This window comes from Neoarius graeffei, chromosome 16 (genome assembly GCF_027579695.1).
Source record: "Neoarius graeffei isolate fNeoGra1 chromosome 16, fNeoGra1.pri, whole genome shotgun sequence".
In the NCBI taxonomy this organism is placed as follows: Eukaryota; Metazoa; Chordata; class Actinopteri; order Siluriformes; family Ariidae; genus Neoarius; species Neoarius graeffei.
The window spans coordinates 30,437,531-30,581,709 of NC_083584.1; the positions used below are offsets into that span (position 1 = coordinate 30,437,531).

General features: G+C 43.7%; 4 protein-coding genes across 8 annotated transcripts in view; 2 read left to right on the forward strand and 2 right to left on the reverse strand.

The window, feature by feature from the left end:
- The first annotated feature begins 19,283 nt into the window (after positions 1-19,283).
- On the forward strand, positions 19,284-24,552 carry clxn (calaxin). Its single transcript, XM_060942764.1, has 6 exons — positions 19,284-19,387; positions 22,439-22,594; positions 22,722-22,826; positions 22,908-23,059; positions 23,144-23,248; positions 23,641-24,552. Exons 1-6 carry the CDS (start codon positions 19,312-19,314, stop codon positions 23,710-23,712), a joined length of 666 nt encoding a protein of 221 aa, XP_060798747.1. The 5' UTR covers positions 19,284-19,311; the 3' UTR covers positions 23,713-24,552.
- rbm48 (RNA binding motif protein 48) lies at positions 23,098-50,274 on the reverse strand. Of its 2 annotated transcripts, none has more exons than XM_060942762.1 (5): positions 50,141-50,274; positions 30,400-30,590; positions 30,151-30,296; positions 29,502-30,046; positions 23,098-23,845 (listed from the first exon to the last, which is right to left on the reverse strand). In XM_060942762.1, exons 1-5 carry the CDS (start codon positions 50,261-50,263, stop codon positions 23,786-23,788), a joined length of 1,065 nt encoding a protein of 354 aa, XP_060798745.1. In that variant the 5' UTR covers positions 50,264-50,274; the 3' UTR covers positions 23,098-23,785. The 2 variants fall into 2 exon arrangements, with proteins under 2 accessions (XP_060798745.1, XP_060798746.1); XM_060942763.1 differs by having other exon boundaries at positions 49,398-50,234.
- A 14,721-nt stretch (positions 50,275-64,995) lies between these two features.
- Positions 64,996-94,111, forward strand: pex1 (peroxisomal biogenesis factor 1). The gene is made up of 24 exons (XM_060942769.1): positions 64,996-65,207; positions 65,288-65,440; positions 65,519-65,602; positions 68,292-68,406; positions 68,482-69,185; positions 70,153-70,272; positions 71,491-71,614; positions 71,696-71,802; positions 73,325-73,416; positions 73,550-73,682; positions 74,447-74,543; positions 76,567-76,737; positions 76,825-76,979; positions 79,287-79,482; positions 79,557-79,720; positions 79,907-80,041; positions 83,240-83,304; positions 84,000-84,142; positions 86,483-86,586; positions 86,956-87,132; positions 87,749-87,979; positions 93,015-93,209; positions 93,319-93,449; positions 93,558-94,111. Exons 1-24 carry the CDS (start codon positions 65,100-65,102, stop codon positions 93,640-93,642), a joined length of 3,789 nt encoding a protein of 1,262 aa, XP_060798752.1. The 5' UTR covers positions 64,996-65,099; the 3' UTR covers positions 93,643-94,111.
- Positions 94,112-141,033: 46,922 nt separating this feature from the next.
- The window catches only part of elmo1 (engulfment and cell motility 1 (ced-12 homolog, C. elegans)), a 202,476-nt gene continuing 199,330 nt past the window's right edge, over positions 141,034-144,179 (reverse strand). For all 4 annotated transcript variants that reach the window (XM_060942768.1, XM_060942765.1, XM_060942766.1 and 1 more), the window contains one exon: positions 141,034-142,161. In XM_060942768.1, the coding sequence (XP_060798751.1) occupies positions 141,961-142,161 (201 nt within the window). In that variant the 3' untranslated portion in view covers positions 141,034-141,960. The remainder of the gene's footprint in view (positions 142,162-144,179) is intronic.

Consider the following 144,179-nt stretch of genomic DNA (forward strand, 5'->3'; position numbering starts at 1 on the left):
CTATCCCAGCTGACTACGGGCGAAAGGCGGGGTACACCCTGGACAAGTCGCCAGGTCATCACAGGGCTGACACATAGACACAGACAACCATTCACACTCACATTCACACCTACGCTCAATTTAGAGTCACCAGTTAACCTAACCTGCATGTCTTTGGACTGTGGGGGAAACCGGAGCACCCAGAGGAAACCCACGCGCACACGGGGAGAACATGCAAACTCCGCACAGAAAGGCCCTCGCCGGCCACGGGGCTCGAACCCAGGACCTTCTTGCTGTGAGGCGACAGTGTTAACCACTACACCACCGTGCCGCTGAGTCCATACTTTTATACTTTTATTTAAGGAATGAAGTTGAAATTAGTACTTCTACTTTTATCAGTCTTCTTTACACAAGAATGTGTGTACTTTTGCTACCTCTGCCTTTTTCAGTTGTTAATTTAAACACTGCCATATGTAAGATTAACAGTATATTTGCATTCACATACACAGTTAGGGGGCGGCATGGTGGTGTAGTGGTTAGCGCTGCCGCCTCACAGCAAGAAGGTCCGGGTTCGAGCCCCGTGCCCGGCGAGGGCCTTTCTGTGCGGAGTTTGCATGTTCTCCCCGTGTCCGCGTGGGTTTCCTCCGGGTGCTCCGGTTTCCCCCACAGTCCAAAGACATGCAGGTTAGGTTAACTGGTGACTCTAAATTGACCGTAGGTGTGAATGTGAGTGTGAATGGTTGTCTGTGTCTATGTGTCAGCCCTGTGGTGACCTGGCAACTTGTCCAGGGTGTACCCCGCCTTTCGCCCGTAGTCAGCTGGGATAGGCTCCAGCTTGCCTGCGACCCTGTAGAAGGATAAAGCAGCTTGAGATAATGAGATGAGATGAGATACACAGTTAGGGCAAGTGAGGTAGGAAAAGCCAGCATCAGTTCATGGCTCCTGTTGAGGCTACTAAAAATAACCCTGTTTTAGATAACCCATGGGGTTCAGTGGCCCAAAGGTTGAAAACCCCCATTTTAGATTGCGTCTAAATGCAACACCTTTTGTGTTTTCAGGAAGTCTTCTTCAAACCTTCCAACTGCCTCTGACACTATACTAACACAATATGTATCTTTACTCTACAAGGACTATTGTCTTTGTTTTTGTCATATCTATTCATAAATGGAACCAGTTTCAGTTTCTATTTATATCCTCCCACACTGTAAAAAAAGAATAGTTGAGAATACTTGAAATTTCAAGGCAACAGTCTGCATTAAGAATTTTATGTTTTGCCAGTGATGTGCCCATGATAATCCAAACTATGATAAAACTGTTATCTTTATTAAGAATTCTTAATTAAGTCAATTTTCAATTCCTCATTCTGCCAACATAGATTTCTCTTTTTGCTGAACAGTGGCATTCACAGTAGTGCAAAAAGGCAATTGAGGTTATCAGACTTTTTTGGGGGGCTTTTTTCACCTTTATTTGGATAGGACAGTGTAGAGACAGGAAATGAGCGGGAAATGACCGCGGGTCGGAATCGAACCCAGGTCCCCGGATTTATGGTATGGCGCCTTATCCACCTGAGCCACACCCACGATGTGGGTTTAAAAACTTTATTTCAATATTGAAGTTTTGTAATTGTGTAGAACAATGAAAAAAGGCATGTATAGTTTAATGATAAATTTTGATAACCTTGGGGGCGTCGTGGATAAGGCGCCATACCATAAATCCAGGGACCCAGGTTCGGTTCCGACCCGAGGTCATTTCCTGATCCCTCCCTGTCTCTCTCTCTCCCGCTCATTTCCTGTCTCTACGCTGTCCTATCCAAATAGAGGTGAAAAAAAACCTAAAAAAAAAAATTGTGATAACCTCAATTGCCTTTTTGCACTACTGTGAATGCCACTGTTCAGCAAAAAGAGAAATCTATGTTGGCAGAATGAGGAATTGAAAATTGACTTAATTAAGAATTCTTAATAAAGATAACAGTCTTATCATAGTTTGGATTATCATGGGCACATCGTTGGCAAAACATAAAATTCTTAATGCAGACGGTTGCCTTGAAATTTCAAGTATTCTCAACTATTTTTTTTTACAGTGCACACAAAATAGGAATTCCCCAGGGCTCAGTTTTGTGTTCAACAAAGTAACCTTTGTTTACACTAAAAGCCTGATCTTGGTTGTCATATCACATGAACTTTGTAGCGTTGTACTCATATGACAGAACTTCCCTTTACCTCTAACCACCCTCCAAGTTACAAGAAGTGATTGGACTACCTTTTTGGCACCTCTGCCTGTCGGATTTCCTTCATCTCAAACTGGATCACACATACCTGACCAGCTGGGAATCATTTCAAGACTTAATTACTGTAACTCTATATGTGGGTGTTTACACAAGTATATATGAAATAAATTAATTTAATTTGATTAAGACTATCCATCCATCCATTATCTGGAACCGCTTATCCTGTACAGGGTCACGGGCAAGCTGGAGCCTATCCCAGCTGACTATGGGCGAGAGTCGAGGTACACCCTGGACAAGTCGCCAGGTCATCGCAGGGCTGATACATAGAGACAAACAACCATTCACACACACATTCACACCTATGGTCAATTTAGAGCCACCAATTAGCCTAACTTGCATGTCTTTGGACTGTGGGGGAAACCGGAGCACCCGGAGGAAACCCACGCAGACATGGGGAGAACATGCAAACTCCACACAGAAAGGCCCCGTCAGCCATTGGGCTCGAACCCAGAACCTTCTTGCTGTGAGGTGACAGTGCTAACCACTACACCACCGTGCCGCCTGATTAAGACTCAAATTAATTAATTAATTTGATAAAGATTAATCTAATAACAAATATTAATGATATTTATTACAGCCTATCTTTATTGTAAGACAAATATTCATTTTGGATTGATGACAAGATAAAAATTCATCATGTTTTCCAGCAAGCATCCACTAGAGTCCCCTAGTTACCATCCTTAGCGCTTATCTGAGAGAAACTGGAGCCAGACCCAGCTGACTTTGGGTGAAAGAAGGGGTACACCCTGGGCAGGTCACCAGTTTATCACAGGGCTAACAGAGAGACAAACAACCATTCACATTCACACCTATATACCCTTTTCAGTCACGTGACCTTCGTAAACGCGACCACCATTTTTGGACATGTAGCGGACTTCGGCTCGAATCAGTTTGAATGCGAGGAAGGCGACAAACGGAGAACATACAAGAAAAAGGAGTGAGATGCAGAAAACACCTTCACTATCCAGCAACGTAGGGCATTTACAGGGCGAGCAGTGGGAGAGGTATTTTCAAAAATTGAGGTTAGCAGGCTTAGAGAGCGACGTTTATCTGCTTCCGCCTGGATTGTTTACAGACGTACAGAAATAACGGTTTATGGCACAGACCCTTTTGGTTCTCACTTATCTAGCTGCTACAATGACTGCTTAGACTGCAACAATAATACCTAACACACATTTAAGTATCCGTCGTAAAGACGTGAAACTCGTCGAGTGACGAGTGTGTTCATTGATAAGCTAACACAATCTAAAAGTAGACATACCATCACACTGCCCTGGCGCTGTGTACAGTTTACCTTCTATGGTTTGTGCACTCACTATTTGCCATTACTTTCTCCAACCGTTGTTACAGATTACAGGGAACGGCCTGGATTTAAGAGACAAATACATGTTCCTCTTGTTTTGAACACTTATTTGTAGGCAGTGCTTAATTTGTAAAGTGGGAGGTCCCGGAGCGCAGAGGATGAGCGGCTCCGGTGCGGAAAAAAAGAGGGGGGGAGGGGGGCGCGGCGCTGCGCTGCGCTGCGCTTCTGGGCATGTTTTGTAATAACACTGCAAATTAAGTTCATCTGCAGATATTTTGTGGATGTCATTTCATGAGAGAAATCACCAACAAGACAGATATCAAAATCAGACATTAACACTAAATAAACTTGCATTTTTTTATTTAATTATTTGCTTGTTTGTTTTTTTGTTACATAGTCAAAAGAGGTGTCGGATCACCGGATCCAGTGTAAATAGCTGCCGGAGCCAACGCCCGAGGTTCCGGAGCGCGCTCCGGCTTGCTCCCCCTCAAATTAAGCGCTGTTTGTAGGACACTGCCTCTGATCTGTCCTACAGTCTACCAACAGCAAAGGAACACAACGCTAGCTAATGTCGTTAGCTAATAGCTACTACAGAAGAACAAAGAGGTTACAGTGGGTTATTTTAGCCTATTTGGTTACACACTCGCCGCCACAGAATGTTAACAGCAATGTAATGCCTTTTCTGGCTAATTTTATTCGTCTTACCTCCAACAAAGTGGTCACTGCACAAGCGCTGGTATGCCGAGGGCTGCCAATCTTTTCTGTTTATGGCCGCTATCCATCTTCTCCATCAGTCAGCATCTACCAGGATCCGATAAAATGATAACCCTTGCCTTGTTTGTTGATGGTTACTACATCCAGGTGCACAACAATATAGTGGCATGATGGAAGTCTTGCTGAAAATAAACACTTTCTTTGCTGCCGTTCCTCAATGCTGGCTGTGGTAAAGTACTGGTAGTACATGTCCAAAATGGCGGCCGCGTTGGTCGTGACGTCACGTGAAAAGGGTCTATAGACAATTTAGAGCAGCCAGTTGATTCAATCTGCATGCCTTTGGACTGTGGGAGAAAAGTGGAGCACCTGGAGGAGGTCCACACAGGCATGAGGAGAACATACAAACTTTACACAGAAAGGCCCCAGTTGACTGTGAGGTTCAAACTCAGTACCTTCTTGCTGGGAGCTGACAGTGCTAAGCACTGCACCACAGATTCTTTCCCTGTGTTTCCACCATGTGTGTGTAAACACAGGAAAATCCCATTTCCTTTTCCAATTTATTTTTCTTGAAGTTGAGGAAAATAAATTGGACAAGGAAATGGGATTTTCCTGTATTTCCACACACATGGTTTATAAGGTTTACAAAAGAACCTGTGGTGCAGTGGTTAGCACTGTTTGCTCACATTTGAGTCCCTAAATTATCTTTATTCATGAAACTTTACACGTCTGTTCCTATCCCTATTTATAAGCTTATTACAGAGGAATTTCTCCTGAAAAAAAATGGCATAAAAACTAAACAGGAAAATAAGTGCATGATATTTTCCTGTTTAAACAATAAATTAAAGGTGTCATCCTCTGCACCAAGTAGGGACTCACCACTTTTTATGCTAATGATGTTCCAAAAACAATCTGCAACAATCCGTAACAATATGGCAACATCCTAGGCCACGGAGTTTAAATTGTAACATGAAATTGAAGATATTTTGTCAAAGTATCTATATTTTAAATTCTTTACCAATCCATTCAGTTTTTATCTGGTCATTCCATTGTAATGAACCAGAACTGGCCTTGGCTGTCTCGTTGGTGGCCGCAAAGGAAAGAAAAGATAAGACAAATTTTGTTCAAAGCTTACATGCATGACATGCAGGTGAATAAAAGGTTCGAAAGTGAAAACATGTTTTAGGAGTGCACAAGACTGTGTGCGCTCCTATTACATTTGCATGCCGCTTTTGAAGTTTTATATATATATATATATATATACACACAGAGAGAGAGAGAGAGTCAAGTTTATTTGTATAGCGCTTTTAACAATAGACACTGTCACAAAGCAGCTTTACAGAATTTGAATGACTTAAAACATGAGCTAATTTTATCCCTAATCTATCCCCAATGAGCACCCCTGTGGCGACGGTGGCAAGGAAAAACTCCCTCAGACGACATGAGGAAGAAACCTCGAGAGAAACCAGACTCAAAAGGGAACCCATCCTCGTGTGGGTGATAACAGATAGTGTGATTATAACATTTTTAACAGTTTTAACATGAAGTCAGTTTCGTTGATGTTATAACTCTTCATTGATGGAAACTTGAGTGCAAAACTGTTCATGACAACTGCAGTCCTAAAGTTAGCAAGTCAACTGTAGTCCTCAGCCATAAAAGCATGACTGTAAGTGTCTAGAGCATCTTTCAAGTGTGACTTTCAACTGTCCATATGTCCAAACCGTTTCCGTTTCCGGTTGAGAGTACGTCGTGCGCGTTCTGGCTGCCGCTTCTCACCGGAGCTTTTTTGTTTTTTTTGTTTTATTTTATTTCTTTTTCTATTTTTTTTCTGTGTTTGTGTAGTTTGATGTTTGTTTGAGTGTTTTGTCCACCAGTTGTGGTGTAGCTCTGGACCTAGTTTTGGGCGTCGGTTCCCTCCAGGCCTTGGTTCACCGTGGGTGATGCCTGTGCTCCCAGCTATGGACTGCAGTGAGCTCGTTGCTCATTTTACATCATGGTTGTCCAGCGCTCTGTGCTTTTAACGCTTGGCGTGATGTTCCGAGCGATGTTGCTTGGTGGTGTTGCGGCAGCTCTGCAGGCGGTTTGGGACACACCAGCGCTTTGCATGGCGGAGCTTCTCTGCTCGCTTTGTGGATCCATGGCATGGTGTTCTGAGCGATGTTGCTGATGGCGTCACGGCGGCGGTGCTGGAGATGTGGGACTTGTTTTCGTGCGCCTTTTGGTGGGACTGTGGCTACTACACCACGGGAATTACATCCTGACCCCTACTTGGTGGACTTTTTACTTTTTATTATTATTATTTTTTTCTTATTATATTTTTTATTTTTTTTTCTTTGTCTACTATTGTAAAGCGTCCTTGGGTTTCTTGAAAGGCGCTATATAAATTTAACTTATAATAATAATAATAATAATAATAATATGTGGCCGTCCTCCACAGGAGCGATGTGATGAGACTCCAGCCAGACATAGGGCATCAGGATGGATCAGGCAGGTCCGAGGAGCAGAAGAGGTCAGCATCTCGATCTCAGGATTGACATGTAACTCAGAGGGACAGATTGAGGGGGGGAGAAAACACAGGTTGTTTGGTATGCCCAATGTCACCTGATAAGTAGGAACAGTATACATTTTGCACTGAGTTCAAGCAGGGACTCCAGCAAAACTAATTAGGACAGCATAACTAAAAGGGGAGAGCCAGAAGGTAACACAGGCATGAGGGAGTCCTGGGACATAAAACAGCAGCCACTACACCGTCAACAAACTCGAGTGAGCAAGTGAGTGGGGACTGACAGTGTAATGGCACTCTGTTTCATTACCAAATGTACCACTTGTGAGCTGCAGACACAGCAATTCTTCACGCGCATGACATGAGTGGTAGTTTCAGTTTTAGGAGTCTTTAGTTGAAATTCCAAAATGTTACAATTGTCACCTGGCACACGAGTCACACGGGAAGAAAACTTTATGCTCCCGAGCCTTGCGCAGCTCTCACTAAACTGACTGAATCTGCGCATGCTCTGTTACATCATCAATCTAAGGGAGCGTCACTAATAGATTCTATATCCACATTATCATTTTCTAAATAGCCTATTATAAATTACACTATGTCATTACTATGCATCAAACAAAATATAAATTGCACTATAAATTATACGTATTTTCTGCATATATTACCATTATTGGTTTATGGCTCTTACAGACAGCATCCATACATCCCAGTTTACCAAAACACTCTGTCTGAGGACCCTCCAGATCTACACCTTTACCTCAAAAACACCATTAATAAAAGGCTTGACTAAACAGATATGTTTTCAGCCTAGAGTTAAACGCTGAGACTGTGTCTGATTCCCGAACATTACTTGGAAGGCTGTTCCATAACTGTGGGGCTTTGTAAGAAAAGGCTCTGCCTTTTATAACTGATATAGCCTTTTATAACTGTGATATAGCCTGATATAGCCTTCACTATACAAGGTACCAGCAGATAGCCTGCACTTTTTGATCTAAGTAGGCGTGGTGGGTCATAAAGGACCAGAAGTTTGCTCAGGTACTGTGGCGCAAGACCATTCAGTGCTTTAAAGGTCAACAGTAGTATTTTATAAACAATACGAAATTTGACTGGGAGCCAATGCAGTGTGGATAAGACAGGCGTGGTGTGGTCATATTTTCTAGTTCTAGTAAGGACTCTTGCTGCTGCATTTTGAACTAACTGGAGCTTGTTTATGCACTTATTGCAACATCCAGACAGTAAGGCATTACAATAATCCAACCTGGAGGTAACAAAAGCATGAACTAGTTTTTCTGCATCGTGTAGTGACATTAAATTTCTTATCTTAGCAATATTTCTGAGATGAAAGAAAGCTATCTGGGTAATGTTATCAATGTGAGTTTCGAATGAAAGACTGGGGTCAATAATCATCCCGAGGTCTTTTACTGCTGCAAGTGAAGAAACAGAAAGGCCATCCAGAGTTACTGTGTAATCAGAAAACTTACTTCTAGCTGCATGTGGTCCTAGCACAAGTACTTCAGTCTTGTCAGAGTTAAACAAAAGGAAGTTTATAAGCATCCCGTGTCTAATGTCCTTCACACATTCCTCAATTCTATTAAGCTGGTGTATCTCATCTGGTTTTGCAGAAACATACAACTGTGTGTCATCAGCATAACAGTGGAAACTAATACAATGTTTACGAATAATATCACCCAGAGGTAACATATATAAAGCAAAAAGCAGTGGACCCAAGACAGAACCTTGTGGAACACCAAACTTTACCTAAGTATGTCTAGAAAAATCACCATTTACATCAACATACTGATAGCGATCAGTTAAATAAGACCTGAGCCAGGAGAGGGCCATTCCCTTAACTCCCACAACATTTTCTAATCTATCCAGAAGAATGGAATGATCTTCTTCTTCTTCTTCTTCTTCCTTTGGCTGCTCCCAATTAGGAGTCGCCACAGCGGATCTTTCGTCTCCGTTGCTCCCTGTCTTCCGCATCCTTCTCTACCACACCTGCCACTTTCATGTCCTCTCTCACCACATCCATGTATCTCCTCTTTGGCCTTCCTCCTTTTTGTGTGCCTGGCAGCTCCATCCTCAACATTCTCCTTCCAACATGCTCTGCATCTCTTCTCAGGATGTGCCCATACCATCTCAGTCTCATCTCTCTTAGCTTAATTCCCAAGCTCTCTACATGTGCTGTAGAGAGCTTGGGAACTCTGCCACCTCCAACTTTGCCTCCTGTCTCTTTGTTAAGGGTACGGTCATACATCACAGCTGGTCTCACTACTGTCTTATACAGCTTACCTTTCACTTTTGCTGGAACTTTCCTATCACAAATGACTCCCGAAATCCTTCTCCAACTGCTCCACCCTGCCTGCACTCTCTTCCTCACCTCACTATCGCAGCCCCCATTTTCCTGCACAGTTGACCCCAGGTACTTGAATTCACCAACTTTCTTTACGTCTACTCCTTGCATCTTCACTACACTCTCATCCCCATTCTCATTGATGCACGTGTATTCTGTTTTGCTACTGCTCACCTTCATTCCTCTTCGTTCCAATGCATACCTCCACCTCTCCAAACCCAACTCAACCTCCTTTCTACTTATCACAATATCATCCACAAACATCATGTTCCATGGTGACTCTTGCCTCACTTCATCCGTCAAGCTATCCATCACTATGGCCAACAAAAAAGGACTCAAAGCAGATCCTTGATGGAGTCCCACCTTCACCTTGAACCATTCAGTTGTTCCAACTGCACACCTCACTGCTGTTTCACTGTTCTCATACGTCTTGCACCACTCTGATATACTTCTCATTCACTCCACTCTTTCTCATACAATACCATAACTCATCTCTTGGCACTCTATCGTATGCCTTCTCCAGGTCTACAAACACACAATGTAGCTTTCTCTGGCCTTCTCTGTACTTCTCCATGAACATTGTTAGGGCAAAAATTGCATCCGACATGCTCTTCCTTGGCATAAACCCGTACTGCTGTTCACAGATTGCTACCTCTCTTCTCAATCTCGCCTCCAATACCCTTTCCCATAGCTTCATGGTGTGGCTCATCAATTTTATTCCTCTGTAATTACTGCAGCTCTGTACATCTCCCTTCTTCTTGTATATTGGGACTAGCACACTCTTTCTCCATTCATTTGGCATTTTCACCTTCTCTAGGATCTTATTAAACAATCTCGTTAGGAACTCCACAGCCGTCTCACCCAAACATCTCCAACCCTCAATCGGGATACCATCCGGTCCGACTGCTTTCCCAGTCTTCATTCTTTTCATGGCTGCCCTCACCTCATCCTTACTAACCAACTCTGCTTCCTGATTTGCTGTCTCCAATCAATCTGACCTTTTCTCTCTTGGATTCTCCGCATTTAATAAATCCTCAAAGTACTCTTTCCACCTTCTTAATACACTCTCTTTGTTTGTCAGCACATTTCCATTTCCATCTTTCATCACTCTACCTGCTGTACATCCCTCGCTTCCCTGTTTCTCTGCCTAGCTAGTCTGTACAGGTTTTTCTCTCCTTCTTTGGTCTCCAGTCTTTTGTACAACTCCTGGTATGCATCTGCTTTCGCCTTCGCTACTGCTCTTTTTGCCTTCTGTCTCGTCTCTCTGTATAACCGCCTGCTTTCCTCATCTCTCTGATCATCCCAAAAGATGATCCCAGAAGAATGAAATGTTCAGTGGTATCAAATGCTGCACTAAGGTCAAGCAGCACAAGCAGCGAGACACAGCCCTGATCAGACGCCAACAGTAGGTTGTTTACTTCTTTAACCAGAGCTGTCTCTGTGCTATGATGAGGTCTAAATCCTGACTGATACATTTCATGGATGTTATTCCTATGAGAATAACTGCTGTGCCACAGCTTTTTCAAGGATCTTGGAGATAAAGGGGAAGTTTGATATTGGCCGATAATTGGACAGCTGACAGGGATCAAGGTCAGGTTTTTTAATCAGGGGTTTGATAACTGCTAGTATATTTGAAGTTTTATATATATGCATGTATGTAACCCTATGGAAATTTAGAAAGAAAAAAAAGCACTCACTTTTATTTTTTGCTTTATTTTCTTATTTCTGGTAAGAAATGTATATTTTTGTGTTAAAAGAATGTAAAAGTAATATTTAAATGTAAAATTATAAATTAGTTAGGTTTACTTACCTGTGGGAGAGCCAAAAAGCAGTCGAGGTGAGAGGTCGGCCAGAACCGGAAACGAGGAGGAGAAGAAAAGACGCTGGTTGATGGAAGTGCGCGAGAAAAAACGGACAATGAGTCTTGTGTTGCAGTTCATGTTGATTCAGCATCCTGTTGAAATGAGGAGAACTCTGGAAAAGAGTGTTCAACCAGAAGTGCAGCTCGAAGCTAGGTAGCCCATGCTAGCTTACCTCATGGCCTTCACAGACGAGCAGCTCACTTGGCTACTCTACTTGGTGAGGCCTAAGTTATCCTGCTGCAAGGACCAGACCTGCAAGAGAGAACCGGTGGAGAGTGTCTACAATGGACGTTACCTGGAGAACTGAGGAGTCGTCTACAGCTCACGCCTCAGCAACACACTGCTGCAGAAAGGACAAGACGACACCATCATTGCAGTGAGTAGGCCTGTCACGATATTCAATATACCGACTTATCTCATCTCATTATCTCTAGCCGCTTTATCCTTCTACAGGGTCGCAGGCAAGCTGGAGCCTATCCCAGCTGACTACGGGCGAAAGGCGGGGTACACCCTGGACAAGTCGCCAGGTCATCACAGGGCTGACACATAGACACAGACAACCATTCACACTCACATTCACACCTACGGTCAATTTAGAGTCACCAGTTAACCTAACCTGCATGTCTTTGGACTGTGGGGGAAACCGGAGCACCCGGAGGAAACCCACGCGGACACGGGGAGAACATGCAAACTCCACACAGAAAGGCCCTCGCCGGCCCCGGGGCTCGAACCCAGGACCTTCTTGCTGTGAGGCGACAGCGCTAACCACTACACCACCGTGCCACCCTATACCGACTTATCGTACGGTAAATGAAAATGAACTCTAATTTTTTTTTACTGTGATTTTGGCATTTACGCGCTGTACATCTACATAGGGAAGTCGCCAGAGTATTAGTTTGGCCCATTGCCTGAATAAAACACCGTGCTGTTTTCTGTCGTCTCACGCGACTCTCTGTCAGAGGCAGGGCCTCCCAGCATGCAACAGTTATCCAGCCAGGGGATCCACTGAATGGGGAAAAGACAACAACACATTGCTCCGTTGTACAGATCATAGGCGTAGAATTGGGTATGGATGGTATGGGCGTGTCCCTACCAATATTTCTGATTGAAAAAGGGAAAAAAAATCACAGTCCGTGCGCGGTACACAAATGGTTACTGTAGGTTTCCACTGGGCGAAACCACACAAAATTCACTCATGAATATTCACTCTGGGGGCATGGTCACGAAAACAGCAAGCAAGTTCGGCTACCATGTCAATTAGCAAGTGCGGTTGCAAGCTAGCAAACTGTTCTTGAGGAATGTAACGTTAGATTAGCTCGTAAAATTAAGCAGTTAACAACAGTTTGTATTCAGTGTGTAAAAACGACAACATACAAATATGACTGTTTTCTAAGTTTGTGTGGCATGTAAATAACAATCCAACTTGATACCGACAACAACTGGTGTTCATTAAGGTCACAAAGACATTATTAAATCATATCAAATTGTGCTATTGTTGGCTAATATTGCACCGAGTCTTGCTTGTGAAGTGCCTGCAAACTTTAGCAGCCCGCTAACCCTGAATTTGAAGTGCTTCAGTGAAGACCTGCAGAGAGCCCTGACCAAGTTCGTGTAACATGACACATGTAAACAACAACCCGATGGTGATGTGGACATTGTTCGTGGTCCAGACACCTTTTAATCAAATAAAACATTTTCACGTAATAAGCATAACAGCCTCCGCCTTCTTGATCAGAAATTTTTGGTTACTCCCACCTTTCTTTTGAAAACGTCACATACCGAGTACATACATTTGCTGAACTGATTGGTTTTCGAGGGAGTTCATCTGAAAGCTGTAGGCTAAAAACTTTTCTCTATAGAACCCTGTCCCTCTCCTCTCTGCTCAGGAAGACAGCAGAAGGGCAATAATATAACAACCAATCAGAATTCAGATACATTCTGTTGCCAAGTAAAATTGTAACCTTTCAACACGTCAGAAAAGTTCTTGAGCCCTCGTCCTGTTTTACCGTTAGATCAATCACATATCAGCTTAAACTAGCATTCTAAAACTAGTTAAAGATCACACAACAGAAGAGAGCCTACTCCCCCTGCCAGCCTAATGGAATGCAGTGTTTAAGGCTCCAGATGTGTTTTACTTCCATTTATGAGGGGAAAAGAACATGCACCCTCCCGACAGTCAATGCATTATTCGCTTGTAAAACACATTTGCAAATTGGTAGAATGAGTTAATCACCACATGCAAGATTTGCAATTAATCAAATGAACTGCATATTATTATTATGATTATTCATTAATTACTACAGTTCTGAACTTCAAATTTTAAAAGTCTGGACTTTGGAGAGATGATGAAGACTCTTTTGGTGGAACACAACGGAGCAAAATACTGTGACCCTCTAATGTTGACCTGAAGTTGGCATTGGGTTTATGTCCCCACCAATGTTAATACCAAACCTACGCCCTTGCCTACATGTTATTTCGTTCTAATTGTTGTTACTTTTATCTAAATGACAGCTGGCAATACGTTGTTATTTTGCACTTTTTGTTTATCTGGGTACTAATCTTTAAGAAACTGGATTAGCAGAATGTTGCCTGTGAAGAAAAGAATGTCTTTTTATGACCCTGTGCCAAGTTAATATTTACTTAAGTGCAATTTTTAAGAGCCATAGACTATTTTATTTATTGTTTTTGTTGTGAGTGGTTTTGTTTGATTGTTGTTTTATTTCTTTAGGTTATTTATTTATATTTTTTATGTTCCACTGTTGAATTGGATAAAACTTAAATGGCACCTATCAGTGGGAGAATGAATTCAGTTCATATTTCATTTACATACAGGAGTGATTAAAAAACATTAAAACCAGTCATAAAAACACACATTCGGTTAAATAAAAGGTACTTTAATAACAGAGACCAATGTAAATAACAGTTCATAAATTAAAGAAAATTACAGTTAGTTAATTAATATAGAGATTTCAAAGAACTTGGGGAGCGCACCTCAGTAAGTATAAACCAGTCATCTAGAGGGATATATATATATATATATATAATAACCTCGACTTCATCTTGGTTATATTCACTGATATTCACCTCGCCTTCAGTGAATAATTGTTAATTGTAGATTGCAAATTATATTGGCTGACATTGAGTGGTATCTCACACATATTCCATTCAGCTAGCATGATACTGAATGAGTCAAAGACGAGTTCAATATCATGCTAGCTGAATGGAATATATCTGATATACCATGAAAAAGCCAGCCAATATTATTATTATTATTATACATTCCTTTTGGTGTTCAACACGTCTTTCTCTTTCAAAATTCTCTCAAAATCTTCCATATTTAATGAAGCAAACCTGGCAGCCATGTTTGTTTAGAAATTGTCACAGTTGCTAGTACGGAAGTTTTACGTCTCTGACGTGTGATGTCATGTTGTCTTGACAACCATGCAATATCGTAAACCATATTCAACGCTCATTCTCCATTGGGTAGAGTGATGTAATACACATAGGATAAGCGATATGCTAACGATATTGCATGCTATCAAACCAAATGAATGAAACCCGCTAGAAGAGAATAGAATACATGTTTTTATTCCATCGAAAAAGTGTCCTGTATGTATAATATTTATTTATATTGTGTAATGTCTATATTGCTCTATATGTCCATTACATATATATTGTTGCATAACTTGTTCTCAGTAGAACCATGTTCTCAATAGCATTTTATTTCGATATCGCTTCAAGTTGTTTGATGTCACAGATTAACCCTGCGCTAGCCAGAGATACTTCACATAAAAACATCACTTCTTGTAAAACATGTTCTTTATGAAGGAGGTTTTTCACTTTTTTCACATTTTTGTGGCTACTGCCTCATAGAGGCGAAGCAAGGCAGTAGCCACGATGTCACCATGTTGTAAGAATGTAAGAATGAGTGCAACAATAGCGCACTGCGCATAAAATTAAATAAAAGTTAAAAGTATAATTGGTCAAACTTCTGCTATTTGCTTTAAATTTTAATTTTAGTTTTTATTTTAGAGTCTTTACACTACACTTGTGAAACAAAATGTGCTTATTAGTAATAAATAATGCTTCTAAGACAATTAATGAACAAGTGCTTTCTTACTATTTTGAAAATATAGTTCACAACACTGTATTTTGAAGAAAACACAGTAAACAAAATTGGTAACCAAAATACTCCAAGCCCTGATGCTGCTCACAACTTGGTGATGCTTGCAAGAGATGAGGCGAGTATAATTGATAACATGTATATGTGCTATGTTTACTGTATGGACATGGGATCAGAAAACCATTTTATTTATAAGCAGTGGACACGTACCCATAGGGTACCTATTTTTTCCATTATATTGTTGTTCAAAGTGATTCACCACTGCAGTGCATGTCTTCTGAAAGTTTTTGACTGTTTTCAATTTTTCTTCCATTGAACTTTTGTGTTTTGAATTAAATCTGGAAACTGATTACCAGCAAAAGCTGGAAAATAAAACGATTTCAGAAAAAAAAAAACTTTCACCAGAAAATGTATTGATAAACTTCATTACACAGAAAAGGAATCCATACTTCATATAACCCATCAAAACAGCCATGCTTGGATGTAAGGTAAGCTATTGAAATTACAATAATTATTTGGCTTGATCGGCGGCACGGTGGTTAGCACTGTCGTCTCACAGCAAGAAGGTTCTGGGTTCGAGCCCTGTGGCCAGCGAGGGCCTTTCTGTGTGGAGTTTGCTTGTTCTCCCCATGTCTGCGTGGGTTTCCTCCGGGTGCTCCGGTTTCCCCCACAGTCCAAAGACATGCAGGTTAGGCTAATTGGTGGCTCTAAATTGACCATAGGTGTGAATGTGTGTGTGAATGGTTGTTTGTCTCTCTGTCAGCCCTGTGGCTTGTCCAGGGTGTACCCTGCCTCTCGGCACGGTGGTGTAGTGGTTAGCACGGTCACCTCACAGCAAGAAGGTTCCGGGTTCGAACCCAGCAGCCAGCGAGGGCCTTTCTGTGTGGAGTTTACATGTTCTCCCCGTGTCTGCGTGGGTTTCCTCCGGGTGCTCCGGTTTCCCCCACAGTCCAAAGACATGCAGTTAGGTTGATATGGGGCGGTGCCCTTGAGCAAGGTACTTGACCCCTGACTGCTCCCCGGGTGCTCTGGTGTGGCTGCCCACTGCTCTGAGTGTGTGTGTGTGTGTGTGCTCACTGCTTCAGATGGGTTAAATGCAGAGGATGAATTTCACTGTGCTTGAAGTGTGCATGTGACGAATAAAGGTTTCTTCTTCAGCTGGGATAGGCTCCAGCTTGCCTGCAGAACAGGATAAGCGGATAGATACGTAGTAGTAACACAGAACAGAACACTCTAATACATGGGAAATACCATTATCATTATCTGTCGCTGCTTTATCCTGTTCTACAGGGTTGCAGGCAAGCTGGAGCCTATCCCAGCTGACTACGGGCAAAAGGCAGGGTACACCCTGGACAAGTCGCCAGGTCATCACAGGGCTGACACATAGACACAGACAACCATTCACACTCACATTCACACCTACGGTCAATTTAGAGTCACCAGTTAACCTAACCTGCATGTCTTTGGACTGTGGGGGAAACCGGAGCACCCGGAGGAAACCCACGCGGACACGGGGAGAACATGCAAACTCCACACAGAAAGGCCCTCGCCGGCCACGGGGCTCGAACCCGGACCTTCTTGCTGTGAGGCGACAGCACTAACCACTACACTACCGTGCCGCCTGGGAAATATCATTTCATGGGAAATCCTCTCAGCTATGATGTGGTATTTGTAACTATGACTGATCTCTATGTAAAAAAAAAAAAAATCTGGATAGCTCATTGCGCAATCAGGTGAAGCAATCTGGCCGCCTTATCACCGAGCTGGTCTACCCTTGTTTCTGATTTCCTGTTTCCTGATTCCTGTGCCTATTTCTAGTTACCATTCTCACTTTACCTGATATCCTGTTTCCTGATTCCTGTGTCTATTTCTAGTTACCATTCTCACTTTACCTGATATCCTGTTTGTGCCTCGCCTGACTCTTTTGCATGTTTAACGTTTTGGATTTAGCCTGCCGATTTGAACTGTTTGCCTTTGTGCATGTTTGCACTTTATTATTAAACTTCTGCACTTACATCCGCCTACCTCGTATCTGACAGCACATCAAATCGGTACAATCATATCTCTTCCTTTGGAAGCTACACAAAACTGGACATTATTCATCTAATTGTTGAGAGAGAAAAAACATGAACACACTTGTCTGTACAGCATGTATTGGCCAATGAGCTATCCAGATTTATTTTACATAGAGATCAGTGGTAACTACTGAGAACTTGGTACGCCACACTCAGAAATCAATGTACATTGTCACTGGGGCAGTACCATCTAAGGTACTTATTTGTACCTTTTATATACTGATTGGGAGTCATCTTTTTGACCCTAAAAAGGTGCACATAGTTATCTTGAAGTCCAATAATGAGCCTTAGGGGGTACATTAGTGTAGACTGTACCTTGGGGTACAGAAATGGACTCCTACTGTACCCCTATTTCTGGCAGTGCATTTTCTTAGCTATCAGAAATGGCAATATCACTTTCAAATATAGCCAGAATTTGCAGAAATTTGGTCAGTTCACCCATCTAAACATGTATTATACTGTGTCTGAATATAAATGCAAAAGTCGGCAGTCTTTTATTATTAGTTCAGCGAAACACTATTGAGAACTGGTTATGGCAGGATACATTTTTTCTTATGTTACATATATGTAGCTTGGAAGTTGGTGTCTCTAGTGATACAGAAAAGGAGGAATAACAAAAAAGAGGGGAAAATATATATACATAATATCCATCCATCATCTGTAGCCACTTATACTGTCCTACAGGGTTACAGGCAAGCTGGAGCCTATCCCAGCTGACTACGGGCGAAAGGCGGGGTACACCCTGGATAAGTCGCCAGGTCATCGCAGGGCTGACACATAGAGACAAACAACTATTCACATTCACACTTACGGTCAATTTAGAGTCACCAGTTAACCTAACCTGCATGTCTTTGGACTGTGGGGGAAACCGGAGCACCCAGAGGAAACCCACGCAGACATGGGGAGAACATGCAAACTCCACACAGAAAGGCCCTTGTCAGCCACGGGGCTCAAACCCAGGACCTTCCTGCTGTGAGGCAACAGTGCTAATCACTACACCACCCTTGAGTTAGTCAAAATTATATTAACACTTAAATGGTAGAAACCAATCGGATCCGTCATGGAAGTTCATCAGTGGCGTACTGCTGCACCATCTGTAAGTAGACGTCTGACGTCACTGTTGGGGTGTCAAAAAAGTAGGGCCCAATTACACCAGCAGCGGTCATGGCGCACCACTCATTCAGGAGAAAGATAATCCATTAGTGTTAATATAATTTTGACTAACCCTGTATGTGTGTGGATATATATATATATATATATATATATATATATATATATATATATATATAACAAAAATGTATAATAAAAAAGAGGGGGGAAAAGATTAGCAAAATTAAGCTGCATAAAATGAGAAGTTTGTGATTTTGAGTTGGTTCACTCTGCAGACCGAACACAGCTTTTATTAATTGATTTAATAAAAGTCTAAACCTTTCTGCAACCTCTTGGACTCTGAATAATCAGAGTGTTTAAGTTTTGAGAATTTCCACGACTATTTTTCATTTCATTTATTTAAAAGGACATTGCACATTAATCAACAAAACTGTAAATGTGCCAGTGTTAGCCAGCAGCCTAATTTAGGTATGATGCAGTCTTTAGGCATGATGTTTATAAACCCAAGTGACCAATTTTTGTAAAAGTCAGGTTGTTAAAAACAATAAAAACAAAGACAAACATACATAACCACAAAAAAAAACAGTAACAGAAAAACAATAACAGAAAAAAAAGTTTACACATCAGACAAGCCATCAAGACACTCATCACTACAAACTGAATCAATCTTACAAATACAGCCACTAAAACAGTAAACAACAGCGTAAACAAAGCAGGAGACAACATCATACGTCATACCACAAACAATAAATATAATTTTTTTTAAATATTTTTCCCCTCATTATTATTATTATTATTATTAATTTTTAACCTTTTCTGTATCACTAAAGAGACACCAACAATGAACATGATTCCGGTTCTGGTTCCGATTCCCTTCCATCATGAGCAGTGTGTTTGGGATTCAGTCTGACAGGTTTTTATCGCCCCCTACTGACTACTGAAGGATTGGCGTTTCCATGGTAACCTGGTGACAACATTCTGAGTTGGTGAGTGTGAGCTTTCAACATGGCAGAGGTGTCTGCGCTGAACAGGAAAACAATTCAAACCTTGGCTGAAACTTTGTCTAAACAAGTTAAACACTGTAAGTATCACAGGATATACATGTTATTTACCAGCTGGGAGGTCCGTATCGTGAAATACCGTGACCGAGGTCTTGAAAGTACTGGCCGAGGTCAGGGAATTTCACCATACGGACCGACCTTAAGCTGGTAAATAATATATATTTTTTTTCTTTACCAAATTCTAACAGAAAACGAGAGCACCCGGAAGGGAAAACTGAGCCGAGCCGCCATTTTGAATCCTCATTCACGGCTGTAATGCAAATGGGTTCCTCCTCGGTATACAAGTGCACTTCCATAGCAGGAAAAAAACTACATTTTGCTGCCTATGTAGTCCCCTATTTATACAAATAGGAGTCATTCAGGATTCTGCCATGTTTTTGCTCGACAGTATTATGACCTTTATATTGCATAAATAAAGCCATTTGGTGAAACTTTGAAGAAGAGATTGTACTGGTTTAAAGTTTTTACCTAACGTAATATTATGTATTAGGATAACATGGTCCAAAATCGGTCTCATTAACTAATGGAGATCAAACTGTTAGCAAGTTAGAGGTTTTTAGCTTTCTCCTGAAATGTTTTCTTTTATTTCTTCTTCCTCAGGGTGGTAAAACTCGCTTTCGCTGTGAACACTGTCGTTATCGCTATCCATGCTGTAAAATTAATGCTATTTTGAATCCTCATTCACGGCTGTAATGCAAATGGCTTCCTCCTCGGTATACAAGTGCACTTCCATAGCAGGAAAAAAACTACATTTTGCCGCCTATGTAGTCCCCTATTTATACAAATAGGAGTCATTCAGGATTTGTGTCTTATGGGTTGTTTACAATCAGGGTACAAAGTTTGTGTCACAGGGCTCCAAAATTCAAATTGATTCAAACTGGTTCTTGTACCAGTTTTTAAGTGAAGGACAAGTTAAAGAACAGATAGGCATGTGCAATAGTTTGTATTATAACAAGATTAAGTGTAGCTTTAAGCAGGGCTGGGAGAAACAAATGAAGTGATTCTCGGAGAGGACTTTTTTTTTTGACAATTCAGAATCCACTACTTCCATAGTGCTTTTAAATATAAGGCTGCAAGCTTTGTGTTGTGTTAGTTGTCTCTAATATTTATGTCCCAATATCTTGACCACATTTTAGGATGAAAATAATCATTTTAGATATGTTATTTTATATTGAAAAATTAGCTGTCTCGGAGAGGACATTTTTTTGACACAATTACAGACTAATTTGATCAAAATAGTCTGAAAACTTACTGGCATTCAACATTAAAACGTAACTATGTTTCCAATGATATGGAACCAAATATGTGTTTTATGGTATAAAGAATGATTTAAGTGCATCCCTTTTGGAGCTACCTGTGGTCAAAAAAGCACTTTTTCTAAATGACACAAGTAATTTTGCTAAATATGACATATATTGCCATCCATTCACCCAAAATAACGTTATCACCAATTTTTTTTTTTTTTGCATGGTAAATAGAGCTATCACAGGGCTACAATAAACAACCAAGTTTATTTAGTCAAGCCTTTTGATATTGAAGATAAGTGTTAAATGTGATTTTTAGCTTGCGTACCCTGATTGTAAAACAACCCTTAACTTAGGTCTTTATTGTATTATTTGTACATTGTTATGTGCCTACATGTATATTGTTGCCTCTATTGTACAGCATATGTCTATATTATTATGTCTACTAAATGTATACTATTACATGTCTACTGTTAAGTGTATAGAGTGTTAACACCTACCAAAGTTTTTTGCTCGACCAAAGTTATACAGTATTATGACCTTTATATTGCATAAATAAAGCCATTTGGTGAAACTTTGAAGAAGAGATTGTACTGGTTTAAAGTTTTTACCTAATGTAATATTATGTATTAGGATAACATGGTCCAAAATGGGTCTCATTAACTAATGAGATCAAACTGTTAGCAAGTTAGAGGTTTTTAGCTTTCTCCTGAAATGTTTTCTTTTATTTCTTCTTCCTCAGGGTGGTAAAACTCGCTTTCGCTGTGAACACTCGTTATCGTTATCCATGATGTAAAATTAATGCTATTCTCCTGAGAAATGCAAACAGAAAAATTTATAAGATTTTTGATACTTATAAATAAATCTTATTTTTAAAAAAAGATAAATGTTGACAAAAAATTGCTACTATGTTTGCTGCTGTTGTTGTGAATGAGCGAGTCGCTAGAGGTCCGTAACCGGCCAATCAGAGTGCAGGATTTGATGGAAACTGCACCGTGAAAAAAAATGTTGCGTATTTATTTATTTATTTATCCGGATGTTCCTCAGCTAATGGGGAACATGCACGTGAGCACTACTAGTTATCTATTAGCAGCTAAGCTAATGTAGCCAAGTTAAATTTTTTCATCAACTAGTGAATGGACCTTTAGTTTTAATAACCGCTTGTTTACTCTTTCATACTGTACACCTGGAGTGTTAGTCATAAAATCTTGTGGACTCCTGACCATCCCATTTCAGATTTAGTTCCCTTTGCTATTCTAATAACCTCCACTCTTCTGGGAAGGTTTTCCACTGGATGTTGTAGATTGGCTGTAGGGATGTGTGTTCATTCAGCCACAAGAGCATTCGTGAGGTCAGACATTGATGTTGGGTGAGGAGGCCTGGCGTGCAGTCTAGTTCATTCCAAAAGGTGTTCAGGTCCGGTCTCTATGCAGGACACTCAGGTTCTTCCACTCCAACCTTGGCAAACCATGTCTTCATGGACCTCACTTTGTACACAGGGGCACTGTTACGATGAAACAGGTTTTGGTCCACTTAGTTCCAATGAAGGGAAATTGTAATGTTGCAGCGCACAGAAACATCCTGTACAATTGTGTGCCTGCCAACAGTTTGGGGAAGAACCTATGGTTCAGGGTGTGATTGTCAGGTGTCCACAAACTGTTGTAAAGCCATTTTGTTATTGGCTGTTGTAAAGGCATTTGGGCCCAAGAAAAACATCATCAAAAGTGGTGAAATATCAATTGACATGCTTTTTCCACACATAAAACAAATACATGAATTCACAATGTGATGTGATATTCTTGCTGGAATATTCTTCTTGCTGTGCAGTTAACAAAACTGAAGCAGAGTGCCTGATCTGGCTGTTTAATACACTGCTGGGAGAACAGATTGAGAGCAAAGAAACTCATGGACTGGACCGGGGACACTATCGCAACATCTTACACAATACATTCGGGCTGACCGATGATATGCTTCTGGACCGAGGTAAGTTTGTGCATCGATGACAGTCTGTGTTCTGCATGTAACCTCAGCTTGTAAGATATTTTCTGTAACTTTATTAATTTTTCATTTGAAAAAGCTTGAATTCTACTTTCATTCTGATTTGTTCCAGTTTTCCATGTATTTGACAAAGACAACGATACCTACATCAATGTTAAAGAGTGGATAGAAGGACTAGCAGTCTTACTCCGAGGGACACTGGATGAGAAAATAAAATGTAAGATAAATCAAGGTTTAATTTCGTATGAGTATTTATAACCCTAGTCATGCCACTGTCCTCTTACTGAAATGCCTGTAGTCTGTTTTGAGGTGTACGACCTGAACGGGGATGGCTACATATCACGGGAAGAAATGTTCCACATGCTGAAGAACAGCCTGATCAGACAGCTGACTGATGAAGACCCCGATGAAGTAATTAAGGAACTTGTGGAAATAATACTAAAGAAAATGGTAAGGGCACTGTCGTGAGAGAGAAACAGTCTGAGATATGACAGTTCAAGTAACGTTTATTCTGTAACTGATGTTGGTGTCCAGGATCACGACCATGACAACAGACTTTCATATTCAGACTTCGAAAAGACTGTGATGGATGAAAATCTGTTTTTAGAGGCTTTTGGATCTTGTCTTCCTGATGTAAAGGTAAAAAAAAAAAAGTGCACTTAAACATGTTATGAATGTACTTACATTCACTTAAACAGCCTCCTGTAGCCCGTTTTTTAATTGCAGTTTTCCATACACTGACAAGCCTTGTATTTCCTCCTAAACAACTCTTTGCTTAAGACAGGTGGCCATTAAAGTAAAAACCAGTAGCTGACAATGCCCCAAACAGGGCATGCATGCTCATCTCAGTTTGATGTGGCCATGTCTATTTTTAAAAATGCTCTACAATTTAATTGAAAGCATCTTTAAATTACAAATCATTTTCATCTTTCATAAAAATTATACAAAAACAAACCACAATAGTTTGCCATCATTTTTGAAATATACAAAAAGTTGTTCACTAATGTTCTGCTTTTTTGTTTGCTTTGCAGTGTGTGCAGGCGTTTGAGCAACATGCATTTCAGGACACACTGGGGCCTGAAATCACTAAAATACCTTCATAACAAGGTTTTAAAACCTTGTAAATTCAGCTCCTGTACAATGTGTTACTCTGTAGGAATCGGTAGAATGTGATATTTAAATTCTTCTCCGAGGCTTTGCGGTGGTGGTCTTTGTCTCTGTGGGAATTGATGAAACCTGACAAAAAAAATAAATAAATAAAATATTAAAGTAAATTTTTTTAGATTTCAGCAACCAGCACAACTGACTTCTTTCCATCACATGCATGAAACTGATCTATCGACATAGATACACTCACACACGTTAATATAATTTGATCTTTAATATAAGCTATTGCTATAGTATACTTATACTATAGTTGGTAATATGATCATAACATGAAACAAAATCTGTACTATTATCTCAATAACTTACCCTAAAACACCGAGAAGCGTCCCTTCGTTTAAAAGTCCTTTTAAGTATTGTCTATTTTTTCTATCTTTCTAACTCAGCCATTTTATACTTGATTTCAATTTGGTTTCAATAAGGGGCAATAGAAAAAAAAAAGTGCTTCCTGGAGTGCCTCAAGGAAAACTTAAAAAAAAAAAATTATCAAACCTTTTTATTTTACCAAACAGCATCTTCAGCAACATCAATTCAGAAATTGGTAAAATACAGCATCAAATATCCAGACATGTACATGCACGATGACCCGCACAATACTGTTTACCATTTTTTTTTACATATATTTTTCCAAATCAAAACGTCTAAGAAGGGGGCGGCACGGTGGTGTAGTGGTTAGCGCTGTCGCCTCACAGCAAGAAGGTCCAGGTTCGAGCCCCGTGGCCGGCGAGGGCCTTTCTGTGCGGAGTTTGCATGTTCTCCCCGTGTCCGCGTGGGTTTCCTCCGGGTGCTCCGGTTTCCCCCACAGTCCAAAGACATGCAGGTTAGGTTAACTGGTGACTCTAAATTGACCGTAGGTGTGAATGTGAGTGTGAATGGTTGTCTGTGTCTATGTGTCGGCCCTGTGATGACCTGGCGACTTGTCCAGGGTGTACCCCGCCTTTCGCCCATAGTCAGCTGGGATAGGCTCCAGCTTGCCTGCGACCCTGTAGAACAGGATAAAGCGGCTAGAGATAATGAGAATGAGAAAATGTCTAAGAATCCCCAGAAAACAAAAGTACACCATATTGGAAAGCCCTGAAAGAGATTTGTAGGAAAAGTGATGTTGAAATTAGTGATTCTTCCGAATAGCACCATCAAACCACCGCACTCCGTCAGTGCATACACCAGAAACATTCTTTTAGATACAGGGGGTTTTTTTTCGGTTCATGCTGTTATTCTGTTTTTGACTGTTTGAATTTACTTTTACTTTGGAATTGTAATATTCTGACAGAAATTGCACTACAAGTACATATTTTTTTTACATTCTGCACATTGCAGTTTTTATTTTGTTTGTTGTATTCCATTTGGAGATGCATTTATTAAAAATAAAATTTATAAAAATACATTATTTGTATAAACTGTTGTGGTTTTTTAAATTGATTTTGAAGAATTATGTAATTATCAGTTGTATTTTATAGTCAGATTCCCTTTCAATAGGTTAAAAAAAATCCATTGGGCACACTTGGTATCCAAGTTGGCAAATGGAGAGTCCGTCTAATTCCATACTTACTAATGCTTTTGTAGTATTTCTGTACTTTTTTTTTTGTCTAGTTGTAGTCAGAGTGTTGCTGAATGGAAAAGAAAAGTGGCATCTTTCTGCATGGGCCCATTGCCATCATGGCACTATATACTGTCTAATTTCGAATATACTTTAGGTGAGGATAAAAAACTAATTTCTCCTTTGGTTTATCACAATTTACTCAAGCACAGTAACTGGTCACAATGTTACTGACACTGGAAATGTATTCTCTGAGGTCTTATGTATCAATAGACACTGAGATTATACATGTTGACCAGATATGTTGATCTGGAACTATTTTTTATTAATTTTGGGTACGTCTGTCTAGGCGAGCCACATCTCCCAGCACCTAAGGCCTTGATCTTTCAACTCCGCCATTTTATACTTGATTTCAACAAGAGACAATAGGAAAAATGTGCTTCCTGGAGTGTCTCAAGAAAAACTGAAGAAAATTGGTACCCTATGGGTACACGGGGCTACTGCTTATAAATAAAACTTTTCTGATACCATGTCCATACAGTAAATATAGCATATATATTTACTCTATGAGACAGTAGCTACAAAAATGAAGCGTAATCCAAAAATGAACCGCAATCCAAAAATGAACAATTTAAAAATCACTGAAGTAAAATATACCAAGTGTCTACTTTATATTATTCTACTCCTACCTCTTACAGGGATGAGAATTTACCGCCGATCGGCGGATTTCCGACTTTTTCAGACCAAAATGATCGTTTTTGAGATCGATGTAAATCCGTTGAGAAATTTTCGGGGGGGTATGATTAACGATCTGTGGTCACCTTATAACGCAGACATCCCAAGTCTCCCAGAACTTCCGGGAGTCTCCTGCATATTGATAGAAGCGAGCAAGAGCGTGCGCGCGCAACATTAAGGTCTGCATCACGCATCTTAGAATGTGCGCGCGCGAGGGAGACTGTGTGCAGTGTTGCCAGATATTGCTGATGTTTTCCATCCCAAAATATGTTCAAAACCCGCCAAAATGCACTTAAAACCACCCAATGTGGCAACACTGCCTGTGTGCCTGTTCATGTAGCGCATGCCAGACAAAGAGCATCCTGATTGGGTTACTCAGCAAAATAAGCCAATCAGCTTTCAGTGTGGGCGGGCTTTTATCCCTTTTCTCGAGGACCAAAGCTTTCAGTTGAGTCAGTGCAGCTTACAGGACCGGCATAGCAGAGAGAGAGCGCGCGCCCCAAAAAACGAAAGTACAAAACCCACTTCAGCTCAGATTACACAAAAGAATCTCCCTGTCTAATAAGGGTAGAAAATAATGACAGTTTCGAGCGATGTACTGTTTGCAGCAGTGATTTCAGCATTGGCCATGGTGGCTTAAATGATTGTAAAGGACATGTTGAGGTGAGGAGTGTCATTCCATGTGCATTATATTATTTAGGTCTACAACAGGCTGTCATGAAAAGACCAAACTTATTGAAGATTTCCGTAAAGTAACAATGTATGAATATACATCATATATATATATATCAAATACACATCATATACAAGTGTGTATCTTTTTATAAATGAGGTTAGCTTGTCTAATGTAGCATGTTGGGGAGAATCATAGTATCATATCTATATTTCTGATAAAATTTTAGGTGATACCGTGTACAACTCCTACTTATTGCTCATTTCATGGGGGGGAATTGCCGGGATGTGCCGCGCGGGAGTGTCTGCCCACATTTTTTTAGGCCGAGATGAACTTCTAGTTTTTGATTTAAAAATTTTTTTCCAATTTGTAATGCCCATTGTACATGCCTGTTCTTTAACTCAAAATCACCATCTTGATCTTCAAATTGACCGTATGGTATCTGTATTACATTACACAACATCCTGTCCAGATAAAACCTAGTTAGTACACACAGCAGTTGAAAGGGAAGTGATGAGTGATGTTGAATGTTGCCTGCTTAATATGCAAGACCTCCTGCTACCATGATAACATCAGAAGAAAGCTTCAGAGAATTATATGACAGAACTTTTTTCTGGTTTGCACTTCATTGTAAAGGATTAGAGTATTCAGAGACATCTCATCTCATCTCATTATCTCTAGCCGCTTTATCCTTCTACATGGTCGCAGGCAAGCTGGAGCCTATCCCAGCTGACTACAGGCGAAAGGCGGGGTACACCCTGGACAAGTCGCCAGGTCATCACAGGGCTGACACATAGACACAGACAACCATTCACACTCACATTCACACCTACGGTCAATTTAGAGTCACCAGTTAACCTAACCTGCATGTCTTTGGACTGTGGGGGAAACCGGAGCACCCGGAGGAAACCCACGCGGACACGGGGAGAACATGCAAACTCCACACAGAAAGGCCCTCGCCGGCCACGGGGCTCGAACCCGGACCTTCTTGCTGTGAGGCGACAGCGCTAACCACTACACCACCGTGCCGCCCTATTCAAAGACATGAATAGCAAAAATGCAGAAATATAATACTGTAGAGCTCATTTATATTAAAAGGTGCATTGATTTTTTGAAATCATCAAATGTGAATTGATTAAAAACAAGTCTCTTGTACCATATTAATCATTTTCACCTGGGAGTCCACCAAGAAGGGGAATTTATTTCCAAATACATTGCAACTTTTTGCTGATAAAATTAATGGTTTGGGGGTAAAAAAAAAAAAAAAAATAGCCAAAAATCATTAGCCCCTGGAACCCCTGGGCCCCGCCCCCCTGGGCCATGGGCCCCGCCCTGGTTTTTTCAGACTTTTTAAATATTTTTCATTCTCATCCCTGCTCTTACAGTTTTCGAAACTGAAACCTCCGAACCGAGGCTGACATACACACGCTGTCACCATGACCCAAACTCTTATTTCCCGGAAAAGGCCCGGCACTAGAGCTCAGTGGTCTCGATACTCTTTTCGACAACTTCCCATAACAACTCGGAAGTGCGTCACATCTACATCACACATGGTACCACTGGCTGAAGAAGGCGAGGAAAGGGGGACGACCTGGAGTACATTTTAAAATAGGAACGCACTTTCCCTCGGTAATAAGCACAAACATGTCTGAAAGCGATTTCTTTAGTCTAGCCCAGGGGTGTCCAAACTGATCCATAAAGGGCCGTGTGGCTGCAGGTTTTCATTCCAGCCATGCAGCAGCACACCTGACTTGGCTCATTCAATCAACTGAACTGTCTTCACACAGTCAAATACTTGCAGCCACACCCACCCTTGATTAAAGGGTGGGTGTGTCAGTTGATTGAATGAGCCAAATCAGGTGTGCTGCTGCATGGCTGGAATGAAAACCTGCAGCCACACGGCCCTTTATGGATCAGTTTGGACACCCCTGGTCTAGCCCATTTATTTCGAATGGTGAACCGAATTATATACTACACTCACTGGCCATTTTAATAGCAACACCCGTATGCATATTGTTACAGTCATTCTTATATTCTTACAACACGATGATACAGTGGCTACAGGCTCTATATGAGGCAGTAGCCACAAAAAGTGTCAAACCCCCCCCTTTTTTTTTAACCAAACAGCATCTTTAGCAGGGCGGCACGGTGGTGTAGTGGTTAGTGCTGTCGCCTCACAGCAAGAAGGTCCGGGTTCGAGCCCCAGGGCCGGCGAGGGCCTTTCTGTGCGGAGTTTGCATGTTCTCCCCGTGTCCGCGTGGGTTTCCTCCGGGTGCTCCGGTTTCTCCCACAGTCCAAAGACATGCAGGTTAGGTTAACTGGTGACTCTAAATTGAGCGTAGGTGTGAATGTGAGTGTGAATGGTTGTCTGTGTCTATGTGTCAGCCCTGTGATGACCTGGCGACTTGTCCAGGGTGTACCCCGCCTTTCGCCCGTAGTCAGCTGGGATAGGCTCCAGCTTGCCTGCGACCCTGTAGAACAGGATAAAGCGGCTAGAGATAATGAGATGAGAGCATCTTTAGCAACATGTCAGTTCAGAAATTGGTATAGCATAATCTATCCAGACATGTACATGCACAGTCTATGAAAAATACTGATGGGATTAAAATGGCAAAGATGCTCTGGTAATAAGTACCATCACCCCACGACTCCATATAAAATAGAAACACATTCTAATCAGTATTTTGAAAACGTCAGCAGTGAGATAACAGTCAGTCAGTCAGTCATACACCCCAACTAACCATGAAACCGTGCACCTGTAACAACACTATTGCACAGCTTACCTTTGCCATTGTTTGCCTGATTAAGTTGGCCGTTACGTTTAATGAAGCATCTTCCATGTCCATTCTCTGTTGTTCTGGTAGCTTGGGTCCAAACACAGGAGCATTTTTGTCCAACATTCCCAACAAGTCCATACTGTCCTCCATTTTCCTCTTTCGGTTTTCCAAATGTGCTGTCCTTGGTATAAACCTTGGCACAGTGGATGGAGGATTTTTGGATTTTTTAGTCCCGTTCCTTTCTTCCTGGTCAGCAGATGCTGAGTTTGGCCAATTTGAGGTCTGTCTGGAAAGTTCTGGGATGAAATGATGTAGAGATCCCATCTTATCCTCTGTTGGTACACTTGTTTGACTGTGTGATTTAAATCCCCTCGAAGATAAACATTGCTGAGGGGCTTCTTCCTGTGGTGGTAAGGGCAACAGTGGACACTCTGAATACGTGTTGGGATTTGAAGTCTCCGTTGGAGCACCGTTTCCATCCTCCCGTGGAGATGATGTCGGTGCTGACAACTCTGCAGGTTTTTTGGATCCTGTAGGTTCCTTTTCACATGCTGTAACAAGTTTGTGGAAGACAATATATTAGGCATGAAATGTCTAAAAATGCAGAAGGATCTATCCATCTAGAAAGTGTGCGGTCAGTATTTCATCATGCTACCGGATTTTATACATGCTCTGTTCACGTAGCTCCTCCTGTCATGGAGCTTCTTTCTTATGTCTTCTACAGTCTCATATTCAGGAGCATAACATACATGAAGTATCCCTCCGTAGAAGCTTTTTTCATCAGTGTTCCGCTTAGCAGCCCTGAAGGAAAACAAACACAATAATATAATGATACTTTTCTTACAACCGTCCCATGGCAGCTGCATTCGTCATTTCCTATCAGATATCACAAACCCACTCTCACCTTGCACTTGTAAGTTTCTGGAACTTTATGAGATAAACTTCAGTGAATTGTTCAGCAGGATATTCATCAAGAACTCTATATTCCTCAATCACTCCATAAAGTGCAAAAAGTTGCACCAGTTCGGTCATCACACCGATAGCAGGTACTCCTTGCACCAGGAGAAACCGAGACTCCAAGTTAATAGTGTACACCTAAAAGGAGACAAGGCAGAATGCAACATGCAAATAATATAAAAGGAGCACTAAATGTCTGAAGTACAGACTGATGATGACAAAAGCTGTGCTTAAAATGGAACACTATCCATACTATTTATATATTGATAACCAGCCCTGATATCATCCAGTATATCTGCAGTTCTTCTTTCAGCTACTCCTGTTAGGGGTCGCCATAGCGGATCATCATGATCCACATATTTGATTTGGCATAGGTTTTACACCAGATGCCCTTCTTGACGCAACCCTCCCCAATCTATCTGGGCTCGGGACCGGCACTAAGCATGTGGCTGGGTATTGTTACCTAATCTACAAGTCTTTGAACTATGAGAGGAAACTGGAGCACCTGGAGAAAACCCATGCACACACGGGGAGAACATGCAAACGCCACATAGAAAGGCCCCCATCGGCTATGAGGTTCGAACCTGGAACTTTCTTAACTACTGCATCAGTTTATCAGCAGATAAGAAACAATAAATATGAATCTATCTTCAGTATATTTTTATGGCTAATTACATGTGTGTTATTTACCAGCTGGGAGGTCCGTATCATGAAATACCGTGACCAAGGTCTTGAAAGTACTGAGCGAAGCCCTCTGGGCCGAGGTCAGTATTCAAGGCCGAGGTCACGGCATTTCACCATACGGACCTCCCAGCTGGTAAATAACACACATGTAATTAGCCATAAAAATATACTGAAGATAGATTCATATTTATTGTTTCTTATCTGCTGATAAACTGATGCAGTAGTTAAGAAAGTTCCAGGTTACCTTAAGCTGGTAAATAATATATTTTTTTTTCTTTACCAAATTCTAACAGAAAACGAGAGCGCCCGAAAGGGAAAACCAAGCCAAGCTGCCATTTTGAATCCTCATTCACGGCTGTAATGCAAATTGCTTCCTCCTTGGTATACAAGTGCACTTCCATGGCAGGAAAAAAAAAAAAAACTACATTTTGCTGCCTATGTAGTCCCCTATTTATACAAAATTGAGTCATTCAGGATTCAGCCATGTTTTTGCTCGGCGTTAGCAAGTTAGAGGATTTTAGCTTTCTCCTGAAATGTTTTATTTTATTTCTTCTTCCTCAGGGTAGTAAAACTCGCTTTCGCTGTGAAGACTGTCGTTATCGCTATCCATGATATAAAATTAATGCTATTCTCCTGAGAAATGCGAACAGAAATGTTGCCAAAAATTGCTACGTTTGTTGTTGTGAACGAGCAAGTCGCCAGAGGTCCGTATCATAGGATACGGACCTGCTCGCCAGCCAATCAGAGCGCAGGATTTGATGGAAACCGGACCGCGAAAAAATAAATATTATGTTACTCATTGAAGATTTAAAATCTCACAGCAACACTTACTCAATACCTGTTTGATTAATTGGCAGAGGCCGACACCAGTATTTCTCAAATAGTGGTCCAAGTGTCCATGAAGAAAATAAATAAAAATTTGTTACAGTGGTGGAAATCACAACCCACTTGTGACAGCGGGGGCGTGGTCAAGCACCGGTCTGTGACAGGAGGGCGGAGTCAGGGAAGGTAAGTGGCAGAATCACGACACCTGAGAACAATTAACCTGTGTTTGTGTGTGTCTTCCCAGTGACCGCGCCCTATTTAAGGAGGGAGAGTGAGAGCAGAGGAGCTGATCTCCGGACTAGGCGCTGGCTGTGTGTGTCTAGCCAATATAACATTGTTCACTGAAAAGTGTGGCAATAAAGCCATTTTGCAAACCTGATCTCTGTCCTGCCGTCCTCAGTGCTCCACCCACACGTAGGGAGTCTTACAGTGGTGCCGAAACCCGGGACGTGGAGCCCCAAATCAGCAGCCCCATGGAATCCTCCCCGTTCGCCGATCTGGTCCACGCCCTCGCCACGGCTCAGCAAAGCCAGCACCAGGCACTCGTCACGCTCCGAAAGGAGCAGGAGCAGCGCTTCGAAGCCCTGGTGCTGGCCCAGCAGGAAGACCGCGAGGCGTTCCAGCATCTCCTCGCGTCAGCGGGGTCCACCAGCGCTCCGGCCGCGGGCCCGTCTCCCCTCATCGTCACCAAGATGGGCCCGCAGGACGACCCCGAGGCGTTCATCACGTTGTTCGAACAGGTCGCCGAAGCCTCGGGGTGGCTGATGGAGCAGCGCGCAGCGCGCCTCCTCCCCCTGCTCACGGGAGAGGCACAGCTGGCCGCGCTACAGCTCCCCGCCGACCGCCGGCTGGCCTACGCGGACCTCCGCTGGGCCGTCCTCCAGCGCGTGGGGCGCACCCCAGAGCAACAGCGCCAGCGCTTCCGCGCGCTGCGACTGGAGGAAGTTGGCAGCCCGTTCGCGTTCGGCCAGCAGCTCCGGGACGCCTGCTGGCGGTGGCTGAGGGCCAACAATCGCGACGCCGAGGGAATCGTCGACCAGGTGGTACTGGAACAGTTCGTCGCCCGCTTACCAGACGGAACCGCGGAGTGGGTCCAGTGCCACCGCCCGGCGTCGCTGGATCAGGCAGTCGAGCTGGCGGAGGATCATCTGGCGGCTGTCCCGGCGGCAGGACAGCAGATGGCATCGTCTCTTCTCTCTCTCCCCCTCTCCTCCTGTGTCCCGTCCTCGCCCCATTCCCCCACCGCGGAGGCGGGGGCCGGCTCCACCCCAGCCGGCCCGCCGCACCCGCGGTGCCCTCCCGTTTCTCCCTTCTGTGTCTGTCTCTCCCCCACCTCAGGTGAGTGAGCCCCAGATCACCGGTGCAGAGGGAAAGCCCGGGCCGGTTTGCTGGCGCTGCGGGGAGCCGGGCCACCTTCATCAGCAGTGCACAGCAATGGAAGTGGGCGCGGTGGTTCGGATCCCCGACGCGCCAGAGGCCGCCCTCGATCGGGCCGGAGCGTATCGCATACCGGTGAGTATCCAAGGGGCTACATATCAGGCGTTGGTGGATTCTGGTTGTAATCAGACCTCAATTCGCCAAAGCCTGGTTCAAAACGAGGCATTGGGGGGAGCACAAGGGGTGAAGGTGTTGTGTGCACGGGGATGTTCACAGCTACCCTTTGGTGTTGGTCCACGTTATTTTCAGAGGGGAAAAATTTATAGTGAAGGCGGCGGTTAATCCTCGCCTTACCCACTCTTTAATTTTGGGGACTGATTGGCCGGGATTTCGGGGTTTAATGACACGCCTAGTAGAGAGTGGGTCCTGCCATTTGACAGGGGGAGGTCCCGGTGTCGCTTTGGCGGGAGCAGCTGTCACAGAGCCGTCTACGTCATCTCCGCGTCAGAGTGAGGAGCTGCCGGCTCCTCCTCACTCTATTGGGGAATCCCTCGCGGATTTCCCATTAGAGCAGTCGCGAGACGAGACTCTGCGGCATGCGTTTGACCAAGTGAGAGTAATCGATGGTCAAACGCTCCAGCCGAACGCCACCCCGTCCTTCCCCTACTTCGCGATTATGAAGGATAGATTATACCGAGTGACGCAGGACACTCAAACTAAAGAGCGAGTCACGCAGCTTTTAATTCCGAAAAGCCGCCAGGAATTGGTATTCCAGGCGGCTCACTTTAATCCCATGGCTGGACACTTGGGGCAGGATAAAACACTAGCCCGAATAATGGCCCGATTCTATTGGCCAGGGATTCGCGGCGATGTCCGTAGGTGGTGTACGGCATGCCGCGAATGCCAGTTAGTAAACCCAGCGGCCATTCCAAAAGCGCCTTTGCGCCCTCTACCGTTAATCGAGACCCCGTTTGAGAGAATTGGGATGGATCTCATCGGGCCATTAGATCGGTCAGCACGAGGGTACCGCTTTATATTAGTTCTGGTGGACTATGCAACGCGATACCCGGAAGCCGTGCCTCTGCGCAATATCTCAGCACGCAGTATTGCAGAGGCACTCTTCCGCGTCATCTCCCGAGTTGGAATCCCGAAAGAGATTCTGACTGATCAAGGCACTACGTTTATGTCACGAACACTGCGCAAACTGTATGGGTTATTGGGGATTAAGCCGATCCGCACCAGCGTGTATCACCCACAAACGGACGGTTTGGTAGAACGATTCAACCGCACCCTCAAAAATATTATTAAAAAATTCGTAAGTGAGGACGCACGTAATTGGGATAAGTGGCTCGAACCCTTGCTGTTCTCAGTGCGAGAGGTCCCCCAAGCCTCCACGGGGTTCTCCCCGTTCGAATTATTATATGGGCGTAAGCCGCGCGGCATCCTGGACGTGCTGCGGGAAAATTGGGAGGAGGGACCTTCACAAAGTAAGAATGAAATTCAGTACGTTATGGACCTGCGCGCAAAACTCCACACACTCACCCACCTAACTCAGGAGAATTTGCGGCAGGCCCAGGAACGGCAAGCCCGCCTGTACAACAAGGGTACGCGCCTTAGAGAGTTCACTCCGGGAGATAAGGTACTCGTACTGTTGCCCACGTCGAGCTCCAAATTGATCGCCAAGTGGCAAGGACCCTTTGAGGTCACACGGCAAGTCGGGGTTGTCGACTATGAGGTGAGGCGAACGGACAGGGGTGGGGCGCTACAGATTTACCACCTCAATCTGCTTAAACTCTGGAACGAGGAGGTCCCCGTGGCGTTGGTGTCGGTAGTTCCAGAGAAGGCGGAGCTGGGGCCGGAGGTTAAAAAAGGAACATTGGCATCACGTACCTCTCCGGTCCCCTGTGGAGACCACCTCTCCCCGACCCAACTCACGGAGGTCGCCCAGTTGCAGACCGAGTTTTCGGATGTGTTCTCGCCCCTGCCCGGTCGCACTAACCTCATAGAGCACCACATAGAGACACCCCCGGGGGTGGTAGTGCGTAGCCGCCCTTACAGGCTACCCGAACACAAAAAAAAGGTGGTTCGGGAAGAACTTCAGACCATGCTCGAAATGGGCATCGTCGAGGAGTCCCACAGTGACTGGAGCAGCCCAGTGGTCTTGGTACCCAAGGCCGACGGGTCGGTCCGGTTCTGTGTGGACTATAGAAAAGTCAACGCGGTGTCTAAATTCGACGCGTACCCAATGCCTCGTATTGATGAGCTGCTCGATCGACTCGGCACTGCTCGATTTTATTCGACACTGGATTTGACGAAGGGATATTGGCAGATCCCCTTGACTCCACTATCCCGAGAAAAAACGGCCTTTTCCACACCGTTTGGTTTACACCAATTCGTCACCCTTCCGTTTGGGCTGTTTGGGGCGCCTGCGACATTTCAGCGGCTGATGGACAGAGTCCTCCACCCTCACGCCACGTATGCGGCAGCATATTTAGATGACATCATCATCTATAGCAATGACTGGCAACGGCACCTTGAACATCTGAGGGCCGTCCTTAGGTCGCTGAGGCGAGCGGGGCTCACAGCCAACCCAAAGAAGTGTGCGATTGGGCGGGTGGAAGTACGGTACCTGGGCTTCCACTTGGGCAACGGGCAGGTGCGTCCCCAAATTAATAAGACGGCAGCAATTGCGGCCTGCCCGAGGCCCAAGACCAAAAAGGGGGTGAGACAGTTCCTGGGGCTGGCTGGCTATTATCGTAGGTTTATACCTAATTATTCGGACGTCACCAGCCCGCTGACTGATCTCACTAAAAAGGGGGCACCAGATCCGGTCCAGTGGACGGAGCAGTGCCAGCGGGCTTTCTCAGAGGTAAAGGCTGCACTGTGTGGGGGGCCACTTCTACACTCCCCTGACTTTTCTCTCCCCTTTGTGTTGCAGACCGATGCGTCGGACAGGGGGCTGGGGGCGGTTTTGTCCCAGGAGGTGGAGGGGGAGGACCGCCCTGTCCTGTATATCAGCAGGAAGCTGTCGGTGCGTGAGGGGCGCTACAGCACCATAGAGAAGGAGTGTCTGGCCATCAAGTGGGTGGTTCTCGCCCTCCGGTACTACCTACTGGGGCGCCCTTTCACCCTCTGTTCGGACCACGCGCCCCTCCAGTGGCTCCACCGCATGAAAGATGCCAACGCGCGGATCACCCGTTGGTATCTGGCGCTCCAACCCTTTAATTTCAAGGTGGTCCACAGGCCGGGGGCGCAGATGGTCGTGGCGGACTTCCTCTCCCGTCAAGGGGGGGGGGGGGGGGGGGGGGGGGGGGGGTATGGGGAGTCGGCTGCAGGCCGGACGGCCGCCCGGCCTGAGTCGGGCGGTGGGGGTATGTGACAGCGGGGGCGTGGTCAAGCACCGGTCTGTGACAGGAGGGCGGAGTCAGGGAAGGTAAGTGGCAGAATCACGACACCTGAGAACAATTAACCTGTGTTTGTGTGTGTCTTCCCAGTGACCGCGCCCTATTTAAGGAGGGAGAGTGAGAGCAGAGGAGCTGATCTCCGGGCTAGGCGCTGGCTGTGTGTGTGTCTAGCCAATATAACATTGTTCACTGAAAAGTGTGGCAATAAAGCCATTTTGCAAACCTGATCTCTGTCCTGCCGTCCTCAGTGCTCCACCCACACGTAGGGAGTCTTACACCACTATTATACGAATATGTTATTATATTTTTTATGGGCTGTATCTTGGTGCAGTGGGCATCATTGCCATCTCACAACTCTAAGGTCCCTGGTTCAACCCTGAGCTCAGGTTACTGTCTGTGTGTTGTTTTTGTGCATTATCTTCTCATGCTCATGTGGGTTTCCTCCAGGTTCTCTGCTTTCTTCCTACCTCCCAGGTGGAATGGCTTTGCTAAAATTGCCCCAAGGTGCAAAAAAGTGTGCGCGCGCACATGGTGCCTATAATGGACTGACATTCCTTCTAATGTGTATTCACACCTCACACCCAGTGTTCCTCGGACAGGCTCCAGATCTGCCAAGACCATGACCAGGATGAAGCAGAAACTGAAGATGACTGAATTAGCAGTTTTATTTATACATTTATTACAGAGTTCTTATCATTATTACCCGTTTGACTAATCACTTGGATTGAATGGGCTCAATACAAACCTCAAATTGTCAAAAAACAATGCAAATTTGGCATGGTGTTCTGTCTCTAGGTCTTAAATACAACCCCGATTCCAAAAAAGTTGGGACAAAGTACAAATTGTAAATAAAAACGGAATGCAATAATTTACAAATCTCAAAAACTGATATTGTATTCACAATAGAACATAGACAATATATCAAATGCCGAAAGTGAGACATTTTGAAATTTCATGCCAAATATTGGCTCATTTGAAATTTCATGACAGCAACACATCTCAAAAAAGTTGGGACAGGCGCAATAAGAGGCTGGAAAAGTTAAAAGTACAAAAAAAGGAACAGCTGGAGGACCAAATTGCAACTCATTAGGTCAATTGGCAATCGGTCATTAACATGACTGGGTATAAAAAGAGCATCTTGGAGTGGCAGCGGCTCTCAGAAGTAAAGATGGGAAGAGGATCACCAATCCCCCTAATTCTGCGCCGACAAATAGTGGAGCAATATCAGAAAGGAGTTCGACAGTGTAAAATTGCAAAGAGTTTGAACATATCATCTATAGTGCATAATATCATCAAAAGATTCAGAGAATCTGGAAGAATCTCTGTGCGTAAGGGTCAAGGCCGGAAAACCATACTGGGTGCCCGTAATCTTCAGGCCCTTAGACGGCACTGCATCACATACAGGCATGCTTCTGTATTGGAAATCACAAAATGGGCTCAGGAATATTTCCAGAGAACATTATCTGTGAACACAATTCACCGTGCCATCCGCCGTTGCCAGCTAAAACTCTATAGTTCAAAGAAGAAGCCGTATCTAAACATGATCCAGAAGTGCAGACGTCTTCTCTGGGCCAAGGCTCATTTAAAATGGACTGTGGCAAAGTGGAAAACTGTTCTGTGGTCAGACGAATCAAAATTTGAAGTTCTTTATGGAAATCAGGGACGCCGTGTCATTCAGACTAAAGAGGAGAAGGACGACCCAAGTTGTTATCAGCGCTCAGTTCAGAAGCCTGCATCTCTGATGGTATGGGGTTGCATTAGTGCGTGTGGCATGGGCAGCTTTCACATCTGGAAAGACAATCAATGCTGAAAGGTATATCCAGGTTCTAGAACAACATATGCTCCCATCCAGATGACGTCTCTTTCAGGGAAGACCTTGCATTTTCCAACATGACAATGCCAAACCACATACTGCATCAATTACAGCATCATGGCTGCATAGAAGAAGGGTCCGGGTACTGAACTGGCCAGCCTGCAGTCCAGATCTTTCACCCATAGAAAACATTTGGCACATCATAAAACGGAAGATACGACAAAAAAGACCTAAGACAGTTGAGCAACTAGAATCCTACATTAGACAAGAATGGGTTAACATTCCTATCCCTAAACTTGAGCAACTTGTCTCCTCAGTCCCCAGACGTTTACAGACTGTTGTAAAGAGAAAAGGGGATGTCTCACAGTGGTAAACATGGCCTTGTCCCAACTTTTTTGAGATGTGTTGTTGTCATGAAATTTAAAAATCACCTAATTTTTCTCTTTAAATGATACATTTTCTCAGTTTAAACATTTGATATGTCATCTATGTTCTATTCTGAATCTCTCTCATTATCTCTAGCCGCTTTTTTATCCTTCTACAGGGTCGCAGGCAAGCTGGAGCCTATCCCAGCTGACTACGGGCGAAAGGCGGGGTACACCCTGGACAAGTCGCCAGGTCATCACAGGGCTGACACATAGACACAGACAACCATTCACACTCACATTCACACCTACGCTCAATTTAGAGTCACCAGTCAACCTAACCTGCATGTCTTTGGACTGTGGGGGAAACCGGAGCACCCGGAGGAAACCCACGCGGACACGGGGAGAACATGCAAACTCCGCACAGAAAGGCCCTCGCTGGCCACGGGGCTCGAACCCGGACCTTCTTGCTGTGAGGCGACAGCGCTAACCACTACACCACCATGCCGCCCTCTATTCTGAATAAAATATGGAATTTTGAAACTCCCACATCATTGCATTCCATTTTTATTTACAATTTGAACTTTGTCCCAGTTTTTTGGAATCGGGGTTGTAAATAATAGCATGAAATTTATTTTGCAGTTAAAGGGGTTCTTGGCTGCAAAACATTTGAAAACCCCTGCTCTGCACATAAAAGAAATTTAGTTGATTATGCTCAGTGGCGTCGTTTGGCCCCATCACTCAGGGCTATAGCCCCAGGTACTTTCGCCCTCAAAAAAAGTCAGAGATTAATAGAAAATAACAACTGACAAACAGATTGGAACTTGACTTGCAGTGTCTGAAGACGGAGAGGGGGAACATAACTGAGCGCTGCACAGTGCACATTAAAAGCGTTGTTAATCGCCAACAGAACAACGACATTCAGAACTGCTTGGAAGATGATTTCAAAAACCAATACATTACTGTTGGATTTTTCAAGATGAAAACAGATGGCAAGTCATTGACCGTGAGCGTGTACATAAAGTATAACAGTAGTGTAACCTATCGAATTGTTGATGCACAAAAACCGCTCCGTGCAGGGCTCGAAATTCGCGGTGGTCCGGTCGCCCGAGGCGACTTAATTTGTCATTTGGTGGGTAATTCCTGTCACTAGGCAGCCTGGCTGGCTAGTTGAAAATAAAAATATATATATATGAAGCGAAGATTCAGACTAGGGCTGTGCGATATATCGAATATACTCGATATATCTCCGAAAATTCTGTGTGAGATACATATAATTATATCGTAACTATCGAGTATATTTTATGGTCATCTGCCGACTTGCGTTTGTTGCGTTTATTTAAAACCTTTTCCGGTGGTTTTCTCCCTGTCCCTCAGGCAGTAACCTGAGAGGCTGCCTAAGGGTAAAAAAAAACAAAAAAAACCACACAATAACGTCATGCACTCGCCAACCAATCCCGGGTCACATCTCGGTACTGAAAGGAACTTGCGGGAAGATTTCCTAGTTTCGGTTTACAGCGCTGACTCAGTTCGTGCAATCGCTGGTGTTGCATAGGCTACCATGTAAGCTCTGTCAATTTCAGCGACAAATTAAAAATGGAAGCGGACGAATTGGTTCCTAAAAGAACGAGTAAGGGGTCAGTCATCTGGCATTTTTCTGGATATCGCGAGGAGGACGTGGAACAGCAAATGCCAATTTGTAAAGTGTGCAGAAAAAACAGTATCAAAATACTCGGGTCTTGAAATAAATGCACATTAGTCATGAACAGTGGTAACTACTCTCTTTTGCGTTATTTTTGACAGAAGTAAAATTCATACATGAACAAATTTTGGCGAGTTGATTTTCTGTTTGGCTCGTTACTTTGGAAGGTAACTAGTCTGGCTGGCTGGTGAAAAAATATATGAATTTCGAGCCCTGCCGTGTAATCTGGTTATGTTGAATTTACAGCGTACGGTCTGTATAATTAGTGTACCAGACAAGCTCAAAAGTTTGAGTGGTTTAATTAACATCTACAGTGGTGGTCTATTTGCCCCAAGTTTATTTAACAGGTTGTGGCAGCGGGAGCGTGGCCTAGCGTCAGTTTGTGAATGGAGGGCAGGGCCGGGGAAGGTGAGTGGTTAATTAAAGCATATAAGCAGAGCCATGGCCTCACTTTTTGTTTATAAATGCCTTGAGACCTCAAGAATGGCACAGGAATAGTTTTAAGCATTAACAATAAATCTAATAGTAATTTTTACGATTTAAGTGATTTATATAGGTAGTGGTCTGAGTGAATGACCTTGACGTCCGTAACGTCACAACAGGAAGTCTATTGGTCTCATCACCGTTTCCGCTATACTAAAACACAGAGCTAACTGCAACTCTGATCCTCCATTTTGAACCAATTTATTGCCATGCCATGTAGATGTGTTGCTGGCAGGTGCAGCAACACGACAGAAGGCGGATTTATGTTGCATTCATGGCCCAAGAATCTTCAAACTGCAAAGATTTGGATGCGTTTTGCAAGAAGTTCAGGGGCAATTTGGGCAGCTATGAAGTGGTCTCTCCTCTGCTCTGCACATTTTACTGAGGACTCGTACGAGACCTCTGATCTGTCGAGGAGCGTTGGCTATAAGCCCATATTGAAAGGGTGCAGTACCAACAATTAAAGAAAAATAAAACAAGAAAAGGAAATTTATTTTATTTTATTAACGTGAGTTCAGTTGCACCATTCCTCCTGGAGTGAGCTGAGGGTTGTTGCTAAAAGCTGGGACGGAATGGGACATAATCGCTCGGGCAGTGACCTCCCTGCAGTTGTCGCTAAAACCGGTGACATCCCGTTCCGTCTCGGGTTTTAGTAATTGCCTGAGCCGAGCAGTAATGGCGGAGTACTCCATATGGAGAAATGAGTGGAGCAGCCGTCTTATTTCTAAACTGGATATTGCTGCCATCTTGCCCTTACGTGGAAGAAGCAAATGAACGGAGAACTGAACGAACAACTGAAAGTCAGATTGTTCCAAAACAATCAGCCACAAGATCGGCCTTCAAGAAGCGAGAACACAGACGGGTAAGCGCCGACTCATTTGGATTTAAAAAAAAAAAGTTTACCTGCATTTAGATTAATACATGTAACTTGTATTGTGTATTTAAGTTACCGGTATAAGATTATTTAATTTGCTTCAGAATGTGATCGTTTCAGTTCATCTGATTATTTAATTAGCCTTTTACGTTTTATCAGTGAAAATGCATGCATGTACATGTATGTTGCATAAGTTTTAACACCTATCCTGTTTTAATGAGAGTCAACCCACAATCAATCAATGAAGTCAAATCAGTCTTAGTTGAGCAAGTCGGTAACGGTATTTCTTACTTTCACCATTAATTTTTATTTATATGACTTTGGTCTATAGGTGTCAAAGGCCTCGGCCTTAAAACCGGTTACCGCAGTGACATCACGCACTCAGGGCTGGCTGGCTCAGCGGGGCAGCTCGAATGCCAACTTTGCGGTCGATTTTAATTCATGAAAATATATATATATTTAATTCCCATTTATGCAGCATACAAGAGTCAAGGATGGAGGATACTATCCACTCCGAAATGTATTTAAAAATAAAGGTTCCGCGTATCTCCTTTAATGTTGTGTGTCTGTGTTGCAGTGACAGAGGACAGAAAAGGAGGGACAGAGTAGAAAGAAGGACGCTCTCCCAACCAGAAAGCGCGCATGTGTGTGTGTTGCGTGTGTGACTGTGTGAAGCTGAAAAGCTACGAATAAGTGAAATAAAGTGTGCTTGTGAACATTAATTCCTGCGCTTCTGTACTCCACCCACATCAGGGACTTGTTACACAGGTCAACAACAATTTGTGTTCATGTAGACACCAATAGTTGCCCTGATATAATTTAATCATATGTTTTAATGCTACATGTAGCCTACGCAGAACCAGCCAGCCGAACATACCATAGCCAGCCTTTGGCATATTAGGGATAAAATAGTTGTTTTTTGCCACGGAGTATTAATGTCAACATAAATCGGTGTCGTCCAGACACCATAAATGAGCTGCTGCAGTCAACTGAGCCTGGAATGATGCACTGGAGAAAATGGTATGGGTATGTGAGAAATTTGGAAGACATATTTATATATAGGCCACAGACATACAAATTGTTGTTGACCTATAAATATGTAAATATGACAGGATAAGGAACGAGTACATCAGAGGGACAGCACATGTGGAGAGCTTGGGAATTCAAGTACATATCACGGGTAAATTCAGGAGCAAGATCAATGTAGTTCTCCTAATTTATATTAAACTTTGGTCAAATATCTGTCACATTTTGCGCAATTTTTTTACCTTGCGCAATACCAGAAAAATTCAGTTGAAATCAAGCCATTTGAGGCGAATTGGTCCGCCTCTGAAAAAACTTGGCATTTGGATTTCCCGGCAAACATTGATTTTCGTGACGTCGCGTGCAGGACGCCTCCTTCTGAATCCTACGTCAGCGCTGGTTTGTTTATGAGAAAACGACCTGGTGGTTTTCTGCAAATTTCTTCAACGTTATCGCGTAATTATTAAAATGGTTAACAGATGTATCGTAGGAGGGTGCAGCAACACCAATCTTGATGGGATTAGTACTCATCGTTTCCCAAAAGACCGGACAACGAGAGAGAAATGGGAGCGCTTGGTCTACACAGGCTGTGCACTGAAACCGTGCAAAGCTCGCGCAGCCTGCTGGTGCTTCCGCAGGTGACGTCACGAATCTGGCTCCAGACTCCCTTGGGATTTTTCCAGACACGTTTTGTTATTTTACTTTTTTCTGCTGTAGACAGATGGCCTTGTGCAAAATTACCCTTCTGGATGAGTGTGTAAAGGGACATACTTTCATATAAAAAAAAAAAATGAAATTGGTCCAGAATATGCACTTTAAGCTAAGAGAGATGAGACTGAGATGGTATGGGCACATCCTGAGAAGAGACGCAGAGCATGTTGGAAGGAGAACATTAAGGATGGAGCTGCCAGGCACACGAAAACGAGGAAGGCCAAAGAGGAGATACATGGATGTGGTGAGAGAGGACATGAAAGTGGCAGGTGTGGTAGAGAAGGATGCGGAAGACAGGGAGCAACGGAGATGAAAGATCCGCTGTGGCGACCCCTAATCGGGAGCAGCCAAAAGAAGATTTATATGATGTGAGATGGGATGTCATCTGGGATTTTAAATGTTGTAATATAATAATGTAGCTTACAGTGTGTGTCTTTGTGGTCCTAAAGGAGAGATATGAGAGTGAGAAATTATATTTTTATTAAACTGATGATTACGACTAATAGTTAAGTCAACTGACGTGTCAGTTTCCTGAGATATTATGGGTGTTGATAAGTCAGAAAATGAAGTGAACTACATAAATTTAAAAACAGCAGTGCAAAAATCAGTAATAAAAATGTCATAACCTTTGAATGCGTGTGTGGGTGGATAATATTTCTTGTACAGTTAAACACAGTCAAAGTAAAAAGTTTGTGAACCCCTTGGAATTTTCGATATTTATGTTTAATTCCCATATAAAACATGGTCATATCGTCATATAAAAGTCACAATAATGAACAAAGACAGTCTCCTATAACTAAAGATACACAGACTTTCAAAGAATGTTTGACCATATTGAATAAATCATTCAAACTGTGAAACTGAAGGTTGGAAAAAGTAAGTGAACCCTAAGCTAATGACTTTTTAAAACGCTCATTGCAGTCAGAATTTAGCACACCTGGGTTCCATTTAATGAAACGAGTTCAGGTGTGGCCTAGAATTACTTTGATTGATAAAAACCCCTGAAAAGTTTGAACTTTTGACAAGAAGCATATCCAGATGGGAATCATGCCTCGCACAAAAGAGCTATCTGAAGACCTAAGATCAAGAATTGTTCATTTACATAAGGCTGGAAAGGGTTACAAATGGCCCTTTTCCACTACCCTTTTTCAGCTCACTTCAGCTCGCTTCAGCTCACTTCAGCCCGACACGGCTCGCGTTTCGACTACCAAAAACCAGCACGACTCAGCTCGCTTCAGCCCTGCTTAGCCCCTAAAACTCGCACCGTTTTGGAGTGGGGCTGAAGCGAGCCAAAGCGAGCCGAGTGAGGTTGGGGGCGTGAGCAGACACTCCCCTGTGCACTGATTGGTGAGGAGGAGTGTCCTCACATGCCCACACACGCCCCGCGAGCGCGCTGGGATCTGTAAACACCGCAAACCCGGAAGGAGAAGAATTACGAATTACGAGAATTTCTGAAGCCTTATGCGCCTCGCCTCATCTATACGCTCTTGCCAGTATCTGTCCGCGTTGTCGGTGACAACAAGCCACAGCACCAAGACCAGCAACACTAACGACTCCATGTCCTCCATGTTTATTGTTTACTATTCGGGTCGTGAGACTACCGCTTAAAAGCTCACTGATGTCACTGTTTGCGCTGCTTAACGACATCACCTGACGTCCACCCACTTTCGCTAACTCCACCCAATGTGTCCACCCACTTCCAGCCAGCACGGTTCAGCGCGGTTGTAGTCGAAATGCAACTCCAACAGCCCCGCTCAGCCCGACTCAGCACGGCACGGCTCAGCCCGACTCAGCCGCGTTTGTAGTGGAAAAGCGGCAAAAGTCATCTCAAAGATTTTAGGTATTCATCAGTCTACTGTCAGGCAAGTTGTCTATAAATGGAGACAATTAGGTATTGTGGCTACTCTGCCTAGAAGTGGGCGCCCTGCCAAGATGACCCCAAGAGCACAATGAAAAATCATTAATGAGGTAAAGAAGAACCCTAGACTGAACGCGAAAGACTTGAAGATGTCATTAGAACTGGCTAACATCTCTGTTCATGATTCAATAATACACAAAACATTGAACAAGAAAGAAGTCCATGGCAGGACACCAAGAAGGAAGCCATTGCTGTCAAAAAAAGAACATTGCTGCATGCTTGAATTTTGCAAAAGAGCACTTGGACACTCCACAATGGTACTGGGAAAATGTTTTGTGCAGTGATGGAAACCAAAACTGAACTATTTGGGAGGAACAAGCAGACCTCCATTTGGTGTAAAAAGGGCACTGCATATCAACATCAAAACATCATCCCTACAGTAAAGTATGGTGGAGGGAACATCATGATTTAGGCCTGCTTTGCTACGTCAGGGCCTGGACAGCTTGGCATTATTGAGGGGAAAATTAATTCCCAAATTTATCAACAAATTCTCCAGGATAACGTGAGGGTGTCTGTCCGTCAACTGAAGCTCAGAAGAGGCTGGGTGATGCAACAGGACAACGACCCCAAATACTGCAGCAAATCCACAGCACAATGGTTTCAGAAGAACAAAATCCACCTTTTGGAGTGGCCTAATCAGAGCCCAGATCTCAATTCTAGTGAGATGCTGTGGAAGGACTTGAAGACAGCCATACACAGAAGAATATGAAAGAGTTAAGCGCCTGGTTGAGGTCATTGCTGCCAAAGGAGGGTCAACCAGTTCTTCTTCTGGCTGCTCCCGATTAGGGGTCGCCACAGCAGATCTTTCGTCTCCATTGCTCCCTGTCTTCAGCATCCTTCTCTACCACACCTGCCACTTTCATGTCCTCTCTCACCACATCCATGTATCTCCTCTTTGGCCTTCCTCGTTTTCGTTTGCCTGGCAGCTCCATCCTCAACATTCTCCTTCCCACATGCTCTGCATCTCTTCTCAGGATGTGCCCATACCATCTCAGTCTCATGTCTCTTAGCTTAATTCCCAAGCTCTCCACATGTGCTGTCCCTCTGATGTGCTCATTCCTTATCCTGTCCAACCTTGTCACTCCCATCGCAAACCTTAACATCCTCAACTCCACCACCTCCGATTTTGCCTCCTGTCTCTTCGTTAAGGGTACGGTCTCCAATCCATACATCACAGCTGGTCTCACTACTGTCTTACCTTTCACTTTTGCTGGGACTTTCCTATCACAAATGACTCCCGAAATCCTTCTCCAACTGCTCCACCCTGCCTGCACTCTCTTCCTCACCTCACTATCGCAGCCCCCATTTTCCTGCACAGTTGACTCCAGATACTTTAATTCACCAACTTTCTTTACGTCTACTCCTTGCATCTTCACTACACTCTCATCCCCATTCTCACTGATGCACATGTATTCTGTTTTGCTACTGCTCACCTTCATTCCTCTTCGTTCCAATGCATACCTCCACCTCTCCAAACCCAACTCAACCTCCTTTCTACTTTCACCACATATCACAATATCATCTGCAAACATTATGTTCCATGGTGACTCTTGCCTCACTTCATCCGTCAAGCTATCCATCACTATGGCAAGCAAAAAAGGACTCAGAGCAGATCCTTGATGGAGTCCCACCTTCACCTTGAACCATTCAGTCGTTCCAACTGCACACCTCACTGCTGTTTCACTGTTCTCATACAGTACATGTCTTGCACCACTCTGATATGCTTCTCATTCACGCCACTCTTTCTCATTCAATACCATAACTCATCTCTCGGCACTCTATCCAGGTCTACAAACACCACAATGTAGCTTTCTCTGTACTTCTCCATTAACATTCTTAAAGCAAAAATTGCATCTGATGTGCTCTTCCTTGATATAAACCCGTACTGCTGTTCACAGATTGCTACCTCTCTTCTCAATCTCGCCTTCAATACGCTTTCCCATAACTTCACGGTGTGGCTCATCAATTTTATTTTTATAGTTATTAAATCCAAAGGTTCACTTACTTTTTCCACCACTACTGTGAATGTTGAATGCATTTGTAGAATAAAGTCATGAAAAAGTAGATTTTGTGTGTGTGTGTTTTATTGGCTTAAGCTCATTGTGTAGATCAGTACCTGTGAAGATCAGATCACTTTTTATTACCAATTCATGCAGAAAACCAGATCATTCCAAAGGGTTCAGGGTTGTTTTACAATCAGGGTACAAAGTTTGTGTCACAGGGGTCCAAAATTCAAATTGATTCAAACTAGTTTAAAAAAACAACAACTATAAAATCTGCACTTTTGGAAACTAATACACATATGAACATAGGCATGTGTAATAGTTTGTATTATAACAAGTGTAGCTTTAAGCAGGGCTGGGAGAAACAAATGAAGTGATTCTCGGAGAGGACTTTTTTTTTTGACAATTCAGAATCCACTACTTCCATAGTGCTTTTAAATATAAGGCTGTAAGCTTTGTGTTAGTTGTCTCTAATATTTATGTCCCAATATCTTGACCACATTTTAGGATGAAAATAATCATTTTAGATATGTTATTTTATATTGAAAAATTAGCTGTCTCAGAGAGGACATTTTTTTGGCACAATTACATACTAATTTGATCAAAATAGTCTGAAAACTTACTGGCATTCAACATTAAAACTTAACTATGTTTCCAATGATATGGAACCAAATATGTCTTTTATGGCAGGGGCGATTTCTCAGAGACAACAAGGGAAACCGAGCTTCCCCTAAAATTCTCTCCCCAAACTGCGGCATCTATGACGTTGAATTCTCATTAAAACAATAACTTGCATAACATAATATATGCCCAAGATTGTATTTACGTTCATAACTATCCTGTAACTTATTTGAGTGATGTCTGACGAACTTGCAGTTTGTTACGAGAATCACCTTTGCTGCCAGACTGTAACCAGCGTTGCCAGATACTGCTGACGTTTTCCAGCCAAAATATGTTCAAACCCGCCAAAATCCACTTAAAACCACCCAATCTGGCAACACTGGCTGTAACCTTTCTTATTTCAATGGGCTCTATGGACTGGCAGCCGGGTATCCATTGCAGTCTATGAGACGGCTCTGAACAGCCAATTTCGGCTAGTTGTTATTGGTTAAAATCGACAAAATCGTCACTTCCAGGGAAGCCGGGCTTCTCTGGGACTAACGAGACAGTGGGAGGGGCAAGAAGCCAGGCTGATGAAGGATTATTGGAGGTAGTGTTTGAAAGACATGAGGAGGGCGGGCTCTGTACTTCGGCGTCGGCGAGGAACACGGAAGCATGATCAGTCCCTAGCGGATGACGAGAAAGTGTAGTCGTGTGCCAAAGTGCTTTCCGAATTTCTTTTCATATAAACGTTTCTTCTCATTGATGTCTCTGTACATTACTCTGTAAATAAATGTAAATATTACTCGCTGTGCTCCGTTAACTTTCATCCATTCTATCAGTTTGATCATTCGTGAATTCACTCGTTTATTTCATTTGTAGTTCAATCTGGTTGTAGGCTAGCTTGAGCCTTATCGGGATCTGCAGTGCTAGCTGCTAACAGAAATTGGTGAAGTCTCTGGAAAGCACAACCAGCTGGTATGACAGGGTCACAGACCATTTTCTGGAAAAGGAGCGGAGGGCAGAATTTGTGTATAAATAGTGTTCATGTTCATGAATCTGAAGTGTGTATATTGTTCAGTAATGTTAAGAGAATGGTGGGCTCTGTGTTATAGGTTATACCTGGGTATAAGATTCAAGGTTCTGTGTGTTGCATAGCCTACCTGGTTATGGATTTCCAGACTGTGTTGCAGAAGATGTTCAAGGATGTGTTGCACAGCTGGGTGTTGTGTTAAAGACTCTGTGTTGCATATCAGCGTATGATGTTCAAGGCTCTTTGTTGAATAGCCAGTGATTTTTGGATGTTTGATATTTTTGATTAAGGATATGAGGCACTAGCCTGGCAAGCCAGACTATAACATGAAATGTACAAGCAAAAATACTTTCTGCCACTAGGTAGGGTTGTCTAGTTCCCTATGCTAATGGGGCACACCTTTCTATGCTTTGATATCCGGCCTACAGGTTTTACGATGAATGCGTAAAATGGGCTTCCCCTGTTTTAAAAACCAGCAGCCGCCACTGTTATGGTATAAAGAATGATGTAAGTGCATCCCTTTTGGAGCTACCTGTGGTCAAAAAAAGCACTTTTTCTAAATGACACGAGTAATTTTGCTAAATATGACATATATATTGCCATACATTCACCAAAAATAACGTTATCACCACACTTTTTTTGCATGGTAAATAGAGCTATCACAGGGCTACAATAAACAACCAAGTTTATTTAGTCAAGCCTTTTGATATTGAAGATAAGTGTTAAATGTGATTTTTAGCTTGCGTAGCCTGATTGTAAAACAACCCTTCACATACTTTGACTGACTGTATAACCTCCCCAACCTAAAGCAGTCAAGTTTAACCCCATTAAACTATCGTCCCTTCATAAGTATAAAAATAAACCCAAGCTAACCTTGACGGCTTTTGGTCGTCTTCCCTCCCTGTATTTCGGTCTTGTGTGACAGACTTTCTGTTGCTCATGGTGTTTATAAACTCGCGGTGTATCCCAAACAGAGCTGCCCTCGGACGCCGCCATGTTTTCTTACAGTCTTGTCAGCGCATGCGCACAACGAAAACGCCGCACTGATGCCACCTTCACGTGCTGCTGAAATGACCAATCCGAGTTAAAGGGACACCCGATTCGAGCGTTCCGTGAAATCGTAATGACACGTGACAGCTTCCCTTGCACTGACGTCACACTTACATTACCCTTATCCTGGGGGAATTTTGTTTATTTTATTTATTTATCCTTTATTTTACCAGGAATGTCCCATTGAGATACATCTTCCAGGGAGTCCTGGCCAAGGTGGCAGCAAATAAAAAGTTTCGATATACAGTGCTTAGTGTAAATGAGTACACCCCCCTTTGAAAAGTAACATTTTAAACAATATCTCAGTGAACACAAACAATTTCCAAAATGTTGACAAGACAAAATTTAATATAACGTCTGTTTAACTTGGGGCGGCACGGTGGTGTAGTGGTTAGCGCTGTTGCTGGGTTTCCTCCGGGTGCTCTGGTTTCCCCCACAGTCCAAAGACATGCAGGTTAGGTTAACTGGTGACTCTAAATTGACCGTAGGTGTGAATGTGAGTGTGAATGGTTGTCTGTGTCTGTGTCAGCCCTGTGATGACCTGGCGACTTGTCCAGGGTGTACCCCGCCTTTCGCCCGTAGTCAGCTGGGATAGGCTCCAGCTTGCCTGCGACCCTGTAGAACAGGATAAAGCGGCTACAGATAATGAGATGAGATCTGTTTAACTTGGGGCAGTACGGTGGTGTAGTGGTTAGCGCTGTCGCTTCACAGCAAGAAGGTCCGGGTTCGAGCCCCGTGGCTGGCGAGGGCCTTTCTGTGTGGAGTTTGCATGTTCTCCCTGTGTCCGCATGGGTTTCCTCCAGGTGCTCTGGTTTCCCCCACAGTCCAAAGACATGCAGGTTAGGTTAACTGGTGACTCTAAATTGACCGTAGGTGTGAATATGAGTGTGAATGGTTGTCTGTGTCTATGTGTCAGCCCTGTGATGACCTGGCGACTTGTCCAGGGTGTACCCCGCCTTTCGCCCGTAGTCAGCTGGGATAGGCTCCAGCTTGCCTGCGACCCTGTAGAACAAGATAAAGCAGCAAGAGATGATGAGATGAGATGAAAGTAAGGTTAATAATATAACTTAGATTACACATTTTTTCAGTTTTACTCAAATTAGGGTGGTGCAAAAATGAGTACACCCCACAACAAAAACTACTACATCTAGTACTTTGTATGGCCTCCATGATTTTTAATGACAGCACCAAGTCTTCTAGGCATGGAATGAACAAGTTGGCGACATTTTGCAACATCAATCTTTTTCCATTCTTCAGCAATGACCTCTTTTAGTGACTGGATGCTGGATGGAGAGTGATGCTAGGCTACAAGAAGATCAGCAAAGCTTTACTTATCAGTCAGAATACTGTAGCAAAAGTGGTACAAAAATTTAAGAAAGATGGAACTGCAACCATCTCACAGAGACGTCCAGGAAGTCCACGGAAGTTAACACCTCGACAGGAGCATCTTCTGATGAGAAGGGTTGAAGAAAATTGGCATGCAAGTTCACTGCTGTTATCTAAAGAAGTAGAAAGCCAAACTGGGGTGACTATTTCCCGTGACACAATACGGCGTACACTGCGGAGGAATGGCATGCATGGATGCTGTCCACGAAAGAAGCCTCTCCTAAAGCCCAGGCACAAAAAAGCCCGCCTAGAGTTTGCCAGGGCCCATGCTGACAAAGATGAAGACTACTGGGACTCTATACTCTGGAGTGATGAGACCAAGATAAATGTTTTTGGGACTGATGGCTTCAAAACTGTATGGCGTCGCAAAGGTGAGGAATACAAAGAAAAATGCATGGTGCCTACAGTGAAACATGGTGGTGGCAGTGTCCTTATGTGGGGCTGCATGAGTGCTGCTGGTGTCGGGAAGCTGCATTTCATTGATGGCATCATGAATTCACAGACGTATTGCTCTATACTGAAAGAGAAGATGCTACCATCACTCTGTGCCCTTGGTCGTCGTGCACTTTTCCAACATGACTAAACACACATCTAAGGCCACTGTTGGATTTCTGAAGAAGAACAGGGTGAAAGTGATTCAGTGGCCAAGTATGTCTCCTGATCTGAACCCGATCGAACACCTTTGGGGAATTCTGAAGAGACAAGTTGAGCATCACTCTCCATCCAGCATCCAGTCACTAAAAGAGGTCATTGTTGAAGAATGGAAAAAGACTGATGTTGCAAAATGTCGCCAACTTGTTCATTCCATGCCTAGAAGACTTGGTGCTGTCATTAAAAATCATGGAGGCCATACAAAGTCCTAGATGTCGTAGTTTTTGTTGTAGGGTGTACTCATTTTTGCACCACCCTAATTTGAGTAAAACTGAAAAATGTGTAATCTAAGTTATATTATTAACCTTACTTTCACGTTATAAGTTAAGCAGATGTTATATTAAACTTTGTCTTGTCAACATTTTGGAAATTGTTTGTGTTCATTGAGATATTGTTTAAAATGTTACTTTTCAAAGGGGGTGCACTCATTTACGCTCAGCACTGTACATAGGCAACATACACACAGAACATGTAATATTAACACACATAAGCACACAGGCATTCCAAAAAATGAAAATAAAATAAACACAGACTAACAGACTAAGCACATAGACATTCCAGATGTCAACATTCCAGACGTTATGTTCAAGAAAAAATGAATTAAAGATATAAGGGTTAAAAATTATGAAAAACAATGGCACTGTTGTGTGAGAACTGAGTTTAAAATATTTTTAAAGACATTTAGGGAGGGTAGGGAGTCCAAATTTAAAGTATTTTGTAATGTATTCCACTCATGTGCTGCATATGAACTAAAGGCAGATTGGCCCAGTTCTGTCCGTGTACAGTAGGTGGAGACTGAAGGAGGAGTTTTACTGATGAACATGTACTGTAAGTGTGAGTGCAGAGTGTCAGTAGATTGCATATGTACTGAGGTAGTTTACCCATTAAAGCCTTTGCAATAAATACTCGGCTGTGAGATTTCCTTCTAAGCTGTAGTGATGTCCATTGCACCATGTCATATAAATTACAGTGATGTGTTCTTGCTGCAGCACCAGTTACAAACCTCAAAGCAGAATGATAAATAAGGTCCAGCTTTTTTTTAGATAGGAAGAGAGATGCATGCATGTATATTATCTCATCTCATTATATTATATACCATAACCTAATACTGAAAGGAAAGTGATCAGTACTAATCATTTTCTGGCAGTGAAAGAAAAGCATTTTTTCAAACGGTAGTAAAAACCTAATTTAGGACAGTTTACATACTGAAGACAAGGAATAGTGAAGATGTCAGACATCTGTAGTTCAAAGAAAACTATCCATCCATTATCTGTAGACACTTATCCTGTTCAATAGGGTCACAGGCAAGCTGGAGCCTATCCTAGCTGACTATCGGCGAGAGGCGGGGTACACCCTGGACAAGTCGCCAGGTTATTGCAGGGCTGACACAGAGAAGAAAGAATAAGAAGAAACCTTTATTCGTCACATGCACACTTCAAGCACAGTGAAATTCATCCTCTGCATTTAACCCATCTGAAGCAGTGAACACACGCACACACTCAGAGCAGTGGGCAGCCACACCAGAGCGCCCGGGGAGCAGTCAGGGGTCAGGTACCTTGCTCAAGGGCACCTCAGCCCAAGGCTGCCCCACGTCAACCTAACTGCATGTCTTTGGATTGTGGGAGAAACCGGAGCACCTGGAGGAAACCCATGCAGACACGGGGAGAACATGCAAACTCCACACAGAAAGGCCCTCGCCGGCCGCTGAGCTTGAACCCAGGACCTTCTTGCTGTGAGGCAACAGTGCTAACCACTACACCACCGTGCCGCCCCATGTCTGACCTAAAGTACACAAAAGTAACATTAAAATAGAACATTGATAATATAGGTTTGTAGGTAGAAGCCTATCCCAGCTAACTATCGGCGAGAGGTGAGGTACACCCTGGACAAGTCGGCAGGTTATTGCAGGGCTGACACAGACAACCATTTACACTCACATTCACACCTACGGTCAATTTAGAGCCACCAATTAGCCTAACCTGCATGCCTTTGGACTGTGGAGGAAACCCACGTGGACACGGGGAGAACGTGCAAACTGCACACAGAAAGGCCCTCATCGGCCGCTGGGCTCGAACCCAGGACTTTCTTGCTGTGAGGTGACAGTGCTAACCACTACACCATCGTGCCGCCCCTGTTAGGACTAGGACTGTTTTGGTCTCTAGAGGCCGCTGTTATTTCCTTTTCATGTCGTGTTTATTTTGGCCTCTAGAGGCCGCCACTGTTCCTGTGTTTTGTGTTTGTGTTAATTGCCTAATTATCTTCACCTGTGTCCTTAATTAGTTTGTCTATTTATACCCCTGAGTTCAGTCCTCTTGTCACGGAGTCTTTGTGCTGTTATGTTTATCTCCAGTTTCCTTTGTACTGTGTTTTTTGATCTTCTTAGCTTTTGTATTTTTGCACTTTGCTTTTCTTTTGGATTATACTCTTTGGGTTTTTTTTGTCTTTTGTTTTGCCTTGTATATAGTGTATATAGTTTAAATAAACCTTTTGATTCTTTTTCTACTTCCGCCTCACGCCTCTGCATTTGAGTCATCCCCCTGGTGGCCTAGTGGGGGTTTGCTGGATTATCACACCAACGAACCAGGTTCGAATCCCAGCAAAACCCTAACAGAAAGACTCCGTCATGACCGACTCAGCAGAGGCTGCTTCAACTGTCTACCCGGCCAACCTTCAGGGAATTATGGCAGCTCCGACACGCTTCGGAGCGACCATGGACGCTCATGGACGTACGCTCACCAGCCAACGTGAGGCCCTCGCTCGCCACGAGGAACTGCTTCAGCAAATTGGGAAAACCCTGGCACAGCTGACATCTCTGCCTGCATCTCCTGCTCCTGATCCAGTTCCTGCTCCTGATCCAGCTCCCACTCCTGCTCCAGTGCCTCCTGCAATGCTGCCTTCTTCACCTCGCGAACCCAGCCTTCCTGCACCACAGAGGTATGACGGCAAGCACAGTGAGTGCCGAGAGTTCCTTACCCAGTGTCAACTCACCTTTGAGCTTCAGCCTACCACCTACACTACGGATCGCCGCAAGATTGCCTTTGTGATCACCTTATTAGCTGGTAAGGCGCGAGCCTGGGCTACTGCTATCTGGCAAAGACAGGGACCTGAGTGCTTTGATTTCCAGCTGTTTTCTGAAGAGATGCTTCGGGTCTTCGATCAGGCAGACATCAGTACCGACGCAGCCCGAAAGCTCATGTCCATCCGGCAAGGAGGAAGCGTCGCAGATTACGCCATCTCGTTCCGAACACTCGCAGCAGTAAGTGGATGGAACGAGACTGCCCTGGTGTCAGCCTTCCACCATGGTCTGTCTGACCCCATCAAGGACGGTCTGGCCTCTATTGGATGCCCAAGTGACCTCGAAACCCTCATCTCACATGCTATTCGTCTGGACAACAGGATGAGAGAACGCCACCAAGCCTTGAGCCCCCCCAGCCTCCCTACCTCTACCTGGAGACCATCTACCTCCTTCAGTGACTGTCCAGAACCCATGCAAGTGGGTCGTACTCGCCTCTCCGCATCTGAGAGGGAGCGCAGAAGGAGGGACAAGTGCTGCATCTACTGTGGCAAGCCTGGTCACTTCCGAGCATCATGTCCCGAACTCTTGGGAAAAGGACCGCCCCGTCCAGCCGAGGGAGGGTTGTGACGGGGCCTACCCTCTCTCCCGGACTCCCTGGCCAAGGAATCTACATCCCGGTCTCCATCTCCTGGGGTGAGTCTGTCCACTCTTGTCAAGCTTTGATAGACTCAGGGGCGGCTGGGAACTTTATGGATATTCACTTCGCCCAAAGCATCAATATTCCGACTGCACCTCTTGAAGTCCCACTGTCTGTGTCTGCCCTCGATGGCCAAGCGTTAGGTGATGGAAGAGTCACCCAAGTTACTTCTCCAGTTTTCCTCCAGTCTCAAGGTCACAAGGAAGAAATATCCCTGCACCTGATTCCTTCACCTGAGTTCCCAGTTATTCTAGGCCTTCCTTGGCTTACTCGCCACAACCCTCGCATAGACTGGGTAACAAGCCAGGTTGTGGAATGGGGCCCTGCATGCCATGCCTCTTGTCTGCTCTCTAGCTCTCCTGTGTCTCCTGCCGAGCCCCCTGATCTCACCGAGTTATCTCAAGTTCCCACAGAGTACTGGGATCTCAAGGAGGTATTCAGCAAGAGCAGGGCCGCCGTTCTTCCTCCGCACCGGGCCTACGACTGTGCCATCGACTTGCTCCCTGGGACTACCCCTCCTCGTGGCAGACTGTTTTCACTCTCTCAGCCAGAACGCAAGGCCATGGAGGAATACCTCAAAGATGCCCTGGTCTCTGGGTTTATTCGACCCTCCACTTCACCTGCTGGAGCCGGCTTCTTCTTTGTCGGCAAGAAGGATGGGGGGCTCCGACCATGTATTGATTACAGGGGCCTGAATAAGATCACTGTGCGCAACCGATATCCCCTTCCGCTGATGTCCACAGCTTTCGACCTGCTCCAAGGCGCCACCGTCTTCACCAAGTTGGACCTACGGAACGCATACCACCTCATCCGTATCCGACAGGGAGACGAGTGGAAGACTGCCTTTAACACCCCGTCTGGGCACTACGAATACCAGGTGATGCCCTTCGGACTCACCAACGCACCAGCTGTTTTTCAGGCCCTAATCAACGACGTCTTAAGGGACATGATTAACCTATACGTTTTTGTCTACCTCGACGACATCCTTATCTTTTCCAAGACCGTGCAGGAGCACCGCCACCATGTCCGCCAGGTTCTCCAGAGGCTGCTACAGAACAATCTGTTCGCCAAGGCCCAGAAATGCGAATTTCATGTTCCCGAGGTCTCCTTTCTGGGATTTATTGTACGGACAGGCCAACTCCAAATGGACCCTGCCAAGACCCTGGCCGTCCGGGATTGGCCTACTCCCAAGTCCGTTAAGGAGGTTCAGCGGTTCTTAGGATTCGCTAACTTCTACCGCAAGTTCATCAGGAACTTCAGTTCTGTGGCAGCACCCATGTCAGACCTCACCAAAGGGACAGGTGGATCTTATGGCTGGTCTCCTCAGGCAGAAAAGGCGTTCAAAGACCTCAAGGACCGCTTCTGCACGGCACCCATTCTGGTTCTCCCGGACACCTCCCAACCATTCATCGTGGAGGTGGACGCCTCGGACAGTGGTGTCGGCGCGGTGCTCTCTCAACGTTCGGAAGGAAAGCTGCACCCCTGCGCTTACTTCTCCCACCGTCTGAGTCCTGCTGAGTCCCGGTACGATGTGGGGGATCGAGAACTGCTAGCGGTCAAACTGGCCCTTGAGGAGTGGAGGCACTGGCTGGAGGGAGCACAACATCCATTCCTGGTTTGGACTGACCACAAGAACCTGGAGTACCTCCAGCAAGCCAAGAGACTGAACCCTCGACAGGCTAGGTGGGCCCTGTTTTTCAGTCGGTTTGACTTCACCCTCTCATACCGCCCCGGCTCCAAGAACACCAAACCTGACGCACTGTCCAGACTGTTCTCTGCCACTAACAGGGAGAATGAAGTCGGGCCTATTATCCCTGTGTCCCGGATTGTGGCCCCTGTCCGCTGGGGTATTGAGGAGGCTGTCCGACGAGCCCAACGCCAGGACCCCGGTCCTGGGACGGGGCCACCAGGCCTCTTGTACGTCCCACATCAAGCCCGGGCCAAGGTTCTCCAGTGGGGTCACTCTTCCCCTCTCACCGCCCACCCGGGAGCTCGGAGGACCCTGGACTTCCTGAAAAGACGCTTCTGGTGGCCTAACATGGAGAAGGAAGTAAGGTCATTTGTCCTGTCCTGTGAGGTTTGCACCAGAACCAAGAACCCACGACAGCGTCCCCAGGGTCTCCTGCATCCTCTGACCATTCCCCGGCGTCCCTGGTCCCACGTGGCAGTCGACTTTATCACGGGTCTCCCTGAGTCACAAGGTAACACGGTCATTTTGGTCTTAGTTGACAGATTCTCCAAGGCCTGCCGCTTCATACCACTGTGCAAACTCCCCTCTGCTCTTGAAACTGCGAAACTTTTGTTTAATCATGTCTTCCGAGTCTTTGGTCTTCCACAGGACATCGTCTCAGACCGAGGGCCCCAGTTCTCCTCCCGAGTGTGGCACGGGTTCTGCAAGGTCATCGGAGCCACTGCCAGCCTCTCCTCTGGGTTTCACCCACAGTCCAATGGTCAGACGGAGAGGCTCAACCAGGACCTGGAAACCACCCTGCGAGGCCTGGCTATGGATAACCCGACATCGTGGAGCACCTGGCTGCCATGGGCAGAGTACGCCCACAACACCCTGCAGTCATCGGCCACCAAGCTGTCGCCATTCCAGTGCCAATTCGGGTTCCAGCCACCTCTGTTCCCGGACCAGGAGGAGGACGCGGGGGTGCCCTCGGTCAACCAATATGTGAGACGGTGTCGCAAGACCTGGAGCAAGGTCAGGAAGACCCTCATACAGACCTCCAGAACCAACCAGACTCAGGCCAACCGCCATAGAAGACCTGCACACGCTTTCCGCCCTGGGCAGCGTGTTTGGCTGTCCACTAAGGACCTTCCACTGCGGGTGGAGAACCGCAAGCTTGCTCCTCGCTACATTGGCCCCTTCAAGGTGGTGCGCAGGGTGAACCCTGTCTCCTACCGGCTCCAGTTGCCCCGGACTCTGAGGATCAACCCCACTTTCCATGTTTCCCTGTTACGGCCCGTACTGACGTCTACGTATGCCCCTGCCCCTAGGAACCCCCCACCCCCCCGCATCTTCCAGGGGCAGACTGTGTTCACTGTGAATCGCCTGCTTGACTCCCGCCGGGTCCGCGGCGGGTTGCAATATCTGGTGGACTGGGAGGGCTATGGTCCTGAGGAGCGCTGCTGGGTTCCTGCTCGGGATGTCCTTGATAAAGAACTATGTCGGGACTTCCATTCGGCCCATCCGGATCGCCCTGGGAACGTCAGGAGACGCTCCTAGAGGGGGGGGTCCTGTTAGGACTAGGACTGTTTTGGTCTCTAGAGGCCGCTGTTATTTCCTTTTCATGTCGTGTTTATTTTGGCCTCTAGAGGCCGCCACTGTTCCTGTGTTTTGTGTTTGTGTTAATTGCCTAATTATCTTCACCTGTGTCCTTAATTAGTTTGTCTATTTATACCCCTGAGTTCAGTCCTCTTGTCACGGAGTCTTTGTGCTGTTATGTTTATCTCCAGTTTCCTTTGTACTGTGTTTTTTGATCTTCTTAGCTTTTGTATTTTTGCACTTTGCTTTTCTTTTGGATTATACTCTTTGGGTTTTTTTTGTCTTTTGTTTTGCCTTGTATATAGTGTATATAGTTTAAATAAACCTTTTGATTCTTTTTCTACTTCTGCCTCACGCCTCTGCATTTGAGTCATCCCCCTGGTGGCCTAGTGGGGGTTTGCTGGATTATCACACCAACGAACCAGGTTCGAATCCCAGCAAAACCCTAACAGCCCCGGAAGAAAACTACAGCTAAAAAAAACAAAACATTACTGCGAGATTACTTGGATAATCTAAGTCAGAAAGAAGCAAAGGATAGATATACATGGAAATGAGAGTTTATTAGTAATTATGATCTGTACAAAATTCCTTGAAACAGTTAGAGTGACGATGTATATTTGTGGCCTCACATTACCTACCGTACTTAGATGTTGGAATGTACCTTCTCACTGTATTTTCTCTGTTTTTAATTTTAAAAAACTGAGATTTGAGAACTGAGATTGAGAATCGAGCAGCTGTGGTTTATTTACACTTGATACCAATTCTTGTAGCATCCCAGCAACCACTGCAAAGATGTGTACAAAAAGCCCAAAAAGTCAGACTCACCCTCGCAAAAACGATACAGGATTTATCTTGTAGTGTCCTGATCCCCAGATCTTTAACTCAGCCACATATAAAAAGTTGTATGCCTCCATGCTCTTCCAGCTTTTCATCTGTGTATCCGTGTAGAACAATTTCTGCAGCACCAGGCAGTTTGAGGTGTCGGGGAGCTCAACAGATGGATAATTTTCCAACTCATAGGAAAAATCCTTCTTTATTACACTGACTTTCTGAAGGTATCTTGACTGTGTATTGGCCTCTAAACTGTGAAAATAGTTGGAGACAGTTTCACTCACTCTTTACATGTCAACAGCCAAATTGGTTTGTATGACCACCACTTCATTCACTGAAAATTAACTCGCAAGCAAAAGACACATGACCTATATTCTCTTCCAGGTTAACCAGTCACAAAGAATGACGAAAAACCTTTAACTCCGTGGATTGTCAGTGAAAAAAATGGCAAGATCATGGCCACATACTGTGACTGTATGGCAGGCCTTGGAGAGAGCTGTTCTCACATAGCATCGTTGTTGTGGGCTTGAAGTTGGAGTGAAACAAAGGGAATCACTGATAGTTACAGATAACCTAACCTAACCTACTGTACCACTGTATCTACAAACCTATATTATCGATGTTCTATTTTAATACTAGTTTAGTGTACTTTAGGTCAGACATGGGGTGGCACGGTGGTGTAGTGGTTAGCACTGTCGCCTCACAGCAAGAAGGTCCTGCTGGCCAACGAGGCCTTTGTGTGTGGAGTTTGCATGTTCTCCCTGTGTCTGAGTGGGTTTCCTCCGGGTGCTCCAGTTTCCCCCACAGTCCAAAGGCATGCAGGTTAGGCTAATTGGTGGCTCTAAATTGACCGTAGGTGTGAACGTGAGTGTGAATGGTTGTTTGTCTCTGTGTCAGTCCTGCAATAACCTGGTGACTTGTCCAGGGTGTACCCTGCCTCTCGCCCATAGTCAGCTGGGATAGGCTCCAGCTTGCCTGCGACCCTGTAGGACAGGATAAGCAGCTACAGATAATGGATGGATGGATGGATGGATGATAGTTACAGATAACCTAACCTGCTGTACCACTGTATCTACAAACCTATATTATTGATGTTCTATTTTAATGCTAGTTTAGTGTACTTTAGGTTGGACATGGGGCAGCACGGTGGTGTAGTGGTTAGCACTGTCGCCTCACAGCAAGAAGGTCCTGGGTTTGAGCCCAGTGGCCAACGAGGGCCTTTCTGTGTGGAGTTTGCATGTTCTCCCCGTGTCTGCGTGGGTTTCCTCCGGGTGCTTCAGTTTCCCCCACAGTCCAAAGGCATGCAGGTTAGGCTAATTGGTGGCTCTAAATTGACCGTAGGTGTGAACGTGAGTGTGAATAGTTGTTTGTCTCTGTGTCAGTCGTGCAATAACCTGGTGACTTGTCCAGGGTGTACCCTGCCTCTCGCCCATAGTCAGCTGGGATAGGCTCCAGCTTGCCTGCGACCTTGTAGGACAGGATAAGGGGCTACAGATAATGGATGGATGGATAGGTCAGACATTTACAGTGATGCTTGAAAGTTTGTGAACCCCTTAGAATTCTCTATATTTCTTCATAAATATGACCTAAAAGATCATCAGATTTTCACACAAGTCCTAAAAGTAGATAAAGAGAACCCAGTTAAACAAATGAGACAAAAAATATTATATTTGGTCATTTATTTATTGAGGAAAATGATCCAATATTACATATCTGTCAGTGGCAAAAGTATGTGAACCTCTAGGATTCGCAGTTAATTTGAAGGTGAAATTAGAGTCAGGTGTTTTCAATCAATGGGACGGCAATCAGGTGTGAGTGGGCACCCTGTTTTATTTAAAGAATAGGGATCTATCAAAGTCTGATCTTCACAACACATGTTTGTGGAAGTGTGTCATGGCACGAACAAAGGAGATTTCTGAGGACCTCAGAAAAAGCGTTGTTGATGCTCATCAGGCTGGAAAAGGTTACAAAACCATCTCTAAAGAGTTTGGACTCCACCAATTCACAGTCAGACAGATTGTGTACAAATGGAGGAAATTCAAGACCATTGTTACCCTCCCCAGGAGTGGTCGACCAACAAAGATCACTCCAAGAGCAAGCCGTGTAATAGTCGGCGAGGTCACAAAGGACCCCAGGGTAACTTCTAAGCAACTGAAGGCCTCTCTCACACTGGCTAATATTAATCTTCATGAGTCCACCATCAGGAGAACACTGAACAACAATGGTGTGCATGGCAGGGTTGCAAGGAGAAAGCCACTGCTCTCCAAAAAGAACATTGCTGCTCATCTGCAGTTTGCTAAAGGTCACGTGGACAAGCCAGAAGGCTGTTGAAAAAATGTTTTGTGGACAGATGAGACCAAAATATAAATTTTTGGTTTAAATGAGAAGCGTTATGTTTGGAGAAAGGAAAACACTGCATTCCAGCATAAGAACCTTATCCCATCTGTGAAACATGGTGGTGGCAGTATCATGGTTTGGGCCTGTTTTGCTGCATCTGGGCCAGGACGGCTTGCCATCATTGATGGAACGATGAATTCTGAATTATACCAGCGAATTCTAAGTGAAAATGTCAGGACATCTGTCCATGAACTGAATCTCAAGAGAAGGTGGGTCATGCAGCAAGACAACAACCCTAAGCACACAAGCCGTTCTACCAAAGAATGGTTAAAGAAGACTAAAGTTAATGTTTTGGAATGGCCAAGTCAAAGTCCTGACCTTAATCCAATGGAAATGTTGTGGAAGGACCTGAAGCGAGCAGTTCATGTGAGGAAACCCACCAACATCCCAGAGTTGAAGCTGTTCTGTACGGAGGAACGGGCTAAAATTCCTCCAAGCCGGTGTGCAGGACTGATCAACAGTTACCGCAAACATTTAGTTGCAGTTATTGCTGCACAAGGGGGTCACACCAGATACTGAAAGCAAAGGCTCACATACTTTTGCCACTCACAGATGTGCAATACTGGATAATTTTCCTCAATAAATAAATGACCAAGTATAATATTTTTATCTCATTTGTTTAACTGGGTTCTCTTTATCTACTTTTAGGATTTATGTGAAAATCTGATGATGTTTTAGGCAGCTGGGCCATAGAAGGTTCATGCTGCACGCTGCATGCTGCACACTACACGCTACACGCGTGTAAAGAAAAATGGACAAACGTAGCATGACTTGCTCTGGGCCATAGAACGGCGTTCACGTTGCACGCTGCACGCTGCACACTTCACGTGTGAAGCGTGAAATGAACATGCACACTTTTTTCTAGGCGTGAAGATGGAAATTCCAGTCAATGCATGCGGTCACCGCCGCGCCAGCCAATCAGAACGGGTCTAGGGAGATAACTCTATGCTTTCAGGGGAAAACTTCAGAAAAAATATAATTGAATGGTATAATTGAAAAATAGTTCTTCATCGGGATTGTCAAGCAGATTATAGAATGTTCGGTGAAATTCACCACGGGTTTCTCTCAGAAGGAAGTGTTCTCGGCTCCAAATTCTGTTCCTTTTTCTCTTCCTCTGTCTCAGTAAAAGCAGAATGAGGCAATCGTCGTCATCCGAAGAGTCCATATTGTTGGTTACTCGGTCAAAGTAGAACAGACGCAACACGTGAACATCCAAGCATGAAGTTTAATGGCCCAGGGTCCGGTTCTTCACGTGAACGTGTAGCGTGTAGCGTGCAGCATGCAGCGTGCAGCGTGAACCTTCTATGGCCCAGCTGCCTTAGGTCATATTTATGCAGAAATATAGAAAATTCTAAAGGGTTCACAAACTTTCAAGCACCACTGTATATTGTACTGGGTGATCTCATCTCATCTCATTATCTCTAGCCGCTTTATCCTTCTACAGGGTCGCAGGCAAGCTGGAGCCTATCCCAGCTGACTACGGGCGAAAGGCGGGGTACACCCTGGACAAGTCGCCAGGTCATCACAGGGCTGACACATAGACACAGACAACCATTCACACTCACATTCACATCTACGGTCAATTTAGAGTCACCAGTTAACCTAACCTGCATGTCTTTGGACTGTGGGGGAAACTGGAGCACCCGGAGGAAACCCACGCGGACATGGGGAGAACATGCAAACTCCACACAGAAAGGCCCTCGCCGGCCCCGGGGCTCGAACCCGGACCTTTTTGCTGTGAGGCGACAGCGCTAACCACTACACCACCGTGCCGCCCTGATAACAAAGATATTCTATTCTAGATATCTTTATAGATATTTTATCATAGTGTGATGAAGTAGTTTCAAAAGTAGTTTCAGTGCTGGTTCTTATTCTGTTTTCAGTGGTGGGTTAGAATTATTCATGATTTGTTTTAACAATATACTGTTTACTTTTAGTGACCTGTGGCTGGATTATGTCCAGCTGTACAATAGTTAGGAAGGTTAATAGAGCCAGGGTTAGTAAGTGAGTCAATACAACTTCTCAGGAGGAACACACTAAAAGGGAACCATGAACTCTGCATAAGACCAAACTAATCTATCGAACTGATGGATTGTTATTTACAAAAACAAAATACTTACAAAGTATTTTTAAGCATCACAGATTTCGAATTAACAATATATATTTTAAATATGTTTCTGAATACTGTGAAGCTTTTTTTTTTAAATGTATATCTAATCAAACGCACCAGACCCGCCTTAATTTTTAAAGCGGTTTTATATAATATAAAAAATAACGTACGCATTTATCTAAAATAAAAATAAAACAAAAGACACGTTTCAATATTTTTTCAGTCCTGATCATTTTTATTTTATTTTATTTTTTTGACGTCTAGTTACAAATCAGTTTATGGACAGTTCTGCTAGTCATGCCTGCCTGGTACTGTTGACATGGTTAGCATGGCAGCTTGTCTGCTAATGTTAGCTAGTTAGCTCAATATTATCGAATAGTTGGTGTTACTTCAGTGAATAAACAGTTTAAATCAGGTTTTCATGCAATGTTAGGCAGCTATGGAATTCATCCAGTTACGTTGGTGTTTAATAACTCCAAAAACTGCTTTCTCTACCTGTCACCCAACTTAGTCTCTCAACTCTGTCTCCGAGAGGTGTGTATGAACAATGACTGTGTACTAAACTGTACTTGTTTTCTCAGTAAGCATGTTCCTGATCCCTGGGTTAAATACAGAACCAGGTGTTGGAGTTGTCCTGGGCTGATGGTGATAAACCCGTGTTCTTAAGCTGGATCAGAGGCAGTAACACATTATCATCAGGGCAGGAGGATAGGGCTGAACTCAGCAGACATTTGGGAGAGAAGCTCGGGTTACATGAAGGAACTCAGGTAACTTAGTTTAACACTGTGATCACACTGCCTTCAATCGAAGTGTTTTGTGAGAAAGTCTAATGTCCCCCCACCCAGGGCTTCCTGAGGCCATGTGTTCAGGTCCAGTCAGTGCAGCAGGTGTTTGTGGAGCCTCTTTCCTCAGATGACTGGGAAATCCTGGTGAGTGCTTTAGATCCTGAACACTCATCTTATCTCATCTCATCTCATTATCTGTAGTCGCTTTATCCTGTTCTACAGGGTCGCAGGCAAGCTGGAGCCTATCCCAGCTGGCTACGGGTGAAAGGCGGGGTACACCCTGGACAAGTCGCCAGGTCATCACAGGGCTGACACATAGACACAGACAACCATTCACACTCACATTCACACCTACGCTCAATTTAGAGCCACCAGTTAACCTAACCTGCATGTCTTTGGACTGTGGGGGAAAATGGAGCACCCGGAGGAAACCCACGCGGACACGGAAACCCACATGCAAACTCCGCACAGAAAGGCCCTCATCGGCCACGGGGCTCGAACCCGGACCTTCTTGCTGTGAGGCGACAGCGCTAACCACTACACCACCGTGCCGCCCCCATCCTGAACACTTTTTTTTTTAAAACCATTTGCACTTAACTAAATGATGATATTCGTGCTTTGGGGTCAAAGATGACCATGACTTCAATTTGGTGGGTGGCAGTTGTGGGTCCTGAGGTGACTGATGAAGCCAATCTGGGCTTTGAAAGTATGTTCACATGTCGACTGTAATGGAAACGTCTAATAAACACTTCATATCGCTTAGCAGTTGTCTTTTCAGTTATTTATTATAGTAGATCATATGAAACAGGAAAGGAAAAAGAAGACGACACCACCTCAGGTGATGCCGAGAGTGCGCACTCTGATTTGTGTCTTAGTGGCTGTTATCTATTATACTCTAAAGGCATTCGCTTACTGCTCACGTCTGCACGTGATTGGCTCGAGGCTTTCCATGAAGCTTTGTTAGAGCATGCACCTGGTGTGCTCTGAGATGCGCAGCGGATGCGTGGTTAGGTATAACATAACAGAAACCAGGCAGCTTGCTTATCACCAGCCGAAGTCGCCAAGGAAGGCGATTACAGCTTGTGGGAAAACAACTTTTCTCAGTACACTAGGCCACTTGAGCTCAACACACAGAAACACAGAGAATAGGAATGTTTATTCACTAAATTTCCTTCACACGACGTTCCATGTAACAAGGTTGAGTAGCTTCACTATCTTTTTGTTGTATTTCGACTGCTGAGTGGGATCCCTGTGCTGGTCAGGGTGAGGTGAAGCAGGTTATGTTTGGGGCACCTTTTCTAGCCCCTTCCTCCATGGAGGTAAGTAGAGCGGATCCTAAACAGAGCTGCTCAGACACCCAGGGGCTGCCGAACTCTGCTGCTGCTTTGTTCCAGCAGAGAGCGACCCTATGTCCTGGGCCGCCTGTGTGCAGGTTCGTGACTACAGCTTCCACTGTTTCTGCACCTGCTGCTTCACCACTTGTCCATCGCCACAGGATTTGAATTTGAAGTCATGACTTGGATTAGAGCGAGGGAGAGTTGTGCAGCTGTCAGCCTCACTCTCTCATCCTGACCTAACTGGGTCTGGGGGATAAGACAGAATCAAGACAGCTGGCGCTAGGTCGGGATGCAGTGGATGGCCAACAGTGTTCTACATGTTGCACTGTGCCCTGATCATGCTCCACAAATGCTTTGCTGGGTCTGCCTTCCTGCCTGTTGAACCACCAGGTGGCGGTCTCCTCCACTGTCGAGTCCAGTCTTTGGCAGTAACCCTGACCAGGGGGGAGTGAGGGGTTGCTAGTGCTTGCTCAAGGCACCACCCCAGGCTAGTGGAGGGAAGGAGACTCCTTACTGCTCCATTGCATGGCGGGCAAGGACGGCACATGCCCACTGCCCTAAACTTAACTAAATATATTATATGACACCTGAAAGTATTTATATACTGTATAATGGCATGAGTTCCAGCTTTTGGCTGAACACAATGCTCATTTTGTCCTTAAATTCACATAATTACATTACATTACTGGCATTTAGCAGACGCTCTTATCTAGAGCGACAAACAGCATACCCAGAGCAACCTGGGGAGCAGGTGCCTTGCTCAAGGGCACTTCAGCCATTCCTGCTGATCCAGGGAATCGAACCAATGACCTTTTGGTCCAAAAGCTGCTTCCCTAACCATTAGGCCATGGATAATGTTTTAATTACACTTTCATGTTCAGTACTATTCCTAATATCTAAATTATTCCTTTTCAAACTCAATAAATTGCTATTAATCTATTTTATTTCATTTATTCATTCATCTTAAGTAAACACTGTTCAGCGTCATGGTAGATTGAATTTCCTGGAAGCCTATCCTGAAAGTACTCGCACAAAGAAGGAATACAGTCTGGATGGGATACCAGTCCATTGCAGGAAACCATTCATACACTCATTTACTTGTTTTCACCTGCTGCCATGTTTATTGGTAGTTGGAAGGCAACCAGAGAACCCCGAGTAAACCTACATAGACACAGGGAGAACATGTACACAATCTCCCCATAGACAGGAAGCTGAACTCAGGGTCAAACAGGAGACTGTGGAGCTGTGAGGAGACAACATTAGTCACTGGGAAGGGAACTGTTGTTCACCATGTAATTATACTGTAGTTGAAGCATAATGTGATTTTTTTTTTTTTTTTTTATGTACCTTTTCTGCATAAAACACACCAGTGGACTGCATAAGAAAACCAGGGTTATTGTCCTTTAAAATGTCTTCTGAAAGATATACAGATCTCCACTAGTGTTCATTGAAACACGTTAATGCTTTTCACTAAGCACGTATCTGAATGTGTCCAGGAGCTTCACTACTTGGCTCTTGAACAGCAACTTTTAGATCAGATCCGAGTGGTCTTCAGGGATGCGGTGCTTCCTGTGTGGGTGGACCAACACACTGTTATCTATGTCAAGATAGGTTAGTAATCTCAATACTTTGTGTAATTCTGCACTACTAGTGCTCTCTAAACCATTTCCCCTCTTGTCTTTATAGTCTCCGTCTCTCCGTCTGTCTCATACGGCCGATTGGAGCAGTTCACTGAGCTGGTGGTTTCCCCCAAACTTCGACCTGGAGGCAAGCACCTTCCTCATGCTCCCCCAGATACCGAATCAAAGAACCAACTTCTGCAAAGACAGCAGAACACTGAACTCACTTCCTCATCCATTATCTCCTCTGCTGGAACCGAGTCTCCTCCCGAGTCCATTACCAATCAGCCAGATTACAATCAGGGTCATCGGGGTGGAATGGCTGATCTGAGGAGTCTGCTAAGATATATGTTCACAGGAAAATATGAGCCTGCGAAGGAGATTCCTGAAGTTCCTACTATCCCTGCTGTCTTCCAGGATTGTGTGCTTCGGGCGTGTGGATCCCCACCAGCAGCAATCAGTCATCTCGGTTCAAGTCATGGAGATGTTCATGTATTCCCATGGCACCAGTCAGACTGTTGGAGTGCAGGACAGCCGATATTAACCTACGGTAGACTTTCAAAGATTCATTCTCCTAAAGAAGTGAGGGAGCAAACCAAGCAAGTGATGGAGAAGAAAAAGAACGGTGGTTCTCAGACAGAGACCGATACAGATATGCAGGAGCACACAGAAGAGTCTGTGCTGGTTAAGATGATTTGCCACAATGTCAAGAAGCTGCAACTGGATCAGAGATCCTGTAAAATGGGTGAAATTTATCATGGGAAGATTTGGGTGAGTATTATGAAGCACTGATTTTTACTTTTTAATATGTAGAGCAGTGGTTTTTCATCCTTCTGTTTGTAAAATCAAAAAGCAGATCTCACAGGTTGCATACACGAATCACTACCTCATCGGTGTTAGCAGTTCATCTCATCTCATTATCTCTAGCCACTTTATCCTGTTCTACAGGGTCACAGGCAAGCTGGAGCCCATCCCAGCTGACTACGGGCGAAAGGCGGGGTACACCCTGGACAAGTCGCCAGGTCATCACAGGGCTGACACAGACACAGACAACCATTCACACTCACATTCACACCTACGGTCAATTTAGAGTCACCAGTTAACCTAACCTGCATGTCTTTGGACTGTGGGGGAAACCGGAGCACCCGGAGGAAACCCACGCGGACACGGGGAGAACATGCAAACTCCACACAGAAAGGCCCTCGCCGGCCACGGGGCTCGAACCCGGACCTTCTTGCTGTGAGGCAACAGCGCTAACCACTACACCACCGTGCCGCCCCGTGTTAGCAGTTAACAGTTACTAATTTTTAGAACTAATATAGTATAATACAGTAAATGTTAGAACACGTCCTGCTGTTGAGGGAAAATAAATGAAGCTTCGATTCAGATGTGCATGGAAGTGCAGCTTGCAGAGAAAACGTTCATACGAACAGTTGAGTATAAAAGTTCGCATACCCTTCGGACAGGATTTACAGGGTTAGGTTTAAAAATTAACATGAGCTACGAACGCTATTAGCTGCAATGCAAATCTTCTTTTTTATTTTATTTTTTTACAAATTGTATAATTGAATGTTCTTAAAAAAATTGTAGTTAAATTAAAAAAAATGCAGGTTTCACTGTGTCATGGCTTCCAATTTGAGAACCCATGCTGTTACTGGAAGGGAAAATGTGAAAGATGCTTTTATTTATGCTTATGATGAATATAGGATGTTTAACAGTCTTCCTGTTCTTTCTCCAGATCCCAAGCATGTTACGAGGCAGGTTGAGCATCGACACACACTCTGCTGTGAAAGTCCGTCCTTTGAGATGTACCCCGAAAGTAGCACTAGCTGTTTCGCTCCAGCCGTTGCATCCACTGGTGAGTGCGTGCGTCTCCTCTACTATATAGTAACCACCATGTTTTCACTGACGTTTCATCATTCAAATATTAGCTATGAACTTTATTCAAGGCCCATCATGGAAGATGGTGCTTCTGTGATAAAGGCCCGGTCCCACTGCACTTACGGATGCAAAGAGGATGTAAAACGTAAAAAAATCTTTGCCATCCGTTGGAAAACGCTATGCAGCCGTTGTGTACTCATTGCATACGTGCTTCATACGCTCTATCCATCGAGCATCCGTCCACTGTGATTTCATCCGCGCAAAAAGTTTTGAGCTGCACAAAACTTTTAGAACGGATGAACTTTCTGCCGTGTACGATGTAAATCCGCGACATATCCGAGCAACAAACGTTCTATGTCCGTCATCATCCGTTAAACGTCTGCTGTATCCTCTCTGCATCCTCTGGGCATCCTCGCAACTCACATCCGCTGCAGCTGAAAACGGAAAGAGGGAGGAAAGATAAGGTACATGAAACGTCTGTTCATCGTTAGTAGCACGGAAATAGAAAGGATGTAAGCGTATGCATCTCGTATATAAAGTATTCAAAACGGACAAAGCGTTTATATCTGGGATGTATCTCATATATTTAGGATGTCTGGAGTATGTCTAGAGTATGTAGAAGGACACCTAGCGGACAATCGATATTTTGTATAAAAAGGGGGAGAAAATCATCTAGTAGTAGAGATGTATCGATGTAGCCGCCAGCACGTCTTTCCGCTTTATGCTGACGGCGTGCGTGCTGCATCCCTTTATATCCGCGGAGCAGACGCAATTCATACCCCCCGCATGCGCAGTGAACGGTCTGCATCCGATATACATCCACGCAACATCCCCTTTGTTTCCGTTAGGCGTACGTGATGCATCCCCTTCATCCGCTATGCATCCGCTCTTTCTGCTATGCGTCCGCTTCTCAGTTATCACCGGTAACCCCTTCGGAGCTGTCATCCACTTCCATCCGCTTTCATCCGCTAGGCTTCCTATGAACATGCGTTTAACATCCCCGCTATATACTACCCACGTCCATTCTTTTCCTTTCTGTTTTCGCAAATTTTCGCCAATTTTGTCCATTTCTGGAGCGGATGAAAACGGATAGAGCCACCCCCGAAATTTTGCTCGTCCGCTGTGTCCTTTTTGCATACGTTTTGTGTCCATCGGCCAGTGGGACCGGGCCTTAAGGAAAGATCTGTTTCTACAGGCTGAGAGTGAGAGAGAGGAAGATGTTCAGTCTGCTTTCCTCAGCTGGCTTCATGCTCTGAGCCATCAGCCTTTAGCATGTCTGACAACACGGACTGACCTCATCGTCCTGCGATGCACTGAAGGTATAAGCAAGACACGTATGGCTTGTACTATTAAATAAAAGTTTGTCTTTAACGCTCATTTGGTTTCTGCCGTTTTCTTAGGAAAATCTGAATTCATCTTGACTGTCCTGAAACCTGAAGCTGAGCCAAAGCAAGTGGATGAGGTCTTTCTCTTATCCACTGGTGCCCTGTACAAAGCCGACATACAGGTAGTTTGTTTTAGGAATTGGTGGATATAGAGAGGAACAGTAATGGCTAAAATGACATACTAAGTCTTGAAATTGTGATTGATTGATTTATTTTTACAATTACTTAGCCAATTTAGGGACAACATTTTTATTGCACATTTATTATTTTAAATAGAGAGAAAATAGATTTTTCTTTCACAATAAACATATACTTATTCACAAGTGTGAATCAAACTAAAGCTGCTTCTTAGTCATGTACAGGGGTTTTGCAGCCAGGGACCTGTAGGGAACTGGAAAATAACTTCCTCTGACCCTCACAGTTCAGATTTATTTATGAACATAATCCGTCTATTCAAATGTTCGGCTTCTTATTTCAAGGTGTTTAATTATATTTTGGCCATTTATCGGCGCCATAAAGCTTTTTATTCCATTCCACTGACAGCACATATTAGATTAAAGTCAACATTATTTATATTTTTACTTACTGAGATCTTGAGGTTTGAATTAAATCAATTACAGTTCAAGTGGCCAGTCAATTAGGATACTAAATATTAGAACCCAAAAATAAATATTTAAGTTAATTCCACGAAATTCAGTCGTGCATGAGCTGAGGCTGTAAGCCATGTACGACGAGATTGAGTGGAATGACTGTTTTATTTTATCCATATTCACTGGATTTTGAGAAACGGAGCATTTTTATTTTTTGCAAATTCGATAAATAAAAACTTTATACAAAACGTCCGACAAAATCATTTCCGCTTAGAATGTAAACAAACCGGCGAAATGACACTAGCAATTTGTGAAAAATTCTATAATAATTCTTGAAAAATAAAAAAAAAGATATGTTCTTACCATCAAATACTTTCATTCCATATTTTTTTTGTATTTTGGGGGGTTTTGTTTTCGAGCAGTGTTTTTATTTCATCCTCGGTTGGTTCAGCAACACGCTCCGCCATTTTGTTTTGCTCTACTCACAGTATATGAGCTGATAGCCGAGTAGTAGAGTAGCCAATCGGAGTGCGCGATTGCTCATATCCAGTGAATGTCGAGAGAATAAAATAATTTTGATAATGGTTGGGCTATGATTTCCAACAGTGTCACAAAAAACCACCCCTCTGACTGTTTCACAGGCCACAGTTTGAGAATCACTGACATCTTTTTGATTCTAAATATAAAATATTAATGCTAAATATTAACAAAGGCTAATAAAATGCATTTGCCGCCACAGTAAGCAACTAAATAGAGTTAAATAATATCAACAGAGAGAACATGAACATTTGAGAATAACACAATGTTTGCTAATCTCACCAATATCACAGTCTGTTTCATTAAGTCAAAAATTAATAGTAAAATAATGTACTAAAATGTGATTAATTTTATGATGATGATTAATTGTACAGCCATAATCTGATGATTTTCATTCTCAGCTTTTCTGTTCACTTTGGTTGAGCATTAAAATTAGGTATTTTGTGATTTAAAAAAAAAAAAATTATTTATTTATTTATTTACTTACTTACTTACTTACTTATTGGTTGATCCCTAGGTTGTCAGGGAGCCTCATGTGTCGAACCATACAACCGCACAGATTGCAGATAAGTCACCTTGTGTTGGCTTTCCTTCCCTCCGCTCTCTTGGGTAATTCTAGTAAATAACAGGTCATGTTATTTTATAGCATCAAACATAGTAAACCTCAGTGTGTCATATGTACTTGTATGCAATTCCTGATTTATGTGAATTTTGTGGATTTATTTGATCTCTGCTTATTCAGTGGTGTGGAGGACATCAGTGTCTGTGCTTTTGAGCACATCTCTCACAGTCTGATGGGAAGTCCACTCTCATGTGAGCTGGTATCCACTGGCTGTGGCCTCCGGAGTGGAGCTCTGCTCATCACAGGAGCCAAGGTGACCATTTCACAAATTTGAATAGAGGTAGACAATTTAAACAGAAAGCCCACGACAGTTAGGTTTTTACCATTTAGTGCATTAACTTGTATTATTTTTTTCACGGTCCGGTTTCCATCAAATCATGCGCTCTGATTGGCTCGCGAGCGGTCCGGAATCCTACGGATCGCACCCCGGTTATGGACATTTGCCGACTCGCTCGTTCACAACAACAAACAACATAGTAGCAATTTTTTGTCAACATTTATTTTCGCATTTCTCAGTATAATAGCATTAATTTTACAGCATGGATAGCGATAACAACGGTGTTCACAGCGAAAGCCAGTTTTACTACCCTGAGGAAGACGAAATAAAAGAAAACATTTCAGGAGAAAGCCTTGTAACTTGTAACTGTTGCTAACGCCGAGCAAATCCAGCAGTTTATTGAGGAGCAAAGGGCAGAAAATACAACAAAAAGTACGACCTCAATGTCTTTGGGAAGTTTGGTCGAAACCTAAATGACGAGCTTGTAGCAGGTCTGTTCTAAATATGTTTTCCCTTTTGGGCGCTCTGATTTTCTGTTAGAATTTGGTAAAGAAAAAAATAAATATATTATTTACCAGCTGGGAGGTCCGTATCGTGAAATACCATGACCGAGGTCTTGAAAATACTGACCGAGGCCTCTGGGCCGAGGTCAGTATTTTCAAGGCTGAGGTCACGGTATTTCACGATACAGACCTCCCAGCTGGTAAATAATATATATTTCTCTCTGTTCATCTGTAAAGGGTAGTGGTAAGACTTCTCTAGCCAAGGCTCTCTGCATGAAAGCTGTGGAAGAGCTGGATGCTCACATCGAGGTCGTGGACTCCAAGAAACTTAAAGGTACAGAGAAGTATTTCTACATCTGTATGAGAATTATTCTAGGAATAACTTATGCTATTGAACGCTCTCTCCTGAAGACTTTCCCATGTCAACAAATTTAAAGGAACAGTTTCACCTGTTGACACTGGAGACTCATTACACAAACGCTAAATAAACTCTCCTCATAGAAAACATCACGTCAACAATTACACACATTTTTGTAATCTGGATCATAAAAAAAAGTCCCTGTGTACTGGCTTACGAGAGAAACAGCAACATATCAGAATGAGCTTATTATTACAACCCCAATTCCAAAAAAGTTGGGACAAAGTACAAATTGTAAATAAAAACGGAATGCAATAATTTACAAATCTCAAAAACTGATCTTGTATTCACAATAGAACATAGACAACGTATCAAATGTCGAAAGTGAGACATTTTGAAATGTTATGCCAAATATTGGCTCATTTGAAATTTCATGACAGCAACACATCTCAAAAAAGTTGGGACAGGGGCAATAAGAGGCTGGAAAAGTTAAAGGTACAAAAAAGGAACAGCTGGAGGACCAAATTGCAACTCATTAGGTCAATTGACAATAGGTCATTAACATGACTGGGTATAAAAAGAGCATCTTGGAGTGGCAGCGGCTCTCAGAAGTAAAGATGGGAAGAGGATCACCAATCCCCCTAATTCTGCACCGACAAATAGTGGAGCAATATCAGAAAGGAGTTCGACAGTGTAAAATTGCAAAGAGTTTGAACATATCATCATCTACAGTGCATAATATCATCAAAAGATTCAGAGAATCTGGAAGAATCTCTGTGCGTAAGGGTCAAGGCCGGAAAACCATACTGGGTGCCCGTGATCTTCGGGCCCTTAGACGGCACTGCATCACATACAGGCATGCTTCTGTATTGGAAATCACAAAATGGGCTCAGGAATATTTCCAGAGAACATTATCTGTGAACACAATTCACCGTGCCATCCGCTGTTGCCAGCTAAAACTCTATAGTTCAAAGAAGAAGCCGTATCTAAACATGATCCAGAAGCGCAGACGTCTTCTCTGGGCCAAGGCTCATTTAAAATGGACTGTGGCAAAGTGGAAAACTGTTCTGTGGTCAGACGAATCAAAATTTGAAGTTCTTTATGGAAATCAGGGACGCCGTGTCATTCGGACTAAAGAGGAGAAGGACGACCCAAGTTGTTACCAGCGCTCAGTTCAGAAGCCTGCATCTCTGATGGTATGGGGTTGCATTAGTGCGTGTGGCATGGGCAGCTTACACATCTGGAAAGACACCATCAATGCTGAAAGGTATATCCAGGTTCTAGAGCAACATATGCTCCCATCCAGATGACGTCTCTTTCAGGGGAGACCTTGGATTTTCCAACATGACAATGCCAAACCACATACTGCATCAATTACAGCATCATGGCTGCGTAGAAGAAGGGTCCGGGTACTGAACTGGCCAGCCTGCAGTCCAGATCTTTCACCCATAGAAAACATTTGGCGCATCATAAACAGAAGATATGGCAAAAAAGACCCAAGACAGTTGAGCAACTGGAATCCTACATTAGACAAGAATGGGTTAACATTCCTATCCCTAAACTTGAGCAACTTGTCTCCTCAGTCCCCAGACGTTTACAGACTGTTGTAAAGAGAAAAGGGGATGTCTCACAGTGGGAAACATGGCCTTGTCCCAACTTTTTTGAGATGTGGTGTTGTCATGAAATTTAAAATCACCTAATTTTTCTCTTTAAATGATACATTTTCTCAGTTTAAACATTTGATATGTCATCTATGTTCTATTCTGAATAAAATATGGAATTTTGAAACTTCCACATCATTGCATTCCGTTTTTATTTACAATTTGTACTTTGTCCCAACTTTTTTGGAATCAGGGTTGTATATAAACCTGTGATTTGTCTTGCAGCTGTAAATACTGTCAGAGCTGCCATTATAGAAAATTAATCAACACCTTCAGGCCAGATAACAGTGCTGTTGTATGAGGTTTCATACTGCATGATGTTGTAATACATCTCTCAGGTAAACGAGCAGACACAGTGAGGCAGAGACTGGATGAGGTTTTTGAGCAAGCAGTTTGGAGACAGCCATCAGTGGTCCTGTTGGATGACCTAGATCACATGACTGGAGCAGCCACCACGCCTGAGCAGGAGCAGGGCGCAGAGGCAGTGCTGCATCATCACATCGCACAGAGTACTGCATGCCTGCAGCAATACTACACACTATTCGGGGCTTCGTTTGAAACAGTTATCTGATGGAAACGGTGTGTGTGTTGCTCAGGCTTGAAGGATTTGGTGGATGAAGTGGTGGGACGCTCCAGTTTGGTGACTCTGCTGGTCACAGCGCAGAATGAACACACTCTTCACCCAATACTGACTGAAGTACAGGGTTCACACTTCTTTCAGAGCTTTTGTAAAATTCACCCACCTGACCAGGTTAGTTCAGAAAACTGTTCACACGCTACAGGCCTTCACAATCACACTGGTTCACTATCACTAAAATTTAATGGTGTTGCAAGTGCATGTGATGGCACGGTGGTGTAGTGGTTAGCACCGTCGCCTCACAGCAAGAAGGTCCGGGTTTGAGCCCCGTGGCCGGCGAGGGCCTTTCTGTGCGGAGTTTGCATGTTCTCCCCGTGTCTGCGTGGGTTTCCTCCGGGTGCTCCGGTTTCCCCCACAGTCCAAAGACATGCAGGTTAGGTTAATTGGTGGCTCTAAATTGACCGTAGGTGTGAATGTGAGTGTGAATGGTTGTTTGTCTGTATGTGTCAGCCCTATGATGATCTGGCGACTTGTCCAGGGTGTACCCCGCCTCTCGCCCGTAGTCAGCTGGGATAGGCTCCAGCTTGCCTACGACCCTGCACAGGATAAGCGGTTATAGAAAATGGATGGATGGAGAGTATGTGTTAGGTGATATTACAGAATATTTAATTCTTTAAAATAAGTTGTTTTAAAGAGATCTTATTAACAAATAATGTTAACATAATTTTTGTTAATATAATTTAGCCAACAGACCAAAACCCAAATAATGAATTAGTAATTATTTCTCCACCAATGATGGTGTGAACCATGATCCATGGAGTGAACAGATGACAATGAAACTCGTGTTTAAATGTTTCAATACATGACTTTTGCCTTCTTTGATTAGGAATCATTAGTAATTATTGACAGCAATGGATGGAAGCCTTTATTTATCACATGTACACTCAAGCACAGACTTAAGCACTTCTGCATTTAACCCATCTGAAGCAGTGAACACACACATACAAGTGATCAATGAGCACACATGCATACCCAGAGCAATGGGCAGCGAGGGGAGCAGTTGGGGGTTAGGTGCCTTGCTCAAGGGCACTTCAGCCCAACCTCCATGGCTGCCCCATATTAACCTAACCACATGTCTTTGAACTGTGGGGAGTACCCCGGAGGAAACCCACGCAGACACGGGGAGAACATGCAAACTCCACACAGAAAGCCCCCTGTCGGCCACTGGGCTCGAACCCAGAACCTTGTTGCTGCGAGGTGAGTGCTAACCACTCCACCATGATGCTGCCCCAACAATCTTAGCAGGTTTAACTGGACTGGGAAAAGAAAACAAAAGCTGTTTTTATTAAAATCACTTGTAATTAAAGGGCAGTTGTTGGGGCAGCCAATATTTATGCAAAACACATTTTATCTCGTGTTTTATCTAGTTAATTTTAATTAACTCTTTTTAAGAAAAGGAATTGCAAGTAAAGATCAAAATCTGTCCTCCTTTCAGAAATGGGAAGAATTTATGATGTCCTAAACTAAACAGAGAAGGGTCTCAGTTTCGGTCTGATTGCAGATAGACACCTCAAAGCTTTAGAGAAATCAAACAACCAGAATGGCTTTTTACTGTACAGTATTTGGATAAAAGTTGGATAAACATTAAAAAAAAAAACAGCTTTGGTGAGACAGTCACTCATCTCAAATCATCATCTCTAGCCGCTTTATCCTGTCCTACAGGGTCGCAGGCAAGCTGGAGCCTATCCCAGCTGACTACGGGCGAAAGGCGGGGTACACCCTGGACAAGTCGCCAGGTCATCACAGGGCTGACACATAGACACAGACAACCATTCACACTCACATTCACACCTACGGTCAATTTAGAGTCACCAGTTAACCTAACCTGCATGTCTTTGGACTGTGGGGGAAACCGGAGCACCCGGAGGAAACTCACGCGGACACGGAGAGAACATGCAAACTCCGCACAGAAAGGCCCTCGCCAGCCACGGGGCTCGAACCCGGACCTTCTTGCTGTGAGGCGACAGCGCTAACCATTACACTACCGTGCCGCCCCACAGTCACTCATGTCTAATGCTAATAGCTTTATCATTAGAGCATTACAGTTATATAATTGTATATTTTAAATGTTTATTGGCTTTAGAGTTTCAAATTTTTCTGTATTCTGTTCCTTTTCTCACTTCTCAACATGTTAAAATTATTTCATGTTATATTTATAATAGTTTTAATAACTGATGGTAGTTAAGAACGTAAACAAGTTCTTAACAACTGTGTTTTAAAAATGTGTTAAGTTTTCCAAACCAAATAATTCAGAACTTGCTCTACTGCTATACTTCTAAATCCATTAATATCATCTTCACTGAGAAAGCAGATACAGTACAACAAAACCCATAATAGTAGACTGTATAGTATTTGGTTATGATTTTGAGTGAATTATTTGCTTTCTGTCCATGCAATAAATTGGGACTTTTGTCTGTACAGATGCAGAGAGTGGCCATCCTGAGGTCACTGATGACCTGTAAAAACATCATAATTGAAGACGGCTCAGGAATCGTTGATCTGGATGACATAGCTATGAAAACTGAGGGCTATCTTCCACGAGATCTGAACCTACTACTAGACCGAGCCATCCATGCCAGTGCTGTACACAATAGGGGCAACGACAACACTCAAGGAAAGCACCAAGTTACTTTACTGTGGATGTACAGTATGATACATGTTTATCTGAAAGTCTGTGATGTCCCACAGGTGTGTGTTTGAGCAGTGCGGATTTGCATCATGCTCTGCAGGGTTTCACACCTCCTTCTCTGTGGGGGGTGCAGCTGCAGGTGCCCAGCATTGCGGGGATGGAGCAGGTGGGCGGGCTTCATGAGGCACGCCAACTTCTTATGGACACCATCCTACTTCCTGCCAAGGTAAAGCAGAGCTAGAGGTGAAGCTGTGAGTCATTTCCTATAACGTTTTAACAGTCAGTCTGTGCAGGTTTGGATAAAGTCTTGGTGATTGGACATTTTGCCATTAATCTAAACAGATACTTCACTGAGTTTCTATTATTAGACCTCCAAGCTGTCAGTGCTAATCTACAGCATGGTGTGTTGCAGTACCCGCTGCTCTTCTCCAGTCTGCCTATTCGTCATCGCTCTGGTGTGCTGCTCTATGGAGCACCTGGCACGGGGAAAACCCTACTGGCTGGAGCTGTTGCCAAGGAGAGTGGCATGAACTTTATTAGCATTAAGGTGAGAATGTATGATTTTATTAATGCTACCATCATCCGTTAAAGTGACTGAAAGCCTCTTATTTATTATAAGATTTTGAAGAATACCAGTAATGCATGACTGTAAGTGCCAATAAAATTGCAATTGCCTATAAAAGTATAGGAAAGCACGAGAGCGGTATGAGCTCATTTCATGGTGAGGAGGTCTCTGCTGTTTTTATAGATGTAGCTGTTTCCCTTCCTGTGCTGCTATTATTCACACTTTAGCATGGCTGAGTGTATAGTAGGAGTTTTCAAGGCGATTATTGTGTGTACATTAGGCTGCATCAGTTGCCCTCACTTTCATAAAATCTGATGCATTTTTGTCTGGGTGTTCATTTTCACCAATAAAGACATCCTGTAAAATTTTTTGACCATATTCAAAAGTCTAATGGTGGCACCATGAGGTTCATTTTTTGCCAAAAAACGCTTATTTTATGTTTTCACGTAAGGTTTGAATCACAATGTTGGACTCCATTTATTGATTTCTTGTGACCCAGAGATCATGTTAAGAACCTTTGCAAGGGATTGAGAAGCATTAATGTGATTCATAATACATTTGTATTGTTTAAAGGGGTACCAAATATAATATATACAGTTGCTGATGTGACAAAGTAACGTATTCTTAAGTATTCTATCAAATTTATATACTAGAAAACAACGAAATATCTTGGTAATTGTAAATATAATAGTCGGTACGCTAAACGGCACAAGAGTCGCCATTTTTAAAAGACCGTGACGTCAGCCCTACCCACTGCACTAGGAGAGAAGCGTGTAATCATGGCGTCGGGCGCATCAAGTGAAAGCGACAGCTCTGTCGAATCATACGAAGAGATCCCGCAAAAGACACGTCTGGAGGATCATTATGCTTTCCATCGGTCCTGTTATTACACCCGAAAGCAACACACTGTGGCATTGTGTAGCCGATCACTTACAATTCATCCTACTTTCCGATTCACACGTGCTAGTCCCAACCTCAGTGAGCCAACACAACTGGGCACATACATACGTCATGAGTGTTACGCAGAGAAAATGAACGTGCATTCTGATTGGATAAAATTAATATCATGGCGGGCTGTTCAAACTGCGGAAATAGTTTGCTCGAGCTACTTTCAAAACACTATAACTTTCCAACCTTAGAACAAAAAACTTTTGTAAGTCTTGAATAAGGTTCGTTAATGTGTGTTTTATTGTTATATTTACTGTATATATTGCCCTCTGTTCCCCTTTAAAAGTAGTTGAACAATGATTCAATGAACAGCTAAAACTCAAACTGTGCTTGATAATATATTTAGAATATGTACTAAAAATGTGTATCTAAGATATTTGGTATACTCTATAAGATGCCATAATGTTTCATGAAAAGTGATCAAAATTTTGTCATAAAAGTCATAAAATAGCAGCTTTTTCCATAACTTTGAGCTCCTGGTGCCACCATTAAACTTTTGAATTTTTTCAAAATATTTCACCCAGTGTGTTTTCTTACCAAAAGGAGCATAAAAACAAAAATGCATCATGATCGGAGGAACTTTTCATTTTTAGGGGGCAACTGATGCACCCTAGTGTGCATCCTGAAAAAAAAATATTGCTTGAAGGCTGAAGACTTTGAGTAAAACAAAACCTGAACATCTCGTGTTAATAGACTTCTAGGTTTCATCAGAAGAAACACTCGTTACATTCAAAAATGTCTCTGTGAGGCGAACGCTGTATCTCACTCTTGTTCGTGCTCATTTTGGATATGCAGCACAAATATGGGCACCACCGTCTACTGAACTGATATCAAGAGTAGAAACGACACAACGACACACCACCAAATACATCCTTAAGCTGCCATTCTTATCCACAGTCTCTTACAGTTCAAGACTGAAAACTCTACTACCAATGACTTACTGGCACGAATATCTAGACATTTTTTTTTTCCTTTAAAATGACCCATGGCCTGGTACATATGAAGTCCAGCCTATTACCTGTTCTAGACTAGCAGGATTGACTTAAGTGCCCTTGAGCAAGGCACCTAACCCCCAACCGCTCCGGCAAGAGTGGTGGCGTACCTTGTGTCTGATTAGCCAAAGAAAAACTGATGATGTGATCATCAGTTCGGGCATTGAACCCGACCAACTGACTGACTATTACCTGTTCCTCACTGTACACGACCAACAAGATCATCAAGCAGCAACGTTGTCAAGTACACAGTACGTCAATGCAAGACTTCTACATACCAGAAATCATACGGAATCAGGACAGCCAGAATATGGAACGCTCTGGCTGATGAACTAAACCTGAACACGGATAAACTGAACTCATTTAAATGTGTCATGCTACGCTACTACTTTACATCACTGGGCAACTACAATTGTAACGATCCACATACTCGTACTTTTAAGACCGTTTGTTTGAAATGTAACTCTTGCAGAAGCCTTGCTCTCTCTACTTCTTGTTTAGTTATTTAATGTAAAACTTAACGTGTTTTATATATTCTATTTATATTTAATCATCAATATTTATACATTGATATACAATCACCTGCAGTAATTGGCTTAACACTCGTGCAGTATCCCTGTCATATTTTTTTTGTGTTATTTATTTATTTATTGATTTGATTGTTATATATTTCCTGTTTGACATATTGTAAAATTTACAAACTATATAATTATATATGACGAAGCTAATAAAATAAACATTACCTCTAAAAGGTATGCCATATGGGGGCGGCACGGTGGTGTAGTGGTTAGGACTGTCGCCTCGCAGCAAGAAGATCCTGGGTTCGAGCCCAGCGACCGGCGAGGGCTTTTCTGTGTGGAGTTTGCATGTTCTCCCCATATCCGCGTGGGTTTCCTCCGGGTGCTCCGGTTTCCCCCAAAGACATGCAGGTTAGGCTAATTGGTGGCTCTAAATTGACCATAGGTGTGAATGGTTGTTTGTCTCTGTGTCGGCCCTGCGATGACCTGGCGACTTGTCCAGGGTGTACCCCGCCTCTCACCCATAGTTAGCTGGGATAGGCTCCAGCTTGCCTGCGACCCTGTAGGACAGGATAAGCAGCGACAGATAATGGATGGTATGCCATATGCTGATAATTTAATTTCTTTTTGTGTGAATGTTTGTTGGATTGTTTACCTGTGTGAAATGTCACCATCTTAGTCAACCTGATTGATTGATTAAACTTCTCTCGGTGTTCTTCCAGGGACCGGAGCTGCTCAGCAAGTACATTGGTGCTAGTGAGCAGGCTGTGAGGAACGTGTTTCAGAGGTTTGTATCATAATCCTCCAAAACATTCAATTCGCAAGTTATGCCACAGCATTTTGCCAGCAGTTGCAATGTTTAATTTCTTAATGAATGATATGTTGCATGTTTAACGGTTAATAATTAGAGTTAATGTTGTGGAATATCCAAGAGACACATTAGTTCCTGTTTTCACCTATGTTATAGCTGTGATGCACATAAATCGAGGCCCTCACTAGTCTGTCTCTCTCTCTCACACCCTTTTTTTCTCTCACAGACTCACTCTCTGTCTGTCTGTCTCTCTCTCTCTCTCTCTCTCTCTCTCACTCAAAATGCAGCCTGTCATTTTACCAAGAACCCAAACGACATAAACTGCTCAGTCCTCTAATGATTACAACTGAGACTCCTTCCTTAAATGTTAAACAAATGTCTCCGAACGAACATGTTTTTTTTAATCAGTTTATTATTACTTTTAGATGATGTGGAACATCCACCGTACCAGTCCCTGTGCCTGTGTACAAGCTGTTTCTATAGAAACAATAATGTCTTCGAATGAGGACATTGATATTAACCTATCGCTCATATTACAGCCAGAAATACTGTCAGAGCTGTGCTGGTATATGAAAATAATGCACACCTACTGACCAATCAGATTCAAGTATTCAACCATGCTGTAGTATAAATTCTATTATTTTCTCTACTTGTTTTTCGGTTTACTGTAGAGCACAAGCAGCTAAGCCCTGTATCCTTTTCTTTGATGAGTTTGACTCCCTGGCACCACGCAGAGGACATGACAGCACAGGGGTCACTGACCGAGTGGTAAACCAGCTGCTCACACAGCTGGATGGAGTAGAGGGGCTGCAGGGTGAGTAGGAGAGCAACTTAATGTTTTTTTTATTTAACATATGCAGTGACACGATTCATTTTAATTATTTATAGACTACTGTGCATGCATGTTGTATAATAGAGAAGGTATAACAGCAATGAGCTACAGTGGTGCTTGAAAATTTGTGAACCCTTTAGAATTTATGTTTCTGCATAAATATGACCTAAAACATCAGATTTTCACACAAGTCCTAAAAGTAGATAAAGAGAACCCAGTTAAACAAATGAGACAAAAATATTATACTTGGTCATTTATTTATTGAAGAAAATGATCCAATACTACATATCTGTGAGTGGCAAAAGTATGTGAACCTTTGCTTTCAGTATCTGGTGTGACCCCCTTGTGCAGCAATAACTGCAACTAAACGTTTCCGGCAACTGTTGATCAGTCCTACACACCGGCTTGGAGGAATTTTAGCCCATTCCTCTGTACAGAACAGCTTCAACTCTGGGATGTTGGTGGGTTTCCTCACATGAACTGCTCGCTTCAGGTCCTTCCACAACATTTCAATTGGATTAAGGTCAGGACTTTGACTTGGCCATTCCAAAACATTAACTTTATTCTTCTTTAACCATTCTTTGGTAGAACGACTTGTGTGCTTAGGGTCGTTGTCTTGCTGCATGACCCACCTTCTCTTAAGATTCAGTTCATGGACAGATGTCCTGACATTTTCCTTTAGAATTCGCTGGTATAATTCAGAATTCATTGTTCCATTAATGATGGCAAGCCGTCCTGGCCCAGATGCAGCAAAACAGGCCCAAACCATGATACTACCACCACCATGTTTCACAGATGGGATAAGGTTCTTATGCTGGAATGCAGTGTTTTCCTTTCTCCAAACATAGCGCTTCTCATTTAAACCAAAAAGTTCTATTTTGGTCTCCTCCGTCCACAAAACGTTTTTCCAATAGCCTTCTGGCTTGTCCACGTGATCTTTAGCAAACTGCAGAGCAGCAATGTTCTTTTTGGAGAGCAGTGGCTTTCTCCTTGCAACCCTGCCATGCACACCATTGTTGTTCAGTGTTCTCCTGATGGTGGACTCATGAGCATTAACCATAGCCAATGTGAGAGAGGCCTTCAGTTGCTTAGAAGTTACCCTGGGGCCCTTTTAGAGGCCCTTTGGGTGGCACGGTGGTGTAGTGGTTAGCACAGTCGCCTCCCAGCAAGAAGATTCCATGTTTGAACCCAGTGGATGGCGAGGGCATTTCTGTGTGGAGTTTGCATGTTCTCCCCATGTCTGCGTGGGTTTCCTGCGGGTGCTCCAGTTTCCCCCACAATCCAAAGACATGCAGTTAGGTTGACGTGGGGTGGCCTTGGGCTGAGGTGCCCTTGAGCAAGGTACCTGACCCCTGACTGCTCCCCGGGCACTCTGGTGTGGCTGCCCACTGCTCTGAGTGTGTGTGCGTGTGTTCACTGCTTCAGATGGGTTAAATGCAGAGGATGAATTTCACTGTGCTTGAAGTATGCATGTGACCAAATAAAGGTTTCTTCTTTATGACCTCACCGACTATTACATGCCTTGCTCTTGGAGTGATCTTTGTTGGTCGACCACTCCTGGGGAGGGTAACAATTGTCTTGAAATTCCTCCATTTATACACAATCTGTCTGACTGTGGATTGGTGGAGTCCAAACTCTTTAGAGATGGTTTTGTAACCTTTTCCAGCCTGATGAGCATCAACAACGCTTTTTCTGAGGTCCTCAGAAATCTCCTTTGCTTGTGCCATGATACACTTCCACAAACGTGTTGTGAAGGTCAGACTTTGATAGATCCCTGTTCTTTAAATAAAACAGGGTGCCCACTCACACCTGATTTCAGTCAATGGGATTACAAACACCTGACTCTAATTTCACTTTCAAATTTACTGCCAATCCTAGAGGTTCACATCCTTTTGCCACTCACAGATATGTAATATTGGATCATTTTCCTCAATAAATAAATGACCAAGTATATTTTTGTCTCATTTGTTTAACTGGGTTCTCTTTATCTACTTTTAGGACTTGTGTGAAAATCTGATGTTGTTTTAGGTCATATTTATGCAGAAATATAGAAAATTCTAAAGGGTTCACAAACTTTCAAGCACCACTGTAGTTTTTATATCATTTAGTTATGAGCACAGGTCTTCATAATACTATTTATCCTATTTAAGTGTTTATTAATGCTAGTAAGTAGCCTTTGGAAAAGCAAAATAGACTTAAACATCACTCCACTTCATGATGCTTCTTTAGTTTTTGTTAATGCTTGAAAACACATAAGCGCAGGAGATGTTCCCACAAATATTTCGACAATCTATATGCGTCTGTATGTTTTATTTATCTCAGGAGTGTACGTGCTGGCAGCCACCAGTCGTCCTGATCTGATCGACCCTGCACTGCTGAGGCCTGGACGGCTGGACAAGACCCTGTACTGCCCTCCTCCAGACCTGGTCAGTCTTACATGACTTACTGAAAATGGACTCTGGCTTAATAAAATAGAATACATGAATGAGATGCATGGATTATCATTTGACTAAAAGCTTTAGCTGATTCGAGCCATTCATTATTTATTGATTTTGGCGTACGACAAAATTTTTTTGACGTAAGAAACCAGTTTTCCTTAACTAGTCTCTACAGCTTCCCATTTAAACCATGATATTATGGAAAGAGATTTTTATTCAAGGGCATAAGCCTGAGTAACATAGGGAGGCAATGATGAAATATGTTTGTAGCCTGGCATTTGCACTCTTCACTCTGATGGTTATGCAATCAATGTTTATGTGGTAATAGGCATGACTTATGAGCATTATTACCTTCAGGAAGCCAGGCTGGAGATACTAAAGGCGCTGACTCACGCTGTGCCACTGGCTGCAGATGTGGACTTGGAGCAGATCGCTGTTGCCACCGAGCTGTACACAGGAGCCGACCTGAAAGGCCTGTTATACAATGCTCAGCTGGAGGCCATTCACAGCAGTCTGGGACCTAGCTTGCTGGCTGTGAGTCTTACACTCAGAACTTTATGAAGGCTTCATTATGGCATAGGCTTGTCTATACTTAGCTTGTCTTCAAGAGCAAAAGGAAAAAGACGTTTTAGAATTTGGCAACCTTTTTGTCCCAAAGCTGCTTCTCTAACCATGGCCTAATGGTTAGAGAAGCAGCTTTGGGACCAAAAGGTTGCCAGTTCGATTCCCTGGACCAGCAGGAATGGCTGAAGTGCCCTTGAGCAAGGCACCTAACCCCCAACTGCTCCCCAGGCTGCTCTGGATATGTTGTATGTTGCTCTGGATAAGAGTGTTTGCTAAATGCCTGGAATGAAATGGAATGTAGATAAAAATAATTGATGCTTAAAAATCAATTTATGTCCCATAGTAACGATGGACATTAATACCTTTCCTAATTCTGTTAACAGAGATGATATGCAAACATTTTTTTAGAGCACTTATGTAGTGGTTCATTACTAAGCTTGACTCAGAAACCACTTTCCCCATATGTTTCTTAACTAAATACTGTAATAATAAGCTTTTGTGTGGTAAAAACAGGAAATAAATGAACAACCTCCTCCCCCCAGTTGAGAACACTAAAAAGGTCAGTATTTCCTCCATTACGGTACAGGATTTGGGCTCAGGATCAGACAGCGAGGTAAGCGTCTCATCGCTGATCTTCCTGAACCACAGCAGTGGCTCTGATGACTCTGCAGGAGAGACTGAGGCTGGCATGGACACTTCTGCAGTGGCACTGGAGCACAGTGAGATTCCCATGGAAGACTTGAACCACAACATCTGGCGTCTCTACTTTGGCAGCTCATTTGAATTAGAGCTGGGCCACCATTCACCATCTGAGCTTGTAAGAATCACCTTTAGTCTACTTGGACGTAGTCTGGTTTAATTTAGTCTTCATTAGATTTAACTGAGAGCTAAGCAGCTGTAATTGAGGACACACAGACAGTAGCTTAAAATCTCTGGAACCTGTATTCACATGGTTTAAAACACTGGTATTAGAAATGGTGATGATAAGCAGAGAGCTGCCCAACCGTTGTTATGACATCTGAGAATGTTTCTGATATCATGCATGCTAATGGACAGAAAATACAGTGTCTTGCAAAAGTATTCATCCCCCTTGGTGTTTTTCCTGTTTTGTCGCATTACAAGCTGGAATTAAAATGGATTTTTGGGAGGTTAGCACCATTTGATTTACACAACATGCCTACCGTAGGGGGCTGGTGCAGTGTAGATTGGGCGGCAGTCGAAGGCAGGGGCCTCGACGACCTGATCCCCAAACACAGCGGCTAGCTGTTGGGACATGGAATGTCACTTTGCTGGGGGGGAAGAGCCTGAGCTTGTGCGGGAGGTTGAGAGGTACGAGCTAGAGATAGTCGGGCTCACCTCCACGCACAGCTTGGGCTCCGGAACCCAGCTCCTCGAGAAGGGCTGGACTCTCCACTTCTCTGGTTAATGGCGGCGGGCTGGTGTGGGCTTGCTTATAGCTCCCCAACTCAGCCACCATGTGTTGGAGTTTACCTCAGTGAACGAGAGGGTTGCCTCTCTGCGCCTTAGGATCGGGGAGAGGGCTCTTGCTGTTGTTTGTGCCTACGGGCCGAATAGCAGTATAGAGTATCAGGCCTTCTTGGAGTCCCTGGAAGAGGTACTGAGAGGTGCTCAGACTGTGGACTCCATTGTTCTACTGGGGGACTTCAACGCTCACGTGGGTGACGACAGTGACACCTGGAGGGGCGTGATTGGGAGGAACGGCCTCCCCGATCTGAACCCGAGTGGTGTTTTGTTATTGGACTTCTGTGCTAGTCACGGTTTGTCCATAACAAACACCATGTTTGAGCATAGGGGTGTCCATAAGTGCATGTGGCACCAGGACACCTTAGGTCGGAGGTCGATGATCGACTTTGTCGTTTCATCTGATCTCCGGCCCTATGTCTTGGACACTCGGGTGAAGAGAGGGGCTGAGCTGTCAACTGATCACCACCTGGTGGTGAGTTGGATCCGCTGGCGGAGGAGGAAGTCGGACAGACCTGGCAGGCCCAAACGTATGGTGAGGGTCTGCTGGGAATGTCTGGCCGAGCACTCTGTCGGGGAGGTCTTTAACTCCCACCTCTGGGAGAGCTTCTCCCAGCTTCCAAGGGAGGCGGGGGACATTGAGTCTGAGTGGACCATGTTCTCTGCCTCCATTGTCGACGCGGCTGTTCGGAGCTGTGGCCGCAAGGTCTCCGGTGCCTGTCGTGGCGGCAATCCCCGAACCCAGTGGTGGACACTGGAAGTAAGGGATGCTGTCAAGTTGAAGAAGGAGTCCTATCGGGCCAAGTTGGCCTCCGGGACTCCTGAGGCAGCTAATGGGTATTGGTAGGCCAGGCGTGCCGCAGCCCGGGCAGTTGCGGAAGCAAAAACACAGAACTGGGAGGAGTTCGGTGAGGCCATGGAGGACGACTATTGGTCGGCCTCGAAGAAATTCTGGCAAACCGTCCGGCGCCTCAGGAGGGGAAAGCAGTACTCTGCCAACACTGTTTACAGTGCGGGTGGGGAGCTGTTGACCTCGACTGGGGACATTGTCGGCCGGTGGAAGGAATACTTCGAGGATCTTCTCAATCCCACTGTCACGTCTTCCATTGAGGAAGTGGAGGCTGATGACTCAGAGGTGGACTCGTCCATTACCCAAGCCGAAGTCACTGAGGTGGTGAGCAAGCTCCTCGGTGGCAGGGCACTGGGGGTGGATGAGATCCGCCCCGAATATCTCAAGTCTCTGGATGTTGTGGGGCTGTCTTGGCTGACATGCATCTGCAACATCGCGTGGCGGTTGGGGACAGTGCCTTTGGAGTGGCAGACTGGGGTGGTGGTCCCTCTTTTTAAGAAAGGGGACCGGAGAGTGTGCTCCATTTATAGGGGAATCACACTTCTCAGCCTCCCAGGGAAGGTTTACTCCAGGGTACTGGAGAGGAGAATTTGGCCAATAGTTGAACCTCGGATCCAGGAGGAGCAATACAGTTTTCATCCTGGTTGCGGAACACTGGACCAGCTCTATACCCTTCATAGGGTGCTCGAGGGTTCATGGGAGTTTGCCCAACCAGTCCACATGTGCTTTGTGGATTTGGAGAAGGCATTCAACCATGTCCCTCGTGGTATTCTGTGGTGGGTGCTTCGGGAGTATGGGGTTTGGGGCTCTTTGCTAAGGGCTGTCCGGTCCCTGTACGAACGGAGCAGGAGTCTGGTTCGCATTGCCGGCAGCAAGTCAGACCTGTTCCCAGTGCATGTTGGACTCCGGCAGGGCTGCCTCAAGTGGAGGAGTTTAAGTATCTCAGGATCTTGTTCACGAGTGAGGGAAGGATGGAGTGTGAGATCGACAGGCGGATTGGTGCAGCCTCCGCAGTGATGCGGTTGCTTTATCGGTCCGTCGTGGTGAAGAAGGAGCTGAGCCAAAAGGCAAAGCTCTCAATTTACCGGTTGATCTACGTTCCGACTCTCACTTATGGTCATGAGCTTTGGGTAATAACCGAAAGAACAAGATTGCGGATACAAGCGGCCAAAATGAGTTTCCTTCGCAGGGTGGCTGGGCGCTCCCTTAGGGTGAGAAGCACAGTCACTCGGGAGGAGCTTGGAGTAGAGCCGCTGCTCCTCCACATCAACAGGAATCAGTTGAGGTGGCTTGGGCATCTTTTTCGGATGCCTCCTGGACGCCTCCCTGGGGAGGTGTTCCAGGCATGTCCCCCTGGGAGGAGGCCCCGGGGAAGACACAGGACACGCTGGAGGGACTATGTCTCTCGGCTGGCCTGGGAACGCCTCGGTGTTCTTCCCGAGGAGCTGGCCGAGGTGTCTGGGGAAAGGGAAGTTTGGGCTTCCATGCTCAGATTGCTGCCTCTGCGACCCGACCCCGGATAAGCGGAAGGAGACGAGACAAACATGCCTACCACTTTAAAAGTGCAAATAATTGTTTTATTGTGACACAAACAATAATTAAGATGAAAAAACAGAAATCTGGTTTGTGCATAGGTATCCCCCCCCATAAAAAAAGAAAAAGTCAATACTTGGTAGAGTCACCTTTTGCTGCAGTTACAGCTGCAAGTCTCTTGGGGTATGTCTCTATTAGCTTAGCACATCTAGCTACTGGGATTTTTGCCCATTCCTCAAGGCAAAACTGCTCCAACTCCTTCACGTTAGATGGGTTGTGTTGGTCTACAGCAGTCATCAAGTTATGCCACAGATTTTCAATTGGATTGAGGTCTGGGCTTTGACCAAACAATTCCAAGATATTTAAATGTTTCCCTTTAAACCACTCCAGTGTAGCTTTAGCTGTATGTTTAGGGTCATTGTACTAGTGGAACATGAACCTTTGTCCCAGTCTCGAACCTTTGGCTGACTCAAACAGGTTTTCCTCCAGAATTGCCCTGTGTGTAGTGCCATCCATCTTTCCTTCAGTCCTGACCAGCTTTCCCGTTCTTGTAGATGAAAAATATCCCCACAGCATGATGCTGCCACCAACATGCTTCACTGTAGGAATGGTGTTCTCAGGGTGTTGGGTTTGCGCCACACATGGCATTTCCCATGATGGCCAAAAAGATCAATTTTAGTCTCATTTGACCAGAGAATCTTCGTCCATGTGTTTGAGGAGCCTGCCACATGCTGTTGGGCAAACTCCAAACGTGTTTTCTTAAGCAGTGACTTTTTTTCTAGACACTCTTCCATAAATCCCCACTCTGTGGAGTGTACAGCTTAAAGTGGTCCTATGGACAGATCCTCCCACCTCTGCTGTTGCATCTCTGATTAATGCCCTCCTTGCCCGGTCTGCGAGTTTTGGTGGGCAGCCTTCTCTTGTCAGGTTTGTAGTGGTGCCATATTCTTTCCATCTTGCTATAATGGATTTAATGGTGCTCACTAGGATATTCAAAGTTTGGGATATTATTATTATTATTATTATTATTATTTTTTTTTTTTTTTTTTTATAACCCAACCCTGATCTATACTTCTTCCCAACTTTGTCTCTGACCTGTTTGAAGGCTCCTTGGTTTTCATATTGCTTGCTTAGTTGTGTTGCAGAGTCAGGGTCCTTCCAGAACAGGCTGATTTTATACAGACATCACGTGACAGATCAGTGCTTTGACTGCACACAGGTGGATCTTAGTCAACTAATTATGTGACTTAGGAAGTGAATTGGTTGGACCAGCTCTTATTTAGGGGTTTCATACGAAAGGAGGTGAATACCTATGTACACTCCAGATTTCTGGGTTGTTGTTTTTTTTCATCTTAATTATTGCTTGTGTCACAATAAAACAACAATTTGCACCTTTAAAGTGGTAGGCATATTGTGTAAATCAAATGGTGCTCACCCTCCAAAAATCCATTTTAATTCCAGCTTGTAATGTGACCAAACAAGACAAACACCAAGGGGGATGAATACTTTTGCAAGACACTGTATGATTTTTTTTTTTTTATTACTGTAACCTCGCTTTGAAGAATGGGCATTCCATATTGTCTCTTTCACCCAGCTGCAAATGGCTCCATAGTCTTTAAAAAATGGTATTAGGCATAACATGTTTGAGACCCCATTTTCTGCAGATCATGCTGATGGATGACATAAGCAGAACAACAGAAAGTTTGTCATTTGGGGATCTTCATCATATAGTCTGATACAGAGAACACACAGTCACAGTCTGTCACACAGTCTGTTATAAAATTCAGCCAAGATTTGTTTGGGATCTTACAGTGTGACCTATAATAATCTTAAAAGTCTACTGTAAGCACGCACACGCAAACCAGCTTAAGGCCAGGCCATGTTAATTATTCTAATACAATCTGTATTAGGTTACTGCTCATAATTTTTTTTTTTAATTATTATTTTTTATTTTTGGGGGGCGGGGCTCTGTCTTCTCCACTCCCAGAATTCACAGTGCGTCTCTGTCCCCAACTCCACCACACATGAGCTGACCGGTGCATCAGCAAGGGACGTGACTTTCCTCCGGGGCCCAGTGCTCATGTCCTCTGTGCAGCAGGGCTTCCAGGAACTGAACCCTGAACAAGCTGAGCGCCTGAGATCTGATCTCAACACCATCAAAAGCAGCTATCGCAGAAGCCCAGTCAGTTAAAGACATACACACATGCCATAATGATAAAAATCATGATTTGTTTGCCATAGGTTCCATCCAGAATGCCATATGCAGCTCTTATTGTTGTGTGTGTTTATAGGAGGACACCAGTTTGGGACAGACAGGTCCCATTAAACCTGTGGTTCTGATATGTCAGTCTCACCTCACATCAGCACTGGCTAACACTAGAGCCTCTGTCAGTAGACAGGACTGGAGGAGGTATACTGAACTGTAAGTAACTTTGATTTACCAGCATTTTGTTGGTTTGTTTACACAGTATATCCAAAAATAGTCACAATTTGACATTTTATTTTTGTGCTTATGTGGGTGACACTGCAGCTACGAGTCATTTGGGGCTTTGAGAGAAGGCAAGTCTCAGAATGCTGTGCTGTTTACACCAGGACAGCGAGTAACTCTGGCCTAATGAGGACACACACAGAGCATATTTACCAATTCCCGAATGGACGTCAAAGCTGCACTCTGACCTGTTTGAAATAAGCAACATGGTCACGTATTATATGTTTGGATAACATATTCACACTTGAATAACAAGTAAATAGTTTTGCGAGGTTAGAAGATTTAATTGTCCTTGATTTAAGTTAACTAGAGATTTTAATAATTGTAATATATTTCAGAAATGCTTAAAGGTTTTTGATTTAAGCAACTATATAATCAAGGAACTGCTATGTAAACATTTGATTCTCTAACTTAATTAAATTAATTTTGATTTACTGTATTTTTAAAAACGATTTTTTTTTTTTTTTACACACAGTAAGCTGCCAATGGAAACACAGCCATCAAATCTGGGCATGTTGTTTACAAAAGTGTCATCTGTCTGCTTATTGAAGCAAAACCAATTGCTTAATAAACCAGGCCTTGTTCACTTTCCCAAATGAATCTTAATATTTTGCACATATTTATGAAGCCCAGTAGATGGCAACATCATCCAACAGACAGGGCTGGGTTTCCCAAAAGCCTCTTAACGCTAAGAGCATCTTCACTAGGAGAGAGAGTGTTCATTGTGATGCTTGCACGACCATTTTACGATGATCTTTGTGCTATGATGCTTTTGGGAAACCCACCCCCAGAACAGTTTAAAGTAGCAGTGTCCAGTCTTTTCCACTTAGTTATAAAGAAATACTGGAGCCACATCAGTCCTGTGCAGCCACACTCAAGTACCCCTGGATCTCATTCTCATCTCATTATCTCTAGCCGCTTTATCCTGTTCTACAGGGTCGCAGGCAAGCTGGAGCCTATCCCAGCTGACTACGGGCGAAAGGCGGGGTACACCCTGGACAAGTCGCCAGGTCATCACAGGGCCGACACATAGACACAGACAACCATTCACACTCACATTCACACCTACGCTCAATTTAGAGTCACCAGTTAACCTAACCTGCATGTCTTTGGACTGTGGGGGAAACTGGAGCACCCGGAGGAAACCCACGCGGACACGGGGAGAACATGCAAACTCCACACAGAAAGGCCCTCGCCGGCCATGGAGCTCGAACCCAGGACCTTCTTGCTGTGAGGCGACAGCGCTAACCACTACACCACCGTGCCGCCCGTACCCCTGAATGCAGAACCAAAACTCCAGGATATGCAGTTGAACCAAAAGTCTAAAGGGTGAAAAGAGTTTGGTATATTTCAGGCTGGATAAGTGCTTTCGTTGTTCCATGTTGTATAGCGTCTTGTGCATTAGGGTTAGCAGTTAGGCTTATAGGAGGACTTGGATCAGGAGGAGGACTATCTTGCAACACACCAACCCTTTGTGGATAAGATTGGACACTACTGCTTTAAAGGAGAACTGAAGTCATTTTTAAAATTGCTTTATTTCTTAATTAACGTGTTATTCAATTCCGTTTTCAGTTTTAGTAACCTTATATCGTGACTCGTATTGGCAACTAACTGCAATTAAATATTATACTTATCGGCCTATTCGGTTTTTAGCCATGTTGAATTTAGTTCGTTTGGTCCACGGCAGGCGTCGCTTATCCGCGCGATCTTCACGAGACTTGTGCGAGACTTCGAAACGTGAAGTGTCAGACAGGTGTCCGTGCCGCCATTTTGAAAACTGTTTTCCAAATGAAATATTGCACAAAAACGAGTTTAAATGATGATTACTGCCTACTTTTTTCAAACTTTCCTGATTGCTATCAAAACAAACAAAACTTCCAGCTTGATTACATCAGCATTCGAAAGAGGGCACGCGCGTCTTTTGACAACGTTGACAGATGTTGGTCACTTTGATTTCTGCTGTACGTTTTACTTCCGTCCTACGATGTCTCGCACAGGGCTCAACGAATCTCGTTTACGGCCATTGCTTTGACATATGGACTGATATATTACAGAGCATATTTCAAACACTCATAACTTGCTATAGCAGTGACAAAATAGCTGTCAGAAATGCATTCCTATATTTAATAAAATGAGAAATAGAATTTTGATAATAGAAAATTTGCTTTTAGTTCTTCTTTAAAGTATGTCTTGGGTTCATCCAGTGCACAATTTGCCATCTTTTAAAAAGCCCACCAGACTTGATCTCTCATTCATAGACTTTTTACTTTAGCCAGCTTCATGAAATCCTTCTGAAAATGTGATAGAAGTACTAGAAGTATCCTTCTAAAGCTTTTTTTAGTGCTTCTTCATGGTTCTCAACAGACTAGAGTTCTCTCAACATTTCGGTTTATAGGTCCTGTTCAAAGCATGCGGTCCATTCACTTTGCCTCAGGGTTTTTTTTGTTTTGTTTTTGTTTTTCAGAATTTGATGCACATCTTTGAGCTAAGTTAAAAAGTTATTGGTTGATGCAGGTCTTGCTTCTTGTGTGTGAACAGCACATTTTCATATTTTTCAGAAAAACACCAGTCATTGATTTCAGTTAGAATAGCGTATTGATGGAAAATAGACAGACACCAATACTTGTTGACGTTCAAGTCGAAATTTTGATGGAACATACCCTTGATATAACACATTGTCATGCACCAGCCAGTTTCAGACAGCCTGGGTGAGCTGATAATTCAATCTTCATTTTGTCTTGAGTAATCTCTTAATCCTGGACATGGTAGTGTTGGATTCTGAGCCTATTTGAATATACCCTGGATGGGACACCAGTCCATCACAGGGCATCATGCACACTCATTCCCACTTAGGAGCAATTTTGTGTAGCCAGTCCTCCTACCAGCGAGTTTTTGGGAGATGGGAGGAAACCCACACAGATATGGGGAAAACATCAAACTTCAACATAGACAGTAACTTGAGCTCAAGTTTGAAGCGGGGAACCTGGAGCTGTGAAGCAGTGATGCTACCAACTGCACCATTCTGCCACCCACTCAATCTTTACACAACAACTTTTCAGAAACCTGGATATAGATCTGGATCCCTAATGAACAAATTTGAGGTGACAGTAGCAAGAAAATCTCCCTAAGACAACGTGAGGAAGAAACTAGACTGGAAAAGTTACTTATTCACACCACTGTTGAGAACTCTGAAGGAGAAATCAATAACGGGAACACAAAATTACACAATAGTCGTATTATAATGGAAAATACATACATTTAATCTAACATTGATTTCTGCCTGCAAGTACAGCTACAGTGTCTTGTAAAAGTATTCATCCCCCTTGGTATTTGTCCTGTTTTGTCGCATTACAAGCTGGACTTAAAATGGATTTTTGGGAGGTTAGCACTGTTTGATTTACACAACACGCCGACCACTTTAAAGGTGCAAATTGTTGTTTTATTGTGACACAAACAATAATTAAGATTAAAAAAACAAATCTGGAGTGTGCATAGGTATTCACACACACACACACACACACACACACACACACATCCCAGTGTCAATACTTTGTAGAGTCACCTTTTGCTGCAATTACAGCTGCAAGTCTCTTGGGGTATGTCTCTATTAGCTTAGCACATCTAGCCACTGGGATTTTTGCCCATTCCTCAAGGTGAAACTGCTCCAACTCCTTCAAGTTAGATGGGTTGCGTTGGTCTACAGCAATCTTCAAGTTATGCCACAGATTCTCAATTGGATTGAGGTCTGGGCTTTGATTAGGCCATTCCAAGATATTTAAATGTTTCCCTTTAAACCACTCCAGTGTAGCTTTAGCTGTATGTTTAGGGTCATTGTCCTGCTGGAACGTGAACCTTCATCCCAGTCTCAAACCTCTGGCCGACTCAAACAGGTTTTCCTCCAGAATTGCCCTGTATTTAGTGCCATCCATCTTTCCTTCAGTCCTGACAAGCTTTCCTGTCCCTGCAGATGAAAAACATCCCCACAGTATGATGCTGCCACCACCATGCTTCACTGTAGGAATGGTGTTCTCAGGGTGTTGGGTTTGCGCCACACATGGCATTTCCCATGATGGCCAAAAAGTTCAATTTTAGTCTCATTTGACCAGAGAATCTTCTTCCATGTGTTTGGGGAGTCGGTCACATGCTGTTGTACAAACTCTAAATGTGTTTTCTTTAAGCAATGACTTTTTTCTGGCCACTCTTCCATAAAGCCCCGCTCTGTGGAGTGTACAGCTTAAAGTGGTCCTACGGACAGATCCTCCCACCTCTGCTGTTGCATCTCTGATTAATGCCCTCCTTGCCCAGTCTGTGAGTTTTTTGGTGGGCGGCGTTTTCTTGTTAGGTTTGTAGTGGTGCCATATTCTTTCCATTTTGCTATAATGGATTTAATGGTGCTCACTGGGATATTCGAAGTTTGGGATTTTTTTTTTTTTCATAACCCAACCTTGATCTATACTTCTTCCCAACTTTGTCTCTGACCTGTTTGGAGGCTCCTTGGTTTTCATGTTGCTTGCTTAGTTGTGTTGCAGAGTCAGGGTCCTTCCAGAACAGGCTGATTTATACAGACATCATGTGGCAGATCATGTGACACTTTGATTGCACACAGGTGGATCTTAATCAACTAATTATGTGACTTATGAAGTGAATTGGTTGGACCAGCTCTTATTTCGGGGTTTCATACGAAAGGAGGTGAATACCTATGTACACTCCAGATTTCTGTTTTTTCACATTATTGTTTGTGTCACAATAAAACAATGTGCACCTTTGAAGTGGTAGGCATGTTGTGTAAATCAAATGGTGCTCACCCTTCAAACATCCATTTTAATTAGTGTGCTTGCAAAAGCACACTATTGTTGTTCTTAAGTTTTATTATTATTATTATTATTCTGTTTCACCTGTTTTTTGGATCCACTACTCCTCCTAGGGCTTTCGAGATGGAGGCACCGTTCCAACGCTGAAACGTAGGGCCCAATCTGGAATGGCGTGCTTGTTAAAATGGTTGCACTACCCCTTGTCATTCGTTCGGTATTCCCGTTGTTTGGCAAAATTCCGTGCCATTGAAATGAATGGGTAGAACTTTGGAGTAATGATGCCATAAGGAGCTCCTCCACTCTAGTATGTTAGCTGTTAGCATGTTGGTATGCTAGCTGTTAGCATGTTGGCATGATAGCTGTTCTGCTACAGCTCAGGAAGCACACTTTGCATTTTCTCTGTGGAAATGCAGTCTAGTTCCAGCTTGTAAAGCGACAAATCAGGACAAACACAAAGGGGGATGAATACTTTTATAAGACACTGTAGTGGGGAGTTTCAGGTATTTATCCTGTAGTGGACCAAAAATATCTTTAAGGATTTCAAGCAAGTCCAGGTGCCTTCTTTAGCACCTACGGGTTATGATGACCTGGGTGACTGAGAACCTTCACAGACTTTTTTTTTTTTAAACTGCGACACAAACAATAATTAAGATGAAAAAACAGAAAGGGGGATGAATACTTTTGCAAGACACTGTACCATTATGGGTCTTTTGGTGAAGCATAGCAAGAACAACCTACAGCACTATTCTTATTGATTTGATTGAGCGCACCTGCACTGGGAAAGGAGCGCGTTATATTGTTGGATGATAACTGGAAAATTTTACCCAAGAAGCCACTGGGAATTCAGTCCATCCAACCCATAACTATGGAACAAGTCTTTCTACAGCATACAATCAGTTCAGGGATGAGATACTGAGCCCTGATAATCAAAGCACGTTCCAATCTTATTCAGAGCTGTACATGCTTGAGTGAACGTATTCAGCGTTTTGTGTAGTTACCACGGAACAGCAAGTTTTCCTTTCAAGCAGCTACTGAATTTATATGTAAGACAATTAGGAGGAGGTTTCTCTTCAGGTGCATCTGTATTTGAGAGGCCTGTTGTTAATGCACACTCCAACCACTTGGACTTTGATGTGCTGCCACTTGAAGAGAAGTGAAGGGGGGGAAAGAGAAGCCTAAACTCGTTTAAAAAAAAAAAACGGGGGCAACGCAGAAAGGAAAAGTAGTGTTTTTCCCTCAACTGTGATTTAGAGCCTACAGTATCTTGTTTCTTTGATCAATTCTTCCTTATTCCTTCTCGAGGGATGTTAAAATCAGCTTTCTGTAGTTGTTCTGCGGAAGATTTTTTTTCAAAGCCTCAGTAAGCAAGGCGTTTGCTTTAGTTTAAAGATGTTACACTATTGGCCCTTTTCCACTACCCTTTTTCAGCTCACTTCAGCTCTCTTCAGCTCACTTCAGCCCGACACGGCTCGCATTTCGACTACCAAAAACCAGCACGACTCAGCTCGCTTCAGCCCTGCTTAGCCCCTAAAACTCGCACCGTTTTGGAGTGGGGCTGAAGCGAGCCAAACCGTGCCGAGTGGGGCTGGGGGCGTGAGCAGACACTCCCCTGTGCACTGATTGGTGAGGAGGCGTGTCCTCACATGCCCACACACGCCCCGCGAGCACGCTGGGATCTGTAAACACCGTAAACCCGGAAGGAGAAGAATTACGAGAATTATGAAGCCTTATGCGCCTCGCCTCATCTATACGCTCTTGCCAGTATCTGTTGGCGTTGTCGGTGACAACAAGCCACAGCACCAAGACCAGCAACACTAACGACTCCATGTCCTCCATGTTTATTGTTTACTATCCGGGTCGTGAGACTACCGCTTAAAAGCTCACTGATGTCACTGTTTGCGCTGCTTAACGACATCACGTGACGTCCACCCACTTTCGCTAACTCCACCCAATGTGTCCACCCACTTCCAGCCAGCACGGTTCAGCGCGGTTGTAGTCGAAATGCAACTCCAACAGCCCTGCTCAGCTCGACTCAGCACGGCACGGCTCAGCCCGACTCAGCCGCGTTTGTAGTGGAAAAGCGGCATTTGTGAGGAGAACATGTGAAGCTTCCCACACTGTAATCCAAGCTCAGGAAATGAACCAATGATCCTCCGAGGTGGCAACGTTACTGGCTGTGCCACTGTGACATCTATACTTGTATATACAGTTTTGCAATAACTTGCCAATGTCAGTTTCATCATGAAAGCATGTTTTTCCAGTAGAAGATTCTTCCAGTGCTTGGAACGCCAGTAAATGGGCAACTCTGGCTACGCCCACACTAATGCATTAAATAGTTTTAAAACATGTTACTTTTGCTGCGTTTACACCTGATGTCTACACTACTCCGGAGTTCTCGAGCTCCAAAAATGGAGACTTTTGAAATGCTGCTGGACTCCTTTTAGTTTGAAACCCCCAGGGTGGCGTTTTTAGTGTAGATGGTCAAAAACAGAGACATTTAGAAACAATGTCACAGACACCCACGTTCGCTTCCTGATTGGCTCTTATGCGTCATGCTCCTATCATGTGACCCTTTTCCAGAAGAAAACAAACAGCATTAGCTTTTTATACTGGCACGCACATGCACAGTGTACATGAATAGTCAGGTGATATATATTTTCAGGTGTGTTAGTATGGACGGAGATTATTTCTGATATGGAGCTAAAATGCTCGTCTGGATGGACATTGTTTTTGTTTTGAAATGCCATTTTTAAAGCTAAAATAGTGTGGATGTACAGTGGTGCTTGAAAGTTTGTGAACCCTTTAGAATTTTCTATATTTCTGCATAAATATGACCTAAAACATCATCAGATTTTCACACAAGTCCTAAAAGTAGATAAAGAGAACCCAGTTAAACAAATGAGATAAAAAATATTATCCTTGGTCATTTATTTATTCAGGAAAATGATCCAATATTACATATCTGTGAGTGGCAAAAGTATGTGAACCTCTAGGATTAGCAGTTAATTTGAAGGTGAAATTAGAGTCAGGTGTTTTCAATCAATGGGATGACAATCAGGTGTGAGTGGGCACCCTGTTTTATTTAAAGAACAGGGATCTATCAAAGTCTGATCTTCACAACACATGGTTGTGGAAGTGTATCATGGCACGAACAAAGGAGATTTCTGAACGACCTCAGAAAAAGCGTTGTTGATGCTCATCAGGCTGGAAAAGGTTACAAAACCATCTCTAAAGAGTTTGGACTCCACCAATCCACAATCAGACAGATTGTGTACAAATGGAGGAAATTCAAGACCATTGTTACCCTCCACAGGAGTGGTCAACCAACAAAGATCACTCCAAGAGCAAGGCATGTAATAGTCGGCGAGGTCACAAAGGACCCCAGGGTAACTTCTAAGCAACTGAAGGCCTCTCTCACATTGGCTAATGTTAATATTCATGAGTCCACCATCAGGAGAACACTGAACAGCAATGGTGTGCATGGCAGGGTTGCAAGGAGAAAGCCACTGCTCTCCAAAAAGAACATTGCTGCTGGTGTGCAGTTTGCTAAAGATCACGTGGACAAGCCAGAAGGCTATTGGAAAAATGTTTTGTGGACGGAGGAGACCAAAATAGAACTTTTTGGTTTAAATGAGAAGTGTTATGTTTGGAGAAAGGAAAACACTGCATTCCAGCATAAGAACCTTATCCCATCTCTGAAACATGGTGGCGGTAGTATCATGGTTTGGCCCTATTTTGCTGCATCTGGGCCAGGATGACTTGCCATCATTGGTGGAACAATGAATTCTGAATTATGCCAGCGAATTCTAAAGGAAAATGTCAGGACATCTGTCCATGAACTGAATCTCAAGAGAAGGTGGGTCATGCAGCAAGACAACGACCCTAAGCACACAAGTTGTTCTACCAAAGAATGGTTAAAGAAGAATAAAGTTAATATTTTGGAATGGCCAAGTCAAAGTCCTGACCTTAATCCAATCGAAATGTAGTGGAAGGACCTGAAGCGAGCAGTTCATGTGAGGAAACCCACCAACATCCCAGAGTTGAAGCTGTTCTGTACGGAGGAACGGGCTAAAATTCCTCCAAGCCGGTGTGCAGGACTGATCAACAGTTACCGGAAACGTTTAGTTGCAGTTATTGCTGCACAAGGGGGTCACACCAGATACTGAAAGCAAAGGTTCACATACTTTTGCCACTCACAGATATGTAATATTGGATCATTTTCCTCAATAAATAAATGACCAAGCATAATATTTTTGTCTCATTTGTTTAACTGGGTTCTCTTTATCTACTTTAAGGACTTGTGTGAAAATCTGATGATGTTTTAGGTCATATTTATGCAGAAATATAGAAAATTCTAAAGGGTTCACAAACTTTCAAACACCACTGTAGCCTCTGTGTACAAAGTTGCATTGGTATAAACAGGATAAGAGCTACTCCTCGGCTGTTTCCATCACCAAGCACTCTGATAATAACTGACACACCCTGGAAGCCCTACCCCTTCCTAGTCTAACATTAATAATGATTTGGCAAATGCTGTCATCTTAACTTGATTTCCCTCTTACACAATACACGGTATCCGGTTATTTAGCACAAAAGTCTTTTAGCAAAACCTAAAGTGTTTTAGCACAAGTTCTAATGTCTCTTAGCACAACTCTGGATTATGGTCACAATAATCGGGGAAAAAAATACTCATCTTGATACAGGAAGGGGTTTATTATGATTGTTTATTATGAAGCTGGAATTTCGACTGCTGCACATGTTAAGGATCAGTTGCTGATCTCTGAAATGTGGACTGAAAATCCGATTCTTTGGTGTCTTTAGATATTTGTAGTTAAGCCATAACAAACTTTGAATTTTGGGCACCTTCACAGATAACTTGAGTCACTTCTGATCATATCACAAATTCAACTGACTGTCAATAATTACGCATTTGCCAAATTAATTAACCGGGGGATTACAATGCCTTGCAAAAGTATTCACCCCCTTGGTGTTGGTCCTGTTTTGTCACATTACAAGCTGGAATTAAAATGGATTTTTTTTTTTTGGGGGGGGGGTTAGCGCCATTTGATTTACCCAACATGCCTACCACTTCAAGGGTGCACTATTTTTTTTTATTGTGACACAAACAATAATTAAGATGAAAAAATAGAAATGTGGAGTGTGCATAGGCATTCACCCCCCCAAGTCAATACTTTGTAGAGCCACCTTTTGCTACAATTACAGCTGCAAGTCTCTTGGGGTATGTCTCTATTAGCTTAGCACATCTAGCCACTGGGATTTTTGCCCATTCCTCAAGGCAAAACTGCTCCAACTCCTTCAAGTTAGACGGCTTGTGTTGGTCTACAGCAATCTTCAAGTTATGCCACAGATTCTCAATTGGATTAAGGTCTGGGCTTTGATTAGGCCATTCCAAGACATTTAAATGTTTTCCCTTTAAACCACTCCAGTGTAGCTTTAGCAGTATGTTTAGGGTCATTGTCCTGCTAGAACGTGAACCTTCGTCCCAGTCTCAAACCTCTGGCCAACTCAAACAGGTTTTCCTCCAGAATTGCCCTATATTTAGTGCCATCCATCTTTCCTTCAGTCCTGACCAGCTTTCCTGTCCCTGCAGATGAAAAATATCCCCACAGCATGATGCTGCCACCACCATGCTTCACTGTAGGAATGGTGTTCTCAGGGTGCTGGGTTTGTGCCACACATGGCATTTCCCATGATGGCCAAAAAGTTCAATTTTTGTCTCATTTGACCAGAGAATCTTCTTCCACGTGTTTGAGGAGTCTGCCACATGCTGTTGGGCAAACTCCAAACGTGATTTTTTTTTTTTTTTTTTAAGCAATGACTTTTTTCTGGCCACTCTTCCATAAACCCCCGCTCTGTGGAGTGCACAGCTTAAAGTGGTCCTACAGACAGATCCTCCCACCTCCGCTGTTACATTTCTGATTAATGCCCTCCTTGGGTGGCCTTCTCTTGTCAGATTTGTAGTGGTGCCATATTTTTTCCATTTTGCTATAATGGATTTAATAGTGCTCACTGGGATATTCAAAGTTTGGGATATTTTTATAACCCAACCCTGATCTATACTTCTCCACAACATTTGTCTCTGACCTGTTTGGAGGCTCCTTGGTTTTCATGTTGCTTGCTTAGTAGTGTTGCAGAGTCAGGGTCCTTCCAGAACAGGCTGATTTATACAGACATCATGTGACAGATCATGTGACACTTTGCACACAGGAGGATCTTAAATCAACTAATTATGTGACTTATGAAGTGAATTGAGGGGCGGCACGGTGGTGTAGTGGTTAGCGCTGTCGCCTCACAGCAAGAAGGTCCGGGTTCGAGCCCTGTGGCCGTTCTGTGCGGAGTTTGCATGTTCTCCCTGTATCCGCGTGGGTTTCCCCCGGGTGCTCCGGTTTCCCCCACAGTCCAAAGACATGCAGGTTAGGTTAACTGGTGGCTCTAAATTGACCATAGGTGTGAGTGTGAATGATTGTCTGTGTCTGTGTGTCAGCCCTGTGATGACCTGGCGATTTGTCCAGGGTGTACCCCGCCTTTCGCCCGTAGTCAGCTGGGATAGGCTCCAGCTTGCCTGCGACCCTGTAGAACAGGATAAAGCAGCTAGAGATAATGAGATGAGATGAGATTAAGTGAATTGGTTGGACCAGCTTTTATTTAGGGGTTTCATATGAAAGGGGGTGAATACCTATGGACACTCCAGATTTGTTTTTTCATCTTAATTATTGTTTGTGTCACAATAAAACAACAATTTTCACCTTTAAAGTTGTAGGCATGTTGTGTAAATCAAATGGTGCTAACCCTCCAAAAATCCATTTTAATTCCAGCTTGTAATGCGACAAAACAGAACAAACACCAAGGGGGATGAATACTTTTGCAAGGCACTGTATGTTTCTTGCTCTGCTTGGCAATGTGTTTTGCCGACTATGAGCGGAATCTATTCCTAAAAACTTACTCAAATTATTAAAAGTCCATTTGATATCACATATTACTGTTTTCATATATATTAGACTAATAAAGCTACAAAGTCTTGAACCGAGAAAAGACCAATTTCAATGAGAAAAATGAGAATCGCGTCTCCTTTGTAACCAACAGTTGCGATATATAAACAAACTAAATAAACTTACACTAAAGTATCTTAGAATGAATGGCAATTAAATAAAAGTGCAATATAAACGTTCAGGAATGACAAAACAACCAAAATTAATACATCAATTGTTTATAATACAGCAATCGTGAAGCAAGAAGAAGAGATTACGCCAAGATGTAAGGTTTGAAATACAATTGCTCATTTTCGATCGGAATCTCGGCAACTTTCAGAAAAAAAATCCATCAAACATCTTTAAACATGATCAGTAAGTATTCATAATAAAGATGAAGTGTGCTTGGATCTTATGCTAAAGAACTTAGTTGTGCCAAGAGACTTGTGCTAAATAACTATAAACCCAGTACACTGTAGTGACACACACACACACACTTTGTCAAGGTAAATGGAGAATCTTGAGTTCATTAATGCAAAATAAAATTCAGTGCATGCTCAACTTGGCTAACTTTAAACAAGTATACTCAAAAGTCCTTCCCAGGCCATGTGGCGCAAGGGCGGCGCCGATCCTCCGTTTCCATAGCCCTCGGCCTCTCGCCTATTACATAGCTAGGGTTACAGTGGGGGGGCTAGTCCTTGGGTAACCGCCAGAGTTTGACTCCCCACTCACATCTGTATTGCAGTGTGCCTTGCCAGACGGCAGTAGGTACCATTTTTATGATGGTCAACAAGTATAGTACAGTATAGTTAACGTTCGTTTCCTGCTGAAAGCTGATTGGCTAATAGTGGTCATGTTTTTCTAACAAAACCAATCTTCCAGTGATTTGAACCCTTAATACACAGGCAAAGCTGTTTACTTTAAGACAAACATGACTGAGGTGCCGTGACACAGATAGAATGAGAGTGGTGCCTCTCCTGTTTCCATCACCACGGCAGGAGTTTTGAGAGATGAGAGATATCTTCTGACAAGTAAAAGCATGTCTGTGTGACACAAGATCAGACCCCAGAGAGGACCCATGTTCTGCTGTAGATAAAGCTTTCTCTCGTACAAAGGTCTGAGAACAGATTTAGAGCACAGATGGTGAGTGAGATATGTTCATAGCTAAAACATGAGACTATGCACACAACTCGTATGTGCTAGATATTAAAGAAGATCCAGGATGCTAGAGCCTGTTAGGAGGAACTAAGTTTCTTTATTTGGAAATTGGTTTTGACAAAATAGTCATGAAACAGCTTTGAAAAGAAGCTGAAGTGTTGGCGTAGAGAATTCAAGTGTCATTTGTTATCCTCAGTTCAAGATCAAGATGACATTTTTGTCCGTCTGAGTTGGATCTTACATAATGAAATTATTCTGCCCTGTTAATTTTGCTCTTAGGCAAGCAACATGCGCACACCCCAACCCCCCAATCTGCCATCTGCACACTCACTAATCACAGAAGGTTGAGGATAACTTGTGTGTTGAATTTATATTGTTGAATGATTTGATAGTTTTATTTATTTAATGCAGCACAATTAATGGGAACAATGCACACATTAAAAAAGTCAAGTTTGTGCTAGAACAAATATAGCAGAGTTCTAGCAACAGTGCCACATCAAGAATTGTACTTCCAGATGAAGCGCATAAGTAGATACAATGGCCTTCTACACACTTCAATGATCCATGCAAGAGGGAAGAAACGGTCATTGGAGTGGACTTGAACCAGTTGGAGAAAGGGCGGCACGGTGGTACAGTGGTTAGCACCATCACCTCACAGCAAGAAGGTTCTGGGTTCGAGCCCAGTGGCCGACGGGCCTTTCTGCATGGAGCTTGCATGTTCTCCCTGTGGGTTTCCTCTGGGTGCTCTGGTTTCCCCCACAGTTCAAAGACATGCAGGTTAGGTTAACATGGGCTGAAGTGCCCTTGAGCAAGGCATTGAACCCCCAACTGCTCCCTGGGCGCTGTAGTATACGTAGCTGCCCACTGCTCTGGGAATGTGTGCGTGTGTGTTCACTGCTTCAGATGGGTTAAACGCAGAGGAGACATTTCACTATGCTTGAGTGTGCCTGTGACAAATAAAGGCTTCTTCTGCTTATTATTACTTGTCCGCATTATATTGTTCTTGCGAGACAAAAGAAAATGTCATGCACAATAAATAAAAAATTGAAAATTTCAAACAACTTTGCAGTCAGTACCTTTAACTGTACATACTTCCACTCTCCCTGGAACTACTCAATCTCGCTTCAGGGTGAGTAGGTGTTGGGTGTTTTCACTTACAACTATCTTGTCTCATCTCATCTCATTATCTGTAGCCGCTTTATCCTGTTCTACAGGGTCGCAGGCAAGCTGGAGCCTATCCCAGCTGACTACGGGCGAAAGGCGGGGTACACCCTGGACAAGTCGCCAGGTCATCACAGGGCTGACACATAGACACAGACAACCATTCACACTCACATTCACACCTACGCTCAATTTAGAGTCACCAGTTAACCTAACCTGCATGTCTTTGGACTGTGGGGGAAACCGGAGCACCCAGAGGAAACCCACGCGGACACGGGGAGAACATGCAAACTCCACACAGAAAGGCCCTCGCCGGCCATGGGGCTCGAACCCGGACCTTCTTGTTGTGAGGCGACAGCGCTAACCAATACACCACCGTGCCGCCCGCTTACAATTATTGTGAATAAATATCCTTTAAGAGTGTCAACAGTTTAACAGCATTCAAACAAATGTCACTATTGTAAAATAATTTTGCTCTCAAAAACTCGCTTATTCCTTTTCACCAACCGTCATTCCCATGGGGAAAACTGCAGAGCTTTCAACACAAAAGGGACAGATGCTTGTTGACCTGCACGAGTCATGTCAAAAGATGGCTCAATGCTGGGATCAACCTGTACTTCTGATTAAAGGCATTTTGACATTTATCTCTAATGGCACTGTTCAGAAGTATAAAACACAGACCGAAGGCTGGATGTTGACATGAAGCTCGAGTACGAGCCATCCAGCGGCTGCCATCTGTAATCAGATCAGATTAGCATGTCTGGCTGGCTGGCAGGGAGGAGCAGCTGTTCCCCAGTGTGTTGAGCTTCACAGCATTCGGAGCTGAACAAAAAGTCAGCATCATAACTTCACTCACAGGCAAGCTGGAAAGAGACTCAAGGGGACTGACGTACTGTGAATTATTTATTCCAGGCTTTCCTCCACTAAATCTGTCTACAGCTGTGGTAAATAATTGGTCTCTGATGTTTGCTGGAACTAAACACAAAATTCAACCTTCACCTGGCATTTACTACTGAAAATACGGTAATAATAACAACAATAACAAAACTTGGCTTGTTGCCTATTTTCTCAGCAATGTTATCTGGTGGGCGGCACGGTGGTGTAGTGGTTAGCGCTGTCGCCTCACAGCAAGAAGGTCCGGGTTCGAGCCCCGTGGCCGGCGAGGGCCTTTCTGTGCGGAGTTTGCATGTTCTCCCCGTGTCCGCGTGGGTTTCCTCCGGGTGCTCCGGTTTCCCCCACAGTCCAAAGACATGCAGGTTAGGTTAACTGGTGACTCTAAATTGACCGTAGGTGTGAATGTGAGTGTGAATGGTTGTCTGTGTCTATGTGTCAGCCCTGTGATGACCTGGCGACTTGTCCAGGGTGTACCCCGCCTTTCGCCCGTAGTCAGCTGGGATAGGCTCCAGCTTGCCTGCGACCCTGTAGAACAGGATAAAGCAGCGAGAGATAATGAGATGAGATGTTATCTGGTTGAACATGCCCGATTTTTGCAAATGAAATTTTCCGAAACAAACAGAAAACCAGAAAGTACATAATGCAATCCCTTTTCAATAAATCCATTCAAACAACCAAACAAATATACCTACACGCTTCTGTTACTTGATGAACAGCTTTTTAACACACTTTCTATCTACTGCATCTGCAACATATATTCCTCTGTAAAATATATGACGAGGTAAATTCAAAACAACAACGGTTACAGTATAACAATATATTTTAGGATGAGACAAACATGAATGTCATCTGTTTTATGTACACACACACCAGCCACTTTAATAGAAACATCTGGACTTGTAATTCAGCGGGAGCTGCACAATAGATAAAATGATGCAGATGCAAAGTTCCACCTGCAGAATTGCCACTTACTGGATGTGGTTTTTTTGTTTCTTTGCACCGTTCTGTGTAAACTCTAGAGACAGGTATAAGGGAAAATTGCAGGAGATCAACTTTGAATCAACAACCATGTCATGGTCAAAATCACAGATCACATTTTTTAGAAAGCTGTTACAAAGTGGGGCGGCACAGTGGTGTAGTGGTTAGCACTGTTGCCTCACAGCAAGAAGGTCCGGGTTCGAGCCCCGTGGCCGGCGAGGGCCTTTCTGTGCGGAGTTTGCATGTTCTCCCCGTGTCCGCGTGGGTTTCCTCCAGGTGCTCCGGTTTCCCCCACAGTCCAAAGACATGCAGGTTAGGTTAACTGGTGACTCTAAATTGAGCGTAGGTGTGAATGTGAGTGTGAATGGTTGTCTGTGTCTATGTGTCAGCCCTGTGATGATCTGGTGACTTGTCCAGGGTGTACCCCGCCTTTCGCCCGTAGTCAGCTGGGATAGGCTCCAGCTTGCCCGTGATGCTGCACAAGATAAGCGCTTATGGATAACGGATGGATGTTAGAAAGTATGATTTGTAATCAAGTTACACAACTAATCTTGTGTTTAAATCCTGTGGAATGATTTACAAATGCAGAGGTGTGGTTAAGCTGCTCAGCACCTTCGATATTGGCAATCATTATTAATAAGTTTATTATTATAATGAATATGAAACAACAAATCGGTATGGGTTTAAAAATAGTAAAGCGACACTTAAACAGGAAAATGTGAGAGGAAAAAAGCAGTTGTTGTACTCTCAGTTGTATTCTCAGGTAATCAGAACATAGGACTAGAGGCAAGTTTTTATGGCAGTTCAGAATTTTTTTTTTTTGACATTCGTAAGGTAAAATATTTTTGCCAAGATTGACAGCTAAAAAAAAGAAAATGAAGGCTGCAGCAAAAGCCAGACCTCAAAAGCACTGAGGAAATTCTAATGTAATGGAATCACTTCTTTTTTTAATCAATTTATGCTGAAATAAATTCATCGAGGTTATTATTATTACTATATACTAATTGCAAAACAATTTGAATGGAACAGAACAATCAATGTGAATGGACTCAGTGGGATTCACTTTACTGTAATATCACATTTCATCCTTAGTAATGGTGTTCTAATTACAGTTGTACAAAGAATTAAATATGTTTTGCAAATTAATGTTTCATTATTGAGCAAAATGTGATCCTTTCTTCCATTGTTCATGTAATTAGTAAAAAACCATTTGTAGTTTACAGAGAAACAATCTGCTGTAAATGTCAATCACTTGTACATCAGCAAGAACTGATGTTTTTTTAGGATTAGGTACAGTTAGGGTATTTAAGGAAGTTTTTTTCTTTTTAACAGGTATTCCTTCATTATCTTAAGGAACAGAAAATGTTCAAAAAGTATATTTTAAGATATCAATAGTAAAACAATCAAATATTTCTAAATGCTAATGTTTTATTCAACTTGCTCCAAAACACACACACACGGTTTACTTTAGCTTTTTGTGAATCTCGCAGTTTGTTCAGCTACTTTTCTTCCACACTCTGGGTGTGTTGATGTGTTTATGCTTTTCTATTCCTGAAAGGGATTAAACATTGATATTGTTTCATGCCCTTCTCCAGCTCTGTGAAATGTGCGCATTTTTGTTTGAAGACAGGTGATCACTCCTTTCCTGATTCCATTCACTCTTCAGAACCGACACTGAACTTGATTGCTCAAAGACAACCGTTTTGAGATTTTGAGCTGGTTTGTACTTTTCGTACCTGAAATCAGACTCAACATAGTTAGCAACAAGAAGAAGAAGAACAACAACGCTGACTTTTTTAACCTCGTTAATAAAACAAATGAATGGAGCATTTCAACAGGAATGAGTCTGATAATAAAGATAACTGCTGATGCAGACTTGCAGTAATATTAATGTGATGTAACAAGTTTTCAATCAGAAAACACCATTAAATAAATAAACAAACAAAGATTGCTGTTTTTCAGACACACAGTAAAACGGATGTTTCACATTTTTATGTGACCGAGTGGTCAGAACACATTCAAAGAAAGACGACAATCATTGATGTGAATGTGAGTCACTGCACAATGCATTCCTCCATCCTGAGCTGCCTGGTCAGGGACGCTAGACTAAATTAAACCACCGCTTTTCTTCTGTACCCCCCTGCCCTGTTCTGCAGAGTTTCTAGGGGCATAACGGGGCACAGGGTTCGTGTATTATTCATCTCATCTCATCTCATCTCATTATCTCATCTCATCTCATTATCTCTAGCCGCTTTATCCTTCTACAGGGTCGCAGGCAAGCTGGAGCCTATCCCAGCTGACTACGGGCGAAAGGCGGGGTACACCCTGGACAAGTCGCCAGGTCATCACAGGGCTGACACATAGACACAGACAACCATTCACACTCACATTCACACCTACGGTCAATTTAGAGTCACCAGTTAACCTAACCTGCATGTCTTTGGACTGTGAGGGAAACTGGAGCACCCGGAGGAAACCCACGCGGACACGGGGAGAACATGCAAACTCCGCACAGAAAGGCCCTCGCCGGCCACGGGGCTCGAACCCGGACCTTCTTGCTGTGAGGCGACAGCGCTAACCACTACACCACCGTGCCGCCTCGTGTATTATTATTTTTATTATTAGGGCCCGAGCCCTATAGGGCGAAGGCCCTATTGTTCTTGTAAGAGTTCACTATTATTAGGGCCCGAGCCCTATAGGGCGAAGGCCCTATTGTTCTTGTAAGAGTTCACTATTATTATTCTTCCGTCTTCTTCTTTCTTCTTCTTCTTCTTTATTTTTCTCCGCTGTTGGGCCATTTTCGGGGCGCTTGCCATGGGCGAAAACGCACCAAATTTGGCGTCAGTTCCGAGAATTGCCACCGCTACTCAGAACCAAAAGCCCAAACTTGGCTGGGGCTCAGGGCCTCTATAGCGCCCCCTAAGTCGTTGTGATTTTGGCCTCCCGCATTAAGGTGCCTGGGTGCCGTGTAGTTTGTAGTAGTGGCATGCCATTTGGTAGGCATATGTATCTCACTAAGCCGGACAAAAATGTAATGCCAATGCATTAGCCACGCCCAACAGGAAGTGAGGTAATTTCACTTTTGTGCGAAATGCATGGCCACGAAGACGGCGCAACTCCTCCTAGACCGTTCATAGGAATGTCACCAAAATTGATACACATCATCTACAGACATGGCTGACAAAAGTTACTAAATACGTTTCACGTAGGATAAACCGTTCAGAAGTTATACGTCAATCAATTTTCGATGCAAAATTTTACATGCTTAAAAATTCATAACAAATCTTCTGATTGCTCAAAACTGCTCATACTTCACACGCAAATCACTCATTGGGCTTCTGACATGTTACCCAATTTCTGTGATATTTCGCCACTGGGGGCGCTATTTTTGGGCAAAAAATCCAATCTTTCCTCAAATTTGGTCAAACTTCACGGCCACCCTCTTACAACCTCCCTTGTCATGTATACCACATTTTGGGAATTTTCGTCCATGGGGGGCGCTGTTTTGGGCCGACGCAATTGCTCCAAAACGGGTTTTTGGTAAATAATTCCATAATGCTTTCCCTTCACACCACTACCTTGTGATAGTACGTTGCTGTTGTAGACACTTATTTTTCCAACTCATAATCGCTCATGTACAGCATAGCGCCACCTACTGACATGGGAAAAACCAAAAAATTTATTCTTCAAAAATCTATATCTCATCTTCTATTTACTCAATTGTCATCAAACTTCATACCCAAACTCTTCATAGTTCACCTGACATATACGCCAAATTTTGTGCACTTTTGCCCCTGGGGGTGCTGGTTATGGCAAAAATGATATTGCAGCTTCTGATTTGTCAAACTTGGCAAGCAAACTCTTTACAAGACCCTTATTGGGGCGCTTGCCATGGTCGACAACGCACGAAATTTGGCTCCTTTTTCTTAGACTGCCACCGCTACTGAGAACCAGAAGCCCAGATCCAGGCGGGCCTCAGGGCCTCTTTAGCGCCCCCTAAGTCGTTGTGATTTTGGCCTCCTGCATAAAGGTGCCTGGATGCCATGTAGTTTGTAGTAGTGGCATGCCATTTGGTACGCATATGTATCTCACTAAGCCGGACAAAAATGTAATGCCAATGCATTAGCCACGCCCAACAGGAAGTGAGGTAATTTCACTTTTGTGCGAAATGCATGGCCACGAAGACGGCGCAACTCCTCCTAGGCCGTTCATAGGAATGTCACCAAAATTGATAGACATCATCTACAGAAATGGCTGACAAAAGTTACTAAATACGTTTCACGTAGCATACACCGTTCAGAAGTTATACATCAATCAATTTTCAATGCAAAATTTTACATGCTTAAAAATTCATAACAAATCTTCTAATTGCTCAAAACTGCTCATACTTCACACGCAAATCACTCATTGGGCTTGTGACATGCTACCCAATTTCTGTGATATTTCGCCACTGGGGGCGCTATTTTTGGGCAAAAATTCCAATTTTTCCTCAAATTTGGTCAAACTTCACGGCCACCCTCTTACTACCTCCCATGTCATGAATAGCACATTTTGGGAATTTTCGTCCATGTGGGGCGCTGTTTTTGGCCGACGCAATTGCTCCAAAACGGGTTTTTGGTAAATAATTCCATAATGCTTTTCCTTCACACTACTACCTTGTGATAGTACGTTGCTGTTGTAGACACTTATTTTTCCAACTCATAATCGCTCATGTACAGCATAGCGCCACCTACTGACATGGGAAATACCAAAACATTTATTCTTCAAAAATCAATATCTCATCTTCTATTTACTCAATCTTGATCAAACTTGATACGCACACTCTTAACAGGTCACCTGACAGATCTCCCAAATTTTGTGAACTTTTGCCACTGGGGGCGCTGTTTTCAGGCAACAATTTATATCTCGGCTTCTGATTGGTCAAACTTGATCAAACTTGACACAACAACTCTTCATAGGTCCCTTGACATGTATACCAAATTTGGTGAACTTTCACCACTGGGGGCGCTCATTGCGCTGTAGCAGTTGCAGGAGAGGTGTTTACAATCATGAGGCACCAGGAGTATGTTGTTTTGGTTGCCTTAAACACACATGACTTGTGGGGGATGGGTTGGCAGTCGGGAGCAAGTGTTGTAGCGTTACATACAGACTAATAGATGTCTAACAGAAGACAATCCTATGTAGCTATAGCTTGGTGACTGATGAGGTAAATACATTAATTTGGTTGGGAAGCCATGGCATAAAATCTTCTGTCCATGACAACATCTCAGCGCACCGTGTACTCTGTGTCCAATTCTGTGCTTTGTTGTCATTGTGGGAGTAATGTCTCTTGCCGAAGAAGCTGTGGAAGGTATTTCGCGGGGACGTATGCCCCCGCCCCCCTTGGCCGCTGGCGCGAGGGCCCGTCGAGGCCGCTTGCGGCTTTAATTAGGGCCCGAGCCCTATAGGGCGAAGGCCCTATTGTTCTTGTAAGAGTTCACTATTATTAGGGCCCGAGCCCTATGGGCGAAGGCCGTATTGTTCTTGTAAGAGTTCACTATTATTATTCTTCCGTCTTCTTCTTCTTCTTCTTCTTCTTCTTCTTCCGTCTTCTTCTTCTTCTTTATTTTTCTCCGCTGTTGGGCCATTTTCGGGGCACTTGCCATGGGCGAAAACGCACGAAATTTGGCACCAGTTCCGAGAATTGCCACCGCTACTCAGAACCAGAAGCCCAAACTTGGCCGGGGATCAGGGCCTCTATAGCGCCCCCTAAGTCATTGTGATTTTGGCCTCCCGCATTACGGTGCCTGGGTGCCATGTAGTTTGTAGTAGTGGCATGCCATTTGGTACGCATATGTATCTCACTAAGCCGGACAAAAATGTAATGCCAATGCATTAGCCACGCCCAACAGGAAGTGAGGTAATTTCACTTTTGTGCGAAATGCATGGCCACGAAGACGGCGCAACTCCTCCTAGACCGTTCATAGGAATGTCACCAGAATTGATACACATCATCGACAGACATGGCTGACAAAAGTTACTAAATACGTTTCACGTAGGATAAACCGTTCAGAAGTTATACATCAATCAATTTTCGATGCAAAATTTTACATGCTTAAAAATTCATAACAAATCTTCTGATTGCTCAAAACTGCTCATTCTTCACACGCAAATCACTCATTGGGCTTCTGACATGTTACCCAATTTCTGTGATATTTCGCCACTGGGGGCGCTATTTTTGGGCAAAAATTCCAATCTTTCCTCAAATTTGGTCAAACTTCATGGCCACCCTCTTTCTACCTCCCATGTCATGTATACCACATTTTGGAAATTTTCGTCCATGGGGGGCGCTGTTTTTGGCCGACGTAATTGCTCCAAAACAGGTTTTTGGTTGATAATTCCATAACGCTTTTCCTTCACACCACTACCTTGTGATAGTACGTTGCTGTTGTAGACACTTATTTTTCCAACTCATAATCGCTCATGTACAGCATAGCGCCACCTACTGACATGGGAAAAGCCAAAAAATTTATTCTTCAAAAATCTATATCTCATCTTCTATTTACTCAATTGACATCAAACTTCATACGCAAACTCTTCATAGCTCACCTGACATACACGCCAAATTTTGTGCACTTTTGCCACTGGGGGCGCTATTTTTGGGCAAAAAATCCAATCTTTCCTCAAATTTGGTCAAACTTCACGGCCACCCTCTTACTACCTCCCATGTCATGTATACCACATTGTGGGAATTTTCGTCCATGGGGGGCGCTGTTTTTGGCCGACGCAATTGCTCCAAAACGGGTTTTTCGTAAATTATTCCATAATGCTTTTCCTTCACACCACTACCTTGTGATAGTGCGTTGCTGTTGTAGACACTTATTTTTCCAACTCATTATCGCTCATGTACAGCATAGCGCCACCTACTGACATGGGAAAAACCAAAAAATTTATTCTTCAAAAATCTATATCTCATCTTCTATTTACTCAATTGTCATCAAACTTCATACGCAAACTCTTCATAGCTCACCTGACATATACGCCAAATTTTGTGCACTTTCGCCCCTGGGGGTGCTGGTTATGGCAAAAATGTTATTGCGGCTTCTGATTTGTCAAGCTTGGCAAGCAAACTCTTTACAAGACCGTTATTGGGGCGCTTGCCATGGTCGACAACGCACGAAATTTGGCTCCTTTTTCTTAGACTGCCACCGCTACTGAGAACCAGAAGCCCAGATCCAGGCGGGCCTCAGGGCCTCTATAGCGCCCCCCGAGCACCGTACAGTGCGAGACCCTATTGTTACCATGTGTCCAATTCTGTGCTTTGTCGCCATTGTGGGAGTAATGTCTCTGGCCGAAGAAGCTGTGGAAGGTATTTCGCGGGGACGCATGCCCCCGCCCCCCTTGGCCGCTGGTGCGAGGGCCCGTCGAGGCCGCTTGCGGCTTTAATTAGGGCCCGAGCCCTATAGGGCGAAGGCCCTATTGTTCTTGTAAGAGTTCACTATTATTATTCTTCTTTATTTTTCTCCGCTGTTGGGCCATTTTCGGGGCGCTTGCCATGGGCGAAAACGCGCGAAATTTGGCGCCACTTCCGAGAATTGCCACCGCTACTCAGAACCAAAAGCCCACACTTGGCCGGGGCTCAGGGCCTCTATAGCGCCCCCTAAGTCGTTGTGATTTTGGCCTCCCGCATTAAGGGGCCTGGTTGCCATATAGTTTGTAGTAGTGGCATGCCATTTGGTATGCATATGTATCTCACTAAGCCGGACAAAAATGTAATGCCAATGCATTAGCCACGCCCAACAGGAAGTGAGGTAATTTCACTTTTGTGTGAAATGCATGGCCACGAAGACGGCGCAACTCCTCCTAGACCGTTCATAGGAATGTCATCAAAATTGATACACATCATCTAGAGACATGGCTGACAAAAGTTACTAAATACGTTTCACGTAGGATAAACCGTTCAGAAGTTATACGTCAATCAATTTTCACTTCAAAATTTTACATGCTAAAAAATTCATAACAAATCTTCTAATTGCTCAACACTGCTCATACTTCACACGCAGATCACTCATTGGGCTTCTGACATGTTACCCAATTTCTGTGATATTTCGCCACTGGGGGCGCTATTTTTGGGCAAAAAATCCAATCTTTCCTCAAATTTGGTCAAACTTCACGGCCACCCTCTTACTACCTCCCATGTCATGTATACCACATTTTGGGAATTTTCGTCCATGGGGGGCGCTGTTTTTGGCCGACGCAATTTCTCCAAAACGGGTTTTTGGTAAATTATTCCATAATGCTTTTCCTTTACACCACTACCTTGTGATAGTGTGTTGCTGTTGTGGACACTTATTTTTCCATCTCATAATCACTCATGTACAGCATAGCGCCACCTACTGACATGGGAAAAACCAAAAATTTTATTCTTCAAAAATCTATATCTCATCTTCTGTTTACTCAATTGTCATCAAACTTCATACGCAAACTCTTCATAGCTCACCTGACATGTACGCCAAATTTTGTGCACTTTCGCCCCTGGGGGTGCGGGTTATGGCAGAAATGATATTGCAGCTTCTGATTTGTCAAACTTGGCAAGCAAACTCTTTACAAGACCCTTTTTGGGGCGCTTGCCATGGTCGACAACGCACGAAATTTGGCTCCTTTTTCTTAGACTCCCACCGCTACTGAGAACCAGAAGCCCAGATCCAGGCGGGCCTCAGGGCCTTTATAGCGCCCCCTAACTCATTGTGATTTTGGCCTCCCGCATTAAGGTGCCTGGTTGCCATGTAGTTTGTAGTAGTGGCATGCCATTTGGTATGCTTATGTATCTCACTAAGCCGGACAAAAATGTAATGCCAATGCATTAGCCACACCCAACAGGAAGTAAGGTAATTTCACTTTTGTGCGAAATGCATGGCCACGAAAACGGCGCAACTCCTCCTAGACCGTTCATAGGAATGTCACCAAAATTGATAGACATCATCTACAGACATGGCTGACAAAAGTTCCTAAATACGTTTCACGTAGAATAAACCGTTCAGAAGTTATTCGTCAATCAATTTTCAATGCAAAATTTTACATGCTTAAAAATTCATAACAAATCTTCAAATTGCTCAAAACTGCTCATACTTCACACGCAAATCACTCATTGGGCATCTGACATGTTACCCAATTTCTGTGATATTTCGCCACTGGGGGCGCTATTTTTGGGCAAAAAATCCAATCTTTCCTCAAATTTGGTCAAACTTCACGGCCACCCTCTTACTACCTCCCATGTCATGTACACCTCATTTTGGGAATTTTCGTCCATGGGGGGGCGCTGTTTTTGGCCGACGCAATTGCTCCAAAACAGGTTTTTGGTAAATAATTCCATAATGCTTCTCCTTCACACCACTACCTTGTGATAGTACGTTGCTGTTGTAGACACTTATTTTTCCAACTCATAATCGCTCATGTGCAGCATAGCGCCACCTACTGACATGGGAGAAACCAAAAAATTTATTCTTCAAAAATCAATATCTCATCTTCTATTTTCTCAATCTTGATCAAACTTGATACGCACACTCTTAACAGGTCACCTGACATATGTGCCAAATTTTGTGAACTTTTGCCACTGGGGGCGCTGTTTTCAGGCAACAATTTATATCTCGGCTTCTGATTGGTCAAACTTGATCAAACTTTACAAAACAACTCTTCATAGGTCCCTTGACATGTATACCAAATTTGGTGAACTTTCACCACTGGGGGTGCTCATTGCGCTGTAGCAGTTGCAGGAGAGGTGTTTACAATCATGAGGCACCAGGAGTATGTTGTTTTGGTTGCCTTAAGCACACATGACTTGTGGACCACTGGGGGCGCTCATTGCACTGTAGCAGTTGCAGGAGAGGTGTTTACAATCATGAGGCACCAGGAGTATGTTGTTTTGGTTGCCTTAAACACACATGACTTGTGGGGAATGGGTAGGCAGTCGGGAGCAAGTGTTGTAGCGTTACATTCAGACTAATAGATGTCTAACAGAAGACAATCCTATGTAGCTATAGCTTGGTGACTGATGAGGTAAATACATTAATTTGGTTGGGAAGCCATGGCATAAAATGTTCTGTCCATGACAACATCTCAGCGCACCGTGTACTCTGTGTCCAATTCTGTGCTTTGTCACCATTGTGGGAGTAATGTCTCTTGCCAAAGAAGCTGTGGAAGGTATTTCGTGGGGACGCATGCCCCCGCCCCCCTTGGCCGCTGGCGCGAGGGCCCGTCGAGGCCGCTTGCGGCTTTAATTAGGGCCCGAGCCCTATAGGGCGAAGGCCCTATTGTTCTTGTAAGAGTTCACTATTATTATTCTTCCGTCTTCTTCTTCTTCTTCTTCTTTATTTTTCTCCGCTGTTGGGCCATTTTCGGGGCGCTTGCCATGGACGAAAACGCACGAAATTTGGCACCAGTTCCGAGAATTGCCACCGCTACTCAGAACCAAAAGCCCAAACTTGGCCGGGGCTCAGGGCCTCTATAGCGCCCCCTAAGTCGTTGTGATTTTGGCCTCCCGCATTAAGGTGCCTGGTTGCCATGTAGTTTGTAGTAGTGGCATGCCATTTGGTACGCATATGTATCTCACTAAGCCGGACAAAAATGTAATGCCAATGCATTAGCCACGCCCAACAGGAAGTGAGGTAATTTCACTTTTGTGCGAAATGCATGGCCACGAACACGGCACAACTCCTCCTAGACCGTTCATAGGAATGTCACCAAAATTGATACACATCATCTACAGACATGGCTGACAAAAGTTACTAAATACGTTTCACGTAGCATTAACCGTTCAGAAGTTATACGTCAATCAATTTTCAATGCAAAATTTTACATGCTTAAAAATTCATTACAAATCTTCTAATTGCTCAAAACTGCTCATACTTCACACGCAGATCACTCATTGGGCTTCTGACATGTTACCCACTTTCTGTGATATTTCGCCACTGGGGGCGCTATTTTTGGGCAAAAATTCCAATCTTTCCTCAAATTTGGTCAAACTTCACGGCCACCCTCTTAGTACCTCCCATGTCATGTATACCACATTTTGGGAATTTTCGTCCATGGGGGGCGCTGTTTTTGGCCGACGCAATTGCTCCAAAACGGGTTTTTGTTAAATAATTCCATAATGCTTTTCCTTCACACCACTACCTTGTGCTAGTACGTTGCTGTTGTAGTCACTTATTTTTCCAACTCATAATCGCTCATGTACAGCATAGCGCCACCTACTGACATGGGAAAAACCAAAAAATTTATTCTTCAAAAATCTATATCTCATCTTCTATTTACTCAATTGTCATCAAACTTCATACACAAACTCTTCATAGCTCACCTGACATGTACGCCAAATTTTGTGCACTTTCGCCCTTGGGGGTGCTGGTTATGGCAGAAATGATATTGCAGCTTCTGATTTGTCAAACTTGGCAAGCAAACTCTTTACAAGACCCTTATTGGGGCGCTTGCCATGGTCGACAACGCACGAAATTTGGCTCCTTTTTCTTAGACTGCCACCGCTACTGAGAACCAGAAGCCCAGATCCAAGCGGGCCTCAGGGCCTCTATAGCACCCCCTAACTCGTTGTGATTTTGGCCTCCCGCATTAAGGTGCCTGGTTGCCATGTAGTTTGTAGTAGTGGCATCCCATTTGGTAGGCATATGTATCTCACTAATCCGGACAAAAATGTAATGCCAATGCATTAGCCACGCCCAACAGGAAGTGAGGTAATTTCACTTTTGTGCAAAGTGCATGGCCACGAAGACGGTGCAACTCCTCCTAGACCGTTCATAGGAATGTCACCAAAATTGATACACATCATCTACAGACATGGATGACAAAAGTTACTAAATAGGTTTCATGTAGCATTAACCGTTCAGAAGTTATACGTCAATCAATTTTTAATGCAAACTTTTACATGCTTAAAAATTCATAACAAATCTTCTAATTGCTCAAAACTGCTCATACTTCACACGCAAATCACTCATTGGGCTTCTGACATGTTACCCATTTTCTGTGATATTTCGCCACTGGGGGCGCTATATTTGGGCAAAAAATCCAATCTTTCCTCTTTTCCTTTACACAACTACCTTGTGATAGTACGTTGCTGTTGTAGACATTTATTTTTCCAACTCATAATCGCTCATGTACAGCATAGCGCCACCTACTGACATGGGAAAAACCAAAATATTTATTCTTCAAAAATCTATATCTCATCTTCTATTTACTCAATTGTCATCAAACTTCATAAGCATACTCTTCATAGCTCACCTGACATCTACACCAAATTTTGTGCACTTTCGCCCCTGGGGGTGCTGGTTATGGCAAAAATGATATTGCAGCTTCTGATTTGTCAAACTTGCCAAGGAAACTCTTTACAAGACCCTTATTGGGGCGCTTGCCATGGTCGACAACGCACGAAATTTGGCTCCTTTTTCTTAGACTGCCACCGCTTCTGAGAACCAGAAGCCCAGATCCAAGAGGGCCTCAGGGCCTCTATTGCGCCCCCTCACGTGTTGTGATTTTTGCCTCTCGCATTAAGGTGTCTGCTTGGCGTATAGTTTCTAGTTATTATTATTATTATTAGGGCCCGAGCACCGTACAGTGCGAGACCCTATTGTTTTTGAAGGTTTATTATTATTATTATTATTATTAGGGCCCGAGCACCTTACAGTGCGAGACCCTATTGTTGCCATGTGTCCAATTCTGTGCTTTGTCGCCATTGTGGGAGTAATGTCTCTTGCCGAAGAAGCTGTGGAAGGTCTTTCGCGGGGACGCATGCCCCCGCCCCCCTTGGCCGCTGGCGCGAGGGCCCGTTGAGGCCGCTTGCGGCTTTAATTAGGGCCCGAGCCCTATGGGCGAAGGCCCTATTGTTCTTGTAAGAGTTCACTATTATTAGGGCCCGAGCCCTATAGGGCGAAGGCCCTATTGTTCTTGTAAGAGTTCACTATTATTATTCTTCCGTCTTCTTCTTCTTCTTCTTCTTCTTTATTTTTCTCCGCTGTTGGGCCATTTTCGGGGCGCTTGCCATGGGCGAAAACGCACCAAATTTGGCGCCAGTTCCGAGAATTGCCACCGCTACTCAGAACCAGAAGCCCAAACTTGGCCGGGGCTCAGGGCCTCTATAGCGCCCCCTAAGTCATTGTGATTTTGGCCTCCCGCTTTAAGGTGCCTGGGTGCCGTGTAGTTTGTAGTAGTGGCATGCCATTTGGTACGCATATGTATCTCACTAAGCCGGACAAAAATGTAATGCCAATGCATTAGCCACGCCCAACAGGAAGTGAGGTAATTTCACTTTTGTGCGAAATGCATGGCCACGAAGACGGCGCAACTCCTCCTAGACCGTTCATAGGAATGTCACCAAAATTGATACACATCATCTACAGACATGGCTGACAAAAGTTACTAAATACGTTTCACGTTGGATAAACCGTTCAGAAGTTATACGTCAATCAATTTTCGATGCGAAATTTTACATGCTTAAAAATTCATAACAAATCTTCTGGTTGCTCAAAACTGCTCATACTTCACAGGCAAATCACTCATTGGGCTTCTGACATGTTACCCAATTTCTGTGATATTTCGCCACTGGGGGCGCTATTTTTGGGCAAAAATTCCAATCTTTCCTCAAATTTGGTCAAACTTCGCGGCCACCCCCTTACTACCTCCCATGTCATGTATACCACGTTTTGGAAATTTTCGTCCATGGGGGGCGCTGTTTTTGGCCGACGCAATTGCTCCAAAACGGGTTTTTGGTAAATAATTCCATTATGCTTTTCCTTCACACCACTACCTTGTGATAGTACGTTGCTGTTGTAGACACTTATTTTTCCAACTCATAATCGCTCATGTACAGCATAGCGCCACCTACTGACATGTGAAAAACCAAAAAATTTATTCTTCAAAAATCTATATCTCATCTTCTATTTACTCAATTGTCATCAAACGTCATACGCAAACTCTTCATAGCTCACCTGACGTCTACGCCAAATTTTGTGCACTTTTGCACCTGGGGGTGCTGGTTATGGCAAAAATGATATTGCAGCTTCTGATTTGTCAAACTTGCCAAGCAAACTCTTTACAAGACCCTTATTGGGGCGCTTGCCATGGTCGACAACGCACGAAATTTGGCTCCTTTTTCTTAGACTGCCACCGCTACTGAGAACCAGAAGCCCAGATCCAGGCGGGCCTCAGGGCCTCTATAGCGCCCCCTAACTCGTTGTGATTTTGGCCTCCCGCATTAAGGTGCCTGGTTGCCGTGTTGTTTGTAGTAGTGGCATGCCATTTGGTAGGCATATGTATCTCACTAAGCCGGACAAAAATGTAATGCCAATGCATTGGCCACGCCCAACAGGAAGTGAGGTAATTTCACTTTTGTGCGAAATGCATGGCCACGAAGACGGCGCAACTCCTCCTAGACCGTTCATAGGAATGTCACCAAAATTGATACACGTCATCTACAGACATGGCTGACAAAAGTTACTACATAGGTTTCACGTAGCATTAACCGTTCAGAAGTTCTACGTCAATCAATTTTCAATGCAACATTTTACATGCTTAAAAATTCATAACACATCTTCTACTTGCTCAAAACTGCTCATACTTCACACGCAGATCACTCATTGGGATTCTGACATGTTACCCACTTTCTGTGATATTTCGCCACTGGGGGCGCTATTTTTGGGCAAAAATTCCAATCTTTCCTCAAATTTGGTCAAACTTCACGGCCACCCTCTTACTACCTCCCATGTCATGTATACCACATTTTGGGAATTTTCGTCCATGGGGGGCGCTGTTTTTGGCCGACGCAATTGCTCCAAAACGGGTTTTTGGTAAATAATTCCATTATGCTTTTCCTTTACACCACTACCTTGTGATAGTGCGTTGCTGTTGTAGACACTTATTTTTCCAACTCATAATCGCTCATGTACAGCATGGCGCCACCTACTGACATGGGAAAAACCAAAAATTTTATTCTGCAAAAATCTATATCTCATCTTCTATTTACTCAATTGTCATCAAACTTCATACGCAAACTCTTCATAGCTCACCTGACATGTACGCCAAATTTTGTGCACTTTCGCCCCTGGGGGTGCTGGTTATGGCAGAAATGATATTGCAGCTTCTGATTTGTCAAACTTGGCAGGCAAACTCTTTACAAGACCCTTATTGGGGCGCTATTATTATTAGGGCCCGAGCACCGTACAGTGCGAGACCCTATCGTTGCCAGGTGTCCAATTCTGTGCTTTGTCGCCATTGTGGGAGTAATGTCTCTTGCCGAAGAAGCTGTGGAAGGTATTTCGCGGGGACGCATGCCCCCGCCCCCCTTGGCCGCTGGCGCGAGGGCCCGTCGAGGCCGCTTGCGGCTTTAATTATTCTTCTTCCGTCTTCTTCTTCTTCTTCTTTATTTTTCTCCGCTGTTGGGCCATTTTCGGGGCGCTTGCCATGGGCGAAAACGCACGAAATTTGGCACCAGTTCCGAGAATTGCCACCGCTACTCAGAACCAGAAGCCCAAACTTGGCCGGGGCTCCGGGCCTCTATAGCGCCCCCTAAGTCGTTGTGATTTTGGCCTCCCGCATTAAGGTGCCTGGGTGCCATGTAGTTTGTAGTAGTGGCATGCCATTTGGTACGCATATGTATCTCACTAAGCCGGACAAAAATGTAATGCCAATGCATTAGCCACGCCCAACAGGAAGTGAGGTAATTTCACTTTTGTGCGAAATGCATGGCCACGAAGACGGCGCAACTCCTCCTAGACCGTTCATAGGAATGTCACCAAAATAGATACACTTCATCTACAGACATGGCTGACAAAAGTTACTAAATACGTTTCACATAGGATAAACCGTTCAGAAGTTATACGTCAATCATTTTTCAATGCAGAATTTTACATGCTTAAAAATTCATAACAAATCTTCTAATTGCTCAACACTGCTCATACTTCACAAGCAAATCACTCATTGGGCTTCTGACATGTGACCCAATTTCTGTGATGTTTCGCCACTGGGGGCGCTATTTTTGGGCAAAAAATCCAATCTTTCCTCAAATTTGGTCAAACTTCACGGCCACCCTCTTACTACCTCCCATGTCATGTATACCACATTTTGGGAATTTTCGTCCATGGGGGGCGCTGTTTTTGGCCCACGCAATTGCTCCAAAACGGGTTTTTGGTTAATAATTCCATAATGCTTTTCCTTCACACCACTACCTTGTGATTGTACGTTGCTGTTGTAGACACTTATTTTTCCAACTCATAATCGCTCATGTACAGCATAGCGCCACCTACTGACATGGGAAAAACCAAAAAATTTTTTCTTCAAAAATCTATATCTCATCTTCTATTTACTCAATTGTCATCAAACTTCATACGCAAACTCTTCATAGCTCACCTGACATATAAGCCAAATTTTGTGCACTTTCGCCCCTGGGGGTGCTGATTATGGCAAAAATGATATTGCAGCTTCTGATTTGTCAAACTTGGCAAGCAAACTCTTTTCAAGACCCTTATTGAGGCGCTTGCCATGGTCGACAACGCACGAAGTGCGAGACCCTATTGTTGCCATGTGTCCAATTCTGTGCTTTGTCGCCATTGTGGGAGTAATGTCTCTTGCCGCAGAAGCTGTGGAAGGTATTTCGCAGGGACGCATGCCCCCGCCCCCCTTGGCCGCTGGCGCGAGGGCCCGTCGAGGCCGCTTGCGGCTTTAATTAGGGCCCGAGCCCTATAGGGCGAAGGCCCTATTGTTCTTGTAAGAGTTCACTATTATTATTCTTCCGTCTTCTTCTTCTTCTTTATTTTTCTCCGCTGTTGGGCCATTTTCGGGGCGCTTGCCATGGGCGAAAACGCACGAAATTTGGCACCAGTTCCGAGAATTGCCACCGCTACTCAGAACCAAAAGCCCAAACTTGGCCGGGGCTCAGGGCCTCTATAGCGCCCCCTAAGTCGTTGTGCTTTTGGCCTCCCGCATTAAGGTGCCTGGTTGCCATGTAGTTTGTAGTAGTGGCATGCCATTTGGAACGCATATGTATCTCACTAAGCCGGACAAAAATGTAATGCCAATGCATTAGCCACGCCCAACAGGAAGTGAGGTAATTTCACTTTTGTGCGAAATGCATGGCCACGAAGACGGCGCAACTCCTCCTAGACCGTTCATAGGAATGTCACCAAAATTGATACACATCATCTACAGACATGGCTGACAAAAGTTACTAAATACGTTTCACGTAGCATTAACCGTTCAGAAGTTATACGTCAATCAATTTTCAATGCAAAATTTTACATGCTTAAAAATTCATTACAAATCTTCTAATTGCTCAAAACTGCTCATACTTCACACGCAGATCACTCATTGGGCTTCTGACATGTTACCCAATTTCTGTGATATTTCGCCACTGGGGGCGCTATTTTTGGGCAAAAATTCCAATCTTTCCTCAAATTTGGTCAAACTTCACGGCCACCCTCTTACTACCTCCCATGTCATGTATACCACATTTTGGGAATTTTCGTCCATGGGGGGCGCTGTTTTTGGCCGACGCAATTGCTCCAAAACGGGTTTTTGGTAAATAATTCCATAATGCTTTTCCTTCACACCACTACCTTGTGCTAGTACGTTGCTGTTGTTGTCACTTATTTTTCCAACTCATAATCGCTCATGTACAGCATAGCGCCACCTACTGACATGGGAAAAACCAAAAAATTTATTCTTCAAAAATCTATATCTCATCTTCTATTTACTCAATTGTCATCAAACTTCATACGCAAACTCTTCATAGCTCACCTGACATGTACGCCAAATTTTGTGCACTTTCGCCCCTGGGGGTGCTGGTTATGGCAGAAATGATATTGCAGCTTCTGATTTGTCACTCTTGGCAAGCAAACTCTTTACAAGACCCTTATTGGGGCGCTAGCCATGGTCGACAACGCACGAAATTTGGCTCCTTTTTCTTTGACTGCCACCGCTACTGAGAACCAGAAGCCCAGATCCAAGCGGGCCTCAGGGCCTCTATAGCGCCCCCTAACTCGTTGTGACTTTGGCCTCCCGCATTAAGGTGCCTGGTTGCCATGTAGTTTGTAGTAGTGGCATGCCATTTGGTACGCATATGTATCTCACTAAGCCGGACAAAAATGTAATGCCAATGCATTAGCCACGCCCAACAGGAAGTGAGGTAATTTCACTTTTGTGCGAAACGCATGGCCACGAAGACGGCGCAACTCCTCCTAGACCGTTCATAGGAATGTCACCAAAATTGATACACATCATCTACAGACATGGCTGACAAAAGTTACTAAATACGTTTCACGTAGCATTAACCGTTCAGAAGTTATACGTCAATCAATTTTTAATGCAAACTTTTACATGCTTAAAAATTCATAACAAATCTTCTAATTGCTCAAAGCTGCTCATACTTCACAAGCAAATCCATCACTGGGCTTCTGACATGTTACCCAATTTCTGTGATATTTCGCCACTGGGGGCGCTATTTTTGGGCAAAAAATCCAATCTTTCCTCTTTTCCTTCACACCACTACCTTGTGATAGTACGTTGCTGTTGTAGACACTTATTTTTCCAACTCATGATCGCTCATGTACAGCATAGCGCCACCTACTGACATGGGAAAAACCAAAATATTTATTCTTCAAAAATCTATATCTCATCGTCTATTGACTCAATTGTCATCAAACCTCATACGCAAACTCTTCATAGCTCACCTGACATCTACACCAAATTTTGTGCTCTTTCGCCCCTGGGGGTGCTGGTTATGGCAAAAATGATATTGCAGCTTCTGATTTGTCAAACTTGCCAAGCAAACTCTTTACAAGACCCTTATTGGGGCGGTTGCCATGGTCGACAACGCACGAAATTTGGCTCCTTTTTCTTAGACTGCCACCGCTACTGAGAACCAGAAGCCCAGATCCAGGCGGGCCTCAGGGCCTCTATAGCGCCCCCTAACGTGTTGTGATTTTTGCCTCTCGCATTAAGGTGTCTGCTTGGCGTATAGTTTCTAGTTATTATTATTATTATTAGGGCCCGAGCACCGTACAGTGCGAGACCCTATTGTTTTTGAAGGTTTATTAGGGCCCGAGCCCTATAGGGCGAAGGCCCTATTGTTCTTGTAAGAGTTCACTATTATTATTCTTCCGTCTTCTTCTTCTTCTTCTTCTTTATTTTTCTCCGCTGTTGGGCCATTTTCGGGGCGCTTGCCATGGGCGAAAACGCACGAAATTTGGCACCAGTTCCGAGATTTGCCACCGCTACTCAGAACCAAAAGCCCAAACTTGGCCGGGGCTCAGGGCCTCTATAGCGCCCCCTAAGTCGTTGTGATTTTGGCCTTCCGCATTAAGGTGCCTGGTTGCCATGTAGTTTGTAGTAGTGGCATGCCATTTGGAACGCATATGTATCTCACTAAGCCGGACAAAAATGTAATGCCAATGCATTAGCCACGCCCAACAGGAAGTGAGGTAATTTCACTTTTGTGCAAAATGCATGGCCACGAAGACGGCGCAACTCCTCCTAGACCGTTCATGGGAATGTCACCAAAATTGATACACATCATCTACAGACATGGCTGACAAAAGTTACTAAAGACGTTTCACGTAGCATAAACCGTTCAGAAGTTATACGTCAATCAATTTTCAATGCAATATTTTACATGCTTAAAAATTCATTACAAATCTTCTAATTGGTCAAAACTGCTCATACTTCACACGCAGATCACTCATTGGGCTTCTGACATGTTACCCACTTTCTGTGATATTTCGCCACTGGGGGCGCTATTTTTGGGCTAAAGTTCCAATCTTTCCTCAAATTTGGTCAAACTTCACGGCCACCCTCTTACTACCTCCCATGTCATGTATACCACATTTTGGGAATTTTCGTCCATGGGGGGCGCTGTTTTTGGCCGACGCAATTGCTCCAAAACGGGTTTTTGGTAAATAATTCCATAATGCTTTTCCTTCACACCACTACCTTGTGAGAGTACGTTGCTGTTGTTGTCACTTATTTTTCCAACTCATAATCGCTCATGTACAGCATAGCGCCACCTACTGACATGGGAAAAACCAAAAAATTTATTCTTCAAAAATTTATATCTCATCTTCTATTTACTCAATTGTCATCAAACTTCATACGCAAACTCTTCATAGCTCACCTGACATGTACGCCAAATTTTGTGCACTTTCGCCCCTGGGGGTGCTGGTTATGGCAGAAATGATATTGCAGCTTCTGATTTGTCAAACTTGGCAAGCAAACTCTTTACAAGACCCTTATTGGGGCGCTTGCCATGGTCGACAACGCACGAAATTTGGCTCCTTTTTCTTTGACTGCCACCGCTACTGAGAACCAGAAGCCCAGATCCAAGCGGGCCTCAGGGCCTCTATAGCGCCCCCTTACTCGTTGTGATTTTGGCCTCCCGCATTAAGGTGCCTGGTTGCCATGCAGTTTGTAGTAGTGGCATGCCATTTGGTACGCATATGTATCTCACTAAGCCGGACAAAAATGTAATGCCAATGCATTAGCCACGCCCAACAGGAAGTGAGGTAATTTCACTTTTGTGCGAAATGCATGGCCATGAAGACGGCGCAACTCCTCCTAGACCGTTCATAGGAATGTCACCAAAATTGATATACATCATCTACAGACATGGCTGACAAAAGGTACTGAATACGTTTCACGTAGCATTAACCGTTCAGAAGTTATACGTCAATCAATTTTTAATGCAAACTTTTACATGCTTAAAAATTCATAACAAATCTTCTAATTGCTCAAAACTGCTCATACTTCACACGCAAATCAGTCGTTGGGCTTCTGACATGTTACCCAATTTCTGTGATATTTCGCCACTGGGGGCGCTATTTTTGGGCAAAAAATCCAATCTTTCCTCTTTTCCTTCACAACACTACCTTGTGATAGTACGTTGCTGTTGTAGACACTTTTTTTTCCAACTCATAATCGCTCATGTACAGCATAGCGCCACCTACTGACATGGGAAAAACCAAAATATTTATTCTTCAAAAATCTATATCTCATCTTCTATTTACTCAATTGTCATCAAACTTCAAAGGCAAACTCTTCATAGCTCACCTGACATATACGCCAAATTTTGAGCACTTTCGCCACTGGGGGCGCTATTTTTGGGCAAAAAATCCAATCTTTCCTCATCTTTGGTCAAACTTCACGGCCACCCTCTTACTACCTCCCATGTCATGTATACCACATTTTGGGAATTTTCGTCCATGGGGGGCGCTGTTTTTGGCCGACGCAATTGCTCCAAAACGGGTTTTTGGGAAATAATTCCATAATGCTTTTCCTTCACACCACTACCTTGTGATAGTACGTTGCTGTTGTAGACACTTATTTCTCCAACTCATAATCGCTCATGTACAGCATTGCGCCACCTACTGACATGGGAAAAACCAAAAAATTTATTCTTCAAAAATCTATATCTCATCTTCTATTTACTCAATTGTCATCAAACTTCATACGCAAACTCTTCATAGCTCACCTGACATGTACGCCAAATTTTGTGCACTTTCGCCCCTGGGGGGGCTGGTTATGGCAGAAATGATATTGCAGCTTCTGATTTGTCAAACTTGGCAAGCAAACTCTTTACAAGACCCTTATTGGGGCGCTTGCCATGGTCGACAACGCACGAAATTTGGCTCCTTTTTCTTAGACTGCCACCGCTACTGAGAACCAGAAGCCCAGATCCAGGCGGGCCTCAGGGCCTCTATAGCGCCCCCTAACTCGTTGTGATTTTGGCCTCCCGCATTAAGGTGTCTGGTTGCCATGTAGTTTGTAGTAGTGGCATGCCATTTGGTACGCATATGTATCTCACTAAGCCGGACAAAAATGTAATGCCAATGCATTAGCCACGCCCAACAGGAAGTGAGGTAATTTCACTTTTGTGCGAAATGCATGGCCACGAAGACGGCGCAACTCCTCCTTGACCGTTCATAGGAATGTCACCAAAATTGATACACATCATCTATAGACATGGCTGACAAAAGGTACTAGATATCTTTCATGTAGCATAAACCGTTCAGAAGTTATACGTCAATCAATTTTCGATGCAAAATTTTACATGCTTAAAAATTCATAACAAATCTTCTGATTGCTCAAAACTGCTCATACTTCACACGCAAATCTCTCATTGGGCTTCTGACATGTTACCCAATTTCTGTGATATTTCGCCACTGGGGGCGCTATTTTTGGGCAAAAAATCCAATCTTTCCTCAAATTTGGTCAAACTTCACGGCCACCCTCTTACTACCTCCCATGTCATGTGTACCACATTTTGGGAATTTTCGTCCATGGGGGGCGCTGTTTTTGGCCGACGCTATTGCTCCAAAACGGGTTTTTGGTGAATAATTCCATAATGCTTTCCCTTCACACCACTACCTTGTGATAGTACGTTGCTGTTGTAGACACTTATTTTTCCAACTCATAATCGCTCATGTACAGCATAGCGCCACCTACTGACATGGGAAGAACCAAAAAATTTATTCTTCAAAAATCTATATCTCATCTTCTATTTACTCAATTGTCATCAAACTTCATACGCAAACTCTTCATAGCTCACCTGACATATAAGCCAAATTTTGTGCACTTTCGCCCCTGGGGGTGCTGGTTATGGCAAAAATGATATTGCAGCTTCTGATTTGTCAAACTTGGCAAGCAAACTCTTTACAAGACCCATATTGGGGTGCTTGCCATGGTCGACAACGCACAAAATTTGGCTCCTTTTTCTTAGACTGCCACCGCTACTGAGAACCAGAAGCCCAGATACAGGCGGGCCACAGGGCCTCTATAGCGCCCCCTAAGTCGTTGTGATTTTGGCCTCCCGCATAAAGGTGCCTGGTTGCCATGTAGTTTGTAGTAGTGGCATGCCATTTGGTAGGCATATGTATCTCACTAAGCCGGACAAAAATGTAATGCCAATGCATTAGCCACGCCCAACAGGAAGTGAGGTAATTTCACTTTTGTGCGAAATGCATGGCCACGAAGACGGCGCAACTCCTCCTAGGCCGTTCATAGGAATGTCACCAAAATTGATAGACATAATCGACAGACATGGCTGACAAAAGTTCCTAAATAGGTTTCACGTAGGATAAGCCGTTCAGAAGTTATACGTCAATCAATTTTCAATGCAAAATTTTACATGCTTAAAAATTCATAACAAATCTTCTAATTGCTCAAAACTGCTCATACTTCACACGCAAATCACTCATTGGGCTTCTGACATGCTACCCAATTTCTGTGATATTTCGCCACTGGGGGCGCTATTTTTGGGCAAAAAATCCAATCTTTCCTCAAATTTGGTCAAACTTCACGGCCACCCTCTTACTACCTCCCATGTCATGTATACCACATTTTGGGAATTTTCGTCCATGGGGGGCGCTGTTTTTGGCCGACGCAATTGCTCCAAAACGGGTTTTTGGTAAATAATTCCATAATGCTTTTCCTTCACACCACTACCTTGTGATAGTACGTTGCTGTTGTAGACACTTATTTTTCCAACTCATAATCGCTCATGTACAGCATAGCGCCACCTACTGACATGGGAAAAACCAAAAGATTTATTCTTCAAAAATCAATATCTCATCTTCTATTTACTGAATCTTGCTCAAACTTGATACGCACACTCTTAACTGGTCACCTGACATATCTCCCAAATTTTGTGACCTTTTGCCACTGGGGGTGCTGTTTTAAGGCAACAATTTATATCTCGGCTTCTGATTGGTCAAACTTGATCAAACTTGACACAACAACTCTTCATAGGTCCCTTGACATGTATACCAAATTTGGTGAACTTTCACCACTGGGGGCGCTCATTGCGCTGTAGCAGTTGCAGGAGAGGTGTTTACAATCATGAGGCACCCGGAGTATGTTGCTTTGGTTGCCTTAAACACACATGACTTGTGGGGAATGGGTAGGCAGTCGGGAGCAAGTGTTGTAGCGTTACATACAGACTAATAGATGTCTAACAGAAGACAATCCTATGTAGCTATAGCTTGGTGACTGATGAGGTAAATACATTAATTTGGTTGGGAAGCCATGGCATTAAATGTTCTGTCAATGACAGCATCTCAGCGCACCGTGTACTCTGTGTCCAATTCTGTGCTTTGTCGCCATTGTGGGAGTAATGTCTCTTGCCGAAGAAGCTGTGGAAGGTTTTTCGCAGGGACGCATGCCCCCGCCCCCCTTGGCCGCTGGCGCGAGGGCCCGTCGAGGCCGCTTGCGGCTTTAATTATTCTTCTTCTTTATTTTTCTCCGCTGTTGGGCCATTTTCGGGGCGCTTGCCATGGGCGAAAACGCTCGAAATTTGGCGCCACTTCCGAGAATTGCCACCGCTACTCAGAACCAAAAGCCCACACTTGGCCGGGGCTCAGGGCCTCTATAGCGCCCCCTAAGTCGTTGTGATTTTGGCCTCCCGCATTAAGGTGCCTGGTTGCCATATAGTTTGTAGTAGTGGCATGCCATTTGGTAGGCATATGTATCTCACTAAGCCGGACAAAAATGTAATGCCAATGCATTAGCCACGCCCAACAGGAAGTGAGGTAATTTCACTTTTGTGTGAAATGCATGGCCACGAAGACGGCGCAACTCCTCCTAGACCGTTCATAGGAATGTCACCAAAATTGATACACATCATCTACAGACATGGCTGACAAAAGTTACTAAATACGTTTCACGTAGGATAAACCGTTCAGAAGTTATACGTCAATCAATTTTCACTTCAAAATTTTACATGCTAAAAAATTCATAACAAATCTTCTAATTGCTCAACACTGCTCATACTTCACATGCTAGTCACACATTGGGCTTCTGACATGTTCCCCAATTTCTGTGATATTTCGCCACTGGGGGCGCTATTTTTGGGCAAAAAATCCAATCTTTCCTCAAATTTGGTCAAACTTCACGGCCACCCTCTTACTACATCCCATGTCATGTATACCAAATTTTGGGAATTTTCGTCCATGGGGGGCGCTGTTTTTGGCCGACGCAATTTCTCCAAAACGGGTTTTTGGTAAATTATTCCATAATGCTTTTCCTTTACACCACTACCTTGTGATAGTGCGTTGCTGTTGTGGGCACTTATTTTTCCATTTCATAATCACTCATGTACAGCATAGCGCCACCTACTGACATGGGAAAAACCAAAAAATTTATTCTTCAAAAATCTATATCTCATCTTCTGTTTATTCAATTGTCATCAAACTTGATACGCAAACTCTTCATAGCTCACCTGACATGTACGCCAAATTTTGTGCACTTTCGCCCCTGGGGGTGCGGGTTATGGCAGAAATGATATTGCAGCTTCTGATTTGTCAAACTTGGCAAGCAAACTCTTTACAAGACCCTTTTTGGGGCGCTTGCCATGGTCCACTTCGCACGAAATTTGGCTCCTTTTTCTTAGACTCCCACCGCTACTGAGAACCAGAAGCCCAGATCCAGGCGGGCCTCAGGGCCTCTATAGCGCCCCCTAACTCATTGTGATTTTGGCCTCCCGCATTAAGGTGCCTGGTTGCCATGTAGTTTGTAGTAGTGGCATGCCATTTGGTACGCATATGTATCTCACTAAGCCGGACAAAAATGTAATGCCAATGCATTAGCCACGCCCAACAGGAAGTAAGGTAATTTCACTTTTGTGCGAAATGCATGGCCACGAAAACGGCGCAACTCCTCCTAGACCGTTCATAGTAATGACACCAAAATTGATAGACATCATCTACAGACATGGCTGACAAAAGTTCCTAAATACGTTTCACGTAGAATAAACCGTTCAGAAGTTATACGTCAATCAATTTTCAATGCAAAATTTTACATGCTTAAAAATTCATAACAAATCTTCTGATTCCTCAAAACTGCTCATACTTCACACGCAAATCACTCATTGGGCATCTGACATGTTAGCCAATTTCTGTGATATTTCGCCACTGGGGGCGCTATTTTTGGGCAAAAAATCCAATCTTTCCTCAAATTTGGTCAAACTTCACGGCCACCCTCTTACTACCTCCCATGTCATGTACACCTCATTTTGGGAATTTTCGTCCATGGGGGGCGCTGTTTTTGGCCAACGCAATTGCTCCGAAACAGGTTTTTGGTAAATAATTCCATAATGCTTCTCCTTCACACCACTACCTTGTGATAGTACGTTGCTGTTGTAGACACTTATTTTTCCAACTCATAATCGCTCATGTGCAGCATAGCGCCACCTACTGACATGGGAGAAACCAAAAAATTTATTCTTCAAAAATCAATATCTCATCTTCTATTTTCTCAATCTTGATCAAACTTGATACGCACACTCTTAACAGGTCACCTGACATATTTGCCAAATTTTGTGAACTTTTGCCACTGGGGGCGCTGTTTTCATGCAACAATTTATATCTCGGCTTCTGATTGGTCAAACTTGATCAATCTTTACAAAACAACTCTTCATAGGTCCCTTGACATGTATACCAAATTTGGTGAACTTTCACCACTGGGGGCGCTCATTGCGCTGTAGCAGTTGCAGGAGAGGTGTTTACAATCATGAGGCACCAGGAGTATGTTGTTTTGGTTGCCTTAAACACACATGACTTGTGGACCACTGGGGGCGCTCATTGCGCTGTAGCAGTTGCAGGAGAGGTGTTTACAATCATGAGGCACCAGGAGTATGTTGTTTTGGTTGCCTTAAACACACATGACTTGTGGGGAATGGGTAGGCAGTCGGGAGCAAGTGTTGTAGCGTTACATACAGACTAATAGATGTCTAACAGAAGACAATCCTATGTAGCTATAGCTTGGTGACTGATGAGGTAAATACATTAATTTGGTTGGGAAGCCATGGCATAAAATGTTCTGTCCATGACAACATCTCAGCGCACCGTGTACTCTGTGTCCAATTCTGTGCTTTGTCACCATTGTGGGAGTAATGTCTCTTGCCAAAGAAGCTGTGGAAGGTATTTCGCGGGGACGCATGCCCCCGCCCCCCTTGGCCGCTGGCGCGAGGGCCCGTCGAGGCCGCTTGCGGCTTTAATTATTCTTCTTCTTTATTTTTCTCCGCTGTTGGGCCATTTTCGGGGCGCTTGCCATGGGCGAAAACGCGCGAAATTTGGCGCCACTTCCGAGAATTGCCACCGCTACTCAGAACCAAAAGCCCACACTTGGCCGGGGCTCAGGGCCTCTATAGCGCCCCCTAAGTCGTTGTAATTTTGGCCTCCCGCATTAAGGTGCCTGGTTGCCATATAGTTTGTAGTAGTGGCATGCCATTTGGTATGCATATGTAGCTCACTAAGCCGGACAAAAATGTAATGCCAATGCATTAGCCACGCCCAACAGGAAGTGAGGTAATTTCACTTTTGTGTGAAATGCATGGCCACGAAGACGGCGCAACTCCTCCTAGACCGTTCATAGGAATGTCACCAAAATTGATACACATCATCTACAGACATGGGTGACAAAAGTTACTAAATACGTTTCACGTAGGATAAACCGTTCAGAAGTTATACGTCTATCAATTTTCACTTCAAAATTTTACATGCTAAAAAATTCATAACAAATCTTCTAATTGCTCAACACTGCTCATACTTCACACGCTAATCACTCATTGGGCTTCTGACATGTTACCCAATTTCTGTGATATTTCGCCACTGGGGGCGCTATTTTTGGGCAAAAAATCCAATCTTTCCTCAAATTTGGTCAAACTTCACGGCCACCCTCTTACTACCTCCCATGTCATGTACACCTCATTTTGGGAATTTTCGTCCATGGGGGGCGCTGTTTTTGGCCAACGCAATTGCTCCAAAACAGGTTTTTGGTAAATAATTCCATAATGCTTCTCCTTCACACCACTACCTTGTGATAGTACGTTGCTGTTGTAGACACTTATTTTTCCAACTCATAATCGCTCATGTGCAGCATAGCGCCACCTACTGACATGGGAGAAACCAAAAAATTTATTCTTCAAAAATCAATATCTCATCTTCTATTTACTCAATCTTGATCAAACTTGATACACACACTCTTAACAGGTCACCTGACATATGTGCCAAATTTTGTGAACTTTTGCCACTGGGGGCGCTGTTTTCAGGCAACAATTTATATCTCGGCTTCTGATTGGTCAAACTTGATCAAACTTTACAAAACAACTCGTCATAGCTCCCTTGACATGTATACCAAATTTGGTGAACTTTCACCACTGGGGGCGCTCATTGCGCTGTAGCAGTTGCAGGAGAGGTGTTTACAATCATGAGGCACCAGGAGTATGTTGTTTTGGTTGCCTTAAACACACATGACTTGTGGGGAATGGGTAGGCAGTCGGGAGCAAGTGTTGTAGCATAGCGCCACCTACTGACATGGGAGAAACCAAAAAATTTATTCTTCAAAAATCAATATCTCATCTTCTATTTTCTCAATCTTGATCAAACTTGATACGCACACTCTTAACAGGTCACCTGACATATGTGCCAAATGTTGTGAACTTTTGCCACTGGGGGCGCTGTTTTCAGGCAACAATTTATATCTCGGCTTCTGATTGGTCAAACTTGATCAAACTTTACAAAACAACTCTTCATAGGTCCCTTGACATGTATACCAAATTTGGTGAACTTTCACCACTGGGGGCGCTAATTGCGCTGTAGCAGTTGCAGGAGAGGTGTTTACAATCATGAGGCACCAGGAGTATGTTGTTTTGGTTGCCTTAAACACACATGACTTGTGGACCACTGGGGGCGCTCATTGCACTGTAGCAGTTGCAGGAGAGGTGTTTACAATCATGAGGCACCAGGAGTATGTTGTTTTGGTTGCCTTAAACACACATGACTTGTGGGGAATGGGTAGGCAGTCGGGAGCAAGTGTTGTAGCATAGCGCCACCTACTGACATGGGAGAAACCAAAAAATTTATTCTTCAAAAATCAATATCTCATCTTCTATTTTCTCAATCTTGATCAAACTTGATACGCACACTCTTAACAGGTCACCTGACATATGTGCCAAATGTTGTGAACTTTTGCCACTGGGGGCGCTGTTTTCAGGCAACAATTTATATCTCGGCTTCTGATTGGTCAAACTTGATCAAACTTTACAAAACAACTCTTCATAGGTCCCTTGACATGTATACCAAATTTGGTGAACTTTCACCACTGGGGGCGCTAATTGCGCTGTAGCAGTTGCAGGAGAGGTGTTTACAATCATGAGGCACCAGGAGTATGTTGTTTTGGTTGCCTTAAACACACATGACTTGTGGACCACTGGGGGCGCTCATTGCACTGTAGCAGTTGCAGGAGAGGTGTTTACAATCATGAGGCACCAGGAGTATGTTGTTTTGGTTGCCTTAAACACACATGACTTGTGGGGAATGGGTAGGCAGTCGGGAGCAAGTGTTGTAGCGTTACATACAGACTAATAGATGTCTAACGGTAGACAATCCTATGTAGCTATAGCTTGGTGACTGATGAGGTAAATACATTAATTTGGTTGGGAAGCCATGGCATAAAATGTTCTGTCCATGACAACATCTCAGCGCACCGTGTACTCTGTGTCCAATTCTGTGCTTTGTCACCATTGTGGGAGTAATGTCTCTTGCCAAAGAAGCTGTGGAAGGTATTTCGCGGGGACGCATGCCCCTGCCCCCCTTGGCCGCTGGCGCGAGGGCCCGTCGAGGCCGCTTGCGGCTTTAATTATTCTTCTTCTTCTTCTTCTTTATTTTTCTCCGCTGTTGGGCCATTTTCGGGGCGCTTGCCATGGGCGAAAACGCACGAAATTTGGCACCAGTTCCGAGAATTGCCACCGCTACTCAGAACCAAAAGCCCAAACTTGGCCGGGGCTCAGGGCCTCTATAGCGCCCCCTAAGTCGTTGTGATTTTGGCCTCCCGCATTAAGGTGCCTGGTTGCCATATAGTTTGTAGTAGTGGCATGCCATTTGGTATGCATATGTATCTCACTAAGTCGGACAAAAATGTAATGCCAATGCATTAGCCACGCCCAACAGGAAGTGAGGTAATTTCACTTTTGTGCGAAATGCATGGCCACGAAGACGGCGCAACTCCTCCTAGACCGTTCATGGGAATGTCACCAAAATTGATACACATCATCTACAGACATGGCTGACAAAAGTTACTAAATACGTTTCACGTAGGATAAACCGTTCAGAAGTTATACGTCAATCAATTTTCACTTCAAAATTTTACATGCTAAAAAATTCATAACAAATCTTCTAATTGCTCAAAACTGCTCATACTTCACAAGCAAATCACTCATTGGGCTTCTGACATGTTACCCAATTTCTGTGATATTTCGCCACTGGGGGCGCTATTTTTGGGCAAAAAATCCAATCTTTCCTCAAATTTGGTCAAACTTCACAGCCACCCTCTTACTACCTCCCATGTCATGTATACCGCATTTTGGGAATTTTCGTCCATGGGGGGCGCTGTTTTTGGCCGACGCAATTGCTCCAAAACGGGTTTTTGGTAAATAATTCCATAATGCTTTTCCTTCACACCACTACCTTGTGATAGTGCGTTCCTGTTGTAGACACTTATTTTTCCAACTCATAATCGCTCATGTACAGCATAGCGCCACCTTCTGACATGGGAAAAACCAAAAAATTTATTCTTCAAAAATCTATATCTCATCTTCTATTTACTCAATTGTCATCAAACTTCATACGCAAACTCTTCATAGCTCACCTGACATATACGCCAAATTTTGTGCACTTTCGCCCCGGGGGTGCTGGTTATGGCACAAATGATATTGCAGCTTCTGATTGGTCAAACTTGGCAAGCAAACTCTTTACGGTATTTCGCGGGGACGCATGCCCCCGCCCCCCCTGGCCGCTGGCGCGAGGGCCCGTCGAGGCCGCTTGCGGCTTTAATTATTATTATTATTATTAACTTCTGGCTTTGGCAGGGGCATTCAATCTTCTCCAGAAAGGGCCAGTGTAGGTGCAGGTTTTCATTCCAACCAAGCAGAAGCCACACCTGATAGTCTACTGAAAGCCAAGATAAACTAATTAAACACATTGTACGGCTCCTACTTGACTGAAATGAAAACATGCACCCAACACTGGTGCTTTGTGGATAAGATTGGACACCCTTAGGCCGAGGTCACGCCCACTTCGGGTTTAAATCCCAATTAAGAATATTTGAAGCACTAAACAGATACAGACAGTGGTATTACGCTCCACCCCCATCAGAAACCATGCAAACTTCTGCATGCAATTGTACTTTCTTGAATGAACTCGTTTTACTTTACCAAAACTAAGTTGCTTTTTTCCCCCCAATTACTTCGCCACGTAATAAGGCCTTGCATTCACAGAAGTACAGGCAGTGAACTGTAAAAAGGGTAATGGGTTTGATCCCAGCTGATAAAAGCCTACTGCTGCGCCCACTGTGCCCTTGAGCAAGGTGACTAATGCAAAGCTAAAGTGTTAGAAATTGCAACTATACATTACGGCTTGTTGTTTCCACAGAGTTGTAAAAAGAACGGCCAGATTTCCAAAGTGTTATCGAATAGAAATGCAATCAGAAAGCTGAATTGGAATTGATCTTTAATGTAAACAGCATGGTGTAGGGCTCTAAAATACATAAACATCTGAAGGGATAAAAAAATAATTAATGATAAAACACAGAGTATTTATCATTTAACTTAAATTAACATCAATGATCAAATTTATCATGTTCCTAAAAAAAAAAAATCTCTTAACTGACACAAATGAAACAGAATGCTGACTACTTGGCTGCACAAATATCACTAAAGTTTACACCATGTTACAAAAACAGAAGCTCAATATATTGCTTTGGAATGTTACAGCAGTCTACCACAAGTCTGGTGGGCATCAAATAGAAGCGAGCGTTGGATTTGGATTTTCAGGTTACAGTCCCACAGGCTGGCTAGACCACTAAGGGGAGGACAGACTCAGGTCAGGGCTACTATGATACAGGAGTTCAGGTAACAGTCTATCGTTTGTGAAGCACAGACAGGGTACGCTGATGGCGATGGACTTGGACACTATAACTAGTCTGCCTTTTCTGTGCCGTTAGCTGCTGCCTGTGTGAGACAGACGTCTGCTGTAGGAAGTGCTAAAGGCCAAAGTCCCCAGGCTCGACACACTCAGCAGCGGGGCTCTCACCTCAAACAGCATGGATGGAAATCAAAACTGAAAGGACAAGCATTATGACCATCTTTAAACCAGGTGTGTGTGTGTGTGTAGTTACTACAAAGTTAACTGAAATTTTTATGAGGTGCAGGTTCTGGACTTGAGAATCCAACCATAAGGGACACATGTCAGAAAGCTGTAAAGCAAACTGAGTTTGATAAACACACTGGGAAAGGCAATTAAAAAAAAAAAAAAAAGAATTAAGCAAAAAGAAATAAAAATCGATCCGTTGTTCTTTTTTGTTTCCTAAAAGTTTTTTTTTCTTCCAGTCTGCATGTAAAAAACAAACAAACAAACAAAAAACTTGGTCCAGTGGAGGGCTTTAGTTGCAGTCATAGACAAAGTCATAATTACTAGGTTCTTTTGGGATAGGGGGCGGGGCCTCTGGAATCTGGATGTTCTCCAGGTCCAGGAGGCGGAGCTTCATCTCCATGTTCAGAAGAGTGTCCAAGTCGGAGCGAGTGAATTCACTGGTCATCTCCTTCCCCAAAAGAGCGTTCAGCCCGTCTGTCCACACACAGTACTGAAACACAAACACACTTTACACATTAATCTACAGTCGAGTGCAAAAGTTTGCGCATCCTCAGAATGAAATGAGGGCTTCATTTCTTGTGACGTCTTCTTGTGCAGCAAGGCATTTAGAGTGTTGAGTTTCAAAGATTTTTCTTGTGTTTCAAGCAACGCAGATGGTCACATAGAGCAAAATTAATTGCAAAAAGTTCAAAAGTTTGCATCTCCCTTTAAGGCTGTGATATAAATATTCTCTAAGAATACATTATGTCCACCATTTGCCTTTATAACTGCCTCCAAATCATGTAAGCACTTTTAGAGCCCCTTAGTAATATTCAGCCCCATCTCGGCCACGCCCCACAACCCTGTTCTAACTTTGCAAGATGTATTTACTGTATGACGTCTTTCTGAAACCTCCAGAGACTCATGGTGAAATCTCTCTTCAAACTAGTCTGCATTGTGTTTTAGATTATCTGTGATTACGGAATGTTTTTTTTTTTTTGCAGAGAAATTGTAAAATGTACATACGTTTTCCATATTGAAAAAACCATGGGGGATGCAAACTTTTGCACTTAACCATATTTACAATAGGTTTGATCAATATAAATAAACGATCATATATATAATGGGCCCTAGTAAATGAGTAGCATTTGATGTGTTTTAACTATCACTACTAGTAGCAATGCCAGCAGCGCTTGCCGTGCGGGAAGCGCCTATCCGTTTACATAGTAAATTTCAAATTTTCACTCACTGTGTACCAACATAAAAAGTATGTTCATCTTCTCTAGAGTTGGGTATAAGAACCCCCCCGAATTTTCAGAATGTGCACTCAGATTTGCACGATACTGATTACTTTTGACATGGCGATCTTTTTTCTGAATGTTGACGGTGAAACCGCTGGGCGTGACCATGTTGGATTTTGATTGAAAGCCAATGACGTGCCACCCCTGTAATGCTAGACTCTAGCTCGCTTTCTGTTGGTCGAAACTGGCCGAATTCGATACCAGAGGTCGGGAATAATCATGACTCCTGGTGGGCCTTTTCGCTGTAATTTTGGTCAAAACAGAAGCCGTCCAGAGACAGCGGAAGTTCTAGTCACGGTCAATAGATGTGTATCCTTCTATGGAAAACAATAAAAATATTGGATTCTGGAGGATAGAAGAAAAAAAGAGAAGGTTGAGGGATGTTAATCATATTGTTTTGAAGAAGATACATTTGATTAAAAACATGTAATACATAGCGCTTTCGAGCGCTGCCCTCTGAAAAGTAACCTGTGTAGAACTGTGCTGCCACCTTTTGCCTTGTTGTGCCACCACATGCAATAAGGGGCGTCTGTATGCCAATTACACTACCGTTCAAAAGTTTGGGGTCACTTTGAAATGTCCTTATTTTTGAAAGAAAAGCACTGTTCTTTTCAATGAAGATCACTTTAAACTAATCAGAAATCCACTCTGTACATTGCTAATGTGGTAAATGACTATTCTAGCTGCAAATGTCTGGTTTTTGGTGCAACATAGGTGTATAGAGGCCCATTTCCAGCAACTCTCACTCCAGTGTTCTAATGGTACAATGTGTTTGCTCATTGCCTCAGAAGGCTAATGGAGGATTAGAAAACCCTTGTACAATCATGTTAGCACAGCTGAAAACAGTTGAGCTCTTTAGAGAAGCTATAAAACTGACCTTCCTTTGAGCAGATTGAGTTTCTGGAGCATCACATTTGTGGGGTCGATTAAATGCTCAAAATGGCCAGAAAAATATATTTTCTATTCATTTTACAACTTATGGTGGTAAATAAAAGTGTGACTTTTCATGGAAAACACTAAATTGTCTGGGTGACCCCAAACTTTTGAACGGTAGTGTAGGCGAGTATAGAGAAGAGAATACAGTCAGAAAGGACAGATTTAATACTTTAAAACTTTAAAAGGAATCTCTATAGATTGTTATTACCCTTAATGATCTTTAGTTGGGTTTGAATGATTCAGTATAATGGCCAACAAAATACCTACAATCAGCGGTTCTGGTCATGCCATT

Bases quoted from the DNA above. Each gene is read 5' to 3' on its own strand.
- clxn (XM_060942764.1), top strand. From the start codon at position 19,312: ATGGCAGAGGTGTCTGCGCTGAACAGGAAAACAATTCAAACCTTGGCT. The intron at 19,388-22,438 runs GTAAGTATCACA...CTTGCTGTGCAG, and splicing joins GTCTAAACAAGTTAAACACT to TTAACAAAACTGAAGCAGAG. The intron at 22,827-22,907 runs GTAAGATAAATC...AAATGCCTGTAG, and splicing joins ACTGGATGAGAAAATAAAAT to TCTGTTTTGAGGTGTACGAC.
- rbm48 (XM_060942762.1), bottom strand. From the start codon at position 50,263: ATGGCGGCGTCCGAGGGCAGCTCTGTTTGGGATACACCGCGAGTTTAT. The intron at 30,047-30,150 runs GTAGCATGATGA...AACTTGTTACAG, and splicing joins CAGAGCATGTATAAAATCCG to CATGTGAAAAGGAACCTACA. The intron at 23,846-29,501 runs GTAAGCTGTGCA...TTTTTTTGTCAG, and splicing joins TCAGGCAAACAATGGCAAAG to GTTTCATCAATTCCCACAGA.
- pex1 (XM_060942769.1), top strand. From the start codon at position 65,100: ATGTTAGGCAGCTATGGAATTCATCCAGTTACGTTGGTGTTTAATAAC. The intron at 68,407-68,481 runs GTTAGTAATCTC...TTGTCTTTATAG, and splicing joins TGTTATCTATGTCAAGATAG to TCTCCGTCTCTCCGTCTGTC. The intron at 71,615-71,695 runs GTATAAGCAAGA...CCGTTTTCTTAG, and splicing joins CGTCCTGCGATGCACTGAAG to GAAAATCTGAATTCATCTTG.